This window comes from Lethenteron reissneri, chromosome 59 (assembly GCF_015708825.2).
Source record: "Lethenteron reissneri isolate LAM-NWPU_2019-01 chromosome 59, ASM1570882v1, whole genome shotgun sequence".
Lineage (NCBI taxonomy): Eukaryota > Metazoa > Chordata > Hyperoartia > Petromyzontiformes > Petromyzontidae > Lethenteron > Lethenteron reissneri.
In genome coordinates, this window is record NC_083837.1 from 897,817 (window position 1) to 1,038,449 (window position 140,633).

The following is a 140,633-nucleotide window of genomic DNA, read 5'->3' on the forward strand; positions in this document are numbered from 1 at the left end:
GCTGTTGGCGAGCACCGACTAAGGCCGGCGCGGCGCACGAGTGGGTGGTGGGTGGCCAGCGCCACGTCCGGCTGCCTTTGTCTCCCCAGTGGCGATGTTTACACAGCGCTGCGTCGACCTAAGGGAGGCCCAGGACCTGTTCAGGGCCGGATTAAGGCTTTAGTTGCTGCAGCCCAGGGGCCTCCGCCCGCTGAATGGCCTCCAGAGATGAAGTGAAAGTTATTTCATTTGTGAACGCTGAATTTTATTTGTTGTTAGCCTTGTAAAAATTAATAGTATTTTTCTTTAACTTTGTTTTCCTTTTGAAAATATCACTGGGGGCCTCACGGTACCCGTAGCCCAGGGGCCTACACAATCTTAATCCGGCCCTGGATGGTGGCCATGAGCAGGAAATCGAACTCGAGTCGGCGGGTTCATAACGCAGTGCTAACCGTTGCACTACCGCTCCCCACACACGACACGCCACAAAGACAAAGATCCCTGTATGGCCTTTAACAGACTGTGAGGGCAAGTGCTGTCAGCGAGTAGCACCTATGAAAGTCTCTCTAGTGGCCATGTTTACACACCGCACCAAGTACTCATTTCAGGCCGAGTCGACCTAGGGGAGGCCCAGAACCCTTTCAGATGATCGTCACCGGTGTTGGCCGTGAGCAGGAGTCGAACGCGGGTCACCGGGTTCGTAGCGCAGCGTAGCGCTAAGGGCTCAGCGCACGCACGGCTCACCCGGCCGCCCCCGTCGCCCCGTGTCTGTGCGCGAGCGAGCAGCTGCTCACGAGGGAGTTCTACGCGCTGCAGGCCGCCAGCGAGCGGCGCGCCACGGAGCTGAGCTCCCAGAATGCCGAGCTGCGAGCGCGCGTCGACACCTACGAGCGCCTGGAGGCGGAGCTGGACGACGTGGTCATGCAGTCGGCGCAGAGTACGGCACTCGCACACACGGCACTCGCACACACGGCACTCGCACACACGGCACTCGCCTACACCACGCCACACCGGCACTAGTGCGGGCACCGTGACACTCGCCAACACCGCGCCACACCGGCACTAGCGCAGGCACCGTGACACTCGCCAACACCACACCAGTACTAGCACGGCCACTGCTACACTCGCCAACACTGCTCCACACCAGCGCTAGCGCGGGCACCGTGACACTCGCCAACACCACACCAGCACTCGCACGGCCAGTGCTACACTCGCCAACACCACGCCACACCGGCACTAGCGCGGGCACCGTGACACTCGCCAACACCGCGCCAGCGCTAGCAGGGGCACTGCTACACTCGCCAACGCCACACCAGCTCTAGCACGGCCACGGCTACACTCGCCAATACTGCTCCACACCGGCGCTAGCAGGGGCACTGTGACACTCGCCAACACCACACCAGCACTAGCGCGGCCACTGCTAGACTCGCCAACACTGCGCCACACCAGCACTAACAGGGGCACCGTGACACTCGCCAACACCGCGCCACAACGAGCCGACCTTCATAGGTGCTGGCTATGAGCGCTTGCCCCCATCAGTCTGTTAAAGGCTACGCGGGGGATCTTTGTCTTTGTGTGGCGTGCGTAGTGGAGAGCGAAGAGGAGGCGGAGAGGGTTCTCTTCTCGTACGGTTACGGCGCAAACGTCCCCACCACCGCAAAGAGGCGCCTCAAACAAAGGTACGGCACGCACGCCGTGTAGCCTGCGTAGACTGCTGGGGCAAGTGCTGTTAGCGAGCGTCTACGGCGCACAAGGGTGGGAGGGCACTACTACACCCAGCCGCCTTTGTCTCCCCCAGTACCTGATGTTTACACTAGGTACTCATTTAAGGCCCGAGTAAACAATGCAGAAAGGACAAGATTGCCGACATCACTAAGATGGAATACAGCACGCAGAGAGAGCGCGAGAGAAAAACCTGAGGGGAGGCCCAGGACCGTTTCGGATAAACTCGTCGTGGCCCGGCTAAAATCAAACCTGGACCAGCGGGCGCGTAGCGCGGTGCGCCGACCGCTCCAGCTACCGCTCGCAGCAAAACACCGCGGTCGCCACACGGGCGCAGCGGCAGGGAAGGCACGCGGCGATCCGCCGGAGAAGAATTGAGGATCGCGCGCGCGCCGGTCCGTGCGGCGGGGGGGATCACCGCTCGGCGTGTTGTTGCGTTGCAGCGTGCACCTAGCCCGGCGCATCCTGGCGCTGGAGAAACAGAACACGCTGCTCCGGAAAGACCTGGAGTCTCACCAGCAGCAAGCGCAGGCCATCGCCAAAGAGGTAACGCGCCGGGACGGAGCGCCACCACCGGCGCGCTACGGGGCGCCGTTCGGCGAGCGTGTATCGTATGTTGTATGTATGTTGTATGTATGTTGAACTCCATGCATACACAAGCGTGTATGCGCGCATGTTCAACTTCTTTCGCGTCATACGTAGCCAATCAGAGGTTGCGCGACTGGTGGCAGCGCGCCGCTCGTCGCATCGAGGCCTCGCGGTTCGAATTCGGCGGCTGCCCCTGGCCAGACGCCACGGCGTGCAGCAGCGACACGGCGCCGTCTGCTGCGCAGTGGACGTTGGAGATCCGCCCCCCCCCCCCCCCACGACGTCATTCGCAAGAGGAGGGCATCGTGTGTGCCTGGCGCCACGGTCCACCTTTGTGTCGGCAAATTCAAAAGGTCCACCGGCGAATGGCTCGATCTGGATCGCGCGGCACCCTCGGTGCCCTCCATGGCCTCTCCTGGACGGCCCGGCGTGTCGCGCGCCCTGTCGCAGACCCTTTCGACCTTCGTTGCAAAGCAACAGTCACGGTTGCGACGCCGGTTCCGGCAGCGGCGACGGCAGCGGCCGTGCCGTCGCGACCGTCGAGCGCCGTGACCCAGCGGCGTCGTTGCGCGTGTCCCCCCCGTCCTCCCCGCGTCGCCAGCTGGAGAGCGCCAACTCGCTGCTGAGCGGGGTCCAGCAGCCGCACGCCTACCTCGTGGAGCGCCTGCGGGAGCGGGACCACCAGCTGCGGGACCTGGCCGACAGGGCGGCCAAGCTGGAGGCGCAAGTCGGGTGCGTGCGGCGTCGGCGGGCAAACTCGGCGGGACGTCTCGCGCCGTCCGGGGGTTACCTGTTCCAGTGTCCAGGGGGTGGAGACTCTTGCGTGTCGTACGCAGGCAACGGCGAGTGTCCGTGTTGCCGCGCAGAGCCGTCGAGGCACCGGGCAGCGTTAGGGAACGGTGGCTGCAGCTGTGCCGATTTCAAAATCGCCGCAATCGAAATATTTATTTTATACCGGAGGAGGAATCCGATGAGCTATGCAGGTCTCTTTCGCAGATGTCCAGTAGGGGGCAGGGGAGTTAGAACGTTTACATCAACAAACAACGCAAAAATACGATGGGAGTGCAAAGTATAGGAAAGCTAAATAAATCGCTTAAAAATAAATACAAATAATACGAAGTCATGTTTATCTTACCAGGTAAAGGCCACTGAGCAATACAGCTCTCTTTCATAAGCGACCTGGCCACAAATGATAGCAGCTCAACGAAGTCGCTTACCACGTGGAAGTTTATTGCAACCAAATACTCTAAAAGGCGTGATGTTGTTTCTAAATGTGGAGGGAAAAACCGGAGGGACCCGGAGACAAATCCACGCGACCATGAGGCTCGAACCCACGACCCGAGTTCGATTCCCGCTCACGGCCAAACCCAGTGACGATTGTCTGAACCGGTCCTTGGCCTCCCCCAGGTCGACTCGATGAGTACCCGGTGCGATGTGTAAACATCGCCACCGGGGAGACAAAGGCGGTCGGGCGTGGCGCTCGCCACCCAACCACCTCGTGTGCTACCGTACCGGCCTTCCTAGGTGCTGGCGCTCGCTATAACAGCACTTGCCCCAACAGTCTGTTAAGGCTACACTGGGGTGGGGGGGTGATCTTTGTCTTTGCTTGATGCGCGCGCCGTTCAGTGACCTCCGCAAGGAGCGCGCCACCCTGCAGCGCACGCGGGACCACATGTCGGCTGACCTGGAGCGACTGCTCAACCAGAAAGAGGTCGGTGACGAATTACAAAAAAGATCCATGCACACACCGGGGTCGAGCCGGGAACCGGGAGCTCTTGACCCCCGCCTGGGGACGCCAGAACAGACCGCAACAACGCATAGCGACGCAACGCCCGGTCCACAGACACGAAGGAGACGTCGCAGCGATGATTCACTCCGGGGCGCCTGCTGACGCAGTTGTCCGACTTGACCACCCGAGCGTGAAATTGTAGTCGTCGTCGTCGCTCTGCATCTTCATCAGCAGCCGTACGACGAGAAAGAAGACCGCTAACCCGAGCGCTCATTAAGCCCGTGACCCCTGGCCCCGTGACCCCTGCAGGAGCTGGCCGTCATGCGCCAGGTGGTGCTGGCCCTGCAGCAGCGTCGCGGTGCCGGCGGTGGCGGCGGAGGAGACGCGGCCACCGTCCTCGGCGGCGCGGCGGCGCTGCGGGGAGCCCGACTCTCCGCTCCGTCCATCTCCAGGGCCGAAGGGCTGTCGTCGCCGCCGCACAAGCCGCGGCCCACGGTGTTTGTGAGTTCCCACGCACGCACGGCGACACCAGCTCGCATGCACGCACGACGACCGCGGCTCACACGCACGACGACCGCGGCTCACATGCACGGCGACACCGGCTCGCACGCATGCACAGAGGTGGCCCGACCCGACTTGTACGTACGTAGAACTTCTTTCGCGCCGTGCGTAGCCGACCGTGCGGGGGAAGGGTAACAACGTCGCCTCCCCCAGACGTTTGTCGTCGCCGGCCCGGCGGATGTTTTGTTCCCACTCGTGGACATTTGGACGCCAAGGGTTAGTTGGGTTTGGGGGTTCGTTTTTTGTGACCATGGTTTGGGTTACTGTTAGCATTAGAAAAGCTGCATTGGTTAGGACGATGGACTAAACAAATGGTGGGTTTTCTCCGGGCGCTCCGGTTTCCTCCCACGTTTAAACACTCATTAATTGGCCGATAACATCTTACTACATAGAGGACTGCAGACCTTGGGCAATCGTTGGTAGCGCTTGGTTCCTCACCACCACGTGGCGGCTGCTACTGCTGCCTTCCTGCTCCACGTCGATGGTTTCTCCTCCCTGCACCGCCGAGTCGTCCTCTCCCTCTCTGATTCGTCCTCTCTCTCTCGCTCTCGGAATCATCCCCTCACTCCCTCTCTGAGTTGTCCCCTCTCGCTCTCTGAGTCGTCCCCTCTCCCTCGCTCTCTGTGTGTGCGATGTGACCAGACGAAGCCCAGGAAGGCGCCGTCTAAAACAGCACCCACGCTGTGAACTCCTGCGGCGACCGCCCGCTCCCTCACCCGCTCCGCCACGCAGCGGAAGCCGTGCGGGGGCTCCCCTTTAAACCCCCGCACACACATACATACACACACATACATACACACATACACACACACATACACACACATACATACACACACATACATACACACACATACATACACACACACACATACACACACATACATACACACACATACATACACACATACACACACATACATACACACATACATACACACACACATACACACACATACACACACATACATACACACACATACACACATACATACACACACATACACACACATACACACACATACACACACATATACACACAAACCCTTGCTGCGTGGAGCGTGGCACGGCGGATGCACGGAGCCGTGGCACGCTCGCAACTCGCCCAGCCGCTAGTGGGACGCGGTGGCAGTGACGCGGTGGCAGTGACGCGGTGGGGTAGCCACTGGTGGTGCCTTACAGCCACAAGGGACCTGAGTTCGGTTCCTGATCAGGGCGCCTTTTTGTGTGGAGTTTGTATGTTCTCCCCCTGTTCTACAAAGTGTGTGAGTGTGGAGTTTGTATGTTCTCCCCCTGTTCTACAAAGTGTGTGAGTGTGGAGTTTGTATGTTCTCCCCCTGTTCTACAGTGTGAGTGTGGAGTTTGTATGTTACCTCCCTGTTCTACAAAGTGTGTGAGTGTGGAGTTTGTATTTTCTCCCTCTGTTCTGCAGAGTGTGTGAGTGGAATTTTAATGTTCTCCCGCTGTTCTACAAAGTGTGCGAGTATAGAGTTTGAGTGTTCTCTCGCTGTTCTACAGAGTGTATGAGTGTGGAGTTTGTATGATCTCCTGTTCTACAGAGTGTGTGAGTGTGGAGTTTGTGTGTTCTCCCCCTGTTCTACAAAGTGTGTGAGTGTGGAGTTTGTATGATCTCCTGTTCTGCAGAGTGTGTGAGTGTGGAGTTTGTATGATCTCCTGTTCTACAGAGTGTGTGAGTGTGGAGTTTGTATGATCTCCTGTTCTACAGAGTGTGGAGTTTGTATGATCTCCTGTTCTGCAGAGTGAGTGTGTGGAGTTTGTATGATCTCCTGTTCTGCAGAGTGAGTGTGTGGAGTTTGTATGATCTCCTCTTGTTCTGCAGAGTGAGTGTGTGGAGATTGTGTGTTCTCCCCCTGTTCTGTGTGGGTTTCCTCCGGGTTCCCCTCATTTCTTCCCATAGCTAAACCCACAAACACAGTGGAACTGGTATTGGCCACAACATCCGCAATGCTGAAACGGGACCTGCAAATCGCTCAGTTTGGATTGCACACAGCAGCAGCAGCACCAATCACCGGCCCCTTACTTCGAAAACTTGGCAGGACCCTCCTGAGAAGGAGTCTTGAGGCTCTGCGATGCTTCCCGGGTGCGCTTTGTGCGTTACTCACTTGTGTCGTCGTCGTCGGTAATGTGCTGCATCCGCCGCCTTTGTGCGTCGTCAATTCTCCGTCGTCGATTGTGATGCGTCCTATAATGCACATATTTTGTACAATCGGAATGTAATTTTTTTATTTAATAAACGTGCTTTGTATAACAGAATCTTTTTTTTATTTTTGTTCTAGTCCACTGTCCCAACAGAGCGGTTTCATTTCAACGTTGGAGTTACATTGTCCGTTATTCAACCATCTGGCAAGGCTATTGACGATTGAGTGTGTCGCTTACTTGCATGATGATAATTGGTTTTTTACTCTTTTATCTGGAAACAAAACTGACACCTTTTTTACATGACTCCTTGTAAAAAAGGTGTCAGTTTTGTTGCCAGATAAAAGGGTAAAAAAACAATTATGTTTTTTCTTCTGGCAAATGAGGTTCCAATGGTGTAAATGCTTACCCCGAGCTCTCATACTCTGATGGTGCATTGTCTTTGAGTTGTGCGCCTTTTGGCGTCATCTGGTCCCACACCATGTGAGACTAGGTCAGGGGTCGGCAACCTACGGCTCCGGAGCCGTATGCGGCTCTTTACGGGCTGCTTCTTGACGATATGTACAGTATGTACTCAGATGCATTGCGGCTCTTGAAATACTGAATTTTGTACCGAATTGGAAAGAAATGGCTCTTCTTGTTATTTTAGTTGCCGACCCCTGGACTAGGCTCTAAGGAAAGCTGTCTCGGGTGTGGACCAATCAACTTCAAGGACAGTGCATATCATTATCAGAGTTATGTTTTTTTTTTGCATTACGACTGCAGGTATTGTGGTCTATGCAAACATGACTCCTTGTAAAAAAAGGTGTCAGTTTTGTTGCCAGATAAAAGGGTAAAAAAACAATTATCATATTTTTCTTCTGGCAAATGAGGTTCCAATGGTGTATAAACTTGCACGTTGTTCGCTCCTCGCTCTCGACGGGAGAGGACGACTCTGAGAGGCGCCACGAGGAGGAGGGAGGAGCGGCAAGGCGGCCACGTGGCAAGCCGGCACCACCAGCTGCCCAAGCTTTGCGGTCCTCTATATATCAGCCCTTTCCCGTTCCGAATGACGGTACATGTGCGCACGTGTGCACATCATCTCAGTCGGTCAACCCGTGGCACCTGGGTCTGCCCTGTGACCTGCCAGCGGGCGTTTGACACTTTACTTGGCCTCAACGTGCACATAGCCTGGCACAAGCGCCGAGGTGACGTCACCGCCACTTAGTGGCGAATGGCAATTGTTGTACGTCATCGGAACAGAATTGGAAGGGAAACTAAAATAAAATGACTGTATCGGGGTACGTCTTTGCGTCGGAGGATTAGCACAGGTTGGCTACGTATGGTGCGAAAGAAGCTCAACGTACATACGAAGATGTACCGAGGCTCCCACCAGGCCGTGCTGGGTGGGCGTGTGGGTCGAGTTTGGTGCCGGCTATCACGGGGTGAGGTCGTGTCGCTACAGTTCTCTGCGCTGTGTTCAGTTTTGTCGTCCTATCAACACCTCCGATTTGCACGGTTGGCTACGTGCAGTGCGAAAGAAGTTCAACACGCAGAGATGATTGCGTCATTTCTCCAAGATGTTGCTGAAAATGGTCGGCGAAGAGGGGGGGGGGGGGGTAAGGGTGGTTGGGAGGGGGGGCGGTGAGTTGCAGTCCTATCACGAAATCGCACTTATCGGAAAGGAAGCAGAATTAAGCAAGCGATGGCGATAGCGCCATAGGTTGAATTGTTTCCTCTTTGACAAAAACCGCGGGACTGCAGAGTCACCCTCTCTTGAGTGTTGACGCTGCTGCCCGCTGCCGCCACTCCACAACCCTCTCCTCCCGTCGTTCGCCTGCCGTGCGCCGGGCCAGCGCTCGCTCCACATCGTCACCCGGGTGAGAAGCTACGCCACAGTCGGTACAACGAGTGACCCAGCAGCGTAGGCAGCTTGTCGTCTGCAGCTTGACGAGGGATGCGGCACGGCTAATGTCCTTGATGTTTTGTCGGTCAACGAAATCAGTTTCGGTGGCGCGTCCGACGTCAAAACCCTGCTGAAGGCTCAGCAGGGTTCTTTTTTATTTGGGGCCCTGGATCGTGCTTTGGTGGGTAACCGGTAGCGTGCAAGTCAGGACAGGTACGGGTTTTTAATAAAAATCTACTCTTATTATTATTCCGTGCTCATGAATGCCACCAGCACCCAGTGCGTGGTTCGAGTACGGTCGGATTACCCCCAGAAAACAAACCGGCAGCGTCGGGAGACCTTCATCTAGCAGTGGATTGGCGGAATGACTCGATTGAATGTGCATGACTAGTCCTACAATAACTGTGAATATTAACAAAGAACATGCACCTAAGTGTGAGCTAAAAGTAGCTGTGTGTACTGTAAATATATATAGCAGGTCAACTCACCCTCAAATGAGTACCTGGTGTAGCAGCGGTGTGTAAACATCGCCGCTGGGGAGACAAAGGCGGCCGGGTTTGACGCTGGCCTCCCGCCCTCTTCGCGTGCCGTGCCGGCATTCAGAGGTGCTACTCGCTACCAGCACTTGTCCCAACAGTATATTGAGGCTATACGGGGGATTTATTTCCCTTTATATCTGCCGGTTATATGTCAGTCAACCCATGGCACCTGAATCTGTCCCGTGACCCCGTGCCAGCGACCCTTCGACACGTCACGTGGCCTCAAGAATGCACTTAGCCTGGCACGAGCGCAGTCGTCGACGTCACAATCACTTCGTGGCGAATGGCGGCTGCTGCTGTTGTTGTTGATGATGTTGTTGTGTCGGTGGCATTTGGAGGAATGGAAATATTTCTTGTTCACGTGCACGGATGTGACTTGGCCTTCATAGTCCAGCAGTGTGTCAACCACGGCTCACGGTGGTGATGATGATGATGGTGGTGAAGGTGGTGAAGGTGATGATGGTAATGATGGTGATGGTGGTGGTGATGGTGGCGGTGATGGTGATAATGGTGGTGATGATAGTGGTGATGGTGATGATGGTGGTGATGATAGTGGTGATGATGGTGGTGATGATAATGGTGATGGTAATGATGGTGATGAAGGTGGTGATGGTGATGATGGTGATGATAGTGGTGATGGTGATGATGGTGGTGAAGGTGATTATGGTGATGGTGGTGATGGTGGTGGTGATGGTGGTGAAGTTGGTGAAGGTGATGGTGGTGGTGATGATGGTGATGATGGTGATGGTGGTGAAGGTGATGAAGGTGATGATGGTGATGATGGTGGTGAAGGTGGTGAAGGTGATGATGGTAGTGATGGTGGTGGTGAAGGTGATGGTGGTGGTGGTGATGGTGGTGAAGGTGGTAGTGGTGATGATGGTGGTGCAGCGTGGCGTGTGTGCTTGGTAAGGCCGCGAACACCAGCCGAGTGTAGGTGAGCTGGTGGTGCAAAGTGCCCCGTAGGAGAGTGCGTGGAGGTGAATAGAGTGAGATGAGAGGGGAGAGGTAGGAGAGTGCGTGGAGGGGAGTGGAGTGAGATGAGAGGGGAGAGGTAGGAGAGTGCGTGGAGGGGAGTAGAGTGAGATGAGAGGGGAGAGGCAGGAGAGTGCGTGGAGGGGAGTGGAGTGAGATGAGAGGTAGGAGAGTGTGTGGAGGTGAATAGAGTGAGATGAGAGGGGAGAGGCAGGAGAGTGCGTGGAGGGGAGTAGAGTGAGATGAGAGGTAGGAGAGTGTGTGGAGGTGAATAGAGTGAGATGAGAGGGGAGAGGTAGGAGAGTGCGTGGAGGGGAGTGGAGTGAGATGAGAGGTAGGAGAGTGTGTGGAGGTCAATAGAGTGAGATGAGAGGGGAGAGGTAGGAGAGTGCGTGGAGGGGAGTAGAGTGAGATGAGAGGGGAGAGGTAGGAGAGTGCGTGGAGGGGAGTGGAGTGAGATGAGAGGTAGGAGAGTGTGTGGAGGTGAATAGAGTGAGATGAGAGGGGAGAGGTAGGAGAGTGCGTGGAGGGGAGTGGAGTGAGATGAGAGGTAGGAGAGTGTGTGGAGGTCAATAGAGTAAGATGAGAGGGGAGAGGTAGGAGAGTGCGTGGAGGGGAGTAGAGTAAGATGAGAGGGGAGAGGCAGGAGAGTGCGTGGAGGTGAATAGAGTGAGATGAGAGGGGAGAGGTAGGAGAGTGCGTGGAGGGGAGTAGAGTGAGATGAGAGGGGAGAGGTAGGAGAGTGCGTGGAGGGGAGTGGAGTGAGATGAGAGGGGAGAGGTAGGAGAGTGCGTGGAGGGGAGTAGAGTGAGATGAGAGGGGAGAGGTAGGAGAGTGCGTGGAGGGGAGTAGAGTGAGATGAGAGGGGAGAGGTAGGAGAGTGCGTGGAGGGGAGTGGAGTGAGATGAGAGGGGAGAGGTAGGAGAGTGCATGGAGGGGAGATGAGAGGGGAGAGGTAGGAGAGTGCGTGGAGGGGAGTAGAGTGAGATGAGAGGGGAGAGGTAGGAGAGTGCGTGGAGGGGAGTAGAGTGAGATGAGAGGGGAGAGGTAGGAGAGTGCGTGGAGGGGAGTGGAGTGAGATGAGAGGTGAGAGGTAGGAGAGTGCGTGGAGGGGAGTAGAGTGAGATGAGAGGGGAGAGGTAGGAGAGTGCGTGGAGGGGAGTGGAGTGAGATGAGAGGTAGGAGAGTGTGTGGGAGGTGAATAGAGTGAGATGAGAGGGGAGAGGTAGGAGAGTGCGTGGAGGGGAGTGGAGTGAGATGAGAGGTAGGAGAGTGTGTGGAGGTGAATAGAGTGAGATGAGAGGGGAGAGGTAGGAGAGTGCGTGGAGGGGAGTAGAGTGAGATGAGAGGGGAGAGGCAGGAGAGAGCGTGGAGGGGAGTAGAGTGAGATGAGAGGGGAGAGGTAGGAGAGTGCGTGGAGGGGAGTGGAGTGAGATGAGAAGGGAGAGGTAGGAGAGTGCGTGGAGGGGAGATGAGAGGTAGGAGAGTGCGTGGAGGGGAGTAGAGTGAGATGAGAGGGGAGAGGTAGGAGATTGCGTGGAGGGGAGTAGAGTGAGATGAGAGGGGAGAGGTAGAAGAGTGCGTGGAGGGGAGTGGAGTGAGATGAGAGGGGAGAGGTAGGAGAGTGCGTGGAGGGGAGTAGAGTGAGATGAGAGGGGAGAGGTAGGAGAGTGCGTGGAGGGGAGTGGAGTGAGTGAGGGTAGGAGAGTGCGTGGAGGGAGTAGAGTGAGATGAGAGGGGAGAGGGTAGGAGAGTGCGTGGAGGGGAGTAGAGTGAGATGAGAGGGGAGAGGCAGGAGAGTGCGTGGAGGGGAGTAGAGAGTGAGAGGGGGAGAGGAGGAGAGTGCGTGGAGGGGAGTAGAGTGAGATGAGAGGGAGAGGTAGGAGAGTGCGTGGAGGGATAGAGTGAGATGAGAGGGGAGAGGTAGGAGAGTGCGTGGAGGGGAGTAGAGTGAGATGAGAGGGGAGAGGTAGGAGAGAGCGTGGAGGGGAGTAGAGTGAGATGAGAGGGGAGAGGTAGGAGAGTGCGTGGAGGGGATTGGAGTGAGATGACAGGGGAGAGGTAGGAGAGTGCGTGGAGGGGAATAGAGTGAGATGTGAGGGGAGAGGTAGGAGAGTGCGTGGAGGTGAATAGAGTGAGATGAGAGGGGAGACGTTGGCACGGGTTAGTCCCTGGATGATCTTGCGGGCGCTGGATGAACGCAGCTCCCTCTCTGTGACCTCACCCTGCCTCGCCACGCGCAGGTCCCAGACACTGCCGGTCGACGCGTTGAGGGGGGTTCTTGCGATGTGCGCCCTCGCCCTGCTGCTGCTGCTGCTTCTGCCGCACGAGGTCCCGGGTGAGTTGCTGTACACGTCAAGGTGCAGGGCTGGCGAAGGGAATGGGTGTTCGTGCCATCGCCACCACCACCATCATTGACCGTCACGTGGCACGTGCATGAAACTGTGATTGGTCGTCACGGCCCTTGTGACGTAAACCGCTTGCTCGGGCGTGAAACCACCAGGCCCCTTCGCCCTCTCACACAGGTCACGACATCCTTGAAGGAGGGCCAAACTTACGGTCTCATCATCACCAGCGCCATGCGCCACCACCACCTCCACCATCTGGTTTCAGGGTTTCCCCTTTGTCAGTGGCCTCTGGCAGAGGTCGCAAACGGGTTTTGATTCCTTACCCGTACCCGGCCGCACCAGGGTCGCAAATGGGTACCCGTACCTGGCTGGGTTCGGGTACCCGTTCCCTACCCGTACCCTACCCGAAATGAGTGACAAACGGTTACTGACCAGTGACTCACGGCTTACCCGTACCCGGCCGCGCCAGGGTCGCAAACGGCTACATGTACCCGTACCCGGCCGGGTATGGGTAGCCGGGTATCGGGTAGGGTACGGGTATCGGGTACCCGGTTGCGACCTCTGGCCTCTGGGTTGCCAACCCGAGGCCTGTCTCAGAAGGTTCACAACGGCCGCGGCCGACCCGACCACTCAGGGCTTCGCTTCAAATGCGGGTTGCCGCCGCCTTCCCAAGCACAGGAGAATCGATGGACTGAATCGCTCTCACTGACGCAATGGACTGTTAACCGATGCGTACGTACGTAGAGTTGAGCTTTTTTCTCACCGTACGTGGCCAAGGGGCCGTCCATAAATGACGTCACGCACCTGGGGGGGGGTCAGACATTTGTGACGATGTGTTACGAGGGGGGGGGGGGGGTTGATAAATGTGACGTCACATCAAAATGCGCAACTTTAAATAAATGTAAAATTGTTATAACAACACTAACTGTTATAACAACACTCCTACAACATCAGAGTGCAGCGCCACATTAAATACGCACTACAATGACAATAGTCTAAAGCGATTTGAAGCATGTTTTATTTTCAAAATGGAAATATGGTTTTGGGGGGGGGGGGCAGAGCTTAGTGACGTCATATTTGAGGGGGGGTCTGACTTTTTGTGACGCCGTGTGACGAGGGGGGGTGGGGGGTCAAAAATCGTCCAAAATCGCGTAACGTCATTTATGGACGGCCCTCAACCGGGAATAGATTCTGAGGCCACGAATATCACCGGATGAGCGTGAAAATAAATCAGAGAACCACGGGGCCCCTTTGCGATCCCACAGTGGGGACGACGGCCTCTTCCGTGGAAAGAAGAAAACAATCTTCTAATAGTACATACTATTAACATTCCTTCCCTTTATTAATGTTACCCCTATCCCCTCCCTTTGATGCTGCTAATCCTGCATAATGCACGGGCATAATGACTTTAAACCCCCCGCCAAACCTACGCATTTCACAAGTAGTACTAATCGCATATCTGCATTCCCCATAAATATGCTAAATTCCTCTTGATATGCAAATTATTTTGTCAAGGCGCCCTTCCCCCCTCCATCACAGCTTAAATATACGCTCCAAGCCTGGGGTGTGTCATTCAGACTTTGTCTTCTCGACAGACCTGTTCTCCACCTGAGGACGGCTGCTTGCGTTGTGGCCGAAACGTCGTGAGAATTATTTTATGATGTTTTATTTTTATTATTTCCATTCTACGTGACTTTACCGAAAGAACCAAGAAGATGAATCCCTGCAGTCACGAAAGCTTTAAATCGAAATTTAATCTTCGTCGATTTAAATTTTTTTTTTCCCAGGCACAGAATCTCCCCCGGCGGTTTGGATGGAGGTCACTTTGACAAACCCCGCTGCAGCTCACACGGACGACCGCGGCCCCGATCGGCCCTCTCCGCCGGCGTCGACGACCCATCAACACCAGCACGACGGTAATCGCTTGTCGCGGTCGCTTCGGATATTTGACTCGCTGGGACCGCGTGCCGTCGCTGCGTTTGGCCTCGTTTCTCGGTTGCAGGGCTAAGGGTGCAGAGACGCTGCTTCTGCGGCCGTCTGGAACGCTCTTCCTTCCGATATTAGGAAGCCAATGAGAGCTTCGCATTTTTAAATAATCATCATCATCATCTACATTGACAAACTCATTCCTTGAGAACTGCTTCTTGTGTTTAGATTGTTGTCCTTCCCCCGCACCTCCTCTTAGCGAGGTTGGCTACGTACGGTGCGAAAGAAGATCAACATACAAACTGTTGTTTTTATTTTAGCACGTCAGGCCCACCGAGCTATTTAGCTCTTTTGTCAAGAGCGACCTGCCCACAAACGAAAGCCCAATTAAGTGGCTTATCACGTGAAAATGTATAGCCGCCACATACTCTAAACGCGTGACGTTGATTCTAAATGTGGAGAGAAAAATCCACACGGCAACGGGGGAGAACATGCAACCTCCAAATATACAGGTTCGTACACACACGCGTGTCGGTTCGTACACGCACACGCGTGTCGGTTTGTACACACACGCGTGTCTGTTCGTACGCACACACGCAGAGGCGTAGCTAGGGGGGGGCAGGGGGGTACATATGTCCCCGGGCGCCAAGGTAAAGGGGCGCCAAAATGAGACTTACAACGTCACATTATAACTTATTGCGGCGGGCGCGGCAGCCTGAAAGTAGTGCACAAATCTACACCTCAACCTAAAAGTTTATATATCCCGCCACACACAGCCTACATGTCATGTAATTACATGTTGGTATGTGATTAAACGGGGGGCGCCAATTTTATAGTTCGTCCCCGGGCGCAAAATATCCTAGCTACGCCACTGCACACACGTGTCGGTTCGTACGCACACACGTGTCGGCTCGTACGCACATGCGCGTCGGTTCGTACGCACACGTGTGTCGGTTCGTACACACACGCGTGTCGGTTCGTACACACACGCGTGTCGGTTCGTACGCACACGCGTGTCGGTTCGTACGCACACACGTGTCGGTTCGTACGCACACACGTGTCGGTTCGTACGCACACACGCGTGTCGGCTCGTACACACACGCGTGTCGGTTCGTACACACACACGCGTGTCGGTTCGTACGCACACGCGTGTCGGTTCGTACGCACACGCGTGTCGGTTCGTACGCACACGCGTGTCGGCTCGTACACACACGCATGTCGGTTCGTACACACACGCGTGTCGGTTCGTACACACACACGTGTCGGCTCGTACACACACGCGTGTCGGTTCGTACACACACACGTGTCGGCTCGTACACACACGCGTGTCGGCTCGTACACACACGCGTGTCGGTTCGTACGCACACACGCGTGTCGGTTTGTACGCACACACGTGTCGGTTCGTACACACACACGCGTGTCGGTTCGTACACACACACGTGTTGGTTCGTACGCACACACGCGTGTCGGTTCGTACACACACACACACACGTGTCGGTTCGTACGCACACACACGTGTCGGTTCGTACACACACGCGTCTTGGTGCATACACGCACACGCGTGTCGGTGCGTACACACACACGCGTGTCGGTTCGTACGCACACACACGTGTCGGTTCGTACACACACACACGCGTGTCGGCTCGTACGCACACGCGTCTTGGTGCATACACGCACACGCGTGTCGGTGCGTACACACACACGCGTGTCGGCTCGTACACACACGCGTGTCGGCTCGTACGCACACGCGTCTTGGTGCATACACGCACACGCGTGTCGGCTCGTACACGCACACGCGTGTCGGTTCGTACACACACACGCGTGTCGGTTTGTACGCAGACGCGTGTCGGTTCGTACACACACACGCGTGTCGGTTCGTACGCACACACACGTGTCGGTTTGTACGCACACACGCGTGTCGGCTCGTACGCACACACGTCTTGGTGCATACACGCACACGCGTGTCGGTGCGTACACACACACGCGTGTCGGTTTGTACGCAGACGCGTGTCGGTTCGTACACACACACGTGTCGGGTCGTACGAACACACACGTGTCGGTTCGTACGCACACACACGTCTTGGTTCGTACACACACGCTTGTCGGTTGGTACACCGGCAGCAGCAATGATACCGGGGCGGCCGCACGAGTGATACCAGCCACAAGCTCTCGACAAACGCGCCCCACCACTCGGCGATGTCACCAGCACCCCCCCCAGATTTCGACGTGAACAACGAAGACGATGACGACGAAGTCGAGGAGGAGGAGAAGGTGGACGAGGTGGACTCCGATGATGGCTCTGCTGATGGTTTCAAAGTCCGAACGGACCTTCCTTCAGAGGGTCCCAAAGCAGCTCACGTGCCCTCGTCGCATCCCACACGGAACTCCTCTTACAAACCAGCTCCAGCTGACGGTGGGTATCGTTCTACTGCTGCTGATGATGATGCTGATGATGATACTTGTGGGGAGCGGTGGTGCAGCGGTTAACGCTACGCTGCGCTCCGAACCCCGGCTACCCGAGTTCGATTCACCGCTCACGGCCAACAACCGGTGACGATTATCTGAACCGGTCCTGGGCCTCCCCTAGGTCGACTCAGTCTTAAAATAAGTACCCGGTGCGGTGTGCAGTAAACATCGCCACTGGGGAGACAAAGGCCACTCACCCCCTTCGTGTGCCGTGCCAGCCTTCACAGGCACGCCTACTCCGCTAACAACAATTTGGGCTGTGCGGGTGAATCTTTGTCTTTCTGAGTCTCTTGTGTTGTTGTATCGTCCGCAAAGATGGTGGCAGCTGCTGGGGGGCTGGCTCCTGCAGGGCCGGCATCGCCACCTTCGCGGCGATCTCCTGCTTCACGCTCCTCTTCCTCCTCGTCTCCGTCACCTTCTGGAGGAGGTGGCTCTGCTTCGGCAATGAAGGTGGCGCGCTTCCCTCGGGCACCCAAGGAGTTTGCCGCCGGCAAAGGGGGCTTCGTTGTGTCCGTGTCTGGGCCCCCCCCATTTCTTAGTTCCTTGTCCGCGCCGAAGCCTTCGTCTTTAAACTCCGAAGCTTTGTCCCCACTGCAGCTCCACAAGCGACACATTCGGACGAAGGCTGGAATCCTGCCGCCACGGTGGCTTGGAGATGTTAACTCCCTCGCCTGGTGTGCAGGAGGTCGTGGGTTCGGGATTACCTGAGTGGTGGGCGGGGCTACCTGAGTGGTGGGCGGGGCTACCTGAGTCATGGCGGGGGGGGGGCTACCTGCGCGATGGGCGGGGCTACCTGAGTGATGAGCGGTGGCTACGTCACTAGTGGGCGGGGTTACTTGAGTGGTGGGCGGGGCTACGTGGGTAGTGGGCGGGGCTACCAGAGTAATGGCGGGGGGGCTACCTGAGTAGTGTGCGGTGGCTACGTCACTAGTGGGCGGGGCTACCTGAGTGGTGGGCGGGGCTACCTGAGTGGTGGGCGGGGCTACCTGAGTGGTGAGCAAGGGCTACGTCACTAGTGGGCGGGGCTACTTGTGTGGTGGGCGGGGCTAGTAGTCGAGTGGGCGGGGCTACCTGAGTGGTGGGCGGGGCTACCTGTGTGGTGGGCGGGGCTAGTAGTCGAGTGGGCGTGTCTATGTGAGGCAAAGGGAGGGGCTTGCCAGCTGACCGTGTCCAGGTTGAGCCGTCCATGAATTCGGCAGCTTTAGAAATCCGTTCAGAAATTCGTTGTTTTTTTTTTCACGAAATTATCGAACGATGAATTTCCTTCGTTTTGTTTTTGCGCCAGGGAGCTGCGCCGCTTGGAAGCATCGAGGAACAATGGTTGTGTAGCGCGTGGGGACGACGACACTTCTCCATTCATCCCACGCCACCCAGGTACCCGCACAAAGACAAAGATCCCCGACCCCCGTGTAGCGTTTAGAGGTTGTTGGGGCAAGTGCTGTTAGCGAGTAGCACCTACGAACGCCGGTCACGGCGGCCAGCACCCCGCCTCTCTCCAGGATGATGTTTGCCCGCTGTACTACAAACCTGTCAACCCCTTCTCAGTGCCCCACCTTATTACAGACCAAGTCAGATCTTATTGGTCACCCCGTGTCCCTTATACATCTCAACGTTCATCCCACAAAGTCCCATCACAAGGGAGAAACACAAACAAAGAAAACAAATTGTGCCCTTATTGAAACGGCTGAACGCCGTATGGAGCTGAAAACTCAATTTCCCTGTACAAGAATACGGGGTAAACCGTACGCGTTGACAGGTATGGTACCAGGTACTAATTTAAGGCTAAATTAACCTAGGGGACAGCTCAGGATCAGTCCAGATATTCGTCGTGAACGTCAATCACGACGGTGAATAATCGTCGAAATTGTTGTGGGCGCGTGCCGTGGAGATCCGCGGACGAAACTGCACGTTGGAAAGTGTGACGGGAATCCACGCAAAGGCACGATTTTTCTTCCTCGCTTTTGTTTTTGCAGGTCCCCAGTGTGAGCGACGCTGGAGAGAGAAGGGGGGGCACGGTGCCCCCCACCCAACGCGTCGTCGAATAACGTTCTTGCACTCACGATCACGCACGCACACACGCACGCATTCCTGTACAGACACACGCAAGCACACACAGACAAACATGCACACGCGCACGAGTACACACACGCACGCACACACAGACAAACATGCACACGCGCACGAGTACACACACGCATGCACACGTACAGACACACGCACACACACATACGCACACGCAAAGACAAACACGCACACACGCACTCACGCACCTCCGATTAGCACGGTTGCCTACGTACGGTGCGAAAGAAGTTGAACATGGTATTCACGGTAAAGTTATTTTCCTGGAAAGTCTCACGACTGAGTCTCAAGATTCGAATTAACGAGGGTCCTGCCTTGGGATGTTTGGCGCCTTCCATATTTAAATTCAATGCTAAAAACTCTTTTTTTATTTCACCAGGTAATGTCCACGAAAGCTATAGAGCTCTTCTTTTTGAACTGGCCAGAAATGATATCTCAACGAAGTGGCTTGTCATGTGGAAATGTATAGCAGCCAAATACTGTAAACGGGTGATTTTCATTCTAAATGTGGAGGGAAAACCCGGAGGACCCGGATAAAATTCCACGCGACCCGGGGAGAGAAACACGCAAACTCCAAATATACAGCAGCAAACGTCAGGGTCGGGATCGAACCCACGACCTCCTGTAGACCAGGCGAGGTAGTTAACATCTCACCAAGGAGAGAGAGAGACACGCAAACTCCAAATATACAGCAGCAGGCATTGTCAGGGTCGGGATCGATCCCACGATCTCCTGTATACCAGGTGAGGTAGTCAACATCTCACCACGGAGAGAAAGAGACTCGCAAACTCCAAATATACAGCAGCAGGCATCGTCAGGGTCGGGATCGAACCCACGACCTCCTGTAGACCAGGCGAGGTAGTTACCATCTCACCAAGGAGAGAGAGAGACACACAAACTCCAAATATACAGCAGGCGTCGTCAGGGTCGGGATCGAACCCACGACCTCCTGTAGACCAGGCGAGGTAGTTAACATCTCCGAGCCACCAAATGGTGCCGGAGAAAACCCAGCGTACAAAGTGGATGACGCTCAAAAGGTCTGCAGGGATGTGTTTATTTTACCACGTGTCTGTCCTGTCATCGCTGAGCCACCCTGGCGCTTTAATCTTGACGATTACAAGTTAAATTGTGTATTTAGGTAACAAAAAAAAGCGATGTGGATCGTGTGATCATTTTGGTCTTCATCAGAATTGGCCACGGTCTATCCACTCCTCCCCCCGCACCGGTACCTTTACTCATGGCGAGACTGCAATTGTGTAATCCGTTTCGCGTCCGTGGTTTGGTCGGAGCTAATCTTATCACTCCACAATACCTCGTTTCGCGGGGGGGGGGGGGGGGAAATTATGCAAGGTGTAAAGTTAATCTAACGATATGCTAAATATGGCAGGTGGTGGCGGAAGCGGTTTTGCGCAGCGGTTCGTGCACTGCGCCGGGAAAAACTCCACACGCACGAACCTCTGATGGGCTTGGTGGGTGCTACGCGCGAGAGAAGTCCAGCGTGCAGACACGCGCGCACCTACGAGGAGGGGCAGGAGGGAGCTGGCACGGAGGAGCGGCGTCGGTTTTCACAGCGGGCGGCGGTGGGGGAGAGGGGGAGGGATTCAGAGTTGGGGGGGGGGGGGCACACATGGGTCACGTGGTCTACGGGAGGCTTCAGCTGGTTTAGAGAGAGAGATATCAGCAGATGAGAGAGGTTCAGGGTGGGGGGTGGCTCACACACGAGTCACGTGGTCTACGGGAGGTTTGAGCTGGTTCAGAGAGAGATATCAGTAGATGAGAGAGGTTCAGGGTGGGGGGTGGCTCACACACGAGTCACGTGGTCTACGGGAGGTTTGAGCTGGTTCAGAGAGAGAGAGAGATCAGTAGATGAGAGAGGTTCAGAGTGGGGGGTGGCTCACACAGGAGTCACGTGGTCTACGAAAGGTTTGAACTTTTATATCCTGTGTACACTGTATTTATAAATATCATGGGACCTCCTTTGCCAGGACCAAAATAAGAGAATAGGGTTTCCCCTTTAATCTGGCAACAAAACAGCTTTGTTAAGTTGTTAAAACACCAAGCTGAAATCTTTTACAAGGAATCATGTCTGCATTAACCACAATGCTTGTGGTCAAAATGCAAACAAAAAAACATACTCTGATAATAAATGCATTGTCTTTGAAACTGATTGGTCCACACCAGAGACAGCTTTCTTTTGAGCCTCGTCTTTAACGGTGTTAGACCAAAAGGCGTCCTCTGGTCTACGGGCAACACAAACAATGTTTGTGTCTATTTGTTTGTGTTTCTACCTTGTGATGGGACTTTGTAGGATGAACGTTGAAATTTATAAGGGACACGGGGTGACCAATAACGGTCTGAAGCGGTCTCTAGTAAGGTAGAGGCACGGATAAGGGATTGACAGGCATGCGAACTCCGACTAGACAGCAGTCGTCTATGTCGGGATCGAACCCACCGACCTCCTGTATACCAGGCGAGGTAGTTAACATCTCCGAGCCACCGTGATGATGATGATGATGCGAGATGTATACGGGCACGGGGGTGACCAATATGCAATTGAATCGTCACAAATGGCATGCAATGGGAATCGCACAGCAAGTTCAGCAAACATCGCCCCCTACCGCCGGGCAGCAGACGGACGATTATTATCTGAACCGGTCGGCTGACCCTCCCCTAGGTCGGCTCAGCCTCAAATGAGTAGCTGGTGCGGTGTGTAGCAAGGCCGTAGCCATGGAGTCAACATTGGGGGGAACCAAATCTTCCAGGGGGTCCCCCCCAGAAAAAAAAAAAAAATCTAAATTTGAAAACTCATTTCCTGCCTAAAATATAAAAAAAATTCACTAACACATGGGATGGACTTTTTATTTATTTTGTACAATAATGTCTAATAGTGTATAGTATTACATTGCTCTGTTTTTTTATTTTTTTACCTTTTCTTGTTTCATTGTTTGTAATGACAGAGATTAGGGATTAATAAAGTACAACCATAACCACAATCATATAAACAGCAATCCATGCATTGTTATATGAAGACAAGTCCAGATATTGTGGCCAATTTGAGTTGTTTTTATTTACATAACATAGCAGTAATTATTTTGTTATATTTTTGATATAAATATATTGGGGGGGACATTTTGAGCATATTTGAATATTGGGGGGGGGGGGGTGTGTCGTCCCCCCCCCCCAATATCTATTATAATGACGGCCTTGGTGTGTAGTAAATCGCCACTGGGGAGACAAAGGCGGCCGGGACGTGGTAGCTGGCCACCCCCGCGCGTGCCACAGTGCCGGCACTTGCCCCAACAGCCTGTTGAAGGCTACACGGGGGATCTTTGTCCTTGCATAGCTCAGGAAGCGTGCCCGTGGTCCATCTGTGAGGAAGTTGATAAGCGTTGGCAGCAGATTTGCGGCGAACAATTGTATATTTATTTTGTATTGTAAGTGTTTATACATGCGCCGCAGATCCAACAAAGGGCTTTCACAGTTCCGTACAGAAAGTAAAAAAAAGCATTTGTAGTTTACTGAACATATCCTAGGAAATAAGAACGGGGGGGGGGGGGTTTAGCTGCTTTCTAAATGGGCAGGAATCTCAGCGGTCGGACGCAGAGAGCGTTCCAAATCTGGGGCGCGACAAAAGGCGCTGGAAAAGGGCCGAGCCCCGAAACGTTTAATGTTGTCCCGAAAAGCGGTGACCGACAGGCGGCGCGAGTGACGAATTCTTGAACCGATCCTCGGGTCCCTCCCCCTCCCACCGCCCCCACTTAGGTCGACTCAGCCTCAAATGAGTGCCCGGTGTGGCGTGTTGGTAAACGTCGCCACTCGGGGGGGAGGGCGGGGGTGTCCAGGCCGGCTCGTCGTCATGTGCCGGTTCCGGCGGCCTTCAAAGGCGCCGCCGCTACTCGCCAACGGCGCTTGCCCCCGCACGGTCTTCGTAGCCCGGTGTGGGCAGCAGTTTCCGCAGTAGCAGCCCAGGAAGGGCAGCCTGGGAAGGGCAGCCCGGAGGTGGGCTGTAAAAGCGTGGTCGAGTTTATCGGTCAAATAAATGTTAGAGGCGATTGCTTGAGCGCGTGCTTTGTGAGTTCAAGCACCGCCATTTTAACTGCACCTCAGGTTAAGGCCAATCGGTTTCAAGGACCACGTGTTGTACATTTGTGTGTGTGTGTGATCTTGGTATCACAATAAATGTGTGGTGAATGCAGACTTGATGTCTTTACCTAATTGATGTGTATTTGGTGAATTGCTTGAGGTGCGCCGATGTGTCGTGGCATTTTAAAGCTCTGATTAAAGACATAATCATTATTGGATTTCCATGAGAACTGGTGAAATCGTGAATCTGTTATTAGCTACGCTCGCTTGCCCGGGCAAAGCCCTCGCTTACTCTGAAGACTCCTCTTCTTTTCAGCAAGGTCCTGACAAAGTGTTCGCAGTCGTGGGAGGGTGGAAGATGATTTCCTGTGCACCGACGTACGGTGCGAAAGAGGTTCAACGTACATCGCCCTCAGCCCATACGGCTTACTCCGTATTCCTTATTGGTCACCCCGTGTCCCTTTTAAATCTCAACGTTCATCCCACAAAGTCCCATCACAAGGGAGAAACACAAAGACATTTGTTTGTGCCCGTATAGAAAGGACTGTACGCCGTGTGGACCAGAAAACTGATTTCCCCTGTACAAGAGCACGGGGTAAACCGTGATGGGTTGACAGCTGTGATGATGATGATGATGAGACATCGTCTCTGGCTGAGTTGTGGGATGTCTGTGCAAGCCGGCCGGATGTATCGGCTGCGGCTGCGCCCTGGTCCGCTCCCCGAGACAGATTTGTACAAATGAGGTTTTTGTTCCTTCTTCCAATTCCTGTTTTAAATAATTAATTGTCTGTGTAATGACGAATTGAGATGGCACTTTATTGAAGAAACTTCACTAGACATCAGGCGGGGACTCCATTGCAACAGCCCCGAGTCTCCCACGCATTTCCTTCTTACGTATATACCGACCGAGGCCACGCCCCCCTTCTCGATCATTCTCGCTGATTCTGGACGCTCGCTCCACCGTCCTCTTCCGTGGCCTGACCACGCTCCCTTCTCGATCATTCCCGTAGCCACCAGTCCCTTCGCATTCACAGCTGACTCCCCTGTCATTACCTCCTGTAGCCACCAGTCCCTTCGCACTCACAACTGACTCCCCTGTCATTACCTCCCGTGGCCACCAGTCCCTTCGCACTCACAACTGACTCCCCTGTCATTACCTCCCGTGGCCACCAGTCCCTTCACACTCACAGCTGACTCCCGTCATTACCTCCCGTGGCCACCAGTCCCTTCGCATTCACAACTGAATCCCCTGTCATTACATCCCGTGGCCACCAGTCCCTTCGCACTCACAGCTGACTCCCCTGTCCTTACCTCCCGTGGCCACCAGTCCCTTCGCACTCACAGCTGACTCCCCTGTCATTAACTCCCGTGGCCACCAGTCCCTTCGCATTCACAACTGAATCTCCTGTCATTACCTCCAGTGGCCACCAGTCCCTTCGCACTCACAGCTGACTCCCCTGTCATTAACTCCCGTGGCCACCAGTCCCTTCGCATTCACAACTGAATCCCCTGTCATTACCTCCAGTGGCCACCAGTCCCTTCGCACTCACAGCTGACTCCCCTGTCATTACCTCCCGTGGCCACCAGTCCCTTCGCATTCACAACTGACTCCCCTGTCATTACCTCCCATGGCCACTTCTACCGCCACTTTCGGCACGTGCCCTTGTCCTGGCTTCACCCGGGATTGTTCGTCCACAATGTTGCCCCACAGCTGTCCTGGGGAAGAAGAAAAAAAAACACCAAATCTGTTCAATCTTCCCAGGACGTGAGAAGTGCCGGTGGTTTTTGTTTCGTCACCGTAATGACACCGCTCGAGACGATGCATTTACACGTTCATATTCATGCACCGCATGTGGGACCTCTTTCACACCGTACGTCGCCGACCGTGCTAATCGGAGTCACGGGGGAACCGCACGCAACGGTATTCCTCCCGTCTTGTGGCACCGTGAGATATTTCTCCGTCCATGATGTTGCCCTGGGTGGGTGGTGTGGGGTTTGTTCTTTTTGTAAATCAGACGTAGGCAACCCTAAACCCCAGGGCCGCCGCACACGCGTGGCTGGGCAGCCCAGGTGGTCACCCCACGCTGGCGCTCAAGAGGACCTCGACCCCCAGATTCACCGGCTCTGTGGAGCTCGCCGATCTCGTGGTTTGGCCGTGAGGTTCACTCCGAGGATTCTTCTCGTGAGCGCATTGGCAGCGAGAACATTTCCGCGAAACCGAGAATTGGGCAACGCGGGTTGCCGGCATGTGGCCGCCGCAAAATTGACACACGGAGGAAGCGAGCCGAAGCGACACCACCACCACCCCGCCCCGCCAGCGATTTTCTGAAATTCGTTGGCGACCAAACGCAGCCGGTCGCAAACCAAGTCGGCTACTCCGTCCGCACCGGTCGCAGAGCGTCTCTCCCCGCCTCGTCTCAGCCGCGATGATCGCGCGGATGGAAGATGTCGCCCTGCTGCTGGCCACGTCCTTGTTGAGCTGCTGGCAGAATGGTGAGGACTGTGTGTGTGTACGTGTGCGTGTCTGTGTGTACGTGTACGTGTGTTTTCTCATTCCAGTTCTCCGCTCAACAATCGAGGGCTTACGTGCGCTGGGGCGCTCAATGCCCCGGCTTCTGAAAGCGCCTCCCAAACATCAAGCCTCGTCCCCTAGGGGACCCCCCCCCCTCTAATGGCAGCTGTCCCTGTGCAGCACAAGGTGGAGGTGTACATGGCACGCGTGCGTGTGTATATTGTACGTGCGTTGAACTTCGTTGGCACAGGTACGTAGCCAACCGTGCCAATCGGAGTTGCGGGAGGGGGGAAGGACAACAAGCTAAACACAGAAAGCAGTTCTAAAGGAACGAGTTCGTCAATCCGGGTGATGTTTTGAAAGGGTGTGGCTCCAGCGGCTTCCCAACATCGGCAGGAAGAGCGTTCCAGACGGCCGCAGAAGCGCATCTGAAAGCGCCGCGCGACGATATGCAGGAGGTGGTGGGTTGGATCCTGACCCTGACGAAGCCTGCTGCTGTGTATTTGGAGTTTTCGTGTCTCTCTCTCTCTCATCATCATCACGGTGGCCAGGAGATGTTAACTACCTCGCCTGGTCCGGAAGAGGTCGTGGGTTGGATCCTGACCCTGACACCTGCTGTATATTTGGAGTTTGCGTGTCTCTCTCTCTCCGTGGTGAGATGTTAACTACCTCGCCTGGTACGCAAGAGGTCGTGGGCTGGATCCTGACCCTGACGACGCCTGCTGCTGTGTATTTGGAGTTTGCGTGTCTCTTTTGATGTCCCCTGCATGTTAGAAACGCGCGTTTCGAGGTATCAATGTCCACACGTCGCTGAGCTGTCGTTTGTGGCCGGGTCGCTTCTGAATGAGAGCTCGGTAGCTCTGCGTCGACTTGCGTGGTGAGATAAAAAAAAATGAAGAGTTTAGTTTTAAATAATAAATTACATGACAGGTGACGTTTTGGGATGTGGTCCTTCTTCGTTGCATATGATGGAGAAGTGAAAACACCCACGGATGCATCCGTATATGAGCAATGTTAGTCTATGGGCTGTGTTAGTCTATGGGCTGTGTTAGTCTATGGGCAGTGTTGAGTCTATGGGCAATGTTGGTCTATGGGCAATGTTAGTCTATGGGTAATGTTAGTCTATGGGCAGTGTTAGTCTATGGGCAATGATAGTCTATGGGTAATGTTAGTCTATGGGTAATGTTAGTCTATGGGTAATGTTAGTCTATGGGTAATGTTAGTCTATGGGAAATGATAGTCTATGGGAAGTGTTAGTCTATGGGCAATGATAGTCTATGGGCAATGCTAGTCTATGGGAAGTGTTAGTCTATGGGCAATGATAGTCTATGGGCAATGCTAGTCTATGGGAAATGATAGTCTATGGGCAATGCTAGTATATAAACTATGTTAGTCTATGGGCAATGCTAGTTTATGGGCAATGCTAGTATATAAACTATGTTAGTCTATGGGCGATGCTAGTATATGGGCAATGCTAGTCTATGGGCAATGTTAGTCTATGGGAAATGATAATGCTAGTCTATGGGCAATGCTAGTATATAAACTATGTTAGTCTATGGGCGATGCTAGTATATGGGCAATGCTAGTCTATGGGCAATGTTAGTCTATGGGAAATGATAATGCTAGTCTATGGGCAATGCTAGTATATAAACTATGTTAGTCTATGGGCAATGCTAGTCTATGGGCAATGCTAGTCTATGGGCAATGCTAGTCTATATAAACAATGCTCGTCTATGGCGAGCCGAGCCAACTCAAGCCGAGCCAGCCACCGGCCCACGGGGATGAGAACGCTCACGTTGTGCCCCCCCCCCCCCCCACAGCATACTTCCTCCAGATGGTGGTGAAGATGCGTAGGAAGTACAACATCAAGCATCCCTTCGTGACGGGCAACACCGAGCTGGAGACCGTCTACAGGGCCAAGTGAGCCACCCCTCACCACCACCACTCCACTACCGCTTCCGTCTGCCCCCCCCTCCCAACCTCTGCTCTTAGCTCATTATAACAGTGCAGTCTGTTATCCTATAAAGCTGTCGTTGCGTTCCCGTTGTGGAATAATCGCGTTGTGATGAGTGACAACACGTGGATGTAGGGAGTACAGCACAGCCCGCCATAACACGTGTGTTTGCGTGCGTAGCCAAAACCTGCAAGACTACTACCCCATCTTCCTGGTGACGATGTGGACCGCCGGCCTCTTCACCAGCTCTGGTGCGACCTCCCGACGAGTCCTGACCACCCACAGGGGCACCGAGGCCACGTGCCACACACACCACGACATCACGTGACCCACGTACCACACACACCACGACACCACGTGACCCACCTACCACGCACACCACGACACCACGTGACCCACGTGCCACAAACACCACGCACACGACACCACGTGACCCACCTAGCACACACACCACGACACCACGTGACCCACCTACCACGCACACCACGACACCACGTGACCCACGTACCACACACACCACGACACCACGTGACCCACCTACCACGCACACCACGACACCACGTGACCCACGTGCCACAAACACCACGACACCACGTGACCACCTGCCACACACACCACGCACACGACACCACGTGACCCACGTACCACACACACCACGACACCACGTGACCCACCTACCACACACACCACGACACCACGTGACCACCTGCCACACACACCACGCACACGACACCACGTGGAGGGGTGGGGAACCTTTTTTCTGCCAAGGACCATTTGGATATTTGTAACATCATTCGCGGGCCATACAAAATTATCAACTCAAAAATTAGCCCGTTATATTTGGTCAAACGTTTAATTAACTCACCCTAATGCGATGGCTGGAACTGCTTCTCTTTGGCGAGGCATGTGATGATGTTAGCTGGTATTGATGATGTTGCTGCTACTCGCAACTGCTTTTCCAGGTTTGCTCCTAGATTTTTGAATTTCGAATCCCGCCTGCGGTTGCCTTGGCAGGGTCACACTAAATGATTTCGCGGGCCTTGTACGGCCCGCGGGCCGGACGTTCTCCACCCCTGAGTCGTACGACAACTCTGTCCGTGCCGGTGTCGTACCAACCCCATGCCTGTGCGAGGGACGTCGCGGCACTTTGTTTTTTTTTGCTTGTCGCTTGAGTGATTCGTCTTCGCTTTCCGGATGCTTCGCACTCCGATCGTGTGTTTTGCACCGTTTGTGGTCGTGACCTTCTGACCCGCCCCCCTTCCCCTTCGCGTAGCTCATCGGATTCCTCCGGTAGAAATCAAAGTTCCCATTCTGGTTCGATCGTTGGGTTCGCCGCCGTTGTCCGCGGCCGTTCGTGAGCGGGGATCGAACTCGGGTCCGGAGCCGGGTTCGCAGCTCGGCGCGCTAACCGCTGTGCCACCACTCCACCGGATCGCTGCGCGCGTGCGCTCGCTGCGTCGCGTTGACTGTGAATGGAGGTGGAGCAGAGACTGATTTGGGGAGCGGTGGTGCAGCGGTCAGCGCTACGCTGCGCTACTGAACCCGGCGACGCGAGTTCGATTCCCGCTCATGGCAAACACTGGTGGCGATGATCTGAACCGGTCCTGGGCCTCGCTAAGGTTGACTCTGCCTCAAAGGAGTACCTGGTGCGGTGTGTAGTAAACATCGCCACTGGGGGGACAAAAGCGGCCGGGGGTGGTGCTAGCCACCCACCCTCTCGTGTGCCGTCCCGACCTTCATAGGTGCTACTCGCTAACAGCACTTGCCCCAACAGTCTGTTAAGGCTACACGGGGGATCTTCACATTTGTTTGCTGGGATTGATGGAAACGTTCATGATGTCCTCCACGTGTTACAAAGCTGACAATTCTCAATAACGTCTTCATTATTATTATATGCCTCCTTGTTTGGTCCCGAGTAAACACGCCAAAGTTGGCACCAACCACGTGTCACCAACGTTGGCCCAACGTTGGTGACACGTGGTTGGTGTCAACGTTGGTGACACGTGGTTGGTGCCAACGTTGGGGACACGTGGTTGGTGCCACCGTTGGTGACACGTGGTTGGTGCCAACGTTGGGGGCACGTGGTTGGTGCCACCGTTGGGGACACGTGGTTGGTGCCACCGTTGGGGACACGTGGTTGGTGCCACCGTTGGGGGCACGTGGTTGGTGCCACCGTTGGGGACACGTGGTTGGTGCCACCGTTGGGGACACGTGGTTGGTGCCACCGTTGGGGGCACGTGGTTGGTGCCACCGTTGGTGACACGTGGTTGGTGTCAACGTTGGTGACACGTGGTTGGTGTCAACGTTGGGGACACGTGGTTGGTGCCAACGTTGGGGACACGTGGTTGGTGCCAACGTTGGTGACACGTGGTTGGTGTCAACGTTGGTGACACGTGGTTGGTGCCACCGTTGGGGACACGTGGTTGGTGCCACCGTTGGGGACACGTGGTTGGTGCCACCGTTGGGGGCACGTGGTTGGTGCCACCGTTGGTGACACGTGGTTGGTGTCAACGTTGGTGACACGTGGTTGGTGTCAACGTTGGGGACACGTGGTTGGTGCCAACGTTGGGGACACGTGGTTGGTGCCAACGTTGGGGGCACGTGGTTGGTGCCACCGTTGGGGACACGTGGTTGGTGCCACCGTTGGGGACACGTGGTTGGTGCCACCGTTGGGGACACGTGGTTGGTGCCACCGTTGGGGACACGTGGTTGGTGCCAACGTTGGGGACACGTGGTTGGTGCCAACGTTGGGGACACGTGGTTGGTGCCACCGTTGGGGACACGTGGTTGGTGCCACCGTTGGGGACACGTGGTTGGTGCCACCGTTGGGGACACGTGGTTGGTGCCAACGTTGGGGGTACGTGGTTGGTGCCAACTTTGCGTGTTTCCTGTCCGCAGCCGCCGCCGCCTTCATCGGCCTCATGTACATCGTGGCGCGCTACAAGTACTTCAAGGGCTACATGGGGACGGACAACAAGCGGTGAGCGTGCGACACCGCGGCACCCAACGCACGATCGCCCCAACGTCGGGTCAACGTTGCGGCCGACGTTAAACTCGACGTTCAACCCACGTGCCAACGCAAATGACAGCTCAACAGAGCGGCGTATCGTCACCGGTTGGGAATGACTAACAGCGGCCGCATACTCACTCCTTAGACACGCGGCGTTGATTCTAAATGTGGGAGGGGAAAACCGGGAGAAGAACCCGGAGAAAATCCACGTAACCACCGAGAGAGACACGTGAACTCCAAATATACAGCAGCAGGCGTCAAAGATGATCGAACCCACGACCTCCTGTAGACCAGGCGAGGTAGTTAACATCTCCTAGCCACTGTGATGATGATGAGAGAGAGAGACACGCAAACTCCAAATATACAGCAGCAGGCATCGTCAGGGTCGGGATCGAACCCACAACCTCCTGTAGACCAGGCGAGGTAGTTAACATCTCACCACGGAGAGAGACACGCAAACTCAAAATGTACAGCAGGCATCAGGGTCGGGATCGAACCCACGACCTCCTGTAGACCAGGCGAGGTAGTTAACATCTCACCACGGGGAGAGAGACACGCAAACTCCAAATATACAACAGGCGTCGTCAGGGTCGGGATCGAACCCACGACCTCCTGTAGACCAAGCGAGGTAGTTAACATCTCATAGCCACCGCGGCTCACTGCGGTCAACTCATTGGAGGGGGGGGGGGTATTGAAGTAACTGGATCCCCCCCCCCATTGTTTTAAAAAAACTGCGAGCGCGCCGGGAGTTGGAATCGAACCCGGCCCCCGCTGCCGCCGTGTCACGTGACCGTTGCGTCACAGCGGCAGCCGTCCCTGGGCACGTGGCGAATGATCATGGTCATGATAATCATTTCGACGACGATGATGATGATGATGTCATCGTGATTATGATTGCACCATCATCATCACGTGCCGGATTTAGCGAAAAAGTCAACGAGCCCACAGGCGGGGAGGTCTGCTCGACAGCTCTCGCCCAGGCAGGCAGAGGAGGAGGCCTTGAGGTGTTGTGGATATGTTTAGTAGTGTAGTGTGTATAGTAGTGTATAGTAGTGTAGTGTATAGTGTAGTGTATAGTAGTGTAGTGTATAGTGTAGTGTATAGTAGTGTAGTGTATAGTGTAGTGTATAGTCGTGTAGTGTATAGTGTAGTATATAGTATAGTGTATAGTAGTGTATAGTGTAGTGTAAAGTGTAGTGTATAGTGTAGTGTATAGTAGTGTAGTGTATAGTGTATAGTAGTGTAGTGTAAAGTGTAGTGTATAGTGTATAGTAGTAAAGTGTATAGTAGTGTAGTGTATAGTGTAGTCACTGTAGTGTATAGTGTAGTGTATAGTAGTGTATGGTGTAGTGTATAGTAGTGTAGTATATAGTGTAGTGTATAGTAGTGTAGTGCATAGTGTAGTGTATCAGAGGCCTTGAGATGTTTCTTAAAAGTCCGAGTGTCGTCATCTCCTTCCATCGTCGTCATCCCCTCCTCCTTCTTCTTGTTGCAGAGTGCCCGGCTATTTCCTGGCCAAGCGGTTGATGTTCTCGCTCTCGGCTCTCTCCGCCGTTGGGCTGCTCAACTTCGCCCTGTGGTGGTACTACCAAGTCAGCCTCCTCGACCACCTGAACCTCGTGGCCAAGGCAGCCTCGGCCCTGCTGCTCTTTGTATGAACGTGGCCTCGACCACGTGGTCTGACCACGTGGCCTCGAGCACGTGGCCTCGACCACGTGGTCGAGTTGCAGAGGTCAGGGCGCTGAGACGCCAACGGGGAGGGCCCGGGTTCGAATCTGGGCGATTGCCTGCGATTAAGGGGCCGTTCGTAAATGACGTCACGCACCTGGGGGGAGGGGGGGGGGTCAGACATTTGTGACGATGTGTGACGAGGGGGGGGGGGATTCAGAAATGTGACGTCACATCAAAATGCGCAACTTTAAATAAATATAGACAAGCTATTTTTAGGTTTTTTCGGTAAAGTCACGTAGGTAAAAAAATAACATTAATAAAAGTAAAATAAAACAAATTTTTACTTTTATAAATTTAAATTTTTTACCTACGTGACTTTACCGAAAAAACCTAAGAATATGAATCCTTGCAGTCACAAAAGCTTGAAATCTAAAATATAGACAACACGTTCCACTTAATTAAACAGACTTTTTAATAAACGTTTTCTTCTACAACATCAGAGTGCAGTGCCACATTAATTACGCACTACAATGACAATAGTTTAAAGCGATTTGAAGCATGTTTTATTTTGGTGGGGGGCAGAGCTTTGTGACGTCACATTTGAGGGGGGGGGTCTGATTTTTTGTGACGCCGTGTGACGAAGGAGGGGGGGTCAAAAATCGTTAAAAATCGCGTGACGTCATTTATGGAGGCCCCTAAGCCGGCTTCTCAAATTGTTAGTGAGTTCATGACCTCGGCCTGGTCACGAGTGACTGCACACAACAACAAACAACAACAACAAACAACAACAAATATTCGGTGAAATGTCGCCGTGCACTAAATTTGGCTAAAGTCCAGCTCTGAGAATGAACAATATCGACAGATTCGACTCTCACGCGACGAACATGACAACATCCACGTGGGCGAGTGCTGCCCTCTGCTGTATGGAGCAGGGATCTCAGACGTAGCTCTGTGGGGTCCACTTCCACTGGCCGCTCTGCCGACACGGGAGGAGTGGTGTAACTGCTCTGCGAAAGTTCCAAAAGGTCAAACAATAGAATAATACAATATAATAATGCAAGATAACAATGCGATGTAACAAGACAAACGATATAACAATACAATAGAAGAATGAAATATAACAATACAATGTAATAATACAAGATAACAATACAATGTAACAAGACAAACAATATAATACAATATAAGAATAAAATATAACAAGTGCAATGTAATAATACAAGATACCAATACAATGTAACAGCACAGACAAACAAAACAACAACTAGATAACATCTAAGCAAATATATATTTAACGGAATAAAATGTTTCAAATTGAATAAGTGGCTTTTAACCCCAACCCAATGTCCCCTCTCTCCCCACTGAAGCTTTGTCACATGACCACGTGGTACGTGTGCCTAAAATAAATAAATAAAAACTCTCCACACGTGTGCTGTGACGACGGTTGTTCTTGGTTCTTTCGGTAAAGTCACGTAGGAGGGAAATAATAAAATGATAAAAAATAATACAATAATTCTCATGACGTTTCGGCCACAACGCAAGCAGCCGTCCTCAGGTGAAGAACAGGTCTGTCGGGAAGACAGCGTCTGAATGAAACACCCATGCAGGCTTGGAGCGTCTATTTAAGCTGCTGGGTTGGAGGGGGAAGAGCGCCTTGACAAAAACAGGTCCCTGCGGGGTGGGCTGGTAGGAACGAACAAATACGATACGAAGGGAGAGTTTGAGGCCTAGTTCTAGGCTTTAGGCCTAGCTGTAGGCTTTAGGCCGCTGTGAGTTAATTTTTAATTTTTTTTTTTTATTATTTATGTAAAAGCTTTACATTTAAATGTTTCTATTTAAAAGCATCAGGGAATGTAACATTGTTAAACATTAACTCCCTTTCACACACGCGGGGGTACGATACGAAGGGAGAGTTTGAGGCCTAGTTCTAAGCTTTAGGCCTAGCTGTGAGTTAATTTTTAACGTAAATGTTTTAATTAAAAACTATCTCAGGGAATTAAAAAACTATCTCAGGGAATTATAAGGGAATGTTACACTTGTTTAGCCAGAAAAGCCTCACTGAGTCTAAAGGTTTTTGTAGGGTTCTGCCAAGTGTTTTCAGTAGGGGGCGATGTTCCTACACCTAATCGGACATCGGACGGACGGACGATATAATCTATTGTAGGCTGGTTCACTTCGTTCCTACCAGTATAATGTGCATATCTTACCTTATTAGTGAAACACGAAGGTTTTGGCGACCAACATCATCCTTACTAGAGAAGAGCGCACAAGGCGTGCTGGTCACCACGCCGACGCCTCGACACAAGGCACGGAACAGGCGGACTTCTCCACACATCTGGCTGCTGACCTCCTGATGAAGCCGGTTGTGATTGCTGGCGAAACGTCGTACACTCGGATTGCAAATGTTGTGGCGTCGTGTTGTACGAGTAACCAATTTGCCACGTTGTGTTACGTGACAAACCTCACTAGTTGGCTGTGGCTGGTGGTGGCGGGTTTAACGACACATTCATATATTTACGCGATCTCACCCCCCCCCCCCCCAAAAAAAAAACAACTCTATTATCTTTCGATTTAAAGCTTTCATGACTGCAGGGATTCATCTTCTTGGTTCTTTCGGTAAAGTCACGTAGAAGGGAAAATAATAAAATAATAAAAATAAAACATAATAAAATAATTCTCACGACGTTTCGGCCACAACGCAAGCAGCCGTCCTCAGGTGGAGAACAGGTCTGTCGAGAAGACGGCTGCTTGCGTTGTGGCCGAAACGTCGTGAGAATGATTTAATGATGTTTTATTTTATTATTTTATTATTTTCCTTCTACGTGGCTTTACCGAAAGAACCAAGAAGATGAATTATATTATCTTACTTTTATTAGTACATATTTCGAACGTTTTTTGTTTACAAATCCTATACTTTGCACTCCTATCGTGTTTTTGTATTGTTTTTTTAACCTCCCGCCCTATCCAGACATCAGTGATCAAGAGCTTCATAGATAATCGGATTTCCTCCTCCACTCTATCATAAATTATGTTAATGAGGCTTCCACCACACATACCATATATGGTAAGGGGGGATCGCTGCGTCACGAGCCTGCCAGCCAATCAACGCGCGCCGAATTGAACTAGCGGACGAGTCCACTTGGACGGGTAATAACAGGAGCGTTCCACAAAGTTCAACTCTCTCGTCCGCTTCGACGAAGGCGCTTTGCGGCAAATTTTCATCGCTACAAGTCTCGCTCTTCGTTATCAACCTCGCCCGATACTTGGTTTCGCCCGACGCTTGATAAACAACACTGTGATCTGGAGCAAACACCCCCCCAGCTCGCCTGTCAATGGAGGATGAGGTGGTGGTGGTGGTATTGCTGCTGCTGCTGTGATGTAAAAAAACATGTCCCATACGCTGAAACATCATCGCTCATGAATCGCGGCCGCTCCAATCGACACGTCTAGAACCGCCGCGAGAGAGCTTCACGCAGCGGCGCCGACTCGGACGTAGGTCTCGGCACCACGCCCGTGTTCACGCTGACAACACCGCGGCGGCGTTTCTCTATTCAACACCCACCACCTCCTTCACCCCGACCACCCCGGGGTGTGTGTGCTAGTCCTAGTAGGGGGTGAGAAGGGGTGTAACAAGGCACTCCCGTGGCTCTGTGTGGTGTCAAGTGTTGTGAGACGGCTGGTGGTGGTTAGCGGTGATGGTGTTGTGGCTAAACTGGCGTGTGAAAGGGTTTAAAGTGGAGCTTTAAAAGTTAAAAGTTTTGCTCGGAACGGCCTCCTACGCTGCGTGTGCTCCGCTCGCTGACGGCTGCTGCTGCTGCTGCCGAAGGTGCCAGGCCGTGGCGACGTGACGCTCGCTGAGAGTTGGAGCGCCGTGGGCCCTCGGGCTCGGGCCGCGGGCTCGGGCCCTCGGCGAGGCCTGCGCGCTTAGGCCGCGGTCGTGTTGGTGATGCGGGGACGGGGGCGGTCGGCCCCCGGGCTCACGCTCCGGCGGGCGGGGGGGGGGGGGCCTCACGCATGAGAACGAGGCCTCATTGGGGAGTGAGGCCTCACGCATTGTGGGTGAGGCCTCACGCATTGGGGGTGAGGCCTCATTGGGAGTGAGGCCTCACGTATTGTGAGCGAGGCCTCACGTATTGTGAGCGAGGCCTCACGCATTGAGAGTGAGGCCTCATTGGGGAGTGAGGCCTCACGTATTGAGAGTGAGGTCTCACTCATTGTGAGCGAGGCCTCACGCATTGAGAGTGAGGCCTCATTGGGGAGTGAGGCCTCACGTATTGAGAGTGAGGTCTCACTCATTGTGAGCGAGGCCTCACGCATTGAGAGTGAGGCCTCATTGGGGAGTGAGGCATCACGTATTGAGAGTGAGGTCTCACTCATTGTGAGCGAGGCCTCAGGGAGTGAGGCCTCACGCATTGAGAGTGAGGCCTCACGCATTGAGAGTGAGGCCTCACGCATTGTGAGTGAGGCCTCACGCATTGAGAGTGAGGCCTCACGCATTGAGAGTGAGGCCTCACGCATTGGGGGTGAGACCTCACGCATTGTGAGTGAGGCCTCATTGAGAGTGAGGCCTCACGCATTGAGAGTGAGGCCTCACACATTGGGGGTGAGACCTCACGCATTGTGAGTGAGGCCTCACGCATTGAGAGTGAGGCCTCACGCATTGAGAGTGAGGCCTCATTGGGGAGTGAGGCCTCATTGTGAGTGAGGCCTCCTTGTGAGTGAGGCCTCCTTGTGAGTGAGGCCTCCTTGTGAGTGAGGCCTCCTTGTGAGTGAGGCCTCCTTGTGAGTGAGGCCTCATTGTGAGCGAGGCCTCATTGTGAGTGAGGCCTTGCGCTTTAGAGAGAGGCTCACTCATTGAGATTGAGGCCTCACACTTTGTGGAGTGAGGCTCACGCTCATAGACAAGAGGGAGAGGAGACCGGCGCTTCGTGGCCTTCTGTCTTGTAATGGTCACTTGTCAAGGCCTGTGGCTTCAACGTCTTTGGGTCCCCCACTCTTCGTGGTGTGAGATTGACACGCGTGTTGTTGCTGCTGCTGCAATGAAACTCAAGTCCCCGTGGCATGGGCCTGATGTAGATGCAGAGCAACAAGAACGACAATTTCACATTCAGGTGGTCCAAGCCCAGATAACCGCATCAGCAGCGGAGTAGCGTATCGTCATCGCTGCGATGTCTCCTTCGAATTTGTGGATCGGGGCATTGGTCCGTTTACACGTTGCACGGCCTATGTTCTGGATGACCACAACCGGCACACTGCTACTGGAGAGTTTTTAATTTTGCATTTGTGCATCGTCAGGGGTTTACGCATCCGCTGCTACCATGGTTTGTGCAGTGGATGCGGTTTCGGGTGGACCCCAAGGCGCTTCGTGGAAGATCAATCCGCCGGGGATCATCGGCGTTGGGTCTTTCACAACAAGCCGGTGGTTGTTTCCGAGTTCTTTTGAACTCCATTCAGCGCTCCAGGCTTCAACAGGAGGTTGAACTCGTGTTGTTTGAGGTCAAGCGCATGGGTGGTGGGGGGGGTCCAACAGGGCTTTGCGTGACTTGAAGCGATGCCGAGGGGTGTTATCGAGGTCCTGGTGCTCGTGGAGTTGAGACTCGTCGCCGAGTTCCGTGTGGCAGTGACACCCGCCTGGCCCATGTTGGTGTGGGCCCCTGTGGGTCCTTCTACGGGAGGGGGAACTTTCAAGGTGATCTCGCGCATTGCATTGCAGCGACTCCTGTCAACAACATCTGTGCCAGAGGCCCCTGCGGGAGATGGCTGTGGGAGGTTCACAGCCTCGCCGGGTCTACAGGAGGTTGCGGGTTCGATCCCAACCCTTTGACGCCTGTTGTATATTTGGAGTTTGCGTGTCTCTCTCCCCATCGTCGCGTGTATTTTTCTGCGGGTCCTATGATTTCCCCCCCCCCCCCCTCATTTAGAAACGACGGTGCATTTCCACGTGAGAGAAGCCGCTTCCCTGGGCTATTGTTTGTGGCCAGGTCGCTTCTGAAAAAGAGATATATCGCTCGGTGGGCCTTACCCGTTTAAAAAGTAATCTTTTTTAAAATCTGCTCCGTGCTTACACACGGAGAGGGAGGTTCACCCGTTGTGGAGTGAGACGCCTTTAATTGTGGGTGCTCCTGCCTCGTGCGTGTTGTCGAAGTGATATTAGTCTGTCCCTCGGACTCCCGTGGGAGGAGGAATATCGAGGAAGGCTCTCGGCTATTCGGAGCGGGACTTGCGCATTGTGGTGTCATGTCAATTGTCTAGCTTGGGCTCCTGTGGATTGGCTGCTGCGGGAGGGGAGGCTCAACTCATGCTAGGGGTGCGAGGCTTGGGCATGTATGGTTGGACTCGACACTTGTCAATGTATTATGTAGCTTGTTCCCCTATGTGTTCCTACTGGCATTTTGATCAAGCCAGCAGTGGATTGATCATGGCTAGGTGCTGATGATGCTGTTGTGGTTGTGTTGCAGTCGTCGCCCGAAGGAGACTGCTGCCCGGAGATGGCGTCAACGCTGGTGGAGCAGGGCAGCCTGGCGTTGGAGCTGCCCAGCTCGGCACCTGCGGTGGCCGCAGAGGAAAAACAGGTTGGTCTCACGCGTTCGATTGGCCCATGAGCCCCAACGGGGGTCGGTCGGTATCACCTGGGGTGGAAAATTGGACCAGAGTCGGGGCCGCGGGCAAAGAGCTTGGCGTCTATACCACCATCAGTTTTATAGAAACATACCCTCTCGTTTCTTTTCACATTCTGCGGATCTTTCGTGTCGCATTCGTTTTCCCCAATAACCGTCCGCCACGGTGACCTTGCCAGCGTGCGTATTTTTGATCGAGCGATCACGTTCCTCGTGAGGGGCATTGTTAGCAGTTTGCCGCTGTCGGCGATGCCGATCGGTCGTTTGTGGCCCAATGACCAGCGGACCTTTTTGATCTGGCCGATGCGCCGTGGCGAGCCTTTGCCGACACCAGTGCACGTCTGGCGGCTTCACAGTTAAAATCCGGGCCTACACTGATGAACCTCCAGCCACTGCCCCGGCAGTGTTGTGTATGTATCATGGCAGCTTTTTTTTGCCAGTATCAAAAGTAGGAAAAAAATAAGAATGGGTTTTAACCCTTTCTGGCAATAAAACAGGTGTAAAGATTGTGATTTAAAGCTTTCGTGACTGCAGGGATTCATATTCAATTGTTTTATTTGTATTATTTTTATTATGTCCCTTCTTCGTGACTTTACCGAAAGAACCAAGAATATAGGTGTAAAGATGATCAAGCACCAAATCAAGTCCGCATTAACCACACGTAGTCATGGTGAACATGCAAACCACACATGCTCTCATCAGAAAGACATTGTCTCTGAAACTGATTGGCCTACACCAGAGACGGCCTTGTCTCACCCATGTTAGACCAGTGTTGTGTCTGTGTTATGCTTTTTGCACTGAACGAAAACCCAAATCTGATTGAGAGCGTCCTTGCCTATAAACAACTCGTAGTTCACCAGCATTTTGGGACAAGCAAGCCTGACCGCTGATGTGAGACACAAAATCTGAAAGCTGGTCCAGATTTTTCACCAGCGTTGGGACAAGCAAGCCTGACCACTCATGTGAGACACAAAATGTGAAATCTGGTCCAGATTTTTCACCAGCATTGAGACAAGCAAGGCTGGCCGCTGATGTGTCAGACACTGAATGTGAAAGCCGGTCCAGATTTTTGCTTGTGTTGAACCAGTGCCATTGAAATGACGCACTCCCAGAAGGCCGTGTGTGCGTGTACGTTGAACTTCTTTCGCACCAACCATGCCAATCGGAGGTGGTGGGATGCGGAATAAATATTTGTGGAGCAACGTGTAAGAGAAGGGTGGGGGAGGCGTATCTACCAGCGCTTGGTCGTTTATTAATTTACTTGGAGAAAAAAAAAACCATGTAAGGTGGCGCGCACGCTCCGTACCGCGACTCGATCGTTCGTTTTGCTCCCGCAGGACGATTTCCCTGCCGTGGTGGTGGAGGCCCTGCCTACGCTGGACGGGAGTCTGTGCTACGCCGCCTACAGCGGTGGCGGCGGTGGAGGAGTTGAAGGAGGAGGTGAAGGAGGTGGAGGCGACTCGGCCATGCCCTGCGGGGAGGCGCTCATCGTGGCCCAGGAGCAGGTCATCGAGGATGCCCTCGTCGTGTGCTGCGGTAGGGACTCGCGAGTCGGCGTGCGTTGGTCATGGACAGAGGTCGCAATCGGGTACCCGATACCCGTATCCTACCCGATACCCGGCTACCCGTACCCGGTCGGGTACGGGTAGCCGTTTGCGACCCTGGTGCGGCCGGGTACGGGTAGGCCGTGAGTCACTGGTGAGTATATGTTTGTCACTCATTTCAGGTAGGGTACGGGTATGGGTAGGGAACGGGTACCTGGCCGGGTACGGGTACAGGTACCCGTTTGCGACCCTGGTGCGGCCGGGTACGGGTACGGGTACGGGTAAGGAATCAAAACCCGTTTGCGACCTCTGGTCATGGCGCAATCCGATGACCTGCGAAGCTCTTTTTCCACGGATTTCCAGTCGGGGTCGGGGTCAGAAAGTTACAGCAACAAACTGGACAAAAAAACATGATAGGAGTGCAAAGTATGGGAACGGTAAGCAAGATAATTGGTTTTTTACCCTTCTATTTGGCAACAAAACTGACACCAACAAAACTGTTGCCAAACAGAAGGGTAAAAAACCAATTATCATATTTTTACTGGCAAATGAGGTTCCCATAGGGTAGAACGGTAAGCAAGTCGCAAAAAATAAATGTGTAAAATAGATGAAGTATGTCGGTTCAAATTGCACACCAATTCCCAAGCTCGTGGCCACCATCATTGGTGACGATTATCAGAGCCGGCCCTGGGCTTCCCCTAGGTCGGCTCGGCCTAAAATGAGTACCTTGTGCGGTGTGCAAACGTCACCACTGGGGGAGACTAAGGCGGCCGGGCGTGGCGATGGCTACCCCACCCCTCGTGTGCCGTGCCGTCCTTCGTAGGTGCTCGCCAACGGCGCTTGTCACAAAAGTCTGTTAACAGCTATACGTGGGACCTCGTGTGTTGCCTGCTTCCTCTGCTATCATTCCACTCGCATATGGCAGCAATATGTCCAGGGGCTCGATGTCGACGTTGATAGGACTTCAGGAAAGAGAGTTTGTGTCGAACAACGGGCGTCACATCGTCTGCCCCAGCGTGCATCTTGCGCTGGTCCTACTACTCTACTCGTTTCTCTGCAACTTGTTTTGAGTATTGTTATTCTATTGTAAGATATTTGATGAATTTTTTCATGCGATGTGTGTAAAAAAAAAACAATGTTTGCCGCTTTCTCATTTGTGATTTTCATCACCGTCTTGGGGTCAAATATCTTCCATAGGAACGCATCTCCAATTCGGTAACGGAAGTCGATGGGTAAATTTTGGCTCGATAAAAACGGAATTTCACTTTCACGACAACTTTTCTTGAAGGTATCTTTCGCGTCCATGTCGACGGACGCCCGTATTTGTGCGATCTGCCAACCCTTGCCTCCATGTGATTTTATTTGTGTGTTGCTCATCAGAATGGCAATATTTATTTCTACTGGAGGAATCCGATGAGCCATGAAGCTCTTTGTTGTCACATGATGGTGACATCAGCCCAACTTTGCGGCCCGATTCAAGTTCTACAGTCATTCCTTGTCGTTAATTTCCATTGGCGTTATTACGTCGGATAAGCCAAAACATGAAACCTTGAATAATAAATAATAATTAGGGGGCTTCGTGCCCCCGTGTGTTTGCAAACGACGCAATATTATCGCGTATTTCTGACTTACTGGAGTTCAATTCTTACTTCCGTGATCTTTGTCGTCTTGTTTGATGCGGTTTAAAAATGAGAAGTGTCCGATATCATTGCCAAATTTGACGGTTGTAATTGTTCTCCAGTCCAATAATAATTATCGGCGCGTTAAGCCGTGTGACAATTTCATCTGGCCTCGCCTGGTATGCAGGAGGGTCGTGGGTTCGATCCCAACCCTTTGACGCCTGTTGCATATGTGTAGTTTGTATGTATCTCTCTCCGTGGTTGTGGATTTTTTTCCGGGTCCTCGGGTTTTCCCCTCCACAGTTAGAATCAACATCACGGGTTTAGAGTTCTTTGGCTGCTAGAAATCTCCACGTGATAAGCCACTTCGTTGAGCCGTCGTTTGTGGTGGCCAGGTCGTTTCTGAAGAACAGATTCATAGTCTTTGTTTTTTCGGAAAAGTCACGTAGGTATTTAATAACTTGCATCTTGCAATCTCTGCCTCACTTGATACAGCAAATCTGGCTGTGACGGTCTCACCTGATGACGGAGACTTGTGTTGCCTCCGAAACGTCGTGATTTTTTATTATTTTATTTTTATAAATTTTAATTTCATTTTTTGCCTACATGGTGACTTTACCGAAAAAACTGAGTGAATCCTTGCAGTCACAAAGCTTCAAATCTAGAGATTCATAGCTTACCTGGTCAAATAAAAAGTTTAATTTCTAGTTTTCATTACCTCGCCTGGTATACAGGAGGTCGTGGGTTCGATCCCAACTGCGAGGCCTGCTGCTGTATATTTGGAGTTTGCGTCTCCCCGTGGTCACGTGGATTTTTCTCCGGATCCTCCGGTTTTATTCCCCTCCACATTTAGAATCAACATCGACGTCGCGCGTTTAGAGTATTTGGCTGCTTTACTTTGCCACATCATAGGCCGCCACTTGGTTAAGCTACCGTTTGTGGTCAGGTCGCGTCTGAAAAAGCTCTATAGCTCAGTGAGCCCTGAACCTCGTCAAAACAATATATAGTTTGGCTGCTGGGTGCCGGGAGAGGGTCTTAACACAAATTTTGTCTAAAATCGTTATATCGGCGGCTGCTAACAAGAAAAACTGCGTGTTAAAGTTTACACGATGTAATGCTTGATCAAACGTCACGCGATACACTTTTAGCTATTCGCAAACAAGAATCGCCTTCCTGCTGTTTACAGAGGCCCTCGGGATATTTGTCATCACCGATGGTCTGCGCTGATAGACGTGCACCACCAATCGACCGCTGTCTCTCTCTCGCTATACACGGCACACCTGGCGCATGCACAGGATAGCGCGTTCTTCCACCCCCACTGCGTCTGCCACGCCCGCCAGTGCAGGTGGATGGGGAGCCACTGAAACACAGCAACGGCACTCGCCGCCACGGCTGTGTGGGAATGAGGAATTTCCACCACTCGTTGAGGTCGATACTTGGGAGATCCATGTGTGTCTGTGTGCATGTATGTGTGTGTGTTTCTGTGTGTGGGAGCGGTTGTGTCGCGTTCAGTGTGTTTCGCTACGAACCTGGCGGCCCGGTTTCAATTCCCGCTCACGGCCAACACGGGTGACGATTATTTGAACCGGTCCTAGGTCGACTCAGCCTCAAATGAGTACCCAGTGGCAATGTTTACTGTTCACTGGGGAGACAAAGGCGGCCAGGCACGGGGTTGGCCACCCACCTCCCTTCTTTGTGTGCCGTGCCGGCCTTCTGAAATGTTCGCTTAACAGAACTTGCCCCGACAGTCCGTTAAGGCTACACGGGGGAACTTTGTCTTTGGCGTGCTGCAGTGAGTGGTCGGTGCACTGTGCTCCAAACCAGGACCCCCTAAAGGGTCAAGTTGGTGGCCGCGGCTTGCAGTGGGTGAAAATTTATCTGAAGTGCCTTTGCTGGGTCGACACGGCCCTGAATGAGCGCCCGGTGTCGTGTGTTACTATATCAGCACCTGGGAGACAAAGGCGTCCGGGCGTGGTGCCGATCTCACACACACACACCTCTCATCTCACACACAAAAAAAGACAAAGATCCCCCGTATAGCCTTAACATACTGTTGGGGCAAGTGCTGTTAGCGAGCACCGATGAAGGCCGGCACATCACACCAGGTACTCATTTGAGGCCAAGTCAACCTAGGGGAGGCTCAGGATGGGTTCTAATAATTGTCGCTGGTGTTGGCCGTGAGCGGGAATCGAACCCGTGTCGCCAGGTTCATAACGCGGCACGCTAACCGCTACACTACCGCTCTCCACACACACACACACCTCTCATCACACATCTCTCATCTCTCATCACACACACTTGGACTCTGTTTGCATGTGCAGCCTTATCGCCGCATTTTTGTGATTCGGCAGAAATGTCGAGCGCTGTGCTACATGCTGCAACAGGGCATGCAAACGGTCCACTCGGTTGTATGTGTTTTTGTTGAACTTCTTTCGCACCGTACGTAGCCGACCCTGCTAATCGGAGGTGCAGTGTTGAGTCTGTGTAGTTGTTAGTCTCTGGGCAGTGTTAGTCTCTGGGCAGTGTTGAGTCTATGGGCAGTGTTGAGTCTATGGGCAGTGTTGAGTCTATGGGTAGTGTTGAGTCTATGGGCAGTGTGAGTCTCAGGGCAGTTACACTATGGGGACCTCATTTGCCAGTAAAAATATGATAATTGGTTCTTTACCCTTCTATCTGGCAACAAAACTGACACCTTTTTGCAAGGAGTCATGTTTGCATATGAGACTAGGCTCGAAGGAAAGCTGTCTCGGGTGTGGACCAATCAACTTCAAGGACAGTGCACATTATCAGAGTTATGTTCTTTTGTTTGTATTATGACTGCAGGTATTGCGGTCTATGCAAACATGACTCCTTGCAAAAAGGTGTCAGTTTTGTTGCCAGATAGAAGGGTAAAGAACCAATTATCTCAGGGCAGTGTTGAGTCTATGGGCAGTGTTAGTCTATGGGCAGTGTTGAATCTCAGGGCAGTGTTAGTCTATGGGACAGTGTTAGTCTATGGGCAGTGTGAGTCTCAGGGCAGTGTTGAGTCTATGGGTAGTGTTAGTCTATGGGCAGTGTTGAGTTTATGGGTAGTGTTGAGTTTATGGGTAGTGTTAGTCTCTGGGCAGTGTTTAGTCTATGGGCAGTGTTGAATCTCAGGGCAGTGTTAGTCTATGGGCAGTGTTAGTCTATGGGCAGTGTGAGTCTCAGGGTAGTGTGAGTCTATGGGTAGTGTTGAGTCTATGGGCAGTGTTGAGTTTATGGGTAGTGTTAGTCTCTGGGCAGTGTTTAGTCTATGGGCAGTGTTGAATCTCAGGGCAGTGTTGAGTCTATGGGTAGTGTTGAGTCTATGGGCAGTGTTAGTCTATGGGCAGTGTTGAATCTCAGGGCAGTGTTGAGTCTATGGGCAGTGTGAGTCTATGGGCAGTGTTAGTCTATGGGCAGTGTTAGTCTATGGGCAGTGTTGAGTCTATGGGCAGTGTTAGTCTATGGGCAGTGTTAGTCTATGGGCAGTGTTAGTCTATGGGCAGTGTTAGTCTATGGGCAGTGTTGAGTCTATGGGCAGTGTTGAGTCTATGGGCAGTGTTGAGTCTATGGGCAGTGTTAGTCTCTGGGCAGTGTATTTTTAACTTTTTTCGCACCATATGTAGACAGCCGTACTAATAGGAGTCGTCAGGATCGAGAATGGTGGTGCGATTCAAGAATAAATTCCTAATCTGCCTTTGTGGTGCGTTTAGTGTTATTGAGAAATACAAATATACTGCAGAATGTATTCTGGTGGTGGGGATTGATAGCATTGGGCACTACAATGCACAGTGGAGATCATCTTGAGCATTTATTCCATAGATTGCACATTGGTCTGAGTCTTTAGCATTGATTATATATAGTGAATGTTTGACATTGATTCTATATAATCTAGTGGAGTGAATATTTGACATTGATTCTACATAATCCAGTGGAGTGATTATTTGACATTGATTCTATATAATCCAATGGAGTGATTATTTGACATTGATTCTACATAATCCAATGGAGTGAATATTTGACATTGATTCTATATAATCCAGTGGAGTGATTATTTGACATTGATTCTATAGAATCCAATGGAGTGATTATTTGACATTGATTCTATATTATCCAGTGGAGTGAATATTTGACATTGATTCTACATAATCCAATGGAGTGAATATTTGACATTGATTCTATATAATCCAGTGGAGTGAATATTTGACATTGATTCTACATAATCCAATGGAGTGAATATTTGACATTGATTCTATATAATCCCATGGAGTGAATATTTGACATTGATTCTATATAATCTAGTGGAGTGAATATTTGACATTGATTCTACATAATCCAATGGAGTGAATATTTGACATTGATTCTACATAATCCAATGGAGTGATTATTTGACATTGATTCTATATTATCCAGTGGAGTGAATATTTGACATTGATTCTATATTATCCAGTGGAGTGATTATTTGACATTGATTCTATATAATCCAATGGAGTGAATATTTGGCATTGATTCTATATTATCCAGTGGAGTGATTATTTGACATTGATTCTACATAATCCAATGGAGTGATTATTTGACATTGATTCTACATAATCCAATGGAGTGAATATTTGGCATTGATTCTATATAATCCAATGGAGTGAATATTTGGCATTGATTCTATATAATCCAATGGAGTGAATATTTGACATTGATTCTACATAATCCAATGGAGTGAATATTTGGCATTGATTCTATATAATCCAATGGAGTGAATATTTGACATTGATTCTATATAATCCAATGGAGTGAATATTTGGCATTGATTCTATATAATCCAGTGGAGTGAATATTTGACATTGATTCTATATAATCCAGTGGAGTGAATATTTGACATTGATTCTACATAATCCAATGGAGTGAATATTTGGCATTGATTCTATATAATCCAATGGAGTGAATATTTGACATTGATTCTATATAATCCAGTGGAGTGAATATTTGACATTGATTCTACATAATCCAATGGAGTGAATATTTGACATTGATTCTACATAATCCAGTGGAGTGAATATTTGACATTGATTCCATAAAAGCCAGTGGAGTTAATCTTTGGCGTGGATTCTACAGAATGCAATGGGAGTGAATATTCATCATTGTTGCTAAAGAATCCAGTGGCTACAATATGACACCGCTTAGAATCGAAACAAGCAAATGTCCCACGCATGAATCGATGATGTCAGTATCTTTAATAATCGATTAATCGTTATATTCCTAGCACAGGAGTTCGCGTATGCAGAGAATATAAACAAATCTCTTAAAAGCATGTGATTGATTGCCTTTACGCAATAATAATGATTCGTATTGTATTGCTAGAAAATAAACGATTCCTACGCTCACAAATCGATATCAGAATCGCATGCGGAGGTAATCGACTGAATCGAATCGAAACCATCTGTGCGGGAGGCGAAAAAAATAAATAAAACCGGTGCGGCGGTGCACTTGGCGGAGCGATACACAAGTCGGAAGTGCGCTCCCATTGGCCGGGCCCCTCGCGCAATGCCGCGCTCTGATAGGTCGTCGCTTCCGGTTGAGCGCGCGCCCCCCCCGCCCGTCGCCCCCCCCCCCGCGCCTAACGGAAACGAAGGGGGGGGGGGGGTGCGCGTGCCAACGGGGGCAACAAGAGACAAAGGTCCCCGTGTAGCCTTTAGCAGACCGTTGGGGACAAGTGCTGTTAGCGAGCGGCTATGAAGGCCGGAATAACACACGAGAGGGGGGGTGGGTGGGGGTGAGTGGCCAACACCACGCCCGGCCGCCTTTGTCTCTCTCCCCCGGTGGCGATATTTTACGAACCACCCATTTAAGGCTGAGTCGACCTAGTGTGGAACGACCCCAGGACCAGTTCAGATAATCGTCACCGGCGTCGGGTCGTGAGCAGGAGTCGAACTCACTCGGCTCGCCGGGTTGGAAGCGCGCAATGTGGAGAGGAGGAGGGGGGGGTAGGATGGTGGTTTGGGATTCATTCGCGACGGCGGCGGCGGCAGCGGCTGTTAGTGCTGGTGGGTGGGTGGGGGCAGTGGAGGCGGTGACGCGGCCCGCGCATGCGCACGGATACCGAGCGAGGGAGAGAGAGTGAGCGAGCGCGCGCTGCTGGGGGCAAGATGGCGGCGAGCGTGTCTCGCTGGGCGGGCGGGAACCAACTGGACCTGCTCCTCAAGGCCGGTACGGGGACCACCTTGGCCCACACTGGCGACACTCGCTCACTCACTTAGCTCGCTCGCCTACACGCCTACACGCACACGGGAGGGAGGGTCACGACGATATCGACAGCAGCCAAAGCGAGACGCAGCAGTGGGGTACATTGGCTAGCGGCGGCCGCCATAAGTCTTGCATTGCGATCTCAGTGTCGCGGGGTTTTTTGTTGTTGTTGCTGCTGCTGCTGCGAGGGAAGGTGGTGAGGGTGGTGGTGGTGGTGGTGATGGCCACGTTTGTGGTGAAGGCGCAAGGAGGAGAGGCATGAGGGGGGTGGGGGGTGGATCGCGCGCGCGCCATTTGTGACGCTGCGTGCTTTTCTTTATCCCCGTGCTGCTGCTGCTGCTGTTGTGGTTCGCGTGGTTGTCCGTACGACGCCGCCGTTGTCGTTGTTGATCACCTATGGGGGGGGGAGCGGGCGGGTAACAGGAATGATTGCTGGTTTAGCTTCTCCCCCCCGCGCGAACAACCACCACCACCACCACCCCATGTGGCAGACGCGTTCGCCGTGTGGACCATGTGGGCCATGTGGTCGCGTGGGTTGCTGCTGCTGCTTCTGGGTTGCTGCTTCTGGGTTGCTGCTGCTTCTGGGTTGCTGCTGCTGCTGCTTCTGGGTTGCTGCTGCTGCTGCTGCTTCTGGGTTGCTGCTGCTGCTGCTGCTTCTGGGTTGCTGCTGCTGCTGCTGCTGCTGCTTCTGGGTTGCTGCTGCTGCTTCTGGGTTGCTGCTGCTGCTGCTGCTTCTGGGTTGCTGCTGCTTCTGGGTTGCTGCTGCTGCTGCTTCTGGGTTGCTGCTGCTGCTGCTTCTGGGTTGCTGCTGCTGCTGCTTCTGGGTTGCTGCTGCTGCTGGGTTTCTGCTGCTTCTGGGTTTCTGCTGCTTCTGGGTTGCTGCTGCTTCTGGGTTGCTGCTGCTGCTTCTGGGTTGCTGCTGCTGCTGCGTGTGAGAGTGATTATGTGTACGGCAGAGCCCAAATAAGCCACGCACAACACAACACCCGCGTTCTGTTACCAAGATGGGCCTGCCCTGCCAGCCGGAACGTTCGACACTTTTAAACTTTACTTGTCCTCCAGGTGTACCTAGCCTGGCACCGAGCGCTGTGGCGACGTCATGTTGTGTGTGCGCGCGCACGCACACGTGGGTCGCGCGCGCTGCACGTGGCGCTTGTGTAAAACACGTGCTCGCGCCTTGTGTGCGCTCCTTGTGTGCATGTGTGATCCCTGTGTGTGTGTGTGTGCGCTCCCTGTGTGTGTGTGTGCTTGCTAGAGTGTGTGTGTGCTCCCTGCTAGAGTGTGTGTGTGTGCTCCCTGCTAGAGTGTGTGTGTGTGCTCCCTGCTAGAGTGTGTGTGTGTGCTCCTTGTGCGTGTGTGTGCTCCCTGTTGATGCGTGTGTGTGTGCTCCTTGCTAGTGTGTGTGTGGGCGTGCTCCCTGCTAGAGTGTGTGTGTGCTCCCTGCTAGAGTGTGCTCCTTGTGTGTGTGTGCTCGTGTGTGTGTGTGTGCTCCGTGTGTGTGTGCTCCCTGCTAGAGTGTGTGTGCTCCCTGCTAGAGTGTGTGTGCTCCGCTCGTGTGTGTGCTCCTTGTGCGTGTGCTCCTTGTGCGTGTGTGTGCGCCCTGCTGGTGCGTGTGTGTGCTCTCTGCTAGTGTGTGTGCTCCTTGCTAGAGTGTGTATGTGTGCTCTGCTCGTGTGTGTGTGTGTTCCTTGATAGAGTGTGTGTGCTCCTTGAGTGTGTGTGTGCGCGCTCCGTGTGTGTGTGCTCGTGTGTGTGTGTGTGTGCTCCCTGCTCGAGAGTGTGTGTGTGTGAACGCGTGTATCGCTGCCGAGGGCGCGATTCGCCATTGGGCGCGAATACGGAAGAGGAAGAAGTGGGGTGGTGGGCGACACGCGGCCGTGTTGTTGTTGTTGTCTTTGTGTTGTTGTTGTTTTTGTGTTGTTGTTGTCTTTGTGGTGGGCGAGGGGTCTACTTGAGACTGCCGGGGCGAGTGCTGTTCGCGAGCAGCAGCAGAAATCCCTTCAAGTGGCACATGGGGGGGGGGGGGTGGGTGGCCAGCACCACGCCCGGGCCGCCTTTGTCTCCCGAGTAGCGATGTTTGACGTTGACACGCAGCACCGGCTACTCGTTTGAGGCTGAGTCGACCTAGGAGGGGGGAGGCCCAGGACCGGTTCGGGTATTCGTCAGCGTTTGTTTGAACCGTGAGCGGGAATCTGAGCTCGGGTCCGCCGGGTTCGTAGCGCAGCTTTAACCGCTACACTCAACAACAACAAGCACCACTAAGTGGCGGTGACGGCGCTTGTGCCAGGCTAGGTGCACGTTGAGGCCACGTGAAGTGTCGGAACTCCGGCCGGCAGGAGGCCACGGTGGCAGCAGCCCCAGCAGGTGCCACGGGGCCCCACACATACACACGGAGTCGTGTTTGTAGACGCACACGGTACAAATACCCCTCCCCATGGCATTGGGGATGTGAGCGAACGCCTAATTAGGGACGGCACACGAGGTGGTGAGGTCGCCAGCAACCCGCGGCCGCCTTTGTCTCCCCAGGTGTGCCATGTTCACACGCGGCACCGGGTTACTCACTCGAGGGCTGACTTGACCTAGTGAAGGCCCAGGACCGTGACTCTGACTGACTCGCACACTCGGGGTCCGACAAATCCACCACGTGTGTGAGTGTGTGTGGAGCGGTAGTGTCACGGTTAGCGCGCTGCGCTACGCTGCGCTACTGAACCCGGCGACACGGGTTCGATTCCCGCTCACGGCCAACACCGGTGACGATTATCTGAACCGGTCCTGGGCCTCCCCTAGGTCGACTCAGCCTCAAATGAGTACCTGGTGTGGTGTGTAAACATCACCACTGGGGAGACAAAGGCGGTTGGGCTTGGTGCTGGCCACCCACCCCCTCGAGTACGGTTCCGGCCTTCATAGGTGCTACTCGCTAACGGAACTTGCCCCTACAGTCTGTTAAGGCTACGCGGTGGATCTTTGTGGCCACGTGCGCTCTCGACTCGGCATGCTTCCGGTCTGCGCGTGCACTGCCCCGCTCTGCGTTTCCGCACTCGAGATGACTTCCCCTGCAGAGGAGGAGTCCCCCGGCAGTGATCACCAAGCCCGCAGTGATCACCAAGCCCGGCAGTGATCACCAAGCCCGCAGTGATCACCAAGCCCGCAGTGATCACCAAGCCCGCAGTGATCACCAAGCCCGCAGTGATCACCAAGCCCGGCAGTGATCACCAAGCCCGCAGTGATCACCAAGCCCGCAGTGATCACCAAGCCCGCAGTGATCACCAAGCCCGCAGTGATCACCAAGCCCGCAGTGATCACCAAGCCCGCAGTGATCACCAAGCCCGCAGTGATCACCAAGCCCGCAGTGATCACCAAGCCCGCAGTGATCACCAAGCCCGCAGTGATCACCAAGCCCGCAGTGATCACCAAGCACACATTGTTAGAACCGTTGTCCTGAAAACCTCGTGTGAGACGTTCTTCATCCAGCATGGATTGACCGTGCTGTACACGCTTGTGTTTGTATACGCGCCATACAGTACCGTCAGTTTAACACGTGTAGGCTTTCGCGACCAATATTATTCATAATAAAGGTTTTTGGGTCGGATCGCGTTATTTATTGATGTGTCGTAACCCTCCACCACCCGACACGGCCAAACAGTAAAAAAGTCACGTTTTTCAAAGGACAAAATAATTCACTTCTTGAGCCCACCTGTGTGTTGAAGAGAGAATCGACAGAATTTAAAGTGAATTGTTTTGTCCTTTGAAAAACGTGACACATTTTTTTACTGTTTGCCCGTGTCGGGTGGTGGAGGGTTACGACACATTTATAAATAACGCGATCTGACCCAAAAACCTTTATTATGAATACAGTACCGTGTTGCTTCTCTGATGATGCCTGCTGCTGTTTCTATTTGGAGTTTGCGTGTCTCTCTTCCCCCCGTGGTCGCGTGGATTTTTCTCCGGGTCCTCCGGTTTTCCTCTCCGCACTTAGACGCGACGTCGCCACGCGTTCCGAGTGTTTGGCTGCGGTGACTGTCCACGCGATGAGAAGCCACTTGCTTGGGCCATCATTGGTGGCCAGGTTGCTTCTGAAACGGAGCTCTATTGCTCAGTGGGCCTTACCTGGTTAAAATAAAAAGTCGTTTTATAGTTTGATCATTGTAATTGCAGGACTCTAATGATAGTGTGCATGACTGCACTGGAATGATAATGTACACGTGTGTAGGATTGTTTGAGCAGTGAGGCCGCCCATCAACCTCCCGAGACGGACCGATGTATGAACTGTAGACTCGGTACACGTCTGAAGTGTGTGGTATAGGCACATGCTGTTTGGAGTTTGCGTGTCTCTACCCGTGGTGAGATGTTAACCATCTCGCCTGGTATACAGGAGGTCGTGGGTTCGATCCAGACCCTGACGCCTGCTGTATATTTGGAGTTTGTGTGTCTCTCTCCCCGTGGTGAGATGTTAACAATCTCGCCTGGTCTACAGCAGGTCGTGGGTTTGATCCCGACCCTGACGACGCCTGCTGCTGCTGTGTTTTTGGAGTCTGCGTGTCTCTCTCTCCCCTTGGTCGTGTAGATTTTTCTCCGGGTCCTCCGTTTTTTTCCTCCTCCGCTTTTAGAATGAACGTCACCACGCGACTAGAGCGTTTGTCTGCTGCTGTAAATGTCCACGTGATGATGATGATGATGCTCAGCCACTTGGTTGAGCTGTCAGTTGTGATGGTCGGGTCGCGTCTGCACAAGAGCTACACAGCACGGTGGGATTTACCTGGTGAAGTACAACGCAGTTTAACATAGTTGAGTTGTGTCCTTCACTACACACGTGTTGTGCTGCAGTTGGCCTCCAGTGACGCGTTTCCCTTTGCCTGCACGTTGCACTGCTGTCGGTGCGTGTTGTGTTGTGTTTGTCGTCGTTGTGACCTGCTGACCCCGTGGGGGGGGGGGGGGAGAGCATCGTAGCATATCGGATTCCTCCTCCGCCAGTCTACAAACATTCTGGGTCTCAGTGCGAGTCTGTGGGTCTCTGTGCGAGTCTGTGGGTCTCTGTGCGAGCCTGTGGGTCTCTTTGCGAGTCTGTGGGTCTCTGTGCAAGTCTGTGGGTCTCTGTGCGAGTCTGTGGGTCTCTGTGCGAGTCTGTGGGTCTCTGTGTGAGTCTGTGGGTCTCTGTGCGAGTCTGTGGGTCTCTGTGCGAGTCTGTGGGTCTCTGTGCGAGTCTGTGGGTCTTTGTGCGAGTCTGTGGGTCTCTGTGCGAGTCTCTGTGGGTCTCTGTGCGAGTCTCTGTGGGTCTCTGTGCGAGTCTCTGTGGGTCTCTGTGCGAGTCTCTGTGGGTCTCTGTGCGAGTCTCTGTGGGTCTCTGTGCCTGTGCGAGTCTCTGTGGGTCTCTGTGCGAGTCTCTGTGGGTCTCTGTGCCTGTGCGAGTCTCTGTGGGTCTCTGTGGGTCTCTGTGCGAGTCTCTGTGGGTCTCTGTGCGAGTCTCTGTGGGTCTCTGTGCCTGTGCGAGTCTCTGTGGGTCTCTGTGCGAGTCTCTGTGGGTCTCTGTGCGAGTCTCTGTGGGTCTCTGTGCCTGTGCGAGTCTCTGTGGGTCTCTGTGCGAGTCTCTGGTTGCCAGTGACCTCCCCCATTCCCCTCCACCCCCTCCCCAGCTGCTCCTTCTTTGCGGTCGCGGCCTCCCCACCCCACGATGTCTCCCCCCCCCCCCCACTTCAGCTCCCACCGCCGTCTCTCCTCCCGCTGTTTCCCTCCGCCGCTTCTCTTCCCTTTCCCCCTCTCGGCCTCCTTCCACCCTCGCGAGACGAAACCAACTCCGTGTCTTCTCATCGGCTGTACCCATCGTCTGGTCCCCATTTACACACCCGGGCCTCCGTTTGCTTGAACAGCAGCAGCAGCAGCAGTGTCGGTGACCCCACGATCTCTTCATTACGTCTTTTATTTCTTGAGCCATCTCTTCGAGTCTTTCGTCACTTCCGTGCTCGCATTTAGGACACAGTTTATCATATGAATAATGTCTCTTGTGCGGTTGAGTGATTTCCCCTCCCGGTCACGAACGCGGTGAGTGTCACTGCAGCACCGCTGTCGTGCCGCATATAGAAAGCCAGCGGTTGGATGTCAAAGGCCCCGGCGTGAGACTGTTTAGCGGCGACCGAGCGCGCAAAAACCGCCGGCGACGATTTCAAATGGCTGTGCGCGTGAAGCCGACGCGTTCCGCGCGCTGTGTCGCACTCTTCACAGAGGAGGGGGGGCTAGGCCGCCGTGCATCTCGATACGCGGCGACAAAAATGAAACCACTCGGCAAGAAGCACCTTTTGCGTAGCATTCACAAATGACACGAGCCTCTTGGCTCTCCAACTGCCCCCTCCCCCCTGCAACATATTCACTGTGTAGTGCGTTGTGTATTGGCGAGCCACGCGTGTTTGTGTAGTGGCAAGTGTTTGTGTCGCGTTGGGGCACGCGTGGTGTGGTGCGTGGTGTGGCGGTGGGTTCGCGTAAGCTGCGCCGTCGAGCCGGGTTCGATTCCTGGCCACGGCTGACATGGGTGGCGAGGAGTGATATCTGGACGGGCCCCCCTGCCCTCGGGCTTACCCTGGGTCCGTGCACGATGAGTAAACATCAGAACTGGGGAGACAAGGTGGCCGTGCGTGACGCTTAACGCAGCGCTCCCACGGGCGTTGTTTCGGCTTCAATAGGTGCTCGCTAACAGCACTTTCCCCAATCATTGTTATGCCTCTACAGGGATATTTGCTTTGTTTATATTAGGGCAGCATATTTACGTAGTTTATTTGACGTGTGTGTGCATGATCAAGGGCTTTGTTTATGCACGTTGCTACCTAAACACGTGTGCGCCTAGGTACCACATAGCGGCGCGTGTGTGCGAGTGCATTTCGAGATGTAGTGCGGACATGAGCGCTTTGGGAGACAAAGGAGGCATGGCGTGATGGTGGCCACCCACAGGCCTCGTGTGCCGTGACCAACCTCTTGACAAGTGGCCGCTGAGTAAAACGGCGCTTGCCCCAATAGTCTGTGAAGGCTGTACGGGGTGGGGCGTCTCGGCCTTTCGAGCAGAGAGATATCTGCACGCGCACCACACACGCGCTCCTTGCAGACGACTTTCAAACACAAGGACTCTCACTGATAGAGAGAGAGAGAGTGCTAAACACGGAAATGTAACACGGAAGTGGATGCCCCCACCCCCCTCCTGCACCCCCCCTCCCTCACGGTGCCGCCCCTGCCTAGCGGGGCCTCTGCTGCCTTTCCGCCCTCCCTCGCCAGGGGGTGCTGTGGACACGTGCTGGGAGGACTGCGCTTGGATAGCGTGCGGCGGTGCATGCGGTGGTGGTGCTTGGATAGGATGCGGTGGTACATGTGGTGGTGGTAGTGGTTGGCTAGCATGCGGTGGTGGTGGTAGTGGTTGGCTAGCATGCGGTGGTGGTGGTGCTTTGCTAGGATGCGGTGGTGGTGGTGCTTGGATAGGATGCGGTGGTACATGTGGTGGTGGTAGTGGTTGGCTAGCATGCGGTGGTGGTGGTAGTGGTTGGCTAGCATGCGGTGGTGGTGGTGCTTTGCTAGGATGCGGTGGTGGTGGTCGTGGTTAGCTCGCATGCGGTGGTGGTGGTGGTGCTTTGCTAGGATGCATGCGGTGGTGGTGGTCGTGGTTGGCTAGCATGCGGTGGTTGTTGTGATGCTTGGCTAGGATGCGGTGGTGCCGTCACACAATCCTCAATTCACGTTCATAAATCTGTTACAAACCTCTATTCACTATCGTATAGCTATTACACAGACCTCTTTTCACTTTTATGGAGGGCGATTACGCTGACCTATTCACTATCGTAGATAATTATTCGACGAGTATCTAAAAAGGTTAGCCAGTACAGCATGCGGTCACAAGGCAGTGGTGATCGCAGGGTGTTTCAAGTTCTTCTAATGTGGGTTCATCATGCGGCATTTTCGCACCCCTTGCGTGTGCAGGCAGAGTAGCTGGTGGTGAGTGTGTGTATGTGTCTGTGTGTGTGAAGGGGAGTGGTAGTGTAGCGGTTAGCGCGCTGCGCTATGAACCTGGCGACCCGGGTTCAATTCCCGCTCTCGGCCAACCACAAGTGACGTTTATCTGAACCGGTCATGGGCCTCCCCTAGGTCGACTCAACCTAAAATGAGTGTAAACATCGCAGCTAGGATTACAAAGGTGGCCGGGCGTGGATGCTGTCTACCCACCCCCTCGTGTGCCGTGCCGGTCTTCATAGGTTCTCGCTTAACAGCACTTGCCCCGACAGTCTGTTAAGGCTACATGGGGGATCTTTGTTTTTGGCGTGCTGCAGTGAGTGGTCGGTGCACTGTGCTCCACCCCCAAAGGGTCAAGTTGGTAGCCGCGGATTGCAGTGGGTGACAATTTATCTGAAGTGCTCCTGTGCCTCTCCACGGCCCTGAATGAGCACCCGGTGTGGCACAGGGGAGACAAAGGCGGCTGGGCACGGTGCTGATCTCGCACACGCGCGCATACCTCTCATCCGCTATGCCGGCAGTACGCGCTCGCTCACGGCGCTCGCCACGATGGCCTTTGTCGACTGCGCCGGTGGTGGGGGTGGGGCGGTTGATGGCCGCGCCCGTGTCTTTTGTGCGGCGTGTAGCGGGTAGCGTATTCTGCCCATGCGCCCTGAAACAGCCTTTCGTAACGGACGCGTGGGCTTGAGCGTTTACTATCCGGCTCCCTCCCATCCCCCCCCCCCCCCCCCCCCGCGTGTCATTTGTTGTCGTTGTGCTGATTTGTTAATTGGCGCAGGTTGTGTTGGCAGGCCGCGCTTCCGAGTATAAACTGGCATCTTGTTCTTCCGTCGCTCGGAGTTCCCATTGGACCCGAGATGTTTTTTTAACGCTCTTTGGACCAAGCGACCGTGAATGTTGGAACATTTTTTTTCCCCCGGTGACGCCGCGCCCACCCAGCGTGTCGTGCCGTTTGGGGTCGGGGGGAGAGGACTCGGGGTATCGGAGCGCTCAGCTCGCACCGTTTGAGTTTCTCATCCTCCACTGGTGTGGGTGGAGGTGGTCAATCGATCCTCTTGGCAGAAATGCTGTGTATGTTTACTTGGCCTGCGAGCGGTTATTCTGGCTCCAATGAGGTGACATTTAGCACTGTTTGATAATTCTTCGTAGGAGCACAGGCTGGTGATAAGACAAACAAGACGAGGACAAAGATTCTCCCCCCCCCCCCCCCCCCCCATATAGGACCGGGTTGACATATTCGGCGCTGTTATTGGTCATGAGCGGGAATCGAACCGGCGCTGGTGAACCACTGTGCCACCGTTCGCTGCGTGGTTCATAGACTCACAGCAAACAAACAAACAAAGATCCCCCGTGTAGCCTTAGCAGGCTCGTAGGACAAGTGCTGCTGGCGAGTTGCACCTATGAAGGGCCGGCACGACGCACGAGGGGGATGGTGACTAGCACCACGCCCGGCCACCATCGTCTCCCCGGTGGCCATGTTTCCTACACACCGCACCGGGTACTCGTTTGAGGCCGAGTCTGCCTAGTGTAGGAGGCCCAGGGCCGGTTTCGGATGTTCGTCTTAAAAAGTCTTGGCCAGTTTTTAAAGAGGCGAGTTTTCAAGACGGCACTTAGATCTAGCTCACGACTCCCGGCGGCCGTACGTCAGCACAGGGCAAAGCGTTTCAGAGCTCGAGAGCTGCACTTGCCAAATGCCCGGTCACCCCGGTTGAGCCCCCCTTGCTTTGGTTCTGCGAGCCATGTGGGTGGCTCAATGTGTACCCTGCGAGCATCGGCTCCGTTGGTTGGCAAGGTGAGAACGGTTTCCGGCTGGCAAAGCGCGTGCCCGTGCCCGTGCCGTGCCCGTGCCAGTGCCGTGCGAGTGCCGTGCGAGTGCCGTGCGAGTGCCGTGCGAGTGCCGTGCGCGCGACGCCGGTTTCTTCCATCGCGAAGCCTTGGGAGCTGTTCCCGCGCCGAATGTCCCTTCAAGGAGACCTGAAGGGCCTTTAATGATTACTTTTAGGCTGCGATTCCAAAAAAATACACGTGATTAATTGGGTGATATAGCTCGTGTACTTGCAACTGAAATTATTGTGTTTGCGAATAATTCGTCGGAAATTTGTGAAATAGATAAAAGCACGGATCACCGTGATGTAACAAATTGTAATACAGAGACCGTACGGTCGTCACGGAATTAGTATTGTCCGGTTCAACGTAACGCAGCAACCCGACTCTTCATTTTATTTTGTACCGTACGCTCGTCTTGCTGAACCAGGCAGCAGCCTTCTTTATCAGCGGTTTGGAGTCCACCTTAGTCCACCTGAGTCTACCTGAGTCTACCTGAGTCCACCTGAGCCTGCCGCCAACCTGCATCCACAGAGTTGTATGGGGCCGGCGCGGATAGCGCAGAGGTGCGTCGGGCGCCGGTTAAACTTGAGAAAGCGCAATCGGGCCGCATACACTCCAGCTGCTGTTGCTGTGCAGTTCCCGTCCTGGACGCTTGCCGTTGTCGCGAGAATCGGCCGTGTCAGCGTCGGCACCGCTTCCATGGACGCGTGGCACCTTCCGTAGACCTCCGCCGTGTCTGCCCGAGGCCAGCTTGTCCGTGAACACTTGCCTGTGAGTTGCTAAGACGACTTGCGGTGTGCGTGACGTTGCCCTCGTGTGTGGGGAGCGGCGGCGTAGCGGTCGGCGCGTTGCGCTACGGAGCCCGGCGGCCCGAGTTCGATTCCCAACACCAGTGACGAATGTCTTGAGCCGGTCCTGGGCCTCCCCTAGGTTGACTCGGCCCCGTGAGTACCTGGTGTGGTGTGTAGTCAACATCGCCACTAGGGAGACAGGCAGCCGGGCGTAGCGCTGGCCTTGTGCCGTGCCGGCCTTCATCGGTGCTGCTCTCGCTAACAGCACTTGCCCCTACGGCCTGTGCAGGCTATATAGGGGATCTTTGTCTGTTACTTGTAACCGTGTATTTATTGGCATACCCCCCCCCCCCAGCCGTGGGTGTTACGTCACCGTACTTCATGACATCGGGCAGTGCTTATTTTGTAAAGGTGGGGAGCACAGAAGTATGGCGCAACGACGTTCATTGTATGCAGTTGACGATCATGACTGATGACGATGATGACGATGATGACGACGATGATAATGACGACGATGACTACAATGATGACGACGATGATCATTGCGAGATGACGAGGACGATGATAATAACAACGATGACTACATTGATGACGACGATGGTGGCGGTGGCCTGCCGTGTCTCTGCAGTGGAGGTGTCGGCGAGCAGCCCAGAGGGCATGGAGATGAACGACGAGGTGTCCGAGCCTGCCGAGGAGGTGGTGGGCCCGAGCGAGGAGGGCGGAGGAGGTGGTGCCGAGGCTATGGAGGCGGCGGAGACGTTGCTCCACATGGAGGCCCCAGACCCCAACTGCGACGCTCACCACATAGGTGAGTCAGCAGGCGCTGAACAAGGACACGAACGTTTCCATCGTCGTCATCGACATCATCATCGTCGTACGTCCATCGCTCCATGCCCGTAGTGGACATCCTAATCAGGCTCCGTTATCTGCTTTGGCATCCGCTCCATCGTTGGTCTCGACCCAGCGGCTGTAGTCCCGCCTAGCGACCTGTAAATGACTGAATCAGCATTGCACACCGCGGCAGTCAACACCCTCGATTGGCAGCCTTCTGACGCGCCAGGCCGCTCTGGCGAATACGAGAGGCTCCCTCCGCGTCTCCCTCGAGTTCTCGCCACGGTTTTAAACAACATCAACCGAAACGACTTGACGGGCGCACGCCTTTCTACGAGTTTCAGCCGCGGATTGCAATCGACCGATCGTCGCTCTCCGTTCCTGCGTGCCCACCCCCCCACCCCTCCGTGTCGTCTTCGTCGCTGCAGTGGCGGCCGAGGTGGAGGTGTTTGTGCCGTCCGACTCCCCGGGATCGTTCGACAAATCTCTGTTGGACGACGGCGCCCAGTCACCGCGGAAAAAGAAAGGTGATGCCCGCAGCCCCCCCCCTTCCCCCACCTGCGTTGCTCGCTTGCAGTTGCTTCACAGCAGAAGGCGTTGCCAGTGATGATTGCCCCCAGCGACTGGTCGCCTCTGCAACTGCCCTGGTCGTTCTGCGTGTGTGCCGTGTGTGCCATGTGTGCCGTGTGTGCCATGTGTGCCGTGTGGATGTGGACGTAACGGCCGCGTCTTCGCCGTTTCAGGGCGGAAAATCAAGACGACTCTGCCGTGCTCCCCCTCTCTCAACCCGGACACGCCGGCCAAGAAGAAGTCGCGAGAAGGTAACGAGAGACTTGCAGAAGTTGGGTGCCCGCGATTGCACGTTCGCTCGCCCGCTCATTCGTTCACCCGCCCGCTAACTCGCTCACTCGCCCGCCCGCTCACTCGCTCGCCCGGTCGCCCACTCATTCGTTCGCACCCCCGCTGTGAATGCGTACTTAGACGTCGTCTCCGCCACCGCCCCCCCCCCTCCCCGTGCCTTGCCCCGCTTGGCCCCCTGGACCACCTCCTTGGCCCTGTGCCAGGTTCGGGTGCGGCACGTGAGGCCATCTCATCGTCGCGGTTGGGTACGCCCGGCCTGGCTTGGGTTCCTGCCTGACTGGAAAAATAGCCACGCGGGGGTGACCACGTCATTACCACCATACCCTGAGAGTCCTGCGCTGGCTCTCGGCGTTTTTGGAGAAAGGCAACCCGAGTCTCATCGGCACCTCCGCTATGGCACGTTGGCTGTGTACGGTGCGAAAGAAGTTCACCGTACAGAGCCAGGCCTTTGAAACAACGCTGCTCGGTTGCCGTGTGTTAGTTATAGGCAAGAGGCATTTTTTAATTTGTTTATACATTTTTTATTTTGCTGGGTAGAAAGTAGTAAGGTTTTTATTTGCTTGGTATGTATGCGTGCGTGCGTGTGCTGGGCTTCTTTCACGCCCTACGTAGCCAACCGCGTGCGCGCATAGTGAATGTACAGCTTTGTGGGAAAGCCGTTGGCATGAATGATGCTGCTGTGTAAAATGAAAACGTTATTTTTTGTAAGTGTTATGACCGCCGCCGTGGAACCTCAATGATCGAGCAAACTTGCGCTGACGTGTCGACCTCCCCCGCCCGCCCACCGCCTGCGTGCAGGCCACACCGTGTACCTGTGGGAGTTCCTGCTGTCGCTGCTGCAGAACAAGAGCACGTGCCCTCGCCTCATCAAGTGGACCGAGCGAGAAAAGGGAATCTTCAAGCTGGTCGACTCGAAGGCCGTGTCGCAACTCTGGGGCCAGCACAAGAACAAGCCCGACATGAACTACGAGACGATGGGCCGGGCGCTGCGGTGAGCCCAGGGTCGGGGGGGGGGGGGGCGGGGGGGGGGGTGCCGGTTGATTCTGCCCCGTCCCGTGGGCTCGGGGGAGCCTGATGGTTGGTCCCGGGGGCTCGTGTGGTTTTTAATAGCCGCGAGTGTGTGTCCCTGAGACTGCCCAGACGCTAGGCCGAGGTCACGGAGGACCCGGAGAAAAATCCACGCCACCACAGGGAGAGAGAGAGAGACGCACAAACTCCAAATATACAGCAGCAGGCGTCGGGGTCGGGATCGAACACACGACCTCCTGTAGACCAGGCAAGGTAGTTAACATCTCACCACGAAGAGAGAGAGAGAGACACGCATACTCCAAATATACAGCAGCAGGCTTCAGGGTCGGGATCGAACCCACGACCTTCTGTAGACCAGGCGAGGTAGTTAACATCTCACCACGGAGAGAGAGAGACACGCATACTCCAAATATACAGCAGCAGGCTTCAGGGTCGGGATCGAACCCACGACCTCCTGTAGACCAGGCGAGGTAGTTCACATCTCCTAGCCACCGCGGCTCACTGCGGTGAACTCATTGTTTACACAAAACTGCTGCGAGCGCGCCGGGAGTTGGATTCGAACCCGGCCCCCGCTGCCGCCGGAGAGAGAGAGAGAGAGACACGCATACTCCAAATATATATGTAGTGGGCGTCAGTGTCTGGATTGAACTCACGACCTCCTGAATTCCTGGCGAGGTAGTTAACATCCCCTAGCCACCGTTGACGACGGCCTAAGCCGCTATTAATGCTGCTTGATCGCCATTCACAAAAGCGCACCGCAGTTTTGACTCCCGTCTGAGCAAACGCGCTCCGTCTCATTTGTCTATTAAAAACAAAGACAAAGATCCCCCGTATAGCCTAAACAGACTTTTGGGCCGAGTGCTGTTAGCGAGCACCTATGAAGGCCGGAAAGGCACACGAGGGGGTGGGTGGCAAGCACCACGCCCGGCCGCCTTTGTCTCCCTAGTGACGGTATTTACACATCACACGAGGTACTCGGTTGAGGCCGAGTCAACCTTGAGGAACCCCGGGACCGGTTTAGATAATTGTCACTGGTGTTGGTGGCCATGAGCGGAAATCGAACTCGGGTCGCCAGGTTCGTAGCGCAGCGCGCTGACTGCTGCACTACGTCACTATGGTGCTTGTGCCAGGCTATGTGAAGTGTTGAACGCCCGCTGGCAGGAGGTCACGGGACAGAGCCAGGTGCCATGGGTCGACTGAGATGACTGGCCGATGCACCACCTGTGCCCCCTGCTGTATCAACTTGCTGTGTTTTAGCCACCCGGCGCTCCGTTCGTTGTTGTGAGCTCCCCACACACACACACAACAACGACTACGGCTCAATCTGGCGTGCTGTCGAACAGCGTCGCAATGTTTTATCGGGACATTACCCCCCCCCACCCGACCCGCGGTGGTAAACTCACGAGGCAGAGAATAAACGGAGCCACTAGAGGGCATGAGAGCCTCTTGGACCGGCACGAGCTTGGTGGGGTTTTCGCTGGGAGCACAAGTCGGCAGAGGGAGTCTCGATCGTGCTCCGCCAGCGATGGGGGGGCTAGGCAGCTGCGTCTGCTTTGCTAGTTGGGGGTCGATTCGTTTTTTCTAGTCAATTGGTCAAATCTGTCACGCAAATTAGTTCATGCTTCAGCACGCCGGCGTTGTTGGAGAGTAAACCCAGCATTTATATTTACTCGGTCTTAACCCAAAAAGAACTTTGCTGTGGATAATATTGGTCACGAAAGCCCCAAGAGTTCAACTCCGTAATAACGATCTGGCTGGCTGATTGTGGTGATTGTGGCGCGGGCAATCTGCGCGATGCCAGCGGCCGTGCCCACCTCCATCCACAACCATACCTCACTCCACCCACAACCGTGCCCCCCTCCACCCACAGCTGATTCCGTACTCCACCCACAACCGTGCCCACCTCCACCCGCATTCGCGCCCCACTCCACCCACAACCATACCCCACTCCACCCGCATCTGTGCCCACCTCCACCCGCATTCGTGCCCCCTTCACCCGCAGCTGTACCCCACTCCACCCACAACCATGCGTAGCCCCCCTCTTTTCCCCTCTTTTAACTCGCCCCCCCCCCCCACCTCTCTGTCCACCGCCGCCGCAGCTACTACTACCAGCGCGGCATCCTGGCCAAGGTGGAGGGCCAGCGCCTCGTCTACCAGTTCAAGGAGATGCCCAAGGGCTTCCTGGACGACCTGGGCGACCCGTCTGACGACTCGGGGCACGAGTCGGTCATCGCCTCGCTGAGCGCCGAGCTGCAGCAGGGCACCCCCCCGCCGCTGCGTGTGAAGGCGGCGGCGGCGTCTCCCGCCAGGCCCAAGAAGATGGGTGGGACGCCGTGCGTGACGACCGTCCGGTGGGTGGCGCGCGTCGACGGGAAAAAAAAATAATGATTTTTAAAAAAAATGCACTTAATTTGAAAATGTGAATATGTAACACGAGAAGGATTTCTCCGCAATTCTGGCTGTCGCCTGATGAAGCTCGTTGTAATTACTGGCGAAACGTCGTACTCAGATTGCAAATGTTGTGGATTTGCTCTCCAACACACTACTAGTACGCTACACTATACACTACTACACTATATACTACTACACTAGTGCTGTACTAGTGATGAATTGGCACGTTCTGTTTACGTGACAAACCTCACTAGTTGGCTGTGTCGGGTGGTGTAGCGGGTTTAACGACACATTCATATATTTACGCGATCTAACCCAAAAAACCTCTTATGGACAAAATAATGTAAACTATTAAACTAAACATTTTTATTTAGCCAGGTAAGGCCCCCACTGAGCTGTGTTTCTGACACAACGCCCGCCATCGCGAATGAGAGCTAGAGGCAGTGGGCATGTCGTCACGTTGGCAATTTACAGCAGCCAAAATACTCTTGGAACGAGTTTAAGTCGATTCTAAATGTTTGAGGGAAAAACCGGAGGACCCGGAGAAAAATCTACGTGACCACGGGGTGTAGAGCGAGCGAGAGACGCAAACTCCAAATGTATGGCAGATGTCAAGGTCGTTATCAGACCCCATGACCTCCTGTAGACCAGGCGAGGTAGTCAACATCTCACCACGGAGAGAGAGACACACAAACTCCAAATACACAGCAGCAGGCGTCAGGGTCGTTATCAGACCCACCACCTCCTGTAGACCAGGCGAGGCAGTTAACATCTTGCCATCGTGGCGGCATGATCACGTGACGTTATTACGCCGCTGCGACGCGCGCAGTTGCCGCGTCGCACCGTGCGTACCCCCCGTCCTTCTCGCGTGTCACCTCGCCGGCCTCATCTCTTCGTGTCGGCGAGGGCCGATCCACGGGCCTTCCTCTCGCGGCGGGGGGGGGGGGGCGGGGTGGCACGCCAGTTGAACGCCGCCGATCTGCGAGACGTCCCGAGTCACTGGCACCGTCTCCGATTGTCGCTGACGCGCCGTCGCGCTCCCGCGCGTTCTCGTCCGCAGCGCGGTGCAGATGCCTTCGGTGATCTCCATCGACACCGCCTACCGGCAGTCGGTAGCGCTCTCCTCCGGCCAAGTCATCAACCTCTCCGGCGGGGGCGGCGGCGGCGGTGCCGGCAGCCCGAGAATCCTGCTGCAGACGGCGGGCGGCGGCGCCCTGCACGACCTGCCGCCCGGCACCGTCATCGCCACGACGTACGTGAGCGACGCGGGCGCCGTCGGCTCGGCCGCCACTCCCGCCATCGCCGTGGGGGGGCAGCATCACCAGCACCACCAGCAGCACCACCAGCCTCACGAGTACATCCTGGTGCTGACGCCCGTCGCCAACGGGGAGCACGGAGAGGCGACGCAGCTGCTGTTCTCGCTGCCGAGCGAGCAGGCGCAGACGGCGCCCGGCGCCGCCGCTCCGACGGCGAGCGAGGAGGTGCCGCTGCACATCGTGCCGCACTCGGATGTGGTCGTGTCGGAGAGCCCCGAGGTGGAGGTGGTGACTATGAAGGAGGAGAGGGTGTGACTGGGTGGTTCGGGGGGATTGGGGGCGACGCGGCCGCTGAACCCGTCGCCCCCTTGTCGTCCCCCTCTTCCCGCTACACCCCCCCCCCCTTGACCCCGCGTGCCCGGCGGGCGTCACGTGGGTGTACATACCGCGAAAGGGATCAAAGTGGACTCGGGAGAATATACAAAACTAAATGACAATCAATTTATATGCTTCTCAAAGAAGAGAGTTGTTGTTTGTTTTGGTTTTCTGTTTATTTTGTTGTTGATTTCTTTCGTTTTTTGTTTGTTTTTGTAACTTAAAGCACCGTTGGAGCCCGCCAAAGCTGTCGCTTCCGTCGTAGTAGGTGCCATGACACGTGCAGGCCTCCGCCCCCATCGGTTACCCCCCCCCCCCCGCCAACGAGGACGTCACCGTCGCCTGTACCGACGGACGTTCTCCCGTAACGAAAACAAGCATCCGCCGCCGCCACCTAGTTTAGACCAAAACAAATGTTTACCCCGCCTCTGGGCAACGGGGAGCGAACGTCGTTTTTTTTGCAGTGCATCAAAACACTTTTTTCTTTCTTTTTAAGTGACACGGACTTCCGACCGTTGCCGGGGAATGCTGGCGCAGGTTTTGTCGGCCGCTGTTCATATTGTATAGAGCCTGGTATGTTGAAATTACCAGTATATTTTTGAATTCCCGACGACCCTTTGTCTCGTACCTTATCGGTCGTTTCACGACGGCTTTAAACAAAAACAAACACGTCCTTCCGTTGCGTAATTGCGGCCAGCACCTCGGGCAAAATCAAATTCCCGTGTCCGCCGTTGTACCTGAACACTTATGGCCAGCGGGCGGCAGATGCTCGTCCGCTCTGCAGCAGCAACAACAACCAATGTACAAATACACCGCCTCGGGTGCTGACCGCAATTTTGTGTAATTTTTCTATCGCCCTTTGTGCGTTTTTTTATCGCTCTCTTGTATCTCTCGCTGGTGTACAAATGCAAACTCAAACACTACTACCCCGGAGTTGCGTAACAGCGGGCTCGATTCACCGTCACTCGCCCCCACCGTCTCTCTCTGCCTCTGCTACAAATTGAAGAGGAGCTGTTTGTTGCTGCTCCCTCGGCCGCCGTGGTCACCCGACCGCCCCCCTCGCCCCCCTCCGCGTGTCACGTGTCACCGCGTCCCCTGCGAGCTACGGGGCAGCGGCCACCTTGATGCCGGCGCGACATCCGGGATCGCAAGTCCCCGGTGTCGCTCGCCGGTTAGCGGCCACTGTGGCAACCCCCCCCCCCCACCACCCCGGTGGAGAGTTGGGAAACGTTTTATTAATGCCGATGAAATTTCGGCAAAAATACTCGGGCGTGACCCCCCTGTTGGCTTGCGCAGAGAGAGCTGCTTTGGGTTTGCCCAGCCGCTTGACCCCCGCCCCCCCTCCCAAATTAATTTTGTCACCACCGCTTAAGGTCGCCCGGCACTGCGGTGTCTCGCGTCTCGCTCCCAACGAGTACGCTGTTGAGTGGGCAGGTCGACACCGATTGTTCGCACTTAGAGGAATGTCCGGAGCAATAAACGCAACACGGTTTCTTTTCTTTTACCGAGAAACGAAGGGAGCTGTCGTGTGGTGGGTGTATCCGTGTTGGCACGCGCTGCATCCAACCAGATATCTGTTGATAACGGCCAACGTAGCTGCGTTGCCTGCTGAAAGATGAAATACATTTTTTGTTTATTAGCTGTCGCGGTAAATAAGAGCCTGGATTTTAATTTGAGATTGGGATCCCGACGATTTTCCATTCGCTCAATTTCTTGTCCGCACGGAATGCGCCGGCCACGACCGCTGTGGCCTCGCGTGCCGCTCATTTGGCCGTCTCGCGGCCCTCAAGCCGGCTTGGTCGCATCGACGACGACCAGTTGTGGGTGTGGGGAGGGCCCAGGCCGCCTCCACCCCCCCCCCCCTTGCACGGTCCGTAACAGCCTCAGCCGCCACCAGCCGCCGTCAGACGGTGCACGGCCCCTCCAGCAGACGCCGGCGGAGCGAGATGAGCGTGATGAGGAGCCGTCGTTCAGTCTTCGGCGGCGGGCGAAATCATTGATCCGTGACGACGGCGGTTTTGGCAAAATACACAACCCCAATCGATTACGCAACCCAATACGAGAAGTAGTGGCGTTCCGGACCGTCTTGACGCAAGCGTCATTGAAGCTTCCGATTGAGAAGAAAGTTTTACTTTTCAGTGACTCTGGGGAGCCGCCGTGAGTACAGCCTCCTAGCGACACGATGGCGTGGTGGCTTTGTAGCGCGGCTGTTGTGCGTTTCGAGTTGTCGCTGCTGTGCGCTGCTGTGCGCTGCTGTGCGCTGTTGCGGCACTGCGAGTGAAGTTGATCTCACGTCGGGGCAGACCACGGCGTGCAGCCCTGGGTAAGGTGTCTGTCCGACATAGACTCTACATCCGGTTGGATCTTCGTGATTTAAAGCCTCTCCCTTAAATTTCGATTTAAAGCTTTCGTGACTGCAGGGATTCATCTTCTTGGTTCTTTCGGTAAAGTCACGTAGAAGGGAAGTAATAAAATAATAAAAATACAACATAATAAAATACAATTCTCACGACGTTTCGGCCACAACGCAAGCAGCCGTCCTCAGTTCATTCAGACGCTGTCTTTCCGACAGCCCTGTTCTTCACCTGAGGACGTCGTGAGTATTGTATTTTATTGTTTTATTTGTATTATTTTATTAAAGCCTCTCCCTTCTTTTACTCTCCCCCCCCCCCTTCTGGTCCTTTTCGGTTGCCGATGAACACGAATTTGATGGGGGGACGGACAATAACGCAGTTTAGCGCCAAGCATAACGCGCGGGGTTTTTTTTGGGTTAGAGCGCGTGAATGTAAGCGTGCCGTTAAACCCGCCACCACCACCCGACACAGCCAATTGGTAAGGTTTGTCGCGTGAACAGAACGTGCCGATTCGTCACTAGTCCAGCACTAACCGGTTGCGGTGGAGAGCAAAGCCACCCAACGTTTACAATCGGAGTCCGACGTTTTGCCAGTAATTACAACCGGCATCATCAGGCGGCAGCCAGACTTGTGGAGAAATCCTCCTCCTGTTTAGTTAGTTATATAGAGGGATAGATGTGTGACATCTACTCTCCTTACCGATTGGCTGTGGCGGGTTTAACGACACATTTATATTTACGCGATCTAATCTAATAAAAACCTTTTGTTTATGGATTATATTGGTCGTGAAGGCATCTTACTCTCTGCGTGTGGAGCAGACACGCCCTGTCGTCACCCACTGGGTGCTGACAGTCCTGGGCCACACCGACGATGACATTGTACGTTTACAATTTCTTTCATTAAAAAAAACTAAAATTCTTAGTTTTTTTAAGGTTTCTTAAAAGTCACCTTTTTGTGCGTTAACAGCAACCGTATACACCCCCCCCCCCCCCCGCGAACTCTTCTTAAAGTGTCCCCGGAGTTTCTAATCGCCGCTCATTTTCAAAGAGGGGTACAAAAACACCCCGCACATGCGAAAACACAACTTGTTGTTCCAGGAGACCCGGGAGGGTGCCGGAGAAATTCCTTTTTAAAGTGTCGGAGCGTGCCAGGGAGAGAACTCGTCGCAGAACCTGTACCCCCCCCCCCCCCCCCCCGTATTCCGTCACATTTTCCACCTAATTTTTAAAGGCTCTCAGCGCGGGTAGCGTGGCGTGTGTATCGCCTCCGTCGCGACGCGCTGTTTGTGGCGGGGAGGGGGGTGGGGACGATCGCGACGCTCGTAAGTAGTAAAACCTAAAACGGCAGCGACCACGTGACCGGAGGTTTGTTTTGGGTTGGATCGCGCAGACGTACGAATGCCTCGTGAAACACCGCCACCACCCGACACGGCCAATTGGTCAGGTTTGTCACGTGAACACAACGTGGCAATTTGTTTAGAGTTCAGCACGCACACCGCTCGTGTGTTGGGAGAGTAAATACCGTGTTGACATTTTCGCCGCTCCGTACAACAGCAGCGGCAGCAGCAACAGCAGCAGCAACATCAGCCAGCCTCAGCAGGCGGCAGAGTCGTGGATAAATCCCTCCCCCTCCTGTTTGAGTGGAAACAAATCCCGGCTTGCTGTACAACAGACCGTGCCGATGATCTCGAGGAAACAGCGCTGTGTGCGTGCGCGCATTCGCCTTTTTGAGCGACGCGAAGTATATTTGAAGAGAAAGAGAGAGAGAAAAAACTACAAATTCGGATTTTATTATTTTGACTTTTTGTAAACTCGCAACGTGTGCACCCCCCCCCCTTCCTCGCGTGCCGACTTCCGCAGATGCGCACACGGCCAGAGCTGGAGCCGTGACGCTTAGTTGGAGGGCGCTGCAATTGTAACGCGTACTTTCGGTAATATTCACACGGTAATATTCACACGGTAATGTTTGCCGTGTAACCTACGCTTCCAAGATGTAGCAAATGTTCACTTTAGATTTATTGTTACCCCCCCCCTCCCCAGATAGAGGCGACTGTAGAGGTGGGTAGGCGGGGAGGGTAACGCTCGCTCGGATTTTAACAGAAAATTAGAACGGCGTATGTTCATGCGTCATTTAGTTAGGTTTTAACCAGAGGGGATCCTGGGTAACGTTTGGGCATTGTCCAAAGGTTAACGGAGGAATTCGTCCGTTAATTGATAGCTCAACGAAGTGGCTGATCATCATCATCACGTGGAAATGTGTCGCGGGCAAATAGTCTGAACGCGCGACGTCGATTCTAAATGTGGAGGCAAAAACCGGAGGTGGACCCGGAGAAATATTCGCGCGACCACCGGGAGAGAGAGCGACACGCAAACTCCAAATATACAGCAGGCATCAGGGTTGGGATCGAACCCACGACCTCCTGTAGACCAGGCGAGGTAGTTAACATCTCACCACGGGGAGAGAGAGACACGCAAACTCCAAATATACAGCAGCAGACGTCAGGGTGGGGATTGAACCCACGACCTCCTGTAGACCAGGCGAGGTAGTCAACATCTCACCACCGCGGAGTTTAGATTTCCCTGTCGCACAACCACTCGCTGGGACGTGGACAAAGCGGCCGCGTGAGCGTGGAGGCGGCTACCCGAGTCCCGATTGTCGAAGCGCCGCAACCTCTTTCCCCGCCTGCGAAGTTTCGTTCCATGCCGTCTCTGCGCGTTACACCGCGAGCAGTCCTATGCAACTTTGTTGCTTCGGTGGTTTGCAAAGACCCAGAAACAAACTCGAGAGAGCCGGGAGTTTTGAGCTGCGCTTGCTGCTGCTTCCAACGCACGCCGTTCCCTTCACTCTTCTGGCTTCGGCCCGGTGATCGGTTTTGACGCCCTCTGACATGTTTTGCTCCCGACCATTTGGCCAGCGGAGCTCGCCGACACACGAGACGAAATTCGAGGTGGAGTTCTGTGGCACGGGAGGACCGCGGCTCTTCGGTGAGCCACGCGCAGCGGAGACCGCCAGGGATATCGGCCGAATCGATCTTCTGTTTTAAGCGACGTGACAAAAAAACCCTTTCACGTGATTTTGGCCACGCGTTTTGAGAGTAAGGAATTGGATCGCCGTGCAGTGCTCCCTCGATACTCGCGGGGGATGATGCTCTTCCCGGAGATGCTCGTGAGTAGGACATTTCTGCGTGTAACGATGTTGGCTCTGCGAATATCCTGCACGGCAACGTCTGCAGATGCGTCTAAATCTTCGAGATATTCTCTCTCGCCACGATCTCTCTCCAGTGGTAGCGGTGTCTGCCCTCCCCTCTCGCCTCGACCACCCGGTCCATGGAGCTCGCTCTGAACGCGCGTGGTATTGAGGTGTGTGCAACGAAAACTTCAAAAAATACTACTCTTGTGGGGGAGAACGCAACTTTTATAAAGAGTGCTGTGCGCTTAAAAAAAAATAGCGGGTCCGTTTTGTGAATGTGTACTGAAGGTGGTTAGCTTTTATTTTAGCGGGTGAAGTCCACTCAGCTACTGGCTTTTTTTCTTCCCAGAGGCGACCTGGCCACTTGTGATGGAAAGTCCAAGTGACTTACATCATCATCACACGTGGGGATTGATAGCAGCAGCCAAATAATATAGATGCAGGTTTCTAAATGTGGAGGGGAGGCAAAACCGGAGGAACCCGGAGAGCACTCTACAGGAACATGCTGCAGACTCCACTCACTGACACTACCAACACTTTCACACTCACTACCAACACTTTCACACTCACTACCAACACTTTCACTCGCTCTCATCCTCCCACTCACTCTCACCCTGCCACTCACCCAGCCACTCTCACCCTGCTATTCTCACTCACCCTGCCATTCTCTCTCACCCTGCTATTCTCACTCACCCTGCCATTCTCACTCACCCTGCCACTCACTCACCCTGCCACTCACTCACCCTGCCACTCACCCAGCCACTCACTCTCACCCGGCCATTCTCATTCACCCAGCCATTCACTCTCACCCAGCCACTCACTCACCCACTCACCCTGCCACTCACTCACCCAGCCACCCACTCTCACCCTGCCACTCACACTCACCCAGCCACTCACACTCACCCAGCCACTCACCCAGCCACTCACCCTGCCACTCACTCTCACCCTGCCACTCACTCTCACCCTGCCACTCACTCTCACCCAGCCACTCACACTCACCCAGCCACTCACTCACCCAGCCACTCACTCACCCAGCCACTCACTCACCCAGCCACTCACTCACCCAGCCACTGACTCACCCAGCCACTCACTCACCCAGCCACTCACTCACCCAGCCACTCACCCAGCCACTCACTCACCCAGCCACTCACTCACCCTGCCACTGAAGAAGACTGTGAGGGCCGGCGTGTGGAGGGCCGGCTTCCGTTTCGAGCGCAGCGTCGTCGCCCGCCTACAAAACAAACCGTTCCACCGGCGGGAAAGGTTTTTTGTTGCGCCCCCTGCAGATCACGTTACCGAGTTCCCCTACACGTGCAGCAGCAATATCCACACTAACTAGCCGAGTAGCCCACCGACACTCCACCTTTGCGTCCGATAGATCGCGCCGTGGGCACGGGGAGTCATTCGGAGGCGGAGGGGGGGGCGGGTGCTTTTAGAATCTCCGGCGATGTCTGTGACCTGGACTTTTTAAAGATTTCTTATTATTACAGACCCCTTGTCTGCGACCGGGCGTGCGCGTGTGTGTACATAGTGTTCAAATGAAATAAAAATACCGCGTAACATCATTTGCAACATTTAATCCATGGAAAAGGAAGAAAAGTCGGAGGAGAATATATGCCTTAACCGTGTGCTTTTTATATACCTGTGATTATTCATTATCATGAATAAAGTACTTTGTCATAATATGACTCGAACGTGATGCATTTGTACGCTTTATTGAAACGCACTTGTTCACATTCGGGTCAACGTGCGGACAAGATTCGCCGGACATCCCCGGTGTGGCAGGGACCTCCTGGAAACAATGTCTTGAGATTCTGTGCAACTCCTGGGGAAACACCTGGCATTGCCAGACGTGGTGTGGATTTAGTCAATTAAACTAAACTACATCATGGGACCTCCTTTGCCAATACCAAAATATGAGAATAGGGTTTCCACTTTTTTCTGGCAACAAAACAGTTAAGTTGTTAACACACCAAACTGAAACGTTTTACAAGGAATCCTGTCTGCATGAACTGGCAAAGTAGGTCCCATGATGTAGTTGCTCACCCCCAGCCCTCATTACTCTGATGGTGGCATTGTCTTTGTGCTGTGTACGCCTTTGGGCATCCTCTGGTCTCACACCGTTTGAGACAAGACTCAAAAGAAAGCTGTCTCTGGTGTGGACCAATCGGCTTCAAAGTCAATGCATTTTATTATCACAGTGTTTTTTGTTTGCATTCTGACCACAAGTATTGTGGTTAATCCAGACGTGATTCCTTGTATAAGGTTTCGGTTTGGTGTTTTAACATCTTAACACCTTTAAATTTTGATTTAAATCTTTCGTGATTGCAGGGGTTCATATTCTTGGTTCTTTCGGTAAAGTCACGTAGAAGGGAAATAATACAATAATAAAAATATAAAACAATAAAAATTATCACGACGTTTCGACTGCAACACAAGCAATCATCAGGTGTGAAATCCACAGCAAGAAATGTGTGGATTTCACACCTGATGATGATTGCTTGAGTTGCAGTCAAAACGTGAGAATTTTATTGTTTGATATTTGTATTATTTTATTATTTCCCTTCTACGTGACTTTACCGAAAGAACCAAGAATATGTATCTTAACAGTTGTTTTGTTGGCAGAAAAAAATGGGAAAACCTATTCTCATTAACTAAACTACGTTTTTATTTTAGCAGATAAGGCCCCACTGAGCTACGCAGCTCTTTCAGAAGCCTCCTGGCCACGGATGATGATACCTCGACGAAAGTGGCTGATCACGTGGAAATGCATCACGTCCAAATTCTCTTAATCGCATGATGTCGATTCTAAATGTGGAGGGGAAAATCTGAGAGATCCACGCGACCCAGGGGAGAGAGACACGCAAACTCCAAATATACAACAGACGTCAGCATCGGTATCGAACCCACGACCTCCTGCATACCAGGCGAGGTAGTTAACATCTCCCAGCCACCGTCGTGGATTTATTCCTAGCACGGCGGCGGCTCATGCCCGTGTAATCCAGGGTTGGCAGATCACGCCGAGATGGAGCCCCGTGAAGGAGCGAGGCACCCACCAACAGTGTGATGCCTGCCACGAGGTAAGGCGGGTGGCCGATGTTGTTACCACACCACACCAGGTACTCATTTGAGGCCGAGTCGACCTAGGGGGGGGGACGCCCAGCACCGGTTTGGATAGTCGGCGTTGTTGGCCGTGAACGGGGGGAGCACATCGACCCACGCCGCGGTGGCTGCTCCGGTCCACTGGACACGTGACCCCCTCGGACACGTGACCCGAAACGACTCCACAGAACTCAGAAAAAAACTAAAAAATTGGAAAGGCTTTTTTTCTTTTCAGAAGACAGATGCGTAACCGCGCTGCCAGGGGGCGTTGGAATAAAATGAAATAAACTAAACCCCCCCCCCCCCCCCATGGTTGTAGGAGCGGTCCTGGAGGCGACTCGGGAGAGGTGGTGGCTCCTGGTGTAAACACATTCCTGCTGCGGAGGGAGCTGGTAGGAACGTTGGGTTGCTCGGTCAATGGCCTGCAGGGTCAACGGCGGCGTGGTGTATTCCGCAAATATGCCCGACTGTGAGGGCGGGCACAAGCCAGCGTGAGTAGGTTAAACGTTGAGTTTTATAAGGGCACCACGGGGTGACCAGCCCATCCTCACCCAGCACCACCCCTCCCCACCCAGCCCCTCCCCACCCTCTCCACCCAGCCCCTCCCCACCCTCCCCTCCCCACCCAGCCCCTGAGTGAGTGAGTGGCTGGGTGAGTGGGTGGCTGGGTGAGTGAGTGACTGAATGAGTGAGTGGCAGGGTGAGTGAGTGGCTGGGTGAGTGAGTGGCTGGGTGAGTGAGTGGCAGGGAGAGTGAGTGGCTGGGTGAGTGAGTGGCTGGCTGGGTGAGTGAGTGGCTGGGTGAGTGGGTAGCTGGGTGAGTGGGTGGCTGTGTGAGTGGGTGGCTGAGTGAGTGAGTCGCTGAGTGAGTGGCTGGGAGAGTGAGTGGCTGTGTGAGTGGGTGGCTGGGTGAGTGAGTCGCTGAGTGAGTGAGTGGCTGGGAGAGTGAGTGGCTGGGTGAGTGGGTAGCTGGGTGAGTGGGTGGCTGTGTGAGTGGGTGGCTGAGTGAGTGAGTCGCTGAGTGAGTGAGTGGCTGGGTGAGTGAGTGGCTGGGTGAGTGGGTAGCTGGGTGAGTGAGTGGCTGGGTGAGTGAGTGGCTGGGTGAGTGAGTCGCTGAGTGAGTGAGTGGCTGGGAGAGTGGGTGGCTGAGTGAGTGAGTGGCAGGGTGAGTGAGTGGCTGTGTGAGTGGGTGGCTGAGTGAGTGAGTGGCTGGGAGAGTGAGTGGCTGGGTGAGTGGGTAGCTGGGTGAGTGGGTGGCTGTGTGAGTGGGTGGCTGAGTGAGTGAGTCGCTGAGTGAGTGAGTGGCTGGGTGAGTGAGTGGCTGGGTGAGTGGGTAGCTGGGTGAGTGAGTGGCTGGGTGAGTGAGTGGCTGGGTGAGTGAGTCGCTGAGTGAGTGAGTGGCTGGGAGAGTGAGTCGCTGAGTGAGTGAGTGGCTGGGAGAGTGAGTGGCTGTGTGAGTGGGTGGCTGGGTGAGTGAGTCGCTGAGTGAGTGAGTGGCTGGGAGAGTGGGTGGCTGAGTGAGTGAGTGGCAGGGTGAGTGAGTGGCTGGGTGAGTGGGTGGCTGGGTGAGTGGGTGGCTGGCTGGGTGAGTGGCTGAGTGAGTGAGTGGCTGGGTGAGTGAGTGGCTGGGTGAGTGAGTGGCTGGGTGAGTGAGTGGCTGGCTGGGTGAGTGGCTGGGTGTTCTGTCTATACCCTCAAGCAGTGCAGTGCCGCATGGTGACAGAGATGTTAGTCAGTGTAACACGCAGCAGGAGGCTATCGTGACCAATATCATCCTTAATAGAGGTGTTTTGGGTTAGATCGCGTAAATATATGAATGTTGTGTCGTTAAACCCGCCGCCACCACCCGACACAGCCAACTAATAAGGGTTGTCACGTAAACAGAACGTGGCCAATTCGTCACTAGTACAGCGCTAACCGGTTGTGAGTTGGAGAGTCAACCCACTACAACATTCACAATCCGAGTACGACGTTTCGCCAGTAATTACAAGTAGCATCATCAGGCGACAGCCAGATGTTGATTCTGTATACGAGCAGTCCACGAGATACGAACGTTTGACTTACGAACGCCCGTTCTTACGAACGTACCGCCATAAGGTGTTTTCTTTTTCGATTTAAAGCTTTCGTGACTGCAGGGATTCATCTTCTTGGTTCTTTCGGTAAAGTCACGTAGAAGGGAAGTAATAAAATAATAAAAATAAAACATAATAAAGTAATTCTCACGATGTTTCGGCCACAACGCAAGCAGCCGTCCTCAGCGTCTTTCCGACAGACCTGTTCTTCACCTGAGGACGCTGCTTGCGTTGTGGCCGAAACGTCGTGAGAATTATTTTATTATGCTTTATTTTTATTATTTTATTACTTCCCTTCTACGTGACTTTACCGAGAGAACCAAGAAGGTGTTATCTTTTTTGTAACCATCTGACTCGCGAACTATTTTGTTCGGCGGAGCGATCTTCTGCGAGGGAGTCGTGATGAGTCCCAGCATCTCACCTGTTGCCCCCCCCCCCCCACCCCCCTTCCGACAAGCAAGCCGGCATCACGACTCAAGGCAAGTGAAAAACTATTTATTTTCATGTTATTTTATTTTAAGTTTTATTTACAGTATTTATTACAGTAGTACATGCAAATGTACAATATTTATTCTTATTCATGAGTTCAACAATAGTCCCCCCCCCCTTTTTTAAATCCTTTATATTAAGTTTGCTTGCTTGCTTACGACCGTGCAAATCTTTCGGTCGTTTTTTAACCCACTTCCCGTGATCCAATCGAGCTGACATTTTCCACACAGACTCGTTGTGCCAGACAATTATTGTTCGTGAAAATTTTTTTCCAAAATTTTACACTGTTTAGGGAAAACAAATTAAATATTTAATTACCAATTGCTTAATGGTGGCAGACAATCATCTGACCCATAGGTGGCAGCCATCTCAAGCCAGAGGACGAGGGGACTCTAGCCGCCACGCATATAAAGGATTTATAGTGAAAAACTTTGTTTTTACCGGTTATACTTATTAAACCATGACAAAATGTTACAACGCTGAGCGCATTTCTAATGACATTTTGAGTTCCGAGATACGAACAATTCGACTTACGAACGGTCCCCGTTGGGGGAGGGGGCGAGGGTGACGTCACCGTTCGTAAGTCGAGGACCGTCCTCAGTCAGCGCCAGGGCCGAGACGGAAACGCGCGTGGTTGGCGGCCATCTTTGTAAGGGACGACTCCATTGAATCTTGAGCCACGTGCGTCGTGGGGGGTGCGGGTGGGGGAGCGGTGGTGCAGCGGTTAGCGCGCTGCTCTACTGAACCTGGTGAACCGAGTTCGATTACCCCTCACGGCCAACACCGAGTGACGATTATCTGAACCGCTCCTGGGTCTCCCCTAGGTCGACTCAGCCTCAAAGGAGTACCTGGTGCGGTGTGTAAAAACATCGCCACTAGGGAGACAAAGGCGGTCGGGCGTGGTGCTGGCCACCCACCCCCTCGTGTACCGTTCTGGCCTTCATAGGTGCTACTCGCTAACAGCACTTGCCCCTCCAGCCTGTTAAGGCTACACGGGGGGGAGGTCTTTGTCTGTGTCATTACCCTACGTAAGATGGCCGCCTGGTTACTCCGTCGCGTTTCGCGTGACGTCACTTCCCCCTTCCACAGTGCCGCTCACGAGCCACAAGGTGACACGCGCGGGGCCTGCGGAGTTCGTTGCGTTTCGTTCCTTTTCATCGTTCGCGAACGAATCGTCTCGTTCACCCCCCTGTCCGTTGTGTGGACAGGAGCGACATGATGGTGGAGGGAGCGCCACAGGCCGACCCCGAGCTGCAGCGGTTCATCGAGAGCGAGACGCAGCGGCAGCGCTTCCAGCAAGTGGTGCACAGCGTGACGGACATGTGCTGGGTGAGACTAGTTCACTCGGTCGTTCATTCAGTCGTTCACTCGGTCGTTTATTCGGTCCTTCATTCGGTCATTCATTCACTTAGTCATTCAGTCATTCATTCAGTCATTCACTTAGTCATTCACTTACTCATTAACTCGGTCATTCACTCGGTTATTAACTCGGTCATTCACTCGGTCATTCGCTTAGTCATTCACTTAGTCATTCACTTAGTCATTCACTTAGTCATTCACTTGGCCATTCACTCGGTCATTCACTCGGTCATTCACTTAGTCATTCACTCGGTCATTCACCCAGTCAGTCACTTAGTCATTCCAGCAAGTGGTGCACAACGTGACGGACACGTGCGCTGCGTGAGCCTCCCACATTCACTCATTCACTCGCCCTATTCATTCGCTCGCCCTATTCGTTCACCCATTCACTCGTTCGCGGCTGGACGCAGAGCCGTCGTTGCCAGCAAGTGGGGCGTGCAAGGCCGCAAGGTCACAAGGTCACGGTGCCAGGGCACGTGCGCGCAAAGAAGCCCCCAACATGTCTGTCTTGTTACATCGTGAAGGGGCCGTCGGCTGAGCAACTGCACTGCTCGTTCATTCGTCGAATGAGACCGTCGTAAACATCCACGTGTGGTCACTGATGAATGAAGAACCTTTCCGAATGTATGTTGAACTTCTCTCACACCGTATGTAGCCAGCCGTGCTGCGTTGAGTCTATGGTGCAGTGTTGAGTCTATGGTGCAGTGTTGAGTCTGTGGGCAGTGTTGAGTCTATGGGCAGTGTTGAGTCTATGGTGCAGTGTGAGTCTATGGGCAGTGTTGAGTCTATGGGTAGTGTTGAGTCTATGGGTAGTGTTGAGTCTATGGTGCAGTGTTGAGTCTGTGGGCAGTGTTGAGTCTATGGGCAGTGTTGAGTCTATGGTGCAGTGTTGAGTCTGTGGGCAGTGTTGAGTCTATGGGTAGTGTTGAGTCTATGGGTAGTGTTGAGTCTATGGTGCAGTGTTGAGTCTACGGGCAGTTTTGAGTCTACGGGCAGTTTTGAGTCTACGGGCAGTGTTGAGTCTGTGGGCAGTGTTGAGTCTGTGGGCAGTGTTGAGTCTGTGGGCAGTGTTGAGTCTGTGGGCAGTGTTGAGTCTGTGGGCAGTGTTGAGTCTGTGGGCAGTGTTGCGTCTGTGGGTAGTGTTGAGTCTGTGGGCAGTGTTGAGTCTGTGGGCAGTGTTGAGTCTGTGGGCAGTGTTGAGTCTGTGGGCAGTGTTGAGTCTGTGGGCAGTGTTGAGTCTGTGGGCAGTGTTGAGTCTGTGGGCAGTGTTGAGTCTGTGGGCAGTGTTGCGTCTGTGGGCAGTGTTGAGTCTGTGGGCAGTGTTGAGTCTGTGGGCAGTGTTGAGTCTGTGGGCAGTGTTGAGTCTGTGGGCAGTGTTGAGTCTGTGGGCAGTGTTGAGTCTGTGGGCAGTGTTGAGTCTACGGTCAGTGTTGAGTCTGTGGGCAGTGTTGAGTCTATGGGCAGTGTTGAGTCTGTGGGCCGTGTTAGTCAATGTTGAGTCTATGGGCAGTATTGAGTCTGGGTAGTGTTGAGTCTATGGGCAGTGTTGAGTCTATGGTCAGTGTTGAGTCTATGGGCAGTGTTGCGTCTATGGGTAGTGTTGAGTCTATGGGCAGTGTTAGTCAATGTTGAGTCTATGGGCAGTGTTGAGTCTATGGGTAGTGTTGAGTCTGGGCAGTGTTGAGTCTGTGGGCAGTGTTGAGTCTGTGGGCAGTGTTGAGTCTGTGGGTAGTGTTGAGTCTGTGGGCAGTGTTGAGTCTGTGGGCAGTGTTGAGTCTGTGGGCAGTGTTGAGTCTGTGGGCAGTGTTGAGTCTATGGGTAGTGTTGAGTCTGTGGGCAGTGTTGAGTCTATGGGCAGTGTTGAGTCTATGGGCAGTGTTGAGTCTGTGGGCAGTGTTAGTCTATGGGCAGTGTTGAGTCTATGGGCAGTGTTGAGGCTATGGGCAGTGTTGAGTCTGTGGGCAGTGTTAGTCTGTGGGCAGTGTTGAGTCTATGGGCAGTGTTGAGTCTATGGGCAGTGTTGGAGTTTGCGTGTGTCTCTCGCTGTGATTTTTCTCCGGGTCCTCCGGTTTTTCCCTCCACATTTAGGATCAACGTCACGCGTTTAGAGCATTTGGCTGCTGCGATAAACACCCACACTTCGTTGAGCTATCACTTGTCATTGCCAGGTCGCTTCTGAGCTAAGTTCCTCGGTGAATTAAATAGTATACGGCGGCGGGAACCTTTTTGTCTGTGCGTGTGTGTGTGCCTGTGTGCGTGTGTGTGCGCGTGTGTGTGTGCGTGTGCGCGTGTGTGCGTGCGTGTGCAGGAGAAATGCATGGACAAGCCCGGACCCAAGCTGGACAGCCGCACAGAGGTGTGCCTCGTGAACTGCGTGGGAAGATTCATCGACACGAGCAAATTCGTGCTCAACCGTCTGGAGCAGAACAGCAAGGGGCGGCTGGGCATGGGCGAGTGAAGAGGATCCGAGGCTCCGTGCGCATGTGTGTGCGTGCGTGTGCACACTCAAGTCACAGCACGCACATGGGACAAGCACGTGGATGCACGCACAGCCACACGTACACACGCACAGGCCGTTGTTGTGACGGCACGCACGCACAGGCGCTGCATGCTAGCGATCGTACGCATGCAGCGCACGCACGTATGCACGTAGACACGCGCGCACACACGCACACAGCCGTCATGTCTCACTAAGTGGGGGTGACATCACCAGTGCAGCAGTTGTGTCAGGCTAGGTGCACTTTGAGGCCAAGTGCAGTGTCAAAGGCGCCCGATACACGTACTCGCACGCTCACACGACACTGGTACAGATTCACTCGCTCGCCCGTGCACATCTACACCGCGCTCGTTCCAATGCGCCAGAATCCATCGTTGTACTGTATACTATGCTCCCCATCAGCTGACAAGACCACTGGGATTATATAAGCAGAGGAGAGTGCGGCCGAGGCGGTTGTCGTCATGTACAATCATTCTCACGCCTTCGCTCTCATCCCCCCCCACCACCTTCACCGCACTGAGCAGCTCGGTGAAGTCCGGTCAAACAATCGCAACGGTCCCCTCCCCCCCCACGCCCCTTACGGCTTTGGCAGAGTCCCGGCATCCAGAGACTGGGCCCACGAATCGAGGCCGCGGGTGAACTTGCGTAACCGCCGGCAAAGGGCGCTGCCATCTTCGCGGTTTGCGGGCTCCCCTCGTTTCGGCGCGGAGAGCGACGTCGTACCGAAAACCCTGCGGCGTGCCGCCGTGGAGACGGCCATTGTCGACCACGCGGTCCGTCCACTGCCGGCGGGCGAAGGCCCTGTGCTGAAACGTCGGCTGCCGCATGCTGGAGCCCGATTTTGATCGCCCGATTGATTATTAAAATGGTGTTCCGCTAAATATCTCGCCGCATGACATTTTGTGCAGTCTTTCGGTCTGCGAGCCCCGAGCAGACGTTCATCTCGATTTGGTTACGGTACGGTGAGACCCATGTGTCGGAGCTAGGCCTCGGCAAGGTAGGGTAATTTACCCTTTTTACCGGGGTAAAGGGGAAGGGTAAAGGTGTCGACATGCCAAGGGGTAAGGTAATGGGTAGGGTAAATGTAGCACGGAAGAATTACCCGGTAGGGTAAAGGTAGCGCGAAGTATTACCCGGTGAACACCTTGTTTACCGCTCGCTAAAAGCTCCGTGGCGCAGTCCGTGGCCTCCATTTAAAATTGGAATCATCGAGAATATTAAATATGAATAAAGCGCTCTACCTCGCATTTACCTGTTATACACCTTTTTCATGTGTAGTAGTACCCCAGTTATTACCCTGTAATCAGGTCATTTTTATGGGGTAAGGGTAAAGGTAGGCTCGTTGCTTTTTGACCTGTTACCTTACCTTGCTAATGGCAAAAGGTAAGGGTAGAGTGATTGTTTTGTGGTAAGGTAAAAGGTAGGGTAAAGGTAGGCTCGTTGTATTTACCTTACCTTGCCGAGGCCTAGTCGAAGCGGCTTGCAGCGAGTTTTTATTTATTTTTGAATGAAAGGCACGAGCCACTTGTTTTATTCGATCGCGTCATCGCTTTTGACGTCGGGGTCACGTGACTGACGGAAAACCATGCCGCGCGATACTCCGGTGCTTTTGCGGTGTTGTGCGCGCGTGCTCGGCAAAGTTGTCTGACGTTTCGGTCGACGTGGTCGAGAGCCGCTCTCAGGAGCGATTCAGCTGCCGAAAGACTCGTTCGTTCGCTTTCCCGAAGAATATCCCCAGCACCGTGGATCTGTGACAACCGCGCGGACCTACTCCGTAGCCTCTTAATATTTACACGTACCCACGCACGTACCCACGCACGTACCCATGCACGTACCCACACACGTATCCCACGCACGTACACACATACCCACCCACACGTCTGTGCATTGACATAAATCTCTGTTTATTAAAAAAAATATATGGATACCCGAACTCCTACCACGGTGCCAGAGTGCCGGACTTTTTAAAATACTTAATATTAAGTTCGCTTGCTTGCTTGCTTGCTTACGACCGTGCAAATCTTTAGGTCGTTTTTAACCCACTTCCCGTGATCCAATCGAGTTTACATTTTCCACACAGACTCGTTCGTGACAATTAATGTTCGTGAAAAAATTTTTAAAAATTTTACACTTTTTAGGACAAAAATATTATATTTAATTACCAATTGCTTAATGGTGCAATGCAATCATCTGACCCATAGGTGGCAGCCATCTCAAGCCAGATGACGAGAGGACTCTAGCCGCCACGCATATAAAGGATTTATAGTGAAAAACTTTGTTTTTACGGGTTTACTTGTTTTTGGGTTCGATCGCGTGAAGATATGAATGTGTCATTAAACCCGCCAGCGCCCAACACGGCCAATTAGTAAGGTTCGGCACGTGAACAGAACGTGCCAATTCGTTACGAGTACAGCACCACCGGTGTGTTGAGAGCCAAGCGCAACATGTACAACACACAACCGATGTATGTACTGTGTGGGGGCTCTCGCCCCCCCCCCCTGTCCTTGAAGTTGATTGGTCCACACCCGAGACAGCTTTCCTTAGAGCCTAGTCTCACATGGGTTGGACCCAAAAATAATACTCAATGACAGTGCACATTATCAGAGTTAGGTGTTTTGTTTGCATTGTGACTGCAGGTATTGTGGTCTATGCAAAAATGAATCCTTGTAAAAAGGTATCAGTTTTGTTGCCAGATAAAAGGGTAAAAAAACAATTATACTTTTTACTGGCAAATGAGGTTCCCATGATGTCTGACCAATTGCATGTAATGTGAAAACGATTTTCATAGGCAGAATAAATAACATTTAAATTAAACTGTGCATCAGCGCAATTCAATTGGTTTGGTAATAGCAAGGGAAAATAGAATGAAGTGATCTCCAAAAAATAAGTACTTTTTGACTGTAAATAAAATTGTAAGGAGTAAAAAGTACTGTTTTTTCTAAAAAAATGTAATTAAGTAAAAGTATTGATTTTTATTCGTACTCAAGTAAAGTAAAACTCCCCAAAAATAATACTTAAATAAAGTAATCAAGTAAAATTACTCAAGTACTTTACAGATCTGCCTCTCACCCATTCATCCACACCCATTCACCCACTCACGCATTCACCTACCCACCCACTCACCTACCCAGCCACCAACCCACCTACCCACTCACCCGCCCACACACCCATTCATCCACTCACCCACTCACCTACCCAGCCACCCACACACTCACCCATTCACCCACACCCATTCATCCACTCACCTACCCACCCACTCACCTACCCAGCCACCAACCCACCTACCCACTCACCCACCCATTCACCCACACACCCATTCATCCACTCACCCACCCACTCACCCACCTACCCACTCACCTACCCACTCACCCAACCACTCACCCATTCACCCACTCCCATTCATCCACTCACCCACTCACCTACCCACCGACCCACCGACTCACCTACCCAGCCACCAACCCACCTACCCACTCACCCAACCACTCACCCATTCACCCACACACCCATTCATCCACTCACCCACCCACTCACCCACCTACCCACTCACCCAACCACTCACCCATTCACCCACACACCCATTCATCCACTCACCCACTCACCTACCCACCCACTCACCTACCCAGCCACCAACCCACCTACCCACTCACCCAACCACTCACCCATTCACCCACCCACCCACAGAGGCCACTTTAGAGACAGAATTCTGTAGTTTTCTAATCGTAGCCATGGAGTACAACGCTTTTGTGACGTCACGGCATTACGTCACGCGCTGGCCATCCCCGGCTTTTACACAAAGCAAGGGTTGTCATTGCGCGGCACGGCCGGAAGATCACACGCGGGATGACGTCACGGTCGATGGTTTCACGCGCAGGATGACGTCAAGGCCGACGGTTCTGCTGGCAGGATGACGTCACGCCGACGGTTCCACGCGGGGGATGACGTCGAGGCCGAACGGTTCTGCTGGCGGGATGACGTCACGATCAACGGTTTCACGCGCGGGATGACGTCAAGGCCGACGGTTCTGCTGGCGGGATGACGTCACGATCAACGGTTTCACGCGCGGGATGACGTCGAGGCCGAACGGTTCTGCTGGCGAGATGACGTCACGGCCGAAGGTTTCACGCGCGGGATGACGTCACCGCCGCGAGACGTGGTGACGTCGCTATGAACAACCGTGTCCGTGACGTCACGGCGACACCAAGCACAGTGGATGTACAGTGTGCAGGCGAACGAGACGTGGAGCGTGTGAAAGTTGCGTGTGAAAGTTGCGTGTGAAAGTTGCGTGTGAAAGTTGCGTGTGAAAGTTGCGTGTGAAAGTTGCGTGTTCGTGTTTAAAAGCTTCCAACAGAAGGAAGGAATCGGAGTGAACGGGCGCTGCAGGCCAGAGCGTCCAGCCGCGTGGTTTGTAAGTTGCGAGGTTCTTTTTTATACTTCGCGAGGCTGAAACTTTATTGTTGAAGTCCGGGACGTGCCTCTCTCTGTCTGTGTGTGTGTGTGTCTGTCTGTGTGTGTGTCTGTGTGTTTGTGTCTGTGTGTGTCTGTCTGTGTGTGTGTGTGTCTGTCTGTGTGTGTGTGTCTGTGTGTGTCTGTCTGTCTGTGTGTCTGTGTGTGTGTGTCTCTTGTGTGTTTCTGTCTGTGTGTGTGTGTCTGTCTGTGTGTGTGTCTGTCTGTGTCTGTGTGTGTCTGTGTGTGTGTCTGTGTGTGTCTGTGTGTCTCTGTGTGTGTGTCTGTATGTGTGTGTCTCTGTCTGTGTGTGTCTGTGTGTGTCTGTGTGTCTCTGTATGTGTCTGTGTGTGTGTCTGCCTGTGTGTGTGTCTGTGTGTTTGTGTCTGTGTGTGTCTGTCTGTGTGTGTGTCTGTGTGTGTCTGTCTGTGTGTGTGTCTGTGTGTGTGTGTCTCTTGTGTGTTTCTGTCTGTGTGTGTGTCTGTCTGTGTGTGTGTCTGTCTGTGTCTGTGTGTGTCTGTGTGTGTGTCTGTGTGTGTCTGTGTGTGTGTCTGTGTGTGTGTGTCTCTTGTGTGTTTCTGTCTGTGTGTGTGTCTGTCTGTGTGTGTGTCTGTCTGTGTCTGTGTGTGTCTGTGTGTGTGTCTGTGTGTGTCTGTGTGTGTGTCTGTATGTGTGTGTCTCTGTCTGTGTGTGTCTGTGTGTCTCTGTCTGTGTGTGGCTGTGTAGTTGTGTGTCTGTCTGTGTTTGGGTCTCTATCTGTGTGTCTCTTGTGTTTTCTGTCTGTGTGTGCCTGTCTGTGTGTGTCTGTCTGTGTGTGCCTGTCTGTGTGTGTCTGTGTGTGTGTCTGTCTGTGTGTGTGTCTGTGTGTGTGTCTATCTGTGTGTCTGTCTGTGTGTGTGTCTGTGTGTGTCTTTCTTTGTGTGTGTCTCTGTCTGTGTCTGTCTGTGTGTGTCTCTCACGTAGGTTAAAAATGTAAATGAAAAAAAACAACTAAATGAAATCACGACGTTTCGGAGGCAACACGCGTTACTGTTGCTTGTGTTGCTGCTACTGCTGCTGGTTACTGATTGTATTCCTACTACTGCTACTGGTTGCTGACTGTGTTCCTATTGCTTCTGCTCCTGCTGCTGCTGCTGCTCCTGCTGCTGATGCTGCTGCACCTACTGCTGCTGCTCCTGCTGCTGCTGCACCTGCTGCTGCTGCTGCTGCTCCTGCTCATGCTGCTGCTGCCGCTGCTGCTGCTGCTGCACCTGCTGCTGCTGCTGCTGCTGCTCCTGCTGCTGCTGCACCTGCTGCTGCTGCTGCTCCTGCTGCTGCTGCTGCTCCTGCTGCTGCTGCTGCTCCTGCTGCTCCTGCTGCTGCTGCTGCTCCTGCTGCTGCTGCTCCTGCTGCTGCTGCACCTGCTGCTGCTCCTGCTGCTGCTGCTGCTCCTGCTGCTGCTGCACCTGCTGCTGCTGCTGCTCCTGCTGCTGCTCCTGCTGCTGCTGCACCTGCTGCTGCTCCTGCTGCTGCTGCTCCTGCTGCTGCTGCTGCTGCTGCTCCTGCTGCTGCTGCACCTGCTGCTGCTGCTGCTCCTGCTGCTCCTGCTGCTCCTGCTCCTGCTGCTGCTCCTGCTGCTGCTGCACCTGCTGCTGCTCCTGCTGCTGCTGCTGCTCCTGCTGCTGCTGCTGCTCCTGCTGCTCCTGCTGCTGCTGCTCCTGCTGCTGCTGCTCCTGCCGCTGCTGCTCCTGCTGCTGCTGCTGCTGCCCCTGCTGCTGCTGCTGCTCCTGCTGCTGCTGCTCCTGCTGCTGCTCCTGCTGCTGCTGCTCCTGCTGCTGCTGCTGCTGCTCCTGCTGCTGCTCCTGCTGCTGCTGCTCCTGCTGCTGCTGCTCCTGCTGCTGCTCCTGCTGCTGCTGTTGCAGGTGACGTCCTGCCCATCTCCGGGAGGCGAGGCACGAGTCCGCATGGCGGGGCGTGAGGCCGAGCGGCAGGCTCGCGAGCTGGTTCGGGCCGTGACGGAACTGGCGCCCGGCACCGCCAACTTCTCCCTGGCCACCAGCTTCGTGGCGTCCACCTTGAGGCGAGTGCGGCTGCGTCGTCTCATCATCTCAGAAGCCTTCGATTACTCGACCTAATTGGCGCGTGTAAGCCGATGGTGGTAACTGTTGTTGTTATTGTTATACAGGTTTCACCGATATCTGGACGTGGACCGACACAAGGTGATCCGTGCAATAGATGGGTGAGTGACGCGTGGCATTTAGCAAAATTAAGTGCAGGGCTAAATTAATGTGAGTGGCTTTGTCTTGATTTTGTTTGTGCAGTCATTGGTTTCCAAGCTGAGATCTCACAACTCACTTCTAAACTAAACTTAAACACTATTTTTATTATTTTACCAGGTAAGGCCCACTGAGCTATGCAGTTATTTTTTACAGAAGCGAGCCGGCCACAAACGATAGCCCAACGAAGTGGCTTATCACGTGGACATTTTAGCAGGCGAATACTCTAAACGCGTGACGTTGATTTTAAATGCGGAGGGATAAAAACAGAGAAAACCCATGCGACCACGGGGAGAGACACGCATGGAAATTACAAATATACAACCGGTGTCAGGGTCGGGTTCGGACCCACGACCTCCTGTGCACCAGGCGAGGTAGTTAACATCTTGCCACCGTGTGCGCTGCGGGCAGAGGTCGCAATCGGGTACCCAATACCTGTACCATACCCGATATCCGGCTACCCGTACCCGGCCGGGTACGGCTACCCGTTTGTGACCCTGGTGCGGCCGGGTACGGGTACGGGTAGGCCGTGAGTCACTGGTGAGTAACTGTTTGTCACTCATTTCCCAACGTCTTGTCTCTTCTCACAATTCAAGTTCCTAGAATCAACCCACCCGCGCCTGCAAAATGGCTTCATCCCAGAGGTTGCAATCAGGTACCCGATACCCGTACCCTACCCGTACCCTGCTGGGTACTGGTAGGGTACGGGTACGGCCGGGTACGGGTACCCGTTTGCGACCCTGGTGCGGCCGGGTACGGGTAAGGAATCAAAACCCGTTTGCGACCTCTGGCGCAGGAGAGGCCTCCTTCACGAGCGAGCTGCCACCCCCCCCCCCCCCCCCGCGTGTGCGCACGCAGGATTCATGAGAAGCTGCTGGTGCATTCGGACGCGCTGAAGGCAGGCAGCTGGCGGAGCCTCACCCACGGCTTCCTACACTCACCCCTCCTCCTCACCACCGAGCACAATGTGAGCCCATCGGCTCGCCGGAGCCGGAGTCGAGTAAACTAAATTAGAAGTAAACTGAGCAATTTTTTCTTGGTTCTTTCGGTAAAGTCACGTAGAAGGGAAATAATAAAATAATAAAAATAAAACGTAATAAAATTCTCACGACGTTTCGGCCACAACGCAAGCAGCCGTCCTCAGGTGAAGAACAGGGCTGTCGGAAAGACGCTGAGGACGGCTGCTTGCGTTGTGGCCGAAACGTCGTGAGAATTATTTTATTATGTTTTATTTTTATTATTTTATTATTTTCCTTCTACGTGACTTTACCGAAATAACCAAGAAGATGAATCCCTGCAGTCACCAAAGCTTTAAATCGAAATTTGAGCAATTTTTGTTTTAACAGCTAAGGCCCCACTGAGCTACTCTGCAGCTCTTTGCTCAGAAGCGACCCTGGCCACCACAAATGACAGCTGTACGAAGTCGCGGCGAAATCTACGGCAGCCAAATACTCTAAAAACGCACGTCACGTCGTTTCTAAACGTGGAGGAAAAAACCGGAGAAAAATCCACGCGACCACGGGGAGAGCATGCAAAATACAAATATACAGCAGGCGTCAGGGTCGCGATCGCACCCATGACATCCTGTATACGTACGTAGCCAGCCTTGCTAATCGGAGGTGCAGTGTTGAGTGTATGGGCAGTGTTGAGTCTATGGGTGGTGTTGAGGCTATGGGTGGTGTTGAGTCAATAGGTAGTGTTGAGTCTTTGGGCAGTGTTAGTCTATGGGCAGTGTTGAGTCTATGGGTAGTGTCAGTCTATGAGCAGTGTTGAGTCTATGGGCAGTGTTAGTTTATGGGCAGTGTCAGTCTATGGGCAGTGTCAGTATATGGGCAGTGTTGAGTCTATGGGCAGTGTTGAGTCTATGGGCAGTGTTGAGTCTATGGGTAGTGTTGAGTCTATGGGCAGTGTTGAGTCTATGGGCAGTGTTGAGTCTATGGGTAGTGTTGAGTCTATGTGAAGTGTTGAGTCTATGGGTAGTGTTGAGTCTATGTGAAGTGTTGAGTCTATGTGTAGTGTTGAGTCTATGGGCAGTGTTGAGTCAATGGGTAGTGTCAGTCTATGGGCAGTGCTGAGTCTATGGGCAGTGTTGAGTCTATGGACAGTGTTGAGTCAATGGGTATTGTTGAGTCTATGGGTGGTTGTGAGTCTATGGGCAGTGTCAGTCTATGGGAGAGAGATTCCCGTTGATTCCGAATTTGTAGTTGCGATCTCCTGTAGGGACCTCCGATGAGCACGGTCGGCTACGTGCGTTGTGAAAGAAGTTCGAGGCGCACACGCACACAGATGTTGATGGCGACGATGACGACGATGATGACGACGACGATGACGACGACGACGGTGACGACGACGACGATGATGACGTCGATCGCGTGCGCTCCGTGCCAGACGGAGGCTCACTATGCCGTGCTCTTCCTGCTGCTCGCCTTGTCCGCCTCTCCGTCGAACTCCGAGTACACGGAGCGCCCCGTCGCCCAGCCTCCAGGTAACCGCGGCCGCCCCCACCTGTGAAACAAATAGAGCTTCACAACTCATCGGATTCCTCCGGGATGAACAAATGTTGCGATCCTGATCTCGCGCGAGCGCGGTGCAGCTTGCGATAGCTTGCGGCAGCTTGCGACAGCGGCGGCGGTGATTGTAGCGGAGGTTGCCGTTGCAGTTCGCATCCAGTGATCAACGCCGGGGGGGGGGGGGGTGGGGGGCATGGGGTTGGTGGGGGGGCGGTGCAGCGGCGATGCTAAATATTAAGTGACTGCCTCAGTGGGCTTTGCCTGCTAGGATGGGGATGGTTTAGTTTCATTGCTATGGGAGTTGCACTACGGTTGTAACTGTTGTTGTGACGTTCTTACCCCGTGCCCCTACTTGATATCTGCGCAAAGAATTGCTTCATTAGCTCATCGGATTACTCCTGCAGTCTAAATAAATATTCTGATTGCTCGCATTGCTGACCGCAGAAAGTTTCCGAGTGAACGCCACCGACTGACTGTAAGAGTGGGAAGTGCTAAATCCAGGTGGCGGTGCCGATGTCGAAGCGATTATAGCGGTCGCCGGACATTGGCGGCGTCGATTGCATGCTACTTACGTACAAATGTTGAACTTCTTTCGCACCGTACGTAGCCAACCGTGCTAATCGGAGGTGCGGGGGAATGACAACAAACTTAACACAAAATGCAGTTCGAAAGAAAGTCGTTTTCAATGTAGATGATGATGTTGATTTAAAAGCGCATAGCTCCAGTGGCTTGCTAACATCGGAAGGAAAGAGCGTTCCAGACGGCCGCAGAAGGGCATCTGAAAACGCGCGATGATGCGGCGACCACCGTCTTTGTGCGAGGGGTTAGCCTAAGCCGCTGTGAGGAATGACCGGAGTTTGCTGGGTGGTTTATGCGTCGCCTTGACTAGACCAGCGAGGTATTGTGGCTCATTTGTGTCAAGCGTTTAGCGTGTAACGAGCACGACATTTGTAACGAGTTTGATCGGCAACCGGAAGCCTATCCGAGCACTGGACGGACACGCTCGGATCTTGTGGTACCCGTCACGACGTGGGTACTGCAACATTCGACGTTACGAAGTTAGGCGGAAGGAAGCAAGGAAGGACAGAAGGCTGATGACCTCTCGACCTTGATCGTTTCGCCAGCGGCGGAGGAGGCGTTTGACTGGGCGAGCTACCTGCGGGAAGACGTCTTCGCGGGGCCCTACCCGGACACGCCCGTACGTATTCACGCACACGCGCACACGCGCACACACGCACACACGCACACACGCACGCACACACGCGCGCACACGCACACACGCGCACACACAACTTTTTTATTTATTTACTAGGATTATTGTTTTACCAGGTAAGGCCCCCACTGAGCTACGCAGATTTTTTTCAGAAGTCACCTGGCTATCACAAATGATAGCTCAACGAAGTGGCTTATCACGTGGACATTTATGGCAGCCAAATATTAAAACGCCGATTCTAAATACGGAGAAAGATCCACGCGGCCATGGGGATTGAGCAGGACACAGCAAACTCCAAATATACAGTTTAACACGTAGCCTTTCGCGACCAAATATACAGCAGGCATCGTCAGGGTCGGGATCGAACCCACGACCTCTTGTAGACCAGGCGAGGTTGTTAACATCTCACCATGGAGAGAGAGACACGCAGACTCCAAATATACAGCAGCAGGCATCGTCAGGGTCGGGATCGAACCCACGACCTCTTGTAGACCAGGCGAGGTTGTTGACATCTCACCATGGAGAGAGAGAGACACGCAAACTCCAAATATACAGCAGCAGGCATCGTCAGGGTCGGGATCGAACCCACGACCTCCTGCACATCAGGCGAGGTAGTCAACATCTCCCAGCCAGCGTGGCGGATTTATCTTGAGCGTGGCTGCGGCTCATGCCCGTGTGACCAGGGTTGGCGGATCACGCCGAGATGGCGCCCCGTGAAGTAGCGAGACCAACAGAGTCTGCTGCCTACCACGAGGCAGTGTCACGGCGCGGCCCGGTGCTGCAGGTGACGTCACCAAGCCCTGCCCCCCACCACCTCCCATCCCGCGGCACACGCGTGGCAACCCACGGTGGCACACACGCACGCTCGCACCCTCCCGGAGATTCGGCTCGGTTAACGACGTGCGGGGCCACGCTTGCTGTCTGTGCAGGAGTGGTCGGAGGAGGATGAGGAGGAGGAGGATGAGGAAAAGAAAGGATTCCGTCGTGTGGACTCGGGGATTCAGGCCGATCGGAGTCCCGTGCTGCACCCCGGTCCTCCCAAGGGCACGGACGTCTCAAAGCCAGCAGGTTCTTCCTCATCATCGTCGTCGTCGGCACCATCATCATCGTCGTCGGCATCATCAGCATCATCGGCATCATCGGCATAATCATCATCGTCAGCATCGTCATCTTTGTTATCATCGTCATCATCGTCAGTATCATCGTCATCATCATCATCGGCATCATTATCAGCATCATTATCATCATCAGCATCATCATCATCGTCGGCACCATCATCATCATCGGCATCATCATCGTCCTCATCGTCAATATCATCGTCATCGTCAGCATCGTCATCATCGTCATCATCGTCATCATCGTCATCATCATCATCATCGTCAGCATCGTCGGCACCATCATCATCATCGGCATCATCATCATCGTAGTAGTTGCGTTCCTGAAGAACGCCGCGTTCCTGACAAAAACCGCGTGAAATAACGAATAAATATGCAATGTAGGGGTAAAGCGTCAGCGCGTGAGATGCGTTACGCGGGGCTGAACAACGACCGAGGCGCGTGGGGCAGCATCTGGAAGCATCTCGCAGCATCCCAGCGCCTCGCCGAGGCTGCCGCACGGCCGCTTGTTCCGCTCGCCCGATCGAGCTGCAACCGCGTTACAAAAAAAAATAATTTAGCATTCACCCGCTGCTACTAACAACTTTCATCGCGTTGTTGTATCCGCGCTCATCGGAGAACGGGACTGTACGTGCATCGGCGTGGAAGAGTAGGCCAAATTTCCTCCCTCCAGAGAGGTGGCTCCCGTAGAGCTCCGTCCGGTGGAAGCCGGCAGCGGTGATTGGGGTGGTTGGTGGTGACGTCGGTGGTGACGTCGGTGGTGACGTCGGTGGTGACGTCGGTGGTGACGTCGGTGGTGACGTCGGTGGTGACGGTGGTGGTGACGGTGGTGGTGATGTTGGTGGTGACATTGGTGATGACGTCGGTGATGCACGTGGCGTGTGTTGTTGTGTTTAGAGAAGGAGAGCTGTGACTATCGCTGGCTCCGTGAGCACCTCGTGCGTCGATACTGGGCTGTCCCGTCTCCCCACTGCCCGTGTAGCACTCACCTCCACTCCAACTTGGCCAAGGCCTGGTAAGGCCATGAACACAGCACCCTGTTGTATTATGTAAAGACACGGTGTTCATAACTGGTGGGAAAAACTTACCCCCTTGTGTGCATTTCGTTACATCTGTACTAGTACATATATACGAGTACAGATTAGACACACACACACATTACGCACGTACACATACACATTATTACAAATGCATTACAGCATACCCACGTAACATACAACCACATACAGACAGACAAACGTACATACATACTCATGTGCACACACACACCAACAACAATAAGAACACACACAAGAAAAAGATGCCCCACATAGTCTTTACAGGCTGCAGGGGCAAGTGCTGTTAGCGAGCACCTGTGAAGGCCGGCACGGCACACGAGGGGGGTGGGTGGCCAGCACCACGCCCGGCCGCCTTTGTTTCCCCAGTGGCGATGTTGACGCACCGCACCAGGTACTCATTTCAGGCTGAGTCGACCTAGGAGAGGCCCAGGACCGGTTCAGATAATCGTCACTGGTGTTGGCCATGAGCGGGAATCGAACCCGGGTCGCTAGGTTCATAGCGCAGCGCGCTAACCGCTACACCACCGCTCCCCACTCACACACTCACACGGACACATCTGCCCGCACACACGTGGATATGTACGCACGCCCACGTACCGCCTCCTCCGGCGCCGCCGCCCTGTGTCCACGCGCGATGTCTCTGCTGTGTGTGTGGCGACAGGGAGGGGTTCCTCTGCGAGACGGACGCCCTGTCCGTGCCCCGGGCAGGTGCTGTGCTCACTGAGGCACAGCTGGTGAGGGAGACCCTGTGGTGAGTCGACACCATACTCTGCCTCGCTCCAAAGACAAAGATCCCCCGTGTAGCCTTAACGGAGTGTTGGGGCAAGTGCTTTTAGCGAGCAGCACCTGTGAAGGCCGGCACAGCACTCGAGGGGGTGGGTGGCCAGAACTAAGCCTGGACAGATTTGTCTCCCCAGTGGCGACGTTGCACACGGTACCGGCTACTTATTTGAGGCTGAGTCGACCTAGACGAGGCCCAGGACCTGTTTAGATATTCGCCACCGCTGTTGGCTGTGAGCGGGAGTCGAACTCGGATCGCCGGGTTCGTGGCGCAGCACACTAACCGTTGTGCCACCGCTCCCCCATCGCTACACACACACGTACATGCGGGTTGTTGTAGTTTACTGTTGAAAGATGTGGGTTGGTGTTGAGGCTGTGAGTTGGTGTTGTAGGTTACTGTTGAAGGATGTGGGTTGGTGTTGTGGGTTGTTGTAGGTTACTGTTGAGGCTGTGGGTTGGTGTTGTGAGTTAGTCTTGAGCCTATGAGTTTGTGTTGTAGGTTTGTGTTGAGGCTGTGGGTTGGTGTTGTGAGTTAGTGTTTAGCCTGTGAGTTTTTGTTGTAGGTTGGTGTTGAGGCTGTGGGTTGGTGTTGTGAGTTAGTGTTGAGCCTGTGAATTTGTGTTGTAGGTTGTTGTAGCTTCCCGTTGAGGCTGTGAGTTCGTTGTATCACCCGGTGATGTTGAGTGACATTGGCGTGTCCCGTGTTTCCACCAGGCTACTGATGGGCACCACGAACCTCTTTGCGTTTGAGGTGCATCACGGGAAGGTGACGGTCCGCGAAGGCATCGGCGTCACCCACCTTACTCCGGTAACGCAGCCCCGCAGCTCGGCTGTGGCCGGGACCCTACATTTTGTGAGATTATTAAACGAACGAATCGCGTGGCCGCGTGCGTGGCTTCCGGAGTCAGAGATCCAGCGATCGAACCACCGGCGTCTCAGCTGACTCCGACGACGGCGGCTGAGTAGCCGCGCAGCGACGGACGCCAATTCGCGGTGGCTTCGCCACGGCGCTTGCGCCAGGCTGGGTGCACCTCGTGAACTGTCGAAGGCTCCCACCAAGCCGCATGGTGCATACATCATCAGAGTTATGTTTTTTGTTTGCATTCCGACTGCAGGTATTGTGGCCTATGCAAACATGACTCCTTGTAAAAAAGGTGTCAGTTTTGTTGCCAGATAGAAGGGTAAAAAAACAATTATCAGGTGCTACTCGCCCACAGCACTTGCCCTAACAAGTCTGTTAAGGCTACGCGGTGGGGGGGGGGATCTTTGTCTTTGTGCGTGCCAGGCGAGTCTGCGAGCGCTGCTGGGCGACGTGTGCGCGTTCGGCGAGGTGACTCTAAGGCTCCAGGCCTTCGTCGAAGACACGACGCGGCCGGCCAGCGACGAGGTGAGGACGACGGGGGACACGCGGTGACCCCCGTAGGGGGCGAGCGTCTGGCGTGCGTCGGTGGCGCTGTGAGAGGTGGCGCTCTCCGCCTAGCCCCGGCGTAGCTGCGTGCACACGCACGGCTCGCCTTGGTATTCCCCGGGCTGGGGATACGCGGGCTGCTGTGGGTACGTGGCAATGTCCCAGGGGGAACGCGAGGCGATTTGTAAAACGCCTGAAATGACATCGTACGTGGGAGGCGTTGGCGAATGACCGCACTGTATGAATCTCCGTCAAGCTCCGTCACCGTCGGTGGCGCTCTCCGCTACAGTCCGTCACGCCTCGTCACCCTCGGTCGCGCTCTCCCTAACGCTTCGTCACGCCCCGTCACCGTCGGTCGCGCTCTCCCTAACGCTTCGTCACGCCCCGTCACCGTCGGTCGCGCTCTCCCTAACGCTTCGTCACGCCCCGTCACCCTCGGTCGCGCTCTCCCTAACGCTTCGTCACGCCCCGTCACCGTCGGTCGCGCTCTCCCTAACGCTTCGTCACGCCCCGTCACCGTCGGTCGCGCTCTCCCTAACGCTTCGTCACGCCCCGTCACCCTCGGTCGCGCTCTCCCTAACGCTTCGTCACGCCCCGTCACCGTCGGTCGCGCTCTCCCTAACGCTTCGTCACGCCCCGTCACCCTCGGTCGCGCTCTCCGTCACGCTCCGTTATGCCCTGTCACGTGGTCACGGCTCGCAGGCTCCGCCGTGCCGCACGCTGCAGGCGTTCGCCTTCTCCCTCGCCGAGTACCTCGGAGCCTTCCGTCGGGAGCTCACCGACGTGGAGCGGCGCGCCATGCGGCAGGGTGAGTTACACGCACCTCAACGCAGGGCGCCGGTAGGTCTCGGCAAGGCAAGGTAATTTACCCTTTTTACCGGGTAAAGGCAAAGGGTTAGGGTGTCGACATGCCAAGGGGTAAGGTAAAGGGTAGGGTAAAGGTAGCGCGAAGTATTACCCGGTGAATACCTTGTTTACCTACTACCTTGTTTACCTACTACCTTGTTTACCTACTGCCTTGTTTACCTACTGCCTTGTTTACCTACTACCTTGTTTACCTACTGCCTTGTTTACCTACTGCCTTGTTTACCTACTGCCTTGTTTACCTACTACCTTGTTTACCTACTGCCTTGTTTACCTACTGCCTTGTTTACCTACTACCTTGTTTACCTACTGCCTTGTTTACCTACTGCCTTGTTTACCTACTACCTTGTTTACCTACTGCCTTGTTTACCTACTGCCTTGTTTACCTACTACCTTGTTTACCTACTACCTTGTTTACCTACTGCCTTGTTTACCTACTACCTTGTTTACCTACTGCCTTGTTTACCTACTACCTTGTTTACCTACTGCCTTGTTTACCTACTGCCTTGTTTACCTACTACCTTGTTCACCTACTGCCTTGTTTACCTACTGCCTTGTTTACCTACTGCCTTGTTTACCTACTGCCTTGTTTACCTACTGCCTTGTTTACCTACTACCTTGTTTACCTACTGCCTTGTTTACCTACTGCCTTGTTTACCTACTACCTTGTTTACCTACTACCTTGTTTACCTACTGCCTTGTTTACCTACTGCCTTGTTTACCTACTACCTTGTTCACCTACTGCCTTGTTTACCTACTGCCTTGTTTACCTACTGCCTTGTTTACCTACTGCCTTGTTTACCTACTGCCTTGTTTACCTACTACCTTGTTTACCTACTGCCTTGTTTACCTACTACCTTGTTTACCTACTGCCTTGTTTACCTACTACCTTGTTTACCTACTGCCTTGTTACCTACTACCTTGTTTACCTACTACCTTGTTTACCTACTGCCTTGTTTACCTACTACCTTGTTTACCTACTACCTTGTTTACCTACTGCCTTGTTTACCTACTACCTTGTTTACCTACTACCTTGTTTACCTACTGCCTTGTTTACCTACTGCCTTGTTTACCTACTACCTTGTTTACCTACTACCTTGTTTACCTACTGCCTTGTTTACCTACTACCTTGTTTACCTACTACCTTGTTTACCTACTGCCTTGTTACCTACTGCCTTGTTTACCTACTACCTTGTTTACCTACTGCCTTGTTTACCTACTACCTTGTTTACCTACTACCTTGTTTACCTACTGCCTTGTTTACCTACTACCTTGTTACCTACTGCCTTGTTTACCTACTGCCTTGTTTACCTACTACCTTGTTTACCTACTGCCTTGTTTACCTACTACCTTGTTTACCTACTGCCTTGTTTACCTACTACCTTGTTTACCTACTACCTTGTTACCTACTGCCTTGTTTACCTACTGCCTTGTTTACCTACTACCTTGTTTACCTACTACCTTGTTTACCTACTACCTTGTTTACCTACTGCCTTGTTTACCTACTACCTTGTTTACCTACTGCCTTGTTTACCTATTGCCTTGTTTACCTACTACCTTGTTTACCTACTACCTTGTTTACCTACTACCTTGTTTACCTACTGCCTTGTTACCTACTACCTTGTTTACCTACTACCTTGTTTACCTACTACCTTGTTTACCTACTACCTTGTTTACCTACTACCTTGTTTACCTACTACCTTGTTTACCTACTACCTTGTTTACCTACTACCTTGTTTACCTACTACCTTGTTTACCTACTGCCTTGTTTACCTACTACCTTGTTTACCTACTGCCTTGTTTACCTACTACCTTGTTTACCTACTACCTTGTTTACCTACTACCTTGTTTACCTACTACCTTGTTTACCTACTGCCTTGTTTACCTACTGCCTTGTTTACCTACTGCCTTGTTTACCTACTGCCTTGTTTACCTACTGCCTTGTTTACCTACTGCCTTGTTTACCTACTGCCTTGTTTACCTACTGCCTTGTTTACCTACTACCTTGTTTACCTACTACCTTGTTTACCTACTACCTTGTTTACCTACTACCTTGTTTACCTACTGCCTTGTTTACCTACTACCTTGTTTACCTACTACCTTGTTTACCTACTACCTTGTTTACCTACTGCCTTGTTTACCTACTGCCTTGTTTACCTACTACCTTGTTTACCTACTACCTTGTTTACCTACTACCTTGTTTACCTACTGCCTTGTTTACCTACTACCTTGTTTACCTACTACCTTGTTTACCTACTACCTTGTTTACCTACTACCTTGTTTACCTACTACCTTGTTTACCTACTGCCTTGTTTACCTACTACCTTGTTTACCTACTACCTTGTTTACCTACTACCTTGTTTACCTACTGCCTTGTTTACCTACTACCTTGTTTACCTACTGCCTTGTTTACCTACTGCCTTGTTTACCTACTGCCTTGTTTACCTACTGCCTTGTTTACCTACTACCTTGTTTACCTACTACCTTGTTTACCTACTGCCTTGTTTACCTACTACCTTGTTTACCTACTGCCTTGTTTACCTACTACCTTGTTTACCTACTGCCTTGTTTACCTACTACCTTGTTTACCTACTACCTTGTTTACCTACTACCTTGTTTACCTACTGCCTTGTTTACCTACTGCCTTGTTTACCTACTACCTTGTTTACCTACTGCCTTGTTTACCTACTACCTTGTTTACCTACTACCTTGTTTACCTACTGCCCTGTTTACCTACTACCTTGTTTACCTACTGCCTTGTTTACCTACTGCCTTGTTTACCTACTACCTTGTTTACCTACTACCTTGTTTACCTACTGCCTTGTTTACCTACTGCCTTGTTTACCTACTGCCTTGTTTACCTACTGCCTTGTTTACCTACTGCCTTGTTTACCTACTGCCTTGTTTACCTACTACCTTGTTTACCTACTGCCTTGTTTACCTACTGCCTTGTTTACCTACTGCCTTGTTTACCTACTGCCTTGTTTACCTACTACCTTGTTTACCTACTGCCTTGTTTACTTTGCCTTGTTTACCTACTACCTTGTTTACCTACTGCCTTGTTTACCTACTGCCTTGTTTACCTACTGCCTTGTTTACCTACTGCCTTGTTTACCTACTACCTTGTTTACCTACTACCTTGTTTACCTACTGCCTTGTTTACCTACTACCTTGTTTACCTACTACCTTGTTTACCTACTGCCTTGTTTACCTACTGCCTTGTTTACCTACTACCTTGTTTACCTACTGCCTTGTTTACCTACTGCCTTGTTTACCTACTACCTTGTTTACCTACTACCTTGTTTACCTACTACCTTGTTTACCTACTGCCTTGTTTACCTACTACCTTGTTTACCTACTACCTTGTTTACCTACTGCCTTGTTACCTACTACCTTGTTTACCTACTGCCTTGTTTACCTACTGCCTTGTTTACCTACTACCTTGTTTACCTACTACCTTGTTTACCTACTACCTTGTTTACCTACTGCCTTGTTTACCTACTGCCTTGTTTACCTACTGCCTTGTTACCTACTACCTTGTTTACCTACTACCTTGTTTACCTACTACCTTGTTTACCTACTACCTTGTTTACCTACTACCTTGTTTACCTACTGCCTTGTTACCTACTACCTTGTTTACCTACTGCCTTGTTTACCTACTGCCTTGTTTACCTACTACCTTGTTTACCTACTACCTTGTTTACCGCTCGCTAAAAGCTCCGTGGCGCAGTCCGTGGCCTCCATTTAAAATTGGAATCATCGAGAGTATTCAATATGAGTAAAGCGCTCTACCTCGCATTCACCTGTTATACACCTTGTTCATGTGTAGTAGTACCCCAGTAATTACCCTGTAATCAGGTCATTTGTATGGGGTAAGGGTAAAGGTAGGCTCGTTGTTTTTACCTTTTACCTTGCCTTGCCGAGGCCTAGGCGCCGGCCTCGGTGCACCCCCCCCACCCACCCCCCCCATGAGCGTGGTTAGCGAAGTGCGTACCGATACAAGTTGGGCGTACAGCGCCTCGCGAACCCGCGTGTGACGCCGCGCGTGACGCCCCGGTGTGTCTGCGTGTGTCCCAGAGGGCCCGGCACTCACGCTGTCCGCGCTGCTGGAGGAGTTGCGCTCGCGACGCTCCGGGCTGCTGCAGCTGAGACGTGCACTGGACGAGGGCATCGAGCCGCACGGGGGGTCGGGCGGGGGGTCGAGCGGGGGGTCGAGCGGGGGGTCGAGCGGGGGGTCGAGCGGGGGGTCGAGCGGGGGGTCGAACGGGGGGTCGAGCGGGGGGTCGAGCGGGGGGTCGTCCGCTGCCGCCGTCCTCTGCCCCGCGCCCCCCGCTCACGTGCGCGCGGCCCGGCTCATCAACGCGCTGCACCGTGCGGCGGTGGAGCATCACAACACGGGGCACGCCACGCACACGGTAACAACAACAACAACATGGGGCACGCCACGCACACGGTAACAACAACAACAACACGGGGCACGCCACGCACACGGTAACAACAACAACAACATGGGGCACGCCACGCAAACGGTAACAACAACAACAACACGGGGCACGCCACGCAAACGGTAACAACAACACGCCACGCACACGGTAACAACAACAACAACAACATGGGGCACGCCACGCACACGGTAACAACAACAACAACACGGGGCACGCCACGCAAACGGTAACAACAACAACAACACGCCACGCACACGGCAACAACAACAACAACACGGGGCACGCCACGCACACGGTAACAACAACAACAACAACACGGGACACGCCACGCATCACAGAGACGCAATGCGTCTTTGTGATGCCTGTATGTCGTGCGTGGCGTCTGTGTGATGCGCGTCGTGCGTGGTTACGTGGTGTCTGCGCGTGCAGGCCCAGCTGCTGCTCACTCTGTTTGTGAGCTCCCTGCGGCCGTCCCTGGAGATGGCCGGTGAGTGCGTGACCCTCGGCCACCTCCACGACCCCGCCGGGGAATTCATCCTGGAGAGGTGAGCGACCCGCCCCATAGACGACACTTTTATATATTTAAAGACTTCTATTGTGGATGATGTTGGCCTACTGTGTGTTAAACTGACGTAGCAGTAGGTTTTCGCGACCAATATCATCCATAACGCAGGTTTTTTGTGGGTTAGATCGCGTGAATATGAACGTGTGGTTAAGCACCGCCACCACCCGACACAGCCGATCAGTGAGGTTTGTCACGTCAACATAACGGGCGACTCAACCGCTATTGGATACCCATTGTAATTGATTTGCATTCATGAATCCCCCTTAGCAAGCGAAGGGCTCACAAGTGACGCCATCACGTCAGAGGTCGCAAACGGGTTTTGATTCCTTACCCGTACCCGTACCCGGCCGCACCAGGGTCGCAAACGGGTACCCGTACCCGTACCCAGCCGTACCCGTACCCGGCCGTGCCTGTACCCGGCCGGGTACGGGTAGGGTACGGGTATCGGGTACCCGATTGCGACCTCTGGGATAAAGCCATGTTGCAGGCGCGGGTGGGTTGATTCTAGGAACTTGAATTGTGAGAAGAGACAAGACGTTGGGAAATGAGTGACAAACGGTGACTCACCAGTGACTCACAGTCTACCCGTACCCAGCCGCACCAGGGTCGCAAACGGCTACCCGTACCCGGCCGGGTACGGGTAGCCGGGTATCGGGTAGGGTACGGGTATCAGGTACCCGGTTGCGACCTCTGCATCACGTCTATCGTTCTAAGGAACGAAGCGGGAGGATTGCTCCACAAGTTTGTCTGCGGCCTGATGATGCCGGTTGTGATTGCTGGCGAAACGTCGCACTCGGATTGTAAATGTTGCTGGTTTACTCTCAAACACGCAACCGGTTAGTGCTGTACTAGTGACGAATTGGCCACTTTCCGTTTACGTAACAAACCTTACGAATGGTCTGTTTCGGGTGGTGGCGGGTTTAACGAAACATTTAGATATTTACGCGATCTAACCCAAAAAAACCTCTGTTATCGAATTTAAATATTTCTATGGAGCGCCTTCGCTCGAGGAGGGGCGAGGGGAGGGGAGGGGATGGAGAAGAGGTGAGGCTTGAAGAGAGGAGCGGAATGAGGTTAAGGAGGGGGACTGCTTAATGTACAGGGTCAGTGTTGAGTCTATGGGCAGTGTTGAGTCTATGGGCAGTGTTGAGTCTTTGGGCAGTGTTGAGTCTATGGGCAGTGTTGAGTCTATGGGCAGTGTTGAGTCTATGGGCAGTGTTATGTCTGTGGGCAGTGTTGAGTCTATGGGCAGTGTTGAGTCTATGGGCAGTGTTATGTCTGTGGGCAGTGTTGAGTCTACGAGCAGTGTTGAGTCTATGGACAGTGTTGAGTCTTTGGGCAATGTTGAGTCTATGGACAGTGTTGAGTCTATGGGTAGCAGTGCTGCTCAATGTGCAAGGGAAGTTGATTCAAGTGGAGGGGTGCAAGGAGGGAGAAGCACTGGGAACGGCATTGGGCACAGGCAGAAGGAGGACGAGAGGGCGGACGTGTGTTGGCGATGCGCCGTTTATGGAAACCCGCTGCGACGTGCGTTCACGTGACGGTTGACCAGTCCTGCGTCGCCATCTCGCCCTGCGTGTGTGGACGCGTCCGCCCGCCCGCCCGCCCGCCTGTTGCGACTCGCGCAGAAACCGCGTGGTCTGCGAGGAGCACGAGGACTTCTGGCAGAAGGCGTTCACGCTGCGCGACTTCCCGCGGGACGGAGGCCGCCGGTCGGCAGACGGGGGGGTCGGAGCAGGAGACGGAGTTCCCTTCCTCACCCCCATCCTGGACAAGCTGCTGCTCGTGGGGAAGTCCTGCGCCCTGCTGCTGAGCCTGCAGGGAGAGAAAACCGCCAACGTCCCCGCTTCGCCAGACCGTGGGGGTACGGCCTTCACGCAGTAGCTCAGCGGGACCTTAGCTGGTAAATAAAAAAAGAAGAAAGTTTTGACAGAGACGGTGCGGTTGAGCCCGTGTCCGGTTCTCCCCCCTCCCCCCCCGCCTCTCTCTGTCCGGCACCAGAGCTGGGCAGCCGGAGTCTCTACGACCTCTTCGTGCGTTCTCTCCTCGTGCACCTCGGGGACGGCCACCGCCTCCCCGTGCCGCCGACGACGCCGCCGACGACGACGCTGGCGCCGCAGCCACCGGTCACCGTCGCCCTCCCCGTGAACGACGCCGGCGCCGGCGCAGAGCGCAGCTCGGCGAGCCGCGGGGGGACCGCGGCCGCGCTGGTGGTGGATAGAGGGGGCGGCAGGGGCGGTGGCGGGGTGAGGCACGTTCTGCACGAGGTGCAGGAGGCCGTAGGGAGGCACCTGCTGGAGCCCGCTACCCACGATCCTCTGCTAGCGTACAACTTCTCAAGGTGCGTTGGGCACACAACTCTTCATCACTGGCACTGCCACCTCTCCTGATTTTCCCAGGACCCCGGCCCTCTTTGTAGAGGTAGCCGGTCAATCGGCAGATTCCGGCGTGGTGAGGTGTAGCGTGGGTACTTCCACCTCGAGCGATGACGCGCCGGCTTTGCGTGGAAAGAGTAGGCCAAACGACCCTGTGGCAGGGCTCACCAGAGCTCGCTCGCATGGTGAGTGAGCCCTGGAGGGCGTGAGCAGACGCGCCCGCCCGCCCGCCCGCCGTGCAGGGGACGTGAGCGAGCAGTTGCGGGGCCCGCACCTACATGCAGCGGCATCTCGATGCGCCGTCCACCGCTGATTCGCGTTGTCGTCCAAACCCTGCCGTCGCCCTGCGGCAGTCTGGGTAACTAAGATTCATCTTCTTGGTTCTTTCGATAAAGTCACGTAGAATGGAAATAATAAAATAATTATTTTTTTACATAATATTATAATAAAATAAAATTATTTTATAAAGTTGTATTTTTATTATTTTATTATTTCCATTCTACGTGACTTTACAAAAAGAACCAAGAAGATGAATCCCTGCAGTCACGAAAGCTTTACATCGAAATTTAACTAAGATTTCTTCTGTTGATCGTCTTGATTTTTTCGCAGATGGTTTCCAACGGTGTGCCAACCACTGAGCCCACCCATCCTCCGCTCGTTCGAAACGTGCGTTTAGAAGTAACTAGATTATTTGGGCCGCTGTACATTTCCACCTGGTACAAGCCACTTGGTTGAGCTATCATTTGTGGCCGGGTCGCTTGTGAAAAATAATCTAAATAGCTCAATGGGGCCTTACTTGGTAAAATAATAATAAAAAATTGTACTTTTATTAATTTTAATTTTAAAAAATTACCTACGTGACTTTACCGAAAAAACCTAAGAATATGAATCCTTGCAGTCACGAAAGCTTCAAATCTAGAAAATAATAATTTGTTTAGCTTGACTTGTATTTTATTTTGGTGACTTGCTTACCTTTCGTACGTACATACGTTGAACTTCTTTCGCGCCGTGCGTAGCCAACCGTGCTAAGCGGAGGTGCGGGGGAAGCACAACGAACTTTGATATTGTTTGTTGTTGTAACATCCTGACCCCGTGCCCCGACTGGACATCTGCGACAAAACAGCTTCACAGCTCATCGGATTCCTCCAGTATAAATACACATTCTGATGAAGCCTCTCTCTCTCTATCCCTCATCCCCGACTCCCAGGCTGTACTTTGATCTGACACCGTCGGTGGCGAGCGACGTGCGGGGGGAGGGGGGCCCGGACCCCGCCGGAGGAGGGGGGGGCCGTGCTGGGATGGGGGTGCCCGGGGGGGAGACTGGCCCTGCCACTCGGAGAGCCGGTGACGCCGCCCCGCTCGAGCAGATGCTCAGCGATTCCCTGTACCCGCACGTGCAGCGGCAGTACCTGCTCGTGTGCGGGCAGCTCATGGCCATGCTCAAGGAGCGGCACGGGTGTGGAACTCGTGCACGCACGGTCACGCACGCACAGTCACACACAGTCACACACACAGTCACACACACAGTCACGCACACACAGTCACACACAGTCACGCACGCACAGTCACACACAGTCACACACAGTCACACACATACAGTCACACACACAGTCACACACGCACGGTCACACACACACAGTCACACAGTCACGCACACACAGTCACACACGCACGCACGGTCACCCACACACAGTCACACACAGTCACACACACACAGTCACACACACAGTCACACACACAGTCACGCACGCACAGTCACGCACACACAGTCACACACACAGTCACGCACACAGTCACACACACAGTCACGCACACAGTCACACACACACAGTCACACACACACACAGTCACACACACAGTCACACACACACACAGTCACACACACACACAGTCACACACACACAAGGAGTCATGTTTACATAGGCCACAATACCTGCAGTCATAATGCAAACAAAAAACATAACTCTGATAATGTATGCACTGTCCTTGAAGTTGATTGGTCCAAAAAAAGGTGTCAGTTTTGTTGCTAAATAGAAGGGTAAAAAAAACAATTATCATATTTTTACTGGCAAATGAGGTTCCAATGGTGTAAATGCTTCACCCCGAGAACTCATACTCTGATGGTGCATTGTCTTTGAGTTGTGCGCCTTTTGGCGTCATCTGGACCAACACCATGTGAGACTAGGCTCTCAGGAAAGCTGTCTCGGGTGTGGACCAATCAACTTCAAGGACAGTGCATACATTATCAGAGTTATGTTTTTTGTTTGCATTATGACTGCAGGTATTGCGGTCTATGCAAACATGACTCCTTGTAAAAAAAGGTGTCAGTTTTGTTGCCAGATAGAAGGGTAAAAAATCCAATGATCATATTTTTACTGGCAAATGAGGTTCCAATGGTGTAGATTGGCGACCTCGCATCGTGTGCACGGCGGATGGCGACACCATCGGCCAGCAGTGGGACTGACCGCCGCTGCCGCCGTTGCCGCCGCAGGATGATGGATTGCCTGCAAGCGATGCGCAGCTTCTTCCTGCTGGAGGCCGGGGACGCCATGCGGGATTTCTGCGCGCCGGTGTTTGAGCGAGCGAGGCGACGCGAGTGCTGGCGGGACGTCTCCTTCCTCAACACAGCGCTGCAGGAGGCGCTGCGCCACCACGCGCACGCGCGCAGGTGCGCTCGGCCTGAAACTGAACTGCAAACTGTTTTATATTTTCTTGGTTCTTTCGGTAAAGTCACGTAGAAGGGAAATAATAAAATAATAAAAATAAAACATACAATATTATATTTTATTATGTTTTATTTTTTTTCTTTCGGTAAAGTCACGTAGAAGGGAAATAATAAAAAAATAATAAAACATAATTAAATAATTCTCACGACGTTTCGGCCACAACGCAAGCAGCCGTCCTCAGGTGAAGAACAGGTCTGTCGGAAAGACAACATCTGAATGAAAAGACAGCGTCTGAACATTCAGACGCTGTCTTTCCGACAGACACGGCTGCTTGCATTGTGGCCGAAACGTCATGAGAATTATTTTATTATATTTTATTATTATTTTATTATTTCCCTTCTACGTGACTTTACCGAAAGAACCAAGAAGATAAATCCCTGCAGTCACGAAAGCTTTAAATCGAAAAATGTTTTATATTTTTTGTATTTTTTTTATTATCAACTTTTATGTTTTTCGCTTTTGTATAATTGTTATTTTTCTTGTTATAATTTTGCAAGCTCTATTTTTTATTTTCTAATCTTAATTTTGTGTTACTTTATTATTACTATTTATTTTGTACAAAGACTCCACTACTTGAATATTCGACTTGCAAACTTTCAGAGATATGACCCTATCCGTATGTCCAGTTGCATCTACATCTGCAGAACGTGAAGAACTAGTGGCATCTACATCTGTAGAACGTGAAGAACCAGTGGCATCTACATCTGCAGAACGTGAAGAACCAGTGGCATCTTCATCTGCAGAACGTGAAGAACTAGTGGCATCTACATCTGTAGAACGTGAAGAACCAGTGGCATCTACATCTGCAGAACATGAAGAACCAGTGGCATCTACATCTACAGAACGTGAAGAACCAGTGGAAACATCTGTAGAACGTGAAGAACCAGTGTCATCTACATCTACAGAACGTGAAGAACCAGTGGCATCTACATCTGCAGAACGCGAAGAACCAGTGGCATCTACATCTGCAGAACGTGAAGAACCAGTGGCATCTACATCTGCAGAACGTGAAGAACCAGTGGCATCTACATCTGCAGAACGCGAAGAACCAGTGGCATCTACATCTGCAGAACGTGAAGAACCAGTGGCATCTATATCTGCAGAACGTGAAGAACCAGTGGCATCTACATCTACAGAACGTGAAGAACCAGTGGCATCTACATCTGTAGAACGTGAAGAATCAGTGGCATCTACATCTGTAGAATGTGAAGAACCAGTGGCATCTACATCTGCAGAATGTGAAGAACCAGTGGCATCTACATCTGTAGAACGTGAAGAACCAGTGGCATCTATATCTGTAGAACGTGAAGAATCAGTGGCATCTACATCTGTAGAATGTGAAGAACCAGTGGCATCTACATCTGTAGAATGTGAAGAACCAGTGGCATCTATATCTGTAGAACGTGAAGAATCAGTGGCATCTACATCTGTAGAATGTGAAGAACCAGTGGCATCTATATCTGTAGAACGTGAAGAATCAGTGGCATCTATATCTGTAGAACGTGAAGAACCAGTGGCATCTATATCTGTAGAACGTGAAGAATCAGTGGCATCTACATCTGTAGAATGTGAAGAACCAGTGGCATCTATATCTGTAGAACGTGAAGAATCAGTGGCATCTACATCTGTAGAACGTGAAGAACCAGTGGCATCTATATCTGTAGAACGTGAAGAATCAGTGGCATCTACATCTGTAGAATGTGAAGAACCAGTGGCATATACATCTGTAGAATGTGAAGAACCAGTGGCATCTACATCTGTAGAATGTGAAGAACCAGTGGCATCTACATCTGTAGAATGTGAAGAACCAGTGGCATCTACATCTGTAGAACGTGAAGAATCAGGACCCGGAGAAAAATTCCACGCAACCACGGGGAGAGAGAGAGAGAAAGACACGCAAACTCCAAATATACAACAGGCGGCGTCAGGGTCGGTATGGAACCTACGAGCCTCCTGCATACCAGGCGAGATAGTTAACATCTGCTGGCCACCGCGGCGCCCCAACGGGCCGGCGACACGGGACGCGAGGACGGAGCCATCACGGATGAACCGACCAGCGGGTTTTGGGCCAACAAGCGTGGCGTCTTTTAAGACAAGAGCCGTTTGTCTGGGGGCGGCGGTGTTTCACGACTACGACGGACGGACGATCGCCCACCAACGGCGCTCGCCCACCGTGCCAAGGCCCACCGTGCCAGCTCTGTTGACAACTCGATGGTGCAGGACGTAGTTTCCAGCGAAACGTCGTACTCAAATTGTGAATGTTGTGGGTTTACTCTCCAACGCGCAATCGGTGGGCTGGCTGAACTAGTAACTAATTGGCACGTTCTGTTTACGTGGTGGTGGTGACATTACACCTACATATATTCACGCGATGTAACCCAAAAAAACCCTCTTGTGGACCGTTTACTGCAGGCTGACTGTGGAGCTTGAGGAGGTTTCTGCCGAAGGTCAGCCTCAGCCAATCAACACGCTCGACGGCCTGACCCTGCACTACGAGGTGGGTCAAGGGCCTTCAGCCGTGTTGCTGTGCGTCTCCTCCTGTGTCGTCCAGGCACCCGTGGCTGGCCTGCCCGCTGCTCGAATATCTGACCCATTTCCTAGGCCCGCCGTGGGCCTTAAATGAGTCCCTGGTGTTGTGTATAAACGTCAGCATTGGGGAGACAAAGGCGGCCGGGCGTGGTGCTGGCCACCCTCCACCTCGTGTGCCGTGCCGGCCTTCATAAGCGCTGTTGCTCACTAACAGCACTTGCTTCAACAGTCTGTTTAGGCTATACGGGGGGGGGGGGGGGGTATCTTTGTCTTTATGTGCGTGTCTGCGTGCATGCGTGCATGCGTGCGTGCGTGTGTGTGATGCAGGCCCCGTGGCCGGTCAGCCTGGTGCTGAGCCCCCCAGCGGAGGCCGTTTACCGCCAGGTGTTCACCCTCCTGCTGCAGATCAAGTGGGTGAAGCACAGCCTCGACACGCTGCGCTTCCAAGGTACGGCACCAGGGGGATCCGCAGGCCGTGGGGGTTCACAGGTCAGGGAGGCTAGCAGGCCAAGGTCTGGGCAAATCGATCGGCACATTTGCCCACGTGACAACTCGATTTAATCGGCTCTGTCATCGGGTGGTGGAGTGTTCTGGTAACAAGACAATGACATTACACCAACACGGTGCCATCTAGCAAACAAGGGGGACTACGAATCGCACACTCGCAGAGGTTTATTGAATTCTAGATTTGAAGCTTTCGTGACTGCAAGGATTCATACCATGTAGGTAAAAAAATGAAATTAATAAAAATAAAATAATAATAAATCACGACGTTTCGGAGGCAACACAAGTCTCCGTCATCAGGTGGGACCGTCACAGCCAGATTTGCTGTACCTACGTCACTTTCTGACCCCGTGTGCCCCTGCTGGACATCTGTGAAGAAAAGAGCTGCTTAGCTCATCGGATTCCTCCTCGAGTCCAAACAAAGAGTCCGATGATTGTGATTCTGAAATCAGTCGATATTCTGACACTGGCGAACGGGTCCCGTAGGTTTCGATTTAAAGCTTTTGTGACTGCAGGGATTCATCTTCTTGGTTCTTTCGGTCTGTCGGGGAGACAGCGTCTCCCCGACAGACCTGGTCTTCACCCGAGGATGGCTGCTTGCATTGTGGCTGAAATGTCGTGAGAATTATTTTATTATTTGTATTTTTTATTATTTTATTATTTCCCTTCTACGTGACTTTACCGAAAGAACCAAGAAGACGGGTCCCGTAGGGTCGCTGCCGTTTGCTTTAGTCGTCACCGCTGCTGTTGTTGTGTTTTGGACGCAGCGCTCACGGACGCAGCGTTCCCGCGCGGTGAAGACGACGCGCATGACGGTAACGACGCGGTCCCCGGCGGGCGGCAGGGGCCGGAGAGCAGCAGCAGCACCAGGAGGCGAGGCCTTGGCCGGCCGTGCCCACTCGCCCACCGCATGTTCCTGCTGCGCGTCAAGTTCATGCACTTTGTGAACAGCCTGCACACCTACGTGCTCACCCGGGTAACGTGCGGCCCCGTAGGGTCGCGCACGCGCGCACGCACGCAGACGGGAGATGCGGACACACGCACGCAGAGACACGTGCGTGAACACCACAATCAGAAGCTTTATTTTTTAACAGAATCAGAAGCTTGATATAGGCCGGTGTAATTCGGTGAGCTACGAGGCTTACTAACTATCCAACTATTTTTTTTATTTTACCAGGAAAGGTCCACTGAGCTGTACAGATATTTTTCAGAAGCGACCTGGCCACCTCAAATGATAGCTCAACAAAGCGGCTTCCTTATCGTGTCGAAATGTAAAGCAGCAGCACAAACACTCTTAAGCCCTTTATCACAGATGTCGAGTAAGGGCAGGGTCAACAAGTTACAACACACAATATAAGAAAATACACACACGCACACAAAGACAAAGCTCCCCCCCGTATAGCCTCATAACACTGTTGGGCCAAGTGCTGTTTACGAGTCGCACCTATGAACTCAAAAACCAAAGAGTATGGATCCTTGCAGTCACGAAAACTTCAAATCTAGAATCGGCTTAACTCGGCTTTCTTATTAACCAGCTCAACTTCCGCCATCCACCCCCTGCATCACAAAGCCTTAGTTTGAACTCCATGCCATGCCCACCTCCCAGCGCACACCCCGCCCCCACACTCACTCTGGTTCCTCCCCCCCCTCGTCACAGCCATCTCTTAGGCGTACTTAAGCGGTTGTTCTCTCGCTGTGTCTGTCCCCACCTGAAGATGGACGCTTGTGTTGCGCCCGAAACGTCGTGATTTAATTGACCGTAGCTGTTTTAATTTTAAATGTATTATATTTTTAAATCCTTTATATTAAGTTCACTTGCTTGCTTGCTTACGACCGTGCAAATCTTTCGGTCGTTTTTTAACCCACTTCCCGTGATCCAGTCGAGCTGACATTTTCCACACAGACTCGTTGTGCGTGACAATTAATGTTCGTGAAATTTTTTTTCCAAAATTTTACACTTTTTAGGACAAAAAGATTATATTTAATTACCAATTGCTTAATGGTGCAATGCAATCATCTGACCCATAGGTGGCAGCCATCTCAAGCCAGGGGACGAGAGGACTCTAGCTGCCACGCATATACAGGATTTATAGTGAAAAACTTTTTACGGGTTATACTTATTTACCTACGTGACTTTACCGAAAAAAACAAAGATGACGGATCCATGCAGTCACGAAAACTTCAAATCTAGAACGCACCTATGAAGGCTGGCACGGCACGCAAGGGGGGTGGTTGGGTGGCTAGCACCTGAGTCTTGGAGACTCGTGAGGCTTTGCTGGGTAAACTAGCGGAACTATTATAATAATCATAATAAAAAATTAAAGAGTGACGTGTCCTCGGAGCCTGCAGAATCGATGCCGTGCAAATAGGGGTTTCTGTTTGGTGTTTGAGCATCGTAACACCCGCTTTATATTGCCAGACAGGGTAAATTCCATTGTTTTTTCCCTCGAATTTCCTCTCAGATCCTGCACAGCACGTGGCTGGAGTTCGGCCCGCGGCTCGACGGGGCCTACGATCTGGACGAGCTGCTGGCGGCGCACGGAGACTTCCTGGCGGCCATTCACGACCGCTGCCTGCTGCGCGACAGGGTGACGCACAAAGACAGAGACCCCCCCACCCCCCACCCCCCACCCCCCTCCCCCCGTATAGCCTTCACATTTCTAGATTTGAAGCTTTCGTGACTGCAAGGATTCATACTCTTTGTTTACACGTGCACCTCGTGCTCTCTTTTAGCCCCGCCCCCCCCCTCCCGATACGTTCCATTCATTGGCTACCACATTCTGATAAGCTCCCCCCCCCCTCTCCTTCCCCTTAACTTGTATTTAAGAGCTTGCATCTTGGAATCTCTGCCTCACTCGATGCAGCAAATCTGGCTGTGACGGTCCCACCTGATGACGGAGACTTGTGTTGCCTCCGAAACGTAGTGATTTTATTATTATTATTTTATTTTTATTAATTTAAATTAAATTTTTTAGCCTTCACAAACCTGTTGGGGCAAGTGCTCTGAGCGAGGACGTACTAAGGCCGCCACGAGGTGGAGGGTGGCCAGCACCACGCCCGGCCGGCTTTGTCTCCCCAATGCTGACGTTTCCACGCGGCACCAGGGACTCATTTAAGGCCCACGGCGGGCCAAGGAAATGGTTCAGATATTCGAGCAGCGGGTAGGCCAGCCACGGGTGCCTGGACCACACAGGAGGAGACGCACAGCGACACAGCTGAAGGCCCTTGACCCACCTCGTAGCGCAGGGTCAGGCCGTATAGCCTTCACAGACTGTTGGGTCAAGTGCTGTCTGAGAGCACTTGCGAAGGCCGACACGGCACACGAGGGGCGATGTGTACTACACACCGCACCAGGTACTCACTTGAGGCTGAATCGACCTAGGGGAGGCCCAGGACCGGTTCAGATAATCGTCACTGGTGTTTGCACGCTAACCGCTACACTACCGCTCCCCACACACACGCGCGTATACACATAGACACACACACAGTGTGTTCACGTACATTGTTAGTGCTTGCCTGGAGTGTCCACAGGGCTGAATGCCAGTGCTTCGTGTGTGTGTGTTGCGAGCGTAGGTGAGCTACGTGAAGCAGGCCATCATGAAGGTGTGCAACCTGGCGCTGGTGTTTGCCGATCGCTGGCGAGCCGGCCCCGCCGCTCTGCGGTAACTCCCGCACCGTAGCGCTGCCCAACCGGTGACGAGAGCGAGCGACCGTGCAGTACAACCTCACCGCGCGCCACGCGTCACGTCTCTCTCGTACGACGATGACCTCCTTCGTTCGATCGATCGATGTAGATGCAGAGCTCGGCGACTACAATTTCACATTCGGGTGGTCAAGCCAGATAGCGGTGGCGGCAGGAGCAGCGAAGTAGTTGTCGTCATCATCGTCATCATCGCTGTGACGTCTCCTTCGTGTTTGTGGGTCGGGGCGTTGTGTCGTTGTACGGTGTGTGCTGGATGACCACATTCGCATTTGATGATGATAATGACGATGACGACGATGATGATGACGATGATGATGACGACAATGATGATGACGACGACGATGACGACGATGATGACGACGACGATTATGACGATGACGACGACGACGACGACGATGACGACGATGAAGATGACGATGATGACGACGATGACGACGATGATGACGACGACGATTATGACGATGACGACGACGACGACGACGACGACGACGACGACGACGACCGGAACCTCGTCTCACGCGAGTGCCCCCAGGCTGTGGATTCACTTTCTCCGGACGCTCGCTCCGCTGGCTCCCCCCGCCCCAACCTCGCTCGCTCGCTTCTTTTAAGGATTTTTTATTCCTATCTCTTGAATAATTTATTTGTTTGAGTTGGGTCCGACTTGGCGTGAGCCTGGCTCAGCGGTCGGCGACCCTGCGGCTCCGTAGCGGCACGCGGCAGTCATTTACCGAGGGACCCGCCCTCTCGCATTCACCACCGAGCATCGGCGGCTCTTGAAATACTGAGTTGGGGTTTTTTTTGTTGTTAAGCTATATTCCGAATTCGAAAAAAAACCAACGGCCCTTCTTGTTACTTTGATTGCCGACCCCTGGGTTAAAGGGGCACCGGTCTATGGAGTGCATGGGGGTGGGGGAGCCTCACACGACGACTTTGGTGCGGTGCGTCGACATCGCCACCGGGGAGACAAAGGCGGGCCCGGGCGTTGTGCCGGCCACCCACCCCCCTCGTGTTCCGCATTGCCGCCCTTCATGAGGTGCTCCTCGCTAAAGGCACCTGCCCCAACAGTCTGTTGAGGCTATCGCTGGGTGTGTGCGTGCGTGTGTGCGTGTGTGCGTGTGTGTGTGTGTGTGCGTGCGTGTGTTTGTGTGTGTGTGTGTGTGCGTGAGTGTGTGTGTGCGTGTGTGTGCGTGTGTTTGTGTGTGTGTGCGTGTGTGTGCGTGTGTGTGCGTGCATGTGTGTACGTGCGTGTGTGTGCGTGAGCAGTGCGGACGTGCTTGCGCGTACGGAGGGAGACTTGAAGAGCTGCCACGTGTTCCTCGTCACGATTCTCAACAAAGCCGTGCGGCGCGGGAGCTTCCCACACCGTGAGAACGCACGCACCAACACGCCAACATGCACACACCAACACGCACACACCAACACGCACGGCCCAACACGCACACAGCAACACCAACACACCAACACGCACACACCACCACGCCAACACGCAAGCAGCAACACCAACACACCAACACGCACGCACCAACACGCACACAGCAACACCAACGCACCAACACCAACACGCACCGACACGCACCTACACCAACGCACGCACCGACACGCACGTAAACACGCACACCAACCAAGACAACGATCCCCCGTGTTGGCCTGAACACACTGTGAAGGCCAGCACTGTGCCATCGGCATCACCAGGCGTTTGCTGCCCACACCACCTGCCCCCCCGCCCCGTGGACCGTGCAACGTAACGAAGGGGACCGTTGCCTCTCTCCGTCTTTGTGTCGGCAGTGGAATCCCTGGCCCTGGCCCTGGCCGCTGGGATGGAGCGCAAGTGACGCCAGGAGGAGGCCGCACAGCTCGCGCTCGCAAACAACGATCGCCCAACGCCAGCGGCCCGCGGTGCTCCCCAGTGCTCCCACCGACCGGCGTGGTGAAGTACGGTCAACGACCCGCGCGGCGGCGGGGGTGGGGGGGCGGGGGGCCCCCCTTGTTATTCCCGGCCTAGTGGGAGCGACGCACAGGCTGCATGGGTACCGCGCGATCGGTTCCTTGGCAGCAGTCGCAGTTCGCCCCCCCGCCCCCCACCACCACCCATCGTCGCCCCAGCCCGGCAACCCCAGCAGCGTCTTCCTGCCCACATGGTCGCCCGGTTTGAACTGACCGGCTGCGCCGAAGCTGGCGGTGGAAATTCCACAATCCCCCCCCACCCCGTCCCGTTTACCTCCCACGCATTAGAACTTATTTTATGCGACGCCAAAGGTTACGATCGATGATGAGCGACGACGACGACGGGCGAAACCAGTGGGGGGGCAACCTGCTGTCCCGTGGAGCCCCTGGCGGTGGCCTCCTCCAAGGAGGGGCGCTCACGTGGCCCACCGCCTCGTCTGGGTTGCCCACCGCTGGCTAATCCGACCCTCGAACCGGATGTGAACCGGTGTCCCCCATCGCAAAACGGGGACGCAAGCCGGTGTTTCTCACGGCACCGCCGAGGGCGTGACGGTGGTGCGGTGCCTTCAGCTGCGGTGGTGCAGGGGGTGAGAAACCTCTTATTCCCCTTAGACCCTTGCCAAGCAGGAATTACAAACACACTTCGCTTGCCGGTTGAACTCCGATCACGCTCGGAGGGCTTGCGTATCCACTCTGCAGGCTTCACGTGCAAAGGGGTGACCGAGCGGCCGCTGGCAACCGAAATGCGGTGATGCTAGGTCGAATGCAGCGGTGTTCTCTCACTCTGTGCGGCGGTGGTAGTGGTGGTAGTAGTAGAAGTAGGAGATGCATTCCCAGTGCAGGACACACAAAGCGAAACCGCACAGGGACGGCTGCCTGCCGAGTAGCGCACCCAGTACACATGCGGTACACACGCGGTACACACGCGGTACACACACACGGTACACACGCGGTACACACGCGGTACAATGTTGTCTGTGTGTGTATCTCTGTGTGCATCTTCATGTAATCTGTGTGTATGTATCTCTGTGTGTGAGACAGCTGCTTGCCGAGAAGCATACACACAATGTTGTCCCACGTCCGACCGCATAGCCGCATGCAGTGAATCCAAACCGCATGAAGCGAATTTTGGATAGCAGTAGGTCAGCAGTGTACAAGCGAAACCGCACAAACCGAAGAAACCTGTATATCCAGCCTCGAGTAATGCTGAGGAGTTGGAGCCACTTGAAATGCATGAGCAACTCAAAGTGCCTTTACATCACTCCCCGTCTGAACAATTGCAATGCCGCTGTGCTGCAGTCGAGCCAAGGGGACTGCAGGGGGCAGCTGTTGCCTATCTATGCGGCACCAACGCTGGCCCACAAGTGGGCATGGGTCAGAGGTCGCAAACGGGTTTTGATTCCTTACCCGTACCCGGCCGCACCAGGGTCGCAAACGGGTACCCTACCCGTACCCGGCTGGGTAGGGTACAGGTATCGGGTACCTGATTGCGACCTCTGGAATCAAGCCATGTTGCAGGCGAGGGTGGGTTGATTCTAGGAACTTGAATTGTGAGAAGAGACAAGACGTTGGGAAATGAGTGACAAACAGTTACTCACCGGTGACTCACGGTCTACCCGTACCCGGCCGGGTACGGGTAGCCGGGTATCGGGTAGGGTACGGGTATCGGGTACCCGGTTGCGACCTCTGGCATGGGTCTCCCCAGTGGGCATGGGTCTCCCCCAGTTGAAGTAATTTGGAAGTCCACGTGTTTTTTTTCCCATGGAATTTGGACGGTGCGGCCGAGGCGTACGTTTGGTTGCGAGGGCCGATGGGGAGTTTGGCAGGCCACACGTGTTATCGCGCAACGCTTGACATGACGGCACGTGTCGGACGCGACCCATCGGCTGTGAGCTCACCCCACCACCTCCTCACCCTCTCTGCCCTTCGTGCCTTTCACGTTGTAAAATGTGACGACGCTCAGTGGAGGATGTATCCGAGCAATAACTTCGATGCGCGTCGCGGAGTTTTGTACGCGTGTGTTTGTGTGTGTTTTTTTTTACCAGAGCAGCAACGCATTAAATGTCTAATTTAAAGTGAACAGCGCGGTGTTGTTTTTAGCCGGGTCACGGCGGTGGCGGTGGTGGCGGTAGCGATGGGGACAACGGTGGTGGTGGTGGTGGCGGTAGCGGTGTGGATGACGGTGGTGGTGGTGGTGATGGCAGTGGTGGTAGCGGTGGGGACGACGGTGGTGGTGGCGGTAGCGGTGGGGATGACGGTGGTGACGGTGGTGGTGGTGGCGGTAGTGGTGGGGATGACGGTGGTGACGGTGGTGGTGGTGGCGGTAGCGGTGTGGATGACGGTAGTTGTGGTGGCTGCTGCATGCGGATGGCTGTAGTTATCCAGCACCGTATTTGATCATCTTGAACGCCTCCTGTTTATTATTACTGTTTTTCTACCATTGTCTTGATACTGCCAAAAAGGTCCCATTGATATAATTGCTCAGCCCAAGCCATTAATACTTTTAGATTTGCGGTGCCTTTTCGACGTTCTCCGGTCTGACACTGGTGAGACGAGGCCATGAAGTAAGTAGGCTGTCCTCTGGTGCAGGCCAATCAGTTTCAAAAACAAATGCTGACATTATTATCAGAGCCACATGTATGTCTGCATGTATCATGTGTGGTTGATGCAGACGTGATGCCTTGCAATAGGTACAGTGAGGGAAAAAAGTATTTGATCCCCTGCTGATTTTGTACGTTTGCCCACTGACAAATAAATGATCAGTCTATAATTTTAATGGTAGGTTTATTTGAACAGTGAGAGACAGAATAACAACAAAAATCCAGAAAAACGCATGTCAAAAATGTTATGAATTGATTTGCATTTTAATGAGGGAAATATGTATTTGACCCCTCTGCAAAACATGACTTAGTACTTGGTGGCAAAACCCTTGTTGGCAATCACAGAGGTCAGACGTTTCTTGTAGTTGGCCACCAGGTTTGCACACATCTCAGGAGGGATTTTGTCCCACTCCTATTTGCTGATCTTCTCCAAGTCATTAAGGTTTCGAGGCTGACGTTTGGCAACTCGAACCTTCAGCTCCCTCCACAGATTTTCTATGGGATTAAGGTCTGGAGACTGTTAAAACATCTGTTGAAGCACCCTGTATGTGTTTAACACGTAGGCTTTCACGACCAATATTCATAATCAACGTTTTTGGGTTTAGATCGCGTTATTTATAAATGTGTCGTAACCCTCCACCACTCGACACGGCCAATCAGTAAAAAAGTGTCACGTTGACAAAAGACAAATAGTTCACTGCTTTAGCCCACCGGTGTGTTGAAGCGTGAAACCACAACATTTTAGTACGACGTTTCGCTGGTAATTGCATCCAGCATCATCAGGCAATTCGCCAGAATGTGGTGGGGTGGGGAGGGGCTGGTCACCCCGTGGTGCCCTTATAAAGCTCAACGTTTAACCTACTCACGCCGGCTTGTGCCCACCCTCACAGTCGGCCATATTTGCGGAATACACCACGCCGCCGTTGACCCTGGCCATTGACCGAGCAACCCAACGTTCCTACCAGCTCCCTCCGCAGGAATGTGTTTTATTTCGACTTCTGGAGGAATCCGATGAGCTATGAAGCTCTATAATGTCACACATGTCCAGTAAGGGCACTGGATAAGAACGTCACAACAACAGTAACACAAACACGATCGTAGTGCAACGTCCAAGAAAGTTAAACAAATCGCCCAAACAGAAATACAACACTAAATCATCCCCATCCTGCCAGGCAAAGCCCACAGAGTTATTAACTTATTGGTCAGAATCGACAAAAAGTGGCCCATTTGGACATTTACAGCAGCAAAACTAATCTTAAACAATCTCAATGCACGCATATGAATGTGGAGGGGGGGGGGAGGAAAAAAAGGACAATGCGTTAATAGCGCAAAATACAATAAAGGTAAATAAATCAAATCAATAGTAAATAAATCACTCAAACCACACAAATAAACCATCCCAATCCTACCCACTAAGGTATTAAATTAACATTTCATAACGCTGCCTGGCCACAAACGATAGCTCAACAAAGCGATCGCCAGGTCGCTTCTTGAAAAAAAAGTATTTAAAAAATCTCTCAGTGGGCTTTACCCGGTGGAATTTAAACAAAAAAACGACAACTTTATAGCTTCAATTGATGTGAAAAGTTTTAACGCGTTTAAAATTGCGGCCATCTTAGGTAGGGCGGGGGGTACGTGTCGTGACGTCACCGCCCCTACCTATGATGGCGGTCGCCCCATAAGTTAATCGATTCCAGGGGGGTAACATGTTATTGATTATTGTTTAATATTAACTTTTAAACTCACGAGTTAGCGAACTGCGCGTCTCGCTGGTCGAGACCCAGCCATTGTGGACTGCGCTTTAGATGACGTCACTTCCCATTTGTTGTGAGGTTCATCTTCTTGGTTCTTTCGGTGAAGTCACGTAGAAGGGAAGTAATAAAATAATAAAAATAAAACATAATAAAATAAAATAATATTATTTTATTATGTTTTATTTTTATTATTTTATTACTTCCCTTCTACGTGATGACTTTACCGAAAGAACCAAGAAGATGAATCCCTGCAGTCACGAAAGAAGCTTTAAATCGAAAAGTTGTGAGGTTCTTAGGGTTCAACCTACGCACGTGTGAGTGGGCTCGAGAATAGGATTCTTTGTTGAGTTTAACAATTTGTCGTGATACTTAAATCAAGATTTGCTTAGTAGTTACTACTACTACCGGTGTGCTGTACTAGTAACAAAAAAAAAATCTGTATTATGGTTGAAATGGGTCGCGAAAAACTGGTACTACTGCAACTACGTAGTACTACGAAGGGGCCGTCCATAAATGACGTCACGCACATTGGGGGGGGGTGAGAAATGTGACGTCACGTCAAAATGCGCAACTTTAAATAAATATAAACAAGACGTTCTACTTAATTAAATAGACTTTTTTAATAAATGTTTTCTCCTACAACATCAGAGTGCAGCGCCACATTGAATATTAAAGCGATTTGAAGCATGTTTTATTTTTTGGGAGGGGGGGAGCTTTGGTTCTTTCGGTAAAGTCACGTAGAATGTAAATAAAAAAATAAAATAAAACATACTAAAATAATTCTCACGACGTTTCGGCCACAACTCATTCAGACTCTGTCTTCTCGACAGACCTGCTCTCCACCTGAGGACGGCTGCTTGCGTTGTGGCCGAAACGTCGTGAGAATTATTTTATTATGTTTTATTATTATTTTATTATTTCCATTCTATGTGACTTTACCGAAAGAACCAAGAAGATTCTAGATTTGAAGCTTTCGTGACTGCAATGATTCATATTCTTAGGTTTTTTCGGTAAAGTCACGTAGGTCAAAAAACATTAAAAAGTAAAATAAAAAATAAAAATCACGACGTTGCCTCCGTGTGTTGCCTCCGAAACGTCGTGATTTTTATTTTTTATTTTATTTTACTTTTAAATGTTTTTTGACCTACGTGACTTTACCGAAAAAACCTAAGAATATGAACCAAGAAGATGTGCCACACTTGGTACAGCCCGCCCCCCTGCGCACTTGGTACAGCCCGTATCGCGCACTTTGTACGGAACACCCCCCGCGCACTTGGTACAGCCCGTCCCCACGCGCACTTGGTACAGCCCGCTTCACGCACTTTGTACGGAACGCCCCCCGCCCACTTGGTACAGCCCGCCCCCCCGCCCACTTGGTACAGCCCGCCCCCCCGCCCACTTGGTAGAGCCCGTATCGCGCACTTTGTATGGAACACCCCCCGCCCACTTGGTACAGCCCGCCCCCCCTGCGCACTTGGTACAGCCCGCTTCACGCACTTGGTACGGAACACCCCCCGCGCACTTGGTACAGCCCGTCCCTCCCTGCGCACTTGGTACAGCCCGCTTCACGCACTTTGTACGGCCCGCCCCCGCCCACTTGGTACAGCCCGCCCCTCCAGGTTTTCATGACGTCACGGGGTTGGAGGCGGGACCCTATATAAGCGGGGGACCGCCCTCTCCCCGGCCATTTTGTGGTGTGCCTCAGACGCAGTTGCTGTGGCAGTTTCTTTTGTAAACCTCGGCCTATCGTCACCTCGCGATAGATTTCTTATTTTTTTATTTTAGTCGTTCCTTTCTCCCCCCCCCCTGTTGTGGGTAAAGAGTGAGCCATGGCGGAGGACGTGTGCGAGGAGTACAAGTCGTCGCTGGAAGACTTGACCTTTAACAGCAAGCCGCATATCAACATGCTGACCATCCTGGCGGAGGAGAATCTCCCTTTCGCGTCGCAAATCGTCAAGATTATTGAAGCGCAAATAGCCAAGGTTTTTACAAACTAAACAATGTCATTTTGTCACGCGTGTGAGATTTTTTTTTAGGGGGCGGTTTTATTCGTTGGTTGTTTTGGGGGGAGGAGATGAGGTGTTTTATATTTTTTTTCGGGAGGAGGGCGACTTGAAACAAACATGGCCGAACGGCAGAGAGAGGGCCTCGAGTTGGAAAAAAAAACTAACACGAGGCTATTTTTTTTTTTACCATTTAAAAAAGCCACGGTCAAATGTTAAGTTAACGGCGGGGTTTTCTCACGAAAGCCACGCCATCCACACCGATTTTTTTTGTTACATTTTTTTGTTTAAAAACATCGGCTTGAGGGAGACGCGAAAGTCGAAATGTAATTCGTAACGTGATCGCGTTAATGTTAAATTGCCCTTGCGGCTTTTTTTGTGCGGGTAAAAAAGTTCGTACGCATTGTGGTTTTATCGCCGTGCCTACATCGTGTTACGCGAACATACTTCGTCACCGCTCATCAGTGCGGGTTTGGTGAATGGTATTCGACCGAGAATAACCAACATTCAAAGGGCGTTGTAGGTTTTTTTTTACGATGTCTCTGGTGATGGCGTGTAGTAGTATTTCGTTAAGTATCTTGCTACACATCGTCTTGAGTACACATCTGATGTGACTCGCATAAAAGTAAATAATTGTGAAATGCACTGATCCTTATAACAGGTTAACCATAGAACGCGTTTAACTAATAGTAAACATCCGATGGCGTTATATACAGCACATTTGGATATCCACTGGCTGGTTCAGGCCTCGTCTCTTGCGTGATCTTAGTATTAACACGACATTGCTAATTTGGCCGTCTAGTTGAGAAGTGGGCCAGTGGCTATAATTAAAGTTAATCACTGGGACATTGTCTTTACGTGTGCAAGTGCTGTGTACAATACAGCACGAGTGATTGCGACTGCTCTTAACGATGCGCCGATTTTAGGTTGAGTCCGTGCTTAACAATAATGCTGCTGTACGTAAAACGTAAGCAAATTACACGGCCTATTTCTATATCTCGCGTAATGTTAATGAAAGACTTGGTTTGACTAATTTCAAGGAAGGATGCGCCGCCGTTTGATTTGTTTAAAGGCGCGCTAAGGTCTTTATTTTTGAACGTTTTTATAGTTTAGTTAACGTTCTGGCCACCGGGTAGAGTTCACCATCTGGGACGAATCGTTACATTGTACCGCGCTGATTCCCAGTTTCGTCCATTATCTTCCCCGCTTGAGTTGACCAATTTACTACAAACTCGTGACCTCCACACGTGGTTGGGGTGGGGGTGTTGTAATTGTGGCAGATGGTTTTGCGGAAATCGTCGATGGTCGGTAGGGGAGTGATGGGCTGCATTTTAAATTCCTCGGCAGTAACTTACGAGGCCGTTGCTGAGACATTGGTGTTGGGACTTTAAACAAAGGTCTATGAAGTAACTTAATGTTTTAAGACATTTAAACACATCTTTGTTTTCGTAGCACAAGACTCGAAGAAGACTTGCCAACAATATCCAATTTGGATATGTATCTGTAAATGTGTACTTACAGATATATATTTATCAACTGTGTTTGCGTGCATGTATGTCTGTAGAGATAGCTAGGGATATGTACAGCCAGTATCGTATATATTGTATACGTTGCACAATATAGCAATCGATAATGACAGCTTTCACAGAGGCGGCGTGATGTAATGACTACGGGCGGGGTGAGTTCGTGTGGCCCCCCTACCGCTTGCATAACACTTCGTGTGTTTAAAATTCAACTTACTACAGCACTTGCCACGGGCGTTCAGTATTTAATCTGCGCCTGCGTGACTGGGTTTTTTTTCTGCCTCCCAAAGCAGCCGGTGTGATATTTGAAAAATATTTCCTTTTCTACCTAAAGTCTTATTATGAATTTTTTTGGTTCTAAAGTCAGCGGTTTAAACAAGAAAAGCGCACGTAACGAAGTTTAAAACGACAACAAAAAAAACCTCACGAGCGATAATCGAACAAAAGTATATAGATATTTTGCACTGTGTATGAAATAAAGAAAATAAACCACTGTGGGTGTGTTACTTTCCCTGGGACTCTGGAGCAAACAGTGTCTTTAGAGTCACGGCCGGGGGTCGACGTCTGTGCGTGGCCTCACAAAGCCCCTCACCACCCACCACCAACCACCCCGTGCTAACCGGTCTTAAGTTCCATCTCGCCTCGTGTTGTAGTTGGCAGTGTGCAGCAGCAAGGAGTAGCAATCATTTGAAGAATTTCCATCACCCCCCCTTTGCCCTCCCCCTGCTACCCACTTCTGCCTGCACTGGATTCGTTGGGCCCCTTCCCTGGCTGGAATCTGCCCAGGATCAACAATTCTTAGGCACCTCCGCCAGCATTTTTTTTATTTGTGTGTGTGCGTCTCTAATATAGATCCTTACACGCGGCTTTTCCCGGCTTTAGGACAGCTATAATCTCGGCCACTGTTTGGGCGACTCGTCGCCGGAGGTTGAGCTCGCGTAGGCAAATGTACAGCATGTTTAAAAGTTGATGTCCCGAGAAGACGGCGTTAATGTGTTCTAGACCCGAGGCTTTCGACATGGCAGCCATGCTGACATGGACGCTGACACCACCCCTCCCTACTCTGCGGAGTAGTAGCCACATTGACCGCGCGTTGGACTCTTAAAGCCCATCGAAATGTGTTGGGATGTGGCAGTTAAAAATTGCCTTGTGGCCACCATTTTCTCGGGCAATTTGAAAACAACACACCGTACGATGTGCTTTTGACGCACGCAAGCGCGTTGGGAACATGCTGTACTTTTGTGTGGTAGAGGGAAGGTCGTCTGCTGACCTGCGTCGTGTTCCAAGGTTAAATCCACGAATGTGGCAGCGCGAGCAAACCCAACAGCAACAACAAACAATCTCGGGCAAGCGTGCGTGCCACGGCAGCCTACGGCTGGCTGTAACCCCACAGCGTTGAGTGCACACACAGAGGTGAAATTCCCATCACTGGAAAAAACATTTCCTTGTACTCGCACGTTAAGCAGTTGGTGTTGTAAACTAATACCTGTGCAAGTAAACTGTGGTTTAAAAAAAAATTGGAATTTCACCCTGTTTGTGCCAGGGTCGGATTTAACCCAAGACAAATGGGGCTTTTGTGTATCAATGTTAGTGCAGACATCTTAAAAGCAAGCTTCTCTTCACGGCTGATGGCAGCAGCTTGGCAAGTTGCACTCCCCCCTCATTTCTCAACATCTTGTGGCCACCACCAACTGCTGCCCCTTCCCATACCAACATCCTCCTCTTCCCCTGAAACCTCAGCGCGCAGACTACAAAAGGACCCCACCCCTGGCAGTGCCCGAAGACAAAATCAAGACGTTAACCGTGGACACGGCTGAGAAGAGTGGCCCAAAGAAATCCTTGTTTTTCACGGTCGTGACCACTCCCAAGCTTGGGGCCCATCATCTTTGTAGTTGAGAAATCTTTGTCAAGTTGGGTCGCTCACCATTTTTTTTATGTTGGTGCAGTGACACCGATTTAGACCGGGTCGGTGGGGGGGGGGAATACGAAAGGTTTGATCCGCGTGGACCAGTTACAGTTCCGCTTTCTTGCGTCGACCAGCCCACGTGTTGCGGTGGTGATGGTGGTGGTCTGGTTTTTACGAGGGAATAAAAAGCCGGCTGCTCGATGCGGGGAATCTGGGACTGTTTCTGGACCACGTTGTGCGTGGCGTTTATCTCTCTCGTGTTGGGCAATTTGCCTGCGAGCAAAATTGCTTTTGTTTTGCCTGAAACCAAATTTCACGCGTTTGCAAAAATTGCCCCGGATTTTTGCATCGGTGGCTTTACAGTTATCGCAACTGTTGGAAACAATAACTATAAACTTTAAAAAAACATTGTCATTTCAATGTTGGCCTTGAGTTGCCGATAATTCCGTGTTCAACTTAATTCCAGCCGCGGATTCTCCTTTCTAAAACGCAATTTTTAGAAAACCGCCGTTTGCAGATTGTTAAAAAAAAGGAGGCCTTTTGGAGAGAACCGTGTTTGGGATGTTTGACACTCATGGTATGTGAAGTTGCGATTTTGCTATTTTCACAGGTGGCTGTGAACCCTGGCGTGGGGACGATCTTTTCCCCAACAGCAATGGAGTGTTTGGTTGTGTTTTTGGTTAAATTGTTTAATGGTTTGTTTGCGAAGCGGTTAATGTTTTTTAAATGCTAACAAAAAACTTGAAATTGGAAACTGCTATGCCGATGCATGTTTTTACCGGTTTAATGATTTAAGAGCAACTCCCAAGTGGTTAGTATTGTTCACCTCTCTCCAGTTGGTAACATGCAGCAACCAACAGCATTGCAGTGACCACTGCATTGATGCATTGAATATAAGAGCCTCATCGTTGGGATCCGTCGCTTTAAGTAGTGACAGTGAGCCCCCTGCGGATGGTTGACCGACTCAGGCGAACTATTGAAACCATTCGGGTTTTTTTTCTTCGATTGCCTAAGTCAAAGCACTGCTAGTTGGGTGTATGTACTACGTTGAACATCTTTCGCACCGTTCGTAGCCAACCGCAGGGGGCTGGGCCCAAGGACGACAAACTTAAAACGCAAAAAGTAGTTGTAATTATTGCGACGGTACGGAGTTTGTGCGCGCGCGCACGGCGAACATCTCTGCGCTCCCGCCGGTGTCGCGTCCTCAACGGTGCGAGTTTCTCTGTCTGCAGGCACCAGCAGGGGAGCGCCTTCCCGTGCTCTACCTCATGGACTCCATCATCAAGAACGTGGCCCAGGATTACCTTGCGTTCTTTTCGCACAACATTGTGACGACGTTTACTTGCACTTTTGAAAAGGTATAAATGAATGGCACCGTCAGCCCGTGAACTGTTACGCGATAAGAGTTCCATAAAATTCGGTGAAAGGTTTTTTTTTTTGGGGTGGGTAGCTGGGGGGCGAGTGAGTTTATTGCGGAACAGGGAAAGAAACGTATTTTGAGCCATCCCACTCTGTAAGAGATACATTTATCCGAGATCTTATCCATTCTGGCTCAACAAAAAAACCACGTCATTCTTATCGGACTTCATTTCTTCCCCCCCCCCCTCAGTTGAATTGGTCAACCAAGATGGAATCCCGAGTCCCCCGAGTTGAACATTGTCAGAATGTGATGTATAACTTTTTTTTAAACGACTCCCCAAGTAAATCCTTCAAAAAATAAAACCGCCTCGGTCATTAAACGAGCCGCTCGTTAAAACGTTCCTGAACGTCATTTGGTCTTCGGTTTTTGTGCCGGCTCTTGTTTTGTGCGCTCGCGTTTATTGCTCTGTAAAACTTGTCGAGTCTTGCACGCGTTAAAAGTTGCTGTCATTTCGTTAAAAAATACTGCTCTTTTTTTTTACTTGCGTGAAACGGTTGTGAATCTCTCAACACCGTGATCGCCAATGCGTTCAGTAACATACAAATCGTCGCTTCTTAGTCTCAAATGTGCCGTCGCCAAATTTCTCAACCGTAATTTTTTCGCGGTTGTGCCGCGCACGGCTCTCCGGCGCGGTTTTTCGGCTTGTGCCGCGGCTTTGTTCGGCGCGACATCCCGACGTTTCGCACCAAGTGCCTCGGTCGGGGGAGGAGGGGCCCAGGAGCCGAGGCGGAAGATGCTCCTGGCGAGAGCGACGCTTCGCGCGGAACGACGCCGCTGCACGACCCGGACAAAACCACGCCCGGAGAGCCGTCACCACCGCCGCTGCCTTGTATCTTTTCCGCGGCGAGCTGTGTGTAACGGTGCTGTGGCCGGGCGATGTCGGCGGCGGCGCCCCCCTCGCCTCCTGCGGTTCGAGTTTCGTGGTTTGAGCATTTCATCCCCTCTGTCGCGCAGGTGGATGAGAACACGCGCAAGAACATGTTCAAACTTCGCTCCACGTGGGACCAAATCTTACCGCCGAAGAAGCTCCACAGCTTAGACGTGCACGTCAACAAGATAGACCCGGCGTGGCCCATACGGCCTCCGCCCGCCTCCGCTAACACCGGCAGCATTCACGTCAACCCCAAGTTCGTAACCAAGCTGGTGAGTGGGTAGAGCCGCCGCTGGCCGGCTGACCTGCGCGCGTGTGTTTGTGTCGTACCGTGTGTTTTGGCGCGTCTTGAGATCTCACGCCGCTTGCTTGGAGCCTAAGTTTTAGCACTAGGCACATGGAGCGGCACGTCGGGCAATGCCGAAACGCCCCCACGGTACGAGCCAAAAAACGCATCGGAGAAGCCCCGGCATAAGTTGGGCGTTGGAAGCGTTGGCAAACCACTTGTGCATTCACACTTCCACTGGTATTTAAAAAAAGATATATTTTTTGACGTTTGCCATTAAAAGGTTCGATGTGTCTTGGGTTGCCCAACACCCGGAATTCGGTTTGACGAATTCCGGGTGTTTGGTCATCTCGTTTACACGATCCCCCCTCCCCGATAGAACGGTCGCCGGTGACAGTGGGGAGTTGTTTGACCGCGATTGTCTTCCCCCCCCGCAGCCTGAGGAGCCGAACCCTCCGGAGGCGGCCGAGGTGATGAGGCAGCAGCTGCTGGCGAAGCAGAAGCAGCTGCTGGAGCTGCAGCAGAAAAAGTTGGAGCTGGAGCTCGAGCAGACGAAGGCCAAGCTGGTGAGTGAGCGGCGCCTGCCCACGGGGCTCGTATTCTTTTTGGTTTAGAATCCGCGTTCTCTCTCCGGTCGTCAAATCCGCCGCTGGTCCGGTCGCACGGGGACACGGGAGCGCCCACCTCCGCCCACTCGCGTCGCCAGCGAGAGAGGGGCGTGGCCTCGCAGTGCCGGGCGTCGTCGGGTCCGGAATATTCCCTTCCCGAGTGATCCGCGCGTCGACGGACAAAACATCGCGTGCTGATGCTTCTCCTCTACAGATATCGCGTGTCATGCTGCATGGTTGTAAACGACCGCTCCGCTCTCCTTCACCTACCCCCTACCCCCCCACCCCGCAGGAGGCATCTTTGTCTGGGAACATCCCCGGAGCACCCAGGCCCCTGGTTGGCCACCGTCCCCCCTCCGTGCCCGTCCAGGAGATCAAGCCGCAGCCGGCGGCGCCGCTCTCTCACTCGCAGCTTACCACGAGCGCCGGGGGAGTTCCGGCGGCGCGGCACGGCACGGCCACCGTGATGGTTCACCCGGGGCGCGACCCGCGTACCAACCGCGACCCCCGCATGAACCGAGACCCCCGGCTGCAGATGACGCAGCAGCATCACGAGCAGCAGCAGCTGGCGTTGATGGAGGATCAAGTCAGGTTTGTAGTCTTTTCGAGGGGTTGATAGTCTCATTGGGTTTAGTGATCTGGGTTCATGGCTGCCTGTGCCGTGGTGATGGATGATTGACGTTCGCGTGCCGTGTGTTTTGTCGTCGATCCTCTACCCCAGTGATGCGAAGGAGACGTCGCCGGTGCCCGCTGCGCCGTCGCGCTCCTCGCCCTGCCGGGCGACGCCGAGCCCCGCCCCCCGGGCCGAGGGCGGCAGCCCCCCCGAGGTGGCGGCGGCGCCGGCGCGACCGGCCGCCGGAGCGCGCTCGTCCCCCGCATCGAAGCCGGTCGACAAACGGCACGAGGCGCCGGCGAAGGCGGCGGGCAAGCGGAGCGACGGAAAGGATCCGCCGTTCGGCGGCGAGCGGAAGAAGGAACCCTCGTCGGGCGGAGACCGGAAGAAAGGGGGCGACGCTCCCGACCCCAAGAAGATGGGCGACGCGTCCGGCAAGGACGGGCGCAAGGCCCCGCGCGATTCGGCGCGAGCGTCCGCCAAGCCGCGCGACCGCTCCCCCCCGCCCCGGCGGTCGTCCCCGTCGTCGCGCAGGAGGGGTCGGCGCTCGCCGCCCGCCTGGGCGCCGGGGAGCGGCCGCAGGAAGACGAGCTCCCCCCTTCCCGCGTCGCACGGCGGCGGCGCGCGCCACAAAAGCCCCACGCCTCCCCCGGCCGGGCCGGCGGTCGCGGCGGGTGCGGCGGCGGCGACGTCGGCCGCGGCGACGGCTCTGCCGCGGGCGACGGACAAGCGGCGCGCCAGCCAGTCCCCCGCCAAGGCGGCCGACTGGCCGACCAAGCGGAGGAATTTGGACTCTCCGCTCAGGGCCACGGGGAGCGACGCCGGCGCCGGGGGGAGCGGGCGGCGCAAGGGAGGCAGCCCCGGAGCGCCGTCGCGTAGCCGTGCGAGGGAGCGGGGGGAGCGCGGCGAGAGGGAGCGCGGCGAGGGCGTCCGTGGGAGCCGCTCGCCGATGACGGAGGGGCGGTTGCCGACGAAGAGGCGGAGGAGCCAGTCCCCCAGGTCTCCGCGAGGCCCGGCGGCCGCCGCCGCCCCCAGCGGCGCCGGCTCGAAGAAGACGACTCCCGAGAGAGTGCCGCTGCAGGCCAACCTGCCGGCGCGGGGACCGCACGGCAAGGCCGGGTGGGCGCCCGCTGCGAGGTACGGCACGGTCGCACTTGGTGCACGTCTCTGTGAAGGTTTCGCGACGCCACCCATCCCCCAGCGTGTTCACGCGTGCAGCGCTCGCTTTGAGCACCTCGCAAACGCGTCTGCCAAACGCGCAATAATCTTGCTTTATATTTATCTCGAGCCACCTTGATTTAAGGCGTAGTTTTAAAAGCGGTCGAGTGATTTAGATGGCAGGGGGGTGGTGCTGGGGAATGAGTGAATGGCAAGAGAGGGACACTTTAGCCGGGGGGAGGGGCGGTCACGGAAGGGCTACAGGGGAGGGACGGGAAGGAGTGGAGGGGGGAAGGGAAGAGGGGGGTAGGATTGGCCATTAATCAACATCTGGTTGCGGACTCGAGTCTTTCAATGTGAGATTCTGCTGTGCCCGTCCGTCTGAATGCCGCTGTGTGTGTGTGTTTGTGTGCGTTTGTGTGTGTGTGTTTGTGTGCACCCAGGGGGGCCGGCTGCGCCCCCCACCCACGGCACGGCCCCGAATGGCGACGCAACAACAAACGCGGTAGTGGTGGTGGTGGCGGCGGTGGTGGCGTTGTCGCCGGCGGTGGCGGTGGGGGGGCCCGGGACAAGCCCCCCGAGGTGGAGAAGGAGCCGGAGTACCTGGGCTCGCCCCAGTTCTCGCCCGAGCCCCCCCCCTCCGAACCCGACACTCCCAACGCCGGCGAGGCCCCCCACCTGCACAAGCGCTTCCGCCGCTCTGCCTGGGAGCAGTTCAAGGGGTGCGCTTTTGACTAATTTTTACTGTCTTGATCATGCTTGTCGTCAGCGATAGTATAATTAGCCGACATGGAAGAGGAGGTGTGTGTGCTTGTGCGTTTGTCTTTCTGTATGTGGGCTTGTGAATGTGCGTGTGGTGTAGGATTGTGGGGGGGCGGTAGTGCAGCAGTTAGTGCCACGCTCCGCTACGAAACCCGGCGGAACCCAAGTTCGATTCCCGCTCACGGCCAACAACGGTGATGATTATCTGAACCGGTCATGGGCCTCCGCTAGGTCGACTCGACCTCAAATAATTACGTAGAGCGGCATGCAGTTAACACCGTCGCTCGAGACTAAGGCGGCCGAGGCGTGGTGCTGGCCACCCACCCCCTCGAGTGCCGCACCGGCCTTCATAGGTGCCCGCTCGCTTGACGAGCACTTGCCCCGACAGTCTGTTAAGTTTACACGGGCGGGGGGGACCCTTTGTCTTTGTAGGATCCGCACCGGCCAGGAGAACCAACCGCAGCAGCAGCAGCGGAGGGACTCTTGGGGCGCGGGGGTCAGCGTCCACCGCCGCTTCCCGTTCCCCCGCACGCCCACGCAGCACCACCCTCGGCCCAGCACCGACCCCGAGCTGCACATCCCCAAGGAGATCACGCAGGCCAACAAGCACGAGCTGTTGCGCAAGGTGAGGGGAAGGGGGGGGGGGTGCCGGGGGGCCTAGGGGACGAGCGAGTTGGGGGTGGGAGAGGGGGGGGCCCACTGTGACCTTTTGTTGACGCTTCCCAACAGGGAAGGTTGACCCAGCGTCACTGCGCTTGCTCCGTCTGTTACGACGGTTTGACGTAAACCACATTTATTTTTGCCGCGCTCGCTCCGTCTGTCCGTCTACGGCGGTAGCTCTCGTCAAGTACGTACGTTTAACCTCTTTCGCACCGTACGTCGCCAGCCGTGCAAATCGGAGGTGCGGGGGAAGGACAAACTGTTGGCCGTGATCCGTCCGCCGTTGGGTGAAGACCTTGTTGGTTTTGCCCAGGCCGATATGCAGCGCGAGTCCGGCCTCATCACCAACGAGCAGCACATGCAGATGGTGCACCAGCTGAACCAGCTGTTCAAGCTGCGGCCTCGCGGCGACTCGGGCCCGCGGCCCCTCCTGTCCGAGGCCGACATGGCCTACTACCAGCACAAGGCGAGCCTCAAGCAGCAGGGCAAGCGGCCGCCCGGCGTGCACCCGATGGCGCCGGTGAGTGGCGCTTTGGCACCAGTCTCCGATGGCGGTGGTGGTCTATGTTGTGTCTGTCTCTGTGTCTCTGTGTTTGTCTCTCTCTCAAATTTAGCAATATTTCGAAGAACGTAATCAACCAGGTAGGGTGTTGACTGTTGTGTTAGCCAACTGTTGTATTGCATTACTAGGTTTTGTTTTTTCTTTCATTCCTACCTGATGATGGTTGCTTGAGTTGCAATCGAAACTTCGTATTCTATTATTTAATTTATTTATTTTCTATGTGACTTACTGAAATAACCAAAGAGTACGTGGTGGTGGTGTTTGCGTGTGTAGCTGGTTGTATGTGTGGGTGGTGGTGGTGGTGGTGGTGTGTGTGTGTGCGCGAGTATGGAGGTGGTGGCGATGATACGTCGCTGTGTGTACGTTCTGCTGTAGTAACTTATTTTCGACCGCCCCGCTGCATTTTTAATTCGCTCCGTCACTTTCCCGCAGCACGGGGAGCAGCAGCCCTGCGACGGCCCGCGGTCGTTGCAGACCCCTCCACCGCCGCTCCGCTCCCTCGCCGACGGGCCTTGGCACGGCCCGCACGCGGCCGAGTCCAGCGCCTTCGACAAGCGGCCCGGCAAGCAGCCGGTGCCGCTGCCCGCCAGCCCCGGTGGCGTCTCCCGCAAGCCCCTGCTGATGACTCCGACGCTGGGGCGGAGGCCTCCGCTGCTGGGACCATCGCCGAACCTGCGGAGGGGGGGACCCCAGCCGCCTCCGCCGCCCCCCGTTCCCGTTGCCGCGACCGCCGCCGCCGCTCCTGCGGCCGCCACCGCCGTGGCCGGCGGCGCGTCGACGGCCGTGGCCGCGGCTGCCGCTGGCGCGGACGAAGCCGCGGTGAAGAGGGAGGACGAGGAGCGAGGGCCGGCCGACGAAGGCAGCAGGGCGCGCCGGGAGGTGCGTAACGGCGTCTTGCGGTTGTCAGGGTGGCGGAGGTGGGGGGGGGGATGTGTCGGCTGGGGGGATCTTTTTGTCGGTCAAAATTGTGGTTAATTACCGTTACGGTTGCGGCAGCGTCGTCGGCTGAAATGACAATCGCGTTGTGTGTGCGCGCGTGTGTGTGTGTGGCGCCAGCAGCGAGTGGAGCTGCCCAGGGAGGGCAGCGCCGGTCCCCAGGGTCCCGAGCCTCCGCGTGTGAGGGGGGGGCAGCGTGGCGAGTGGGGTGGGGGGCCCAGGAGAGTGGGAACCCCCCCCGAGCACTGGGTTCCTCCGCGGGAGGTTGGGGAGCGCAGAGGCAAGTTTGAGAAGCTTCCCGGTGAGTGGGACACCCAGACGCGCACACAGACACACACACAGACACCAAGACACACACCCAGACACACGCACACACCCAGACACACGCACACACCCAGACACACGCACACACCCAGACACACACCCAGACACACCGACGCACACACCCAGACACACACCCAGACGCGCACACACCCAGACACACACTGCCGCACACACCCAGATTGTAAATGTTGTGGCTTTGCTCTCCAACACACCGGTGTAGTGCTGTACTAGTGTAGAGGTGTTACGGAGGGCTTAACAAACACACTGGGCATGGTTATCCCCGTACGCCGAGAGGCGCTTACATCGATGTCCGCACCTTTCAGCCTGGGGGGCTGACACGGAGCTGGGATCCCCCACGGCCCCACCCCTCAGTGGGGGAGTTGCTATATAAGGCGGTGAGCCGGAGGGCTCGGGGTTCAGTGTTCAGCCTTAACCAGTGAAGCAAGAAGACCGGCTAGATAGGCCCTGGGACTCCCCTGGCTCGCTGTCCTTCTCAGGACCGACCAGGGCAAGCCAGTGGCGTGGCCCCGAGAGTCCAGAGCCGATGCTCTTGTAAGAGCCGGTCTGGGGACTCAGGGTGCCGTAATCCCAGCTTAACCAGGGCTGGGTTAGCTAGCCTCCCCTAGCCCGGTAGTGGAGGACCTAGGAGTAGGCTAGCTGTGACAGAGTGTGGATCTCCCAGTTAGACGGGTGAAGGGGCCGATACCCCTTCAAGTGTTGTACATCTCGGCCTGTTATGTACTTTGTGCTTAATAAATAAGTGTGCCTCCAACTACGTCGTCCAAGTCTCCTGGAACCTACTACACTAGTAACGAATTGGTACGTTCTGTTTCCGTGACAAACCTTATCAATTGGCAGTATCGGGTGGTGGCGGGTTTAACAACACATTTCTATATTTACACGGTCTAACCTAAAACAACCTATATTTTCTCTTGAGTTTTAGTCGATTCACGCACGCTAGCTTTTACACGCACTACTTCTCTCGGAGGATTGCTCCGCTGGATAAAATATTTCCGCGGTTCGCAAGTGCGGATGTGCAAAATAGTCGGGCGCCCGTAAGTCGCGGTGGACTGCCTGCGATAACGATAGTGAGCCCCGGTCTCCTCAGGGTTGATGCCACGCAGGCAGCGGACGCGGTGTTCTATCACCGAGGTAACGTGGCGAGGCTCACGGAGCCGCAGGGAATCGCCGGCTCGCTTGAACGTCCTTTGTTTCGCGTCAGGCCCCGGCGTGGAGGAACTGCGGGCACGGCGCTCGCGCGACCCCTCGCCAGCGGTGGACGCCCCCTACGCCTCTCCGCACGGCCGCCCCTTCGACGGCGCCGACGGGTTCGGCCAACGTGGCGGGGCCGGCGGCGGCGGCTTCAACAACAACAGCAGCAGCAACAACAAAGACAACGACCCCCCCGGGTGGTGGCGCGACGAACCGCGCAGCCCTCAGCGCGACGACGAACTCCCTCCACGCCGCTTTGACGGGCCCCCTCACCCGCCCGGCCGGCCCGACGGTCCCGTCGACAGATTTTCCGACGGGCCCCCGGAGAGGTTCGCCGACGGCCCCCCCCTCGGCAGGTTCCCCGATAGGCCCGGCTCGAGGTTCGACGGACCCCAGGGGCCCGTGTTCGACGGGGGCCAGAGGTTCGACGGGCCCGCCTTGGATGGGCCAAACTTTGACGGGCCGCAAGGGTCCCGGTTTGACGGGCCGCAGGGAGGACCGAGATTCGATGGGCCACAGGGCGGACACAGATTCGACGGGCCGCAGGGCGGACACAGATTCGACGGGCCGCAGGGCGGACACAGATTCGATGGGCCGCAGGGAGGACCCAGATTCGATGGGCCGCAAGGACCCAGATTTGACGGCCCACAGGGTCCCAGATTTGATGGCCCACAGGGTCCCAGATTTGACGGCCCACAGGGTCCCAGGTTCGACGGCCCACAGGGTCCCAGGTTCGACGGCCCACAGGGTCCCAGGTTCGACGGCCCACAGGGTCCCAGGTTCGACGGCCCCCAGGGTCCCAGGTTCGAAGGCCCACAGGGTCCCAGGTTCGAAGGCCCCCAGGGTCCCAGATTTGACGGCCCCCAGGGCATGCGATTCGACGGACCCCAGGGCCCCAGGTTCGATGGGCCTCAGGGTGTGCGTTTCGACGGCCCACAGGGTCCCAGGTTCGACGGCCCGCAGGGCATGCGATTCGACGGACCCCAGGGCCCCAGGTTCGATGGGCCTCAGGGCGTGCGTTTCGAGGGACCCCAGGGCATGCGATTCGACGGACCCCAGGGTCCCAGGTTCGACGGCCCGCAGGGCATGCGTTTTGAGGGACCCCAGGGCATGCGATTCGACGGCCCGCAGGGCATGCGTTTCGAGGGACCCCAGGGCCCCAGGTTCGACGGGCCCCAGGGTGTGCGGTTTGACGGGCCGCAAGTGCCCCGATTTGAAGGGCCGCAGGGCGTCCGATTCGAAGGGCACCGCTTCGAGGGGCCTCGCATGCTGCACTTTGAGGGGCCGCAGTCTCATCCGGGGCCACGATTCGATGGGCCTTCGGTTCCTCGGTTCGACGGCCCGGGCGGCGCCGGGGCTCAGTTTGGCGGGCAGCAGCAGCAGCAGCAGCGTCAACAACAGGCCGCGTTTGAGGGGCCGCACGGGGGGCAGCGCTTTGACGGCGGGCCGCAGTTCGTGACGCAGCAGCCGGGCCACCAGACGGGCCCCTTTGGATTCCCGCCGGGTTCCCACCTCCAGGGAATGGCGATGGGGCCCAACGACCACCACATGGGCAACCTCGGCATGGGCATTCCTCAGCACGGCCAGCAGGTGAGCGCGTGTGGCGTTGCGTGCGTGTGGCGTTGCGTGCGTGTGGCGTTGCGTGCGTGTGGCGTTGCGTAAGTGTGGCGTTGCGTAAGTGTGGCGTTAGTGCGTGTGGCGTGAGTGCGTGTGTGGCGTTAGTGCGTGTGTGGCGTTGTGTGCGTGTGGCGTTGCGTGCGTGGCTTGCCAGCAGCGCTCTGCAGAAGCATCTTAAGGCAGTGGTTTCTCTTAACCTTTAATGCAGGCTTGCACGCCCCTTTGGTACTTAATCGTTAAAAAAAGTAATAGTGTTAATAAATACATAGGGTTTAAGGAAACAAAGTAGTCGTTTTATTGGTTCTTTTGGTAAAGTCACGTAGAAGGGAAGTAATAAAATAATAAAAATAAAACATAATAAAATAATTCTCACGATGTTTCGGCCACAACGCAAGCAGCCGTCCTCAGGTGAAGACCAGGTCTCTCGGGGAGACAGCGTCTGAATGAAACACCACCAGGCTTGGAGCGTCTATTTAAGCTGGGTTGGAAGGGGGGAAGTGCACCTTGACAAAAGAATTTGCATATCTGCGTTTTGGCCGAAACATCGTGATAATTATTTTAGTATGTTTTATTTTTATTATTTTATTACTTCCCTTCTACGTGACTTTACCGAAATAACCAAGAAGATGAATCCCTGCAGTCACGAAAGCTTTAAATCGAAATTTAAAGTAGTCGTTACTTACGTGCCCGTGCTAAATTTGCGTTTCGGTGATTTACCTTGGAACAAAATTCCGGCCACGTATCGCCACACCCCCAGGGGATGATGCCGTGATGCACCCAGGTTGATAAGAACCACTGAGCTAAGGCGTTCTACCTCCTCTCTCCGCAGCTCATGGGCATGGGACCCCGGCCGCACTTTGGCCCTGGGGCGGGCCAGCCGTTCATGCCGGCCTCCCAGGTGCAGGTGGCCATGATGTCCCAGGCCCTGCAGCACGGCGCCATGATCCGCGGGCCCATGCAGCAGCAGCACCAGCAGCAGCTCATGCAGCACCAGCATCGCATGTGTGAGTGGCTGCTTTCTTCCCCAATTCCCCAACGCTACCGCTCACCATTATCACTCGCCGCTACTCACCAATGCCACTCGCTACCACGACCACTTACTACCACTCACCGCCACTCATCAATGCCACTCGCCACCACGACCACTCACCACCACTACCATTCACCACTCACCGCCACTCATCAATGCCACTCGCCACCACCACCACTCGCTGCTTCTCGCCAATGCCACTCACCACTACCACTGATACTCGCCACCACTCACCAGTACCACTCGCCACCACCACTCGCCACCACCACTCGCCACCACCACTCGCCACCACCACTCACCACCACCACTCACCACCACTCACCGCGACTCGCCACCACTCACCAGTACCACTCGCCACCACTACTACGACCACTTACTGCTACTCGCGACCACTCACCACCACTCACCGCCACTACTCGCCACCGATCATCAATACTACTCACTACCACTACTACGACCACTCACCGCCACTAGCATCTAGTGCTGCGGTGACGTCGCCACCACCTGGTGGCAAACGGCGGCTGACGACGTTGCTTGTGCGCGCGTGTGTGTGTGTGTTTGCGTGTTTGCATGTGTTTGTCTGTCTGTGTGCGTGTGGCAGCGATGGGGCTGATGGGATCGGACAACCACATCGGCCAGGTGGACGTGAACTCGCTGTTCTCGAAGCTCGTGGCCTCGGGAATCCTGCAAGTCCAGACGACGACGACCCCCGGCACCGCCGGTGAGTGGAGAAGGAGAACCCCCACACCCCTCGTCGTTTGTACGCCCCCCCCCTCCCCGCGATCTCCGCGATGGTCTGTTTTTTTTCCTCCCCCCCCCCCCCCGCCTTAACCGGCGGGGTCGCTGTCCGTTGTGAGACGAAGTGCGGATAGCGCGGGACTGCTTCTAGTGATGTGTTCCGCTTGACCTGTCGTCCACTCAGGGCGGGGGGAGGTGGGGGCACAACTTCTCCTCCTCCCGCTCTGCCACAGACAGTAAATCTTCCGTCGTGTGGCGGTCAAACCGATAGTTTACATTTTCACGACCGGCATGCAGCAGCACAGTTGATTTGCAAAGCCCGGGCGAACCGTGCCGGTGGTGTTCTTGCGCGCTCATCGATGACCATTCTGAGATGATCGATCGACGCAGTTTATCGACGAGCGACCGAGACCCAGATTCGAACCCAGGTTCTTGGCAGTGTCCGGCGGCTCGCCGCGAGGTCACCTCCGAGCAGCCCGGCCACCTCTCGCCCTCTGACCCCACTGCACTTGTTTCTCTGACCCCGTTCCGCTCGTTTCTCCCTCTCGCCGCGAGGTCACCTCCGAGCAGCCCGGTCACCTCTCACCCTCTGACCCCACTGCGCTTGTTTCTCTGACCCCGTTCCGCTCGTTTTTCCCTCTCGCCGCGAGGTCACCTCCGAGCAGCCCGGTCACCTCTCGCCCTCTGACCCCACTGCACTTGTTTCTCTGACCCCGTTCCGCTCGTTTCTCCCTCTCGCCGCGAGGTCACCTCCGAGCAGCCCGGTCACCTCTCGCCCTCTGACCCCACTGCGCTTGTTTCTCTGACCCCGTTCCGCTCGTTTTTCCCTCTCGCCGCGAGGTCACCTCCGAGCAGCCCGGTCACCTCTCGCCCTCTGACCCCACTGCGCTTGTTTCTCTGACCCCGTTCCGCTCGTTTTTCCCTCTCGCCGCGAGGTCACTTCCGAGCAGCCCGGTCACCTCTCGCCCTCTGACCCCACTGCGCTTGTTTCTCTGACCCCGTTCCGCTCGTTTCTCCCTCTCGCCGCAGACGACGCTCGCAACGAGAGCAACGCTCGGGTGACGGAGGGGGCGGCCAAGAAAGCAGAGGAGGCCTCGAAAGAGGATGAGGAGGTGGACGAGGAGGAGGAGGAGGACGACGATGTCGACATGCCGGACCTCTCCGGCTTCGCCATCGAAGACCTCAAACAGTGAGCAGCGTCGCGTCGTTAAAACCATCGAGCAAGTTTATTTTGCCCCAGATGCGACCTAGCGACACATGATAGCGCAACGTAGGGGTTTATCATTATCACGTGGATATCTATATCAACAGCCAAACGCGTGACGTTGATTCTAAATGTGGAGGGGAAAAAAACGGAGGACCCGGAGAAAAAATCCACACGCGATCACGGGGATAGAGACACGCAAACTCCAAATATACAGCAGGCGTCATCAGGGTCGGGATCGAACCCACGACCTCGTGTAGACCAGGCGAGGTAGTTAACATCTCACCACGGAGAGAGAGACACGCAAACTCCAAATATACAGCAGGGCGTCATCAGGGTCGGGATCGAACCCACGACCTCCTGTAGACCAGGCGAGGTAGTCAACATCTCCTAGGTGTGGTGGTCGCTCACTCGGCAATGTTGGATGGTGACCCACTGTGTGGCGGGTATAGCAAGTAGGTTTGCCGATCTTATTTCTACTGATATTTTAATTATTCTGAAAAGTGTGTGTGTGTGTGCGCGCATATGTATGTATGTTGAAGTTCTTTCGCACCGTACGTTGCCAACCGTGCTAATTGGAGGTGCGGAAGGATAACAAAGTAAAACACAAAAAAGTATTTCTAAAGAAATGAGTTTGTTAATCTCAACGATTATTTCAATGTGGACAGCTCCCAGTGGCTCCCTAATATCGGAAGGAAGCGCATCTGAAAGTACGCGCTGCGAGGATGTCTTGCGTGTGTGTGTTTAAGTATACGTGAGTGTGTGTGTGCGTATTAATCCGGTTGCGTGCATGTGTGTGTGTTTAAGTATACGTGAGTGTGTGCGTATTAATCTGGTTGCGTGCGTGTGTGTTTAAGTATACGCGAGTGTGTGCGTATTAATCCGGTTGCGTGCGTGTGTGTTCAAGTATACGCGAGTGTGTGCGTATTAATCCGGTTGCGTGCGTGTGTGCGCGAAGGCGCTACGACGGGGTGGTGCAGCGCCTTTACTCGGGCATCCAGTGCTACTCGTGCGGCATGCGCTTCACGGCGCGCCAGACGGACGTCTACGCCGACCACCTCGACTGGCACTACCGCATGAACCGCATGGACAAGGACCTGAGCAAGAAGGTCACCCACCGCCGCTGGTACTACTCGCTCGTGGTAAGCGGCGCTCGCTGAATCGCTCGGTGGCTCGGAGACGATAACTACCTCCCCTGGTATGCAGGAGGTTGTGGGTTCGATCCCGACCCTGCTGAGGCCCGCTGTATATTTGGAGTTTGCGTGTCTCTCTCTCTCTTCCCCATGGTGAGATGTTAACTACCTCGCATGGTATACAGGAGGTCTCCGTCGCATCTCCCTTTTATACCGACACGAGGCCACGCCCCCCTGCTCGATCATTCTCGCCGACTCTGGACGCTCGCTCCACCGGCAGACTCCACCGTCTAATTCCGTCGCCTGACCACGCTCCCTTCTCGAACATTCCCGTGGCCACCAGTCCCTTCACACTCACAGCTGACTCCCCTGTCATTACCTCCTGTGGCCACCAGTCCCTTCACACTCACAACTGACTCCCCTGTCATTACCTCCCATGGCCACCAGTCCCTTCACACTCACAACCGACTCCCCTGTTATTACCTCCCGTGGCCACCAGTCCCTTCGCACTCACAGCTGACTCCCCTGTCATTACCTCCCATAGCCACCAGTCCCTACGTACTCACTACTGACTCCCCTGTCATTACCTCCCGTAGCCACCAGTCCCTTCACACTCACAGCTGACTCCCCTGTCATTACCTCCCGTGGCCACCAGTCCCTTCACACTCACAACTGAC

The 140,633-nt window shown here is 53.7% G+C and overlaps 6 protein-coding genes across 10 annotated transcripts in view; all 6 read left to right on the top strand.

The window, feature by feature from the left end:
* Positions 1 to 5,522, top strand: part of PIBF1 (progesterone immunomodulatory binding factor 1) — a 14,030-nt gene extending 8,508 nt beyond the window's left edge. Inside the window, 7 exon segments of the mRNA XM_061575862.1 lie at positions 766 to 916; positions 1,568 to 1,658; positions 2,145 to 2,247; positions 2,891 to 3,021; positions 3,916 to 4,000; positions 4,328 to 4,519; positions 5,222 to 5,522. Of these exon segments, the coding sequence (XP_061431846.1) occupies positions 766 to 916; positions 1,568 to 1,658; positions 2,145 to 2,247; positions 2,891 to 3,021; positions 3,916 to 4,000; positions 4,328 to 4,519; positions 5,222 to 5,266 (798 nt within the window). The 3' untranslated portion in view covers positions 5,267 to 5,522.
* A 19,813-nt stretch (positions 5,523 to 25,335) lies between these two features.
* LOC133357777 (microsomal glutathione S-transferase 2-like) lies at positions 25,336 to 32,331 on the top strand. The gene is made up of 5 exons (XM_061575895.1): positions 25,336 to 25,524; positions 27,364 to 27,463; positions 27,678 to 27,748; positions 30,396 to 30,477; positions 32,003 to 32,331. The coding sequence occupies exons 1-5, from the start codon at positions 25,458 to 25,460 to the stop codon at positions 32,163 to 32,165; spliced, it is 483 nt and encodes a 160-aa protein (XP_061431879.1). The 5' UTR covers positions 25,336 to 25,457; the 3' UTR covers positions 32,166 to 32,331.
* A 3,161-nt stretch (positions 32,332 to 35,492) lies between these two features.
* Positions 35,493 to 72,776, top strand: LOC133357758 (ETS-related transcription factor Elf-1-like). Of its 5 annotated transcripts, none has more exons than XM_061575870.1 (9): positions 35,493 to 35,670; positions 38,637 to 38,750; positions 40,133 to 40,331; positions 59,425 to 59,604; positions 60,056 to 60,154; positions 60,371 to 60,448; positions 61,287 to 61,479; positions 63,617 to 63,868; positions 64,969 to 72,776. In XM_061575870.1, exons 2-9 carry the CDS (start codon positions 38,667 to 38,669, stop codon positions 65,477 to 65,479), a joined length of 1,596 nt encoding a protein of 531 aa, XP_061431854.1. In that variant the 5' UTR covers positions 35,493 to 35,670; positions 38,637 to 38,666; the 3' UTR covers positions 65,480 to 72,776. The 5 variants fall into 5 exon arrangements, with proteins under 5 accessions (XP_061431854.1, XP_061431855.1, XP_061431856.1 ...); XM_061575871.1 differs by lacking the exon at positions 35,493 to 35,670 and adding an exon at positions 35,749 to 35,767; XM_061575872.1 differs by lacking the exon at positions 35,493 to 35,670 and adding an exon at positions 35,893 to 36,004.
* A 5,000-nt stretch (positions 72,777 to 77,776) lies between these two features.
* LOC133357780 (mitochondrial import inner membrane translocase subunit Tim8 A-like) lies at positions 77,777 to 82,538 on the top strand. Its single transcript, XM_061575900.1, is given in 4 exon segments — positions 77,777 to 77,822; positions 77,825 to 77,852; positions 77,952 to 78,072; positions 80,411 to 82,538. Coding segments are annotated over 4 exon segments (345 nt in total). The 3' UTR covers positions 80,561 to 82,538.
* A 2,254-nt stretch (positions 82,539 to 84,792) lies between these two features.
* TUBGCP5 (tubulin gamma complex component 5) lies at positions 84,793 to 114,950 on the top strand. Its single transcript, XM_061575802.1, has 25 exons — positions 84,793 to 85,004; positions 86,944 to 87,101; positions 87,207 to 87,260; positions 88,156 to 88,264; positions 89,686 to 89,782; positions 90,932 to 91,005; positions 91,950 to 92,088; positions 93,033 to 93,150; positions 93,855 to 93,944; positions 94,688 to 94,781; positions 95,259 to 95,360; positions 96,084 to 96,189; positions 100,323 to 100,660; positions 101,120 to 101,235; positions 102,884 to 103,119; positions 103,257 to 103,596; positions 104,838 to 105,086; positions 106,122 to 106,298; positions 108,769 to 108,853; positions 109,213 to 109,333; positions 110,157 to 110,365; positions 111,852 to 111,977; positions 112,963 to 113,051; positions 114,356 to 114,456; positions 114,878 to 114,950. Exons 2-25 carry the CDS (start codon positions 86,986 to 86,988, stop codon positions 114,922 to 114,924), a joined length of 3,333 nt encoding a protein of 1,110 aa, XP_061431786.1. The 5' UTR covers positions 84,793 to 85,004; positions 86,944 to 86,985; the 3' UTR covers positions 114,925 to 114,950.
* A 6,144-nt stretch (positions 114,951 to 121,094) lies between these two features.
* Positions 121,095 to 140,633, top strand: part of PCF11 (PCF11 cleavage and polyadenylation factor subunit) — a 23,362-nt gene continuing 3,823 nt past the window's right edge. Inside the window, exons 1-16 of the mRNA XM_061575839.1 lie at positions 121,095 to 121,372; positions 126,055 to 126,180; positions 127,197 to 127,385; positions 127,837 to 127,965; positions 128,300 to 128,598; positions 128,729 to 129,757; positions 130,222 to 130,500; positions 130,973 to 131,165; positions 131,514 to 131,720; positions 132,195 to 132,641; positions 132,822 to 132,999; positions 134,245 to 135,824; positions 136,681 to 136,855; positions 137,483 to 137,602; positions 138,649 to 138,808; positions 139,782 to 139,965. Coding sequence (XP_061431823.1) covers positions 121,220 to 121,372; positions 126,055 to 126,180; positions 127,197 to 127,385; positions 127,837 to 127,965; positions 128,300 to 128,598; positions 128,729 to 129,757; positions 130,222 to 130,500; positions 130,973 to 131,165; positions 131,514 to 131,720; positions 132,195 to 132,641; positions 132,822 to 132,999; positions 134,245 to 135,824; positions 136,681 to 136,855; positions 137,483 to 137,602; positions 138,649 to 138,808; positions 139,782 to 139,965 — 5,448 coding nt within the window. The 5' untranslated portion in view covers positions 121,095 to 121,219. The remainder of the gene's footprint in view (positions 121,373 to 126,054; positions 126,181 to 127,196; positions 127,386 to 127,836; positions 127,966 to 128,299; positions 128,599 to 128,728; positions 129,758 to 130,221; positions 130,501 to 130,972; positions 131,166 to 131,513; positions 131,721 to 132,194; positions 132,642 to 132,821; positions 133,000 to 134,244; positions 135,825 to 136,680; positions 136,856 to 137,482; positions 137,603 to 138,648; positions 138,809 to 139,781; positions 139,966 to 140,633) is intronic.

Excerpts from the sequence above, each read along its gene's own strand:
- TUBGCP5 (XM_061575802.1), top strand. The coding sequence starts at position 86,986 with ATGGCGGGGCGTGAGGCCGAGCGGCAGGCTCGCGAGCTGGTTCGGGCC. Across the intron at positions 91,006-91,949 it reads GGCCCTACCCGGACACGCCC|GAGTGGTCGGAGGAGGATGA; the intron begins GTACGTATTCAC and ends CTGTCTGTGCAG. Across the intron at positions 103,597-104,837 it reads CTAGCGTACAACTTCTCAAG|GCTGTACTTTGATCTGACAC; the intron begins GTGCGTTGGGCA and ends CCCGACTCCCAG.
- LOC133357758 (XM_061575869.1), top strand. The coding sequence starts at position 37,817 with ATGTTGGTGTGGGCCCCTGTGGGTCCTTCTACGGGAGGGGGAACTTTC. Across the intron at positions 60,449-61,286 it reads CAAGAAGAAGTCGCGAGAAG|GCCACACCGTGTACCTGTGG; the intron begins GTAACGAGAGAC and ends GCCTGCGTGCAG. Across the intron at positions 63,869-64,968 it reads CCGTGCGTGACGACCGTCCG|CGCGGTGCAGATGCCTTCGG; the intron begins GTGGGTGGCGCG and ends TCTCGTCCGCAG.
- LOC133357777 (XM_061575895.1), top strand. The coding sequence starts at position 25,458 with ATGATCGCGCGGATGGAAGATGTCGCCCTGCTGCTGGCCACGTCCTTG. Across the intron at positions 27,464-27,677 it reads GAGACCGTCTACAGGGCCAA|CCAAAACCTGCAAGACTACT; the intron begins GTGAGCCACCCC and ends TTGCGTGCGTAG. Across the intron at positions 30,478-32,002 it reads ATGGGGACGGACAACAAGCG|AGTGCCCGGCTATTTCCTGG; the intron begins GTGAGCGTGCGA and ends TTCTTGTTGCAG.